The sequence below is a fragment of the Oncorhynchus kisutch genome, linkage group LG5, assembly GCF_002021735.2.
Source record: "Oncorhynchus kisutch isolate 150728-3 linkage group LG5, Okis_V2, whole genome shotgun sequence".
NCBI lineage: Eukaryota > Metazoa > Chordata > Actinopteri > Salmoniformes > Salmonidae > Oncorhynchus > Oncorhynchus kisutch.
The window spans coordinates 45,960,603-46,083,395 of record NC_034178.2 but is presented as its reverse complement, the minus strand read 5'-3'; the positions used below and the strand labels follow the sequence as shown (position 1 = coordinate 46,083,395).

At 42.8% G+C, this 122,793-nt stretch overlaps 5 protein-coding genes and 1 long non-coding RNA gene across 22 annotated transcripts; 4 read left to right on the top strand and 2 right to left on the bottom strand.

The window, feature by feature from the left end:
- Positions 1–11,231: 11,231 nt before the first annotated feature.
- Positions 11,232–21,257, top strand: LOC109891120 (interferon regulatory factor 6). Of its 7 annotated transcripts, XM_020483444.2 has the most exons (13): positions 11,254–12,113; positions 12,465–12,490; positions 13,385–13,516; positions 13,895–13,985; positions 14,169–14,406; positions 14,926–16,882; positions 17,624–17,806; positions 17,972–18,167; positions 18,325–18,417; positions 18,671–18,895; positions 19,039–19,431; positions 19,604–19,722; positions 19,884–21,257. In XM_020483444.2, exons 7-13 carry the CDS (start codon positions 17,633–17,635, stop codon positions 20,118–20,120), a joined length of 1,437 nt encoding a protein of 478 aa, XP_020339033.1. In that variant the 5' UTR covers positions 11,254–12,113; positions 12,465–12,490; positions 13,385–13,516; positions 13,895–13,985; positions 14,169–14,406; positions 14,926–16,882; positions 17,624–17,632; the 3' UTR covers positions 20,121–21,257. The 7 variants fall into 7 exon arrangements, with proteins under 7 accessions (XP_031681050.1, XP_020339033.1, XP_031681048.1 ...); XM_031825190.1 differs by having other exon boundaries at positions 11,232–11,540; positions 14,926–17,806; XM_031825188.1 differs by having other exon boundaries at positions 14,926–17,806.
- Positions 20,720–29,502, bottom strand: LOC109891119 (TRAF3-interacting JNK-activating modulator). 4 transcript variants are annotated; one of them, XM_020483441.2, is made up of 14 exons: positions 29,405–29,502; positions 29,099–29,227; positions 27,897–28,284; positions 27,464–27,605; positions 27,230–27,305; positions 27,083–27,110; positions 26,720–26,749; positions 26,487–26,582; positions 25,219–25,290; positions 24,287–24,427; positions 23,954–24,091; positions 23,672–23,864; positions 21,914–22,005; positions 20,720–21,739 (listed from the first exon to the last, which is right to left on the bottom strand). In XM_020483441.2, the coding sequence occupies exons 3-14, from the start codon at positions 28,263–28,265 to the stop codon at positions 21,551–21,553; spliced, it is 1,566 nt and encodes a 521-aa protein (XP_020339030.1). In that variant the 5' UTR covers positions 28,266–28,284; positions 29,099–29,227; positions 29,405–29,502; the 3' UTR covers positions 20,720–21,550. The 4 variants fall into 4 exon arrangements, with proteins under 4 accessions (XP_020339030.1, XP_020339028.1, XP_020339031.1 ...); XM_020483439.2 differs by lacking the exons at positions 29,099–29,227; positions 29,405–29,502 and adding an exon at positions 28,670–28,801; XM_020483442.2 differs by lacking the exons at positions 29,099–29,227; positions 29,405–29,502 and adding an exon at positions 28,670–28,801 and having other exon boundaries at positions 27,230–27,302.
- On the top strand, positions 29,233–43,054 carry eps8l3a (EPS8 signaling adaptor L3a). 4 transcript variants are annotated; one of them, XM_020483437.2, is made up of 20 exons: positions 29,233–29,528; positions 30,943–31,039; positions 31,170–31,240; positions 31,385–31,449; positions 31,588–31,746; positions 35,814–35,963; positions 36,074–36,150; positions 36,251–36,378; positions 36,607–36,758; positions 36,880–36,994; positions 38,328–38,401; positions 38,515–38,589; positions 38,792–38,937; positions 39,067–39,232; positions 39,330–39,361; positions 39,463–39,559; positions 39,684–39,791; positions 42,002–42,087; positions 42,238–42,370; positions 42,471–43,054. In XM_020483437.2, exons 2-20 carry the CDS (start codon positions 30,966–30,968, stop codon positions 42,501–42,503), a joined length of 1,941 nt encoding a protein of 646 aa, XP_020339026.1. In that variant the 5' UTR covers positions 29,233–29,528; positions 30,943–30,965; the 3' UTR covers positions 42,504–43,054. The 4 variants fall into 4 exon arrangements, with proteins under 4 accessions (XP_020339026.1, XP_020339023.1, XP_020339024.1 ...); XM_020483434.2 differs by having other exon boundaries at positions 29,415–29,528; positions 36,248–36,378; XM_020483435.2 differs by lacking the exon at positions 29,233–29,528 and adding an exon at positions 29,885–29,985 and having other exon boundaries at positions 36,248–36,378.
- Positions 43,055–43,134: 80 nt separating this feature from the next.
- Positions 43,135–99,897, bottom strand: LOC109891121 (AMP deaminase 2-like). 5 transcript variants are annotated; one of them, XM_031825186.1, is made up of 18 exons: positions 99,357–99,897; positions 56,834–56,973; positions 56,538–56,668; positions 55,823–55,891; positions 54,604–54,721; positions 52,479–52,665; positions 51,474–51,615; positions 51,248–51,337; positions 51,014–51,143; positions 50,589–50,783; positions 50,355–50,486; positions 50,033–50,196; positions 49,713–49,839; positions 49,023–49,186; positions 48,770–48,890; positions 48,326–48,499; positions 47,552–47,662; positions 43,135–47,379 (listed from the first exon to the last, which is right to left on the bottom strand). In XM_031825186.1, exons 1-18 carry the CDS (start codon positions 99,364–99,366, stop codon positions 47,161–47,163), a joined length of 2,424 nt encoding a protein of 807 aa, XP_031681046.1. In that variant the 5' UTR covers positions 99,367–99,897; the 3' UTR covers positions 43,135–47,160. The 5 variants fall into 5 exon arrangements, with proteins under 5 accessions (XP_031681046.1, XP_031681043.1, XP_031681044.1 ...); XM_031825183.1 differs by lacking the exon at positions 99,357–99,897 and adding an exon at positions 84,700–84,872; XM_031825184.1 differs by lacking the exon at positions 99,357–99,897 and adding an exon at positions 71,807–71,910.
- LOC109891122 (uncharacterized) lies at positions 70,899–73,000 on the top strand. The gene is made up of 5 exons (XR_002255494.2): positions 70,899–71,402; positions 71,601–71,704; positions 71,815–71,916; positions 72,081–72,228; positions 72,336–73,000. It is a non-coding gene; the product is annotated as an uncharacterized LOC109891122 (long non-coding RNA).
- Positions 99,898–104,812: 4,915 nt separating the features above from the next.
- Positions 104,813–118,751, top strand: LOC109890228 (guanine nucleotide-binding protein G(t) subunit alpha-2-like). Its single transcript, XM_020482213.2, has 9 exons — positions 104,813–105,242; positions 113,569–113,611; positions 113,971–114,112; positions 114,334–114,491; positions 114,634–114,762; positions 114,933–115,062; positions 117,002–117,155; positions 117,359–117,566; positions 117,838–118,751. The coding sequence occupies exons 1-8, from the start codon at positions 105,125–105,127 to the stop codon at positions 117,547–117,549; spliced, it is 1,065 nt and encodes a 354-aa protein (XP_020337802.2). The 5' UTR covers positions 104,813–105,124; the 3' UTR covers positions 117,550–117,566; positions 117,838–118,751.
- The last annotated feature ends 4,042 nt before the right edge of the window (positions 118,752–122,793 follow it).

The following is a 122,793-nucleotide window of genomic DNA, read 5'->3' as shown; positions in this document are numbered from 1 at the left end:
CCGGACGGTAGCAGAGTGAACAATCTATGGCTTGGGTGGCTGAAGACTTTGGCAATTATTTAGCCCTTCCTCTGACACCGCTTGATATAGAGGTCCTGGATGGCAGGGAGCTCGGCCCCAGTGATGCATTCAGCTGTCTGCACCACCCTCTGTAGCGCTTTGCGGTCAAGGGTGGTGGAGTTGCCATACCAAGCGGTGATGCAGCCAGTCAAGAAGCTCTCTGGTGCAGCTGTAGAATTTTGTGAGCATCTAAGGGCCCATGCCAAACATTTTCAGCCTGCTGTACCCTCTTCACGACTGTGGAATGTGGATGCCAAGGAACTTAAAGCTCTCGACCTGCTCCACAACAGCTCTGTCAATGTGGATGGAGGCATGATCTCCCCTCTTTCTCCTATGGTTCACAATCAGCTCCTTGGTCTTACTGATGTTGAGGGACAGGTTGTTGTCCTGGCACCACACTGCTAAGTCTCTGATCTCCCCTCCCTGTAGGCTGACTCATCACCATCAGTCATCAAGCCCACCACCGTCGTGTCATCAGCAAACTTGATGATGGTGTTGGCGTCGTGGGTGAACATGGAGTACAGGAAGGGACTAAGCACACACCCCATGTTGAGGGTCAATGTAGCGGAGGTGTTGTTGCCTACCCTCACCACCTGGAGTTGGCCCATCAAGAAGTCCAGGATCCAGTGTGAGTGCTACAGGGCGATAGTCATTTAGGTAGGTTACCTTGGAGCTCTTGGGAACAGGGACAATGGTGGTCAGCTTGAAACATGTTGGTATTACAGACGGGGACAAGGTGAGATTGAAAATGTCTGTGAAGCCCTAATATTCCGTCTGGCCGCTGATTGTTAACCTCTAAACGTTTTGCTCACATCGGCCACGGAGAGCAAGATCACACAGTCATCCAGAAAAACAGCGTCTTTCACTCAAGGCACAGTGTTATATTCCTTGACGTGACCATAAATGGCATTTAGCTTGTTTGAGAGTTCTGCATCGCTCTGAACTCATGACTGGGTTATTGACTGCAAGCCCTGCCACATACGACGAGCACTGTAGCCGCTGTAATTGGGGGGCCGTTGTTTTGGAGGGCTCCCGAGTGGCACAGCGGTCTAAGGCACTGAATCTCAGTGCTAGAGGCATCACTACAGACCTTGGTTCGATCCTGGGCTGTATCACAACTGGCCGTGATTGGGAGTCCCATAGGGCTGCGCACAACTGGCCCATCGTCGTCCGGGTTAGGGGTAGGCCGTCATTGTAAATAGGAATTAGTTCTTAACTGACTTAGGTAGTTCAATAAAGGTTCAATAAAAAATAAATAGGATTCCACCTTCCCCCTATATTGTCATTTTGCATGTTTGATGTCTCGTCAGAGGTCGTAGCGGGATTTCTTCTATTCGTCCACGTCAGGATAATTGTAAGTAGTAGCTCAAGTCTATAGCCCAGCTTGGATATTGCCTGTAATCTAGACTGTTTTCTCTGCTACCGCACGGCAAGCGGTACCGAAGCACCAAGTTTAGGACAAAAAGTCTCCTCAACAGCTTCTACCCCCAAGCCATAAGACTGCTGAACAATTAATAAAATCGCCATCGGACGATTTACATTGACCCCCCTCCCTTTTGTACACCGCTGCTATTCGCTGTTTATTATCAATGCAAAGTCACTTCACTCCCACCTACATCTACAAATTACCTCAACTAACCTGTACTCTCGCACACTGACTTGGTACAGGTGCCCCCTGTATATAGCCTCGTTATTGTTATTCTTATTGTGTTCATTTTTATTATAACTTTTTATTTTAGTCTACTTGGTAAATATTTTCTTAACTCTTCTTGAATTGCACTGTTGGGTTAAGGGCTTGTAAGTAAGCTTTTCACAACACTTGCTGTATTCGGCGCATGTGACAAATAAAGTTGGATTTGATTTGAATTCCGGAGTTCACAGCCAAAAGGATGTTACCTGATGACATGTAGCCTTGTGAAATGAATCTCAGAAATGTGCAGAAACACACACTTCTATCTCTATTTTGCCATCTATGTAATCTTAGACCGTGAAGTCAATTAGTAGAGACTGTCTTCGGCACTTTCTTATGGTTTTCTTGGAGACAGGTACTAACCCTGTTTCTATTTCACCAGTGGGAAGTCACCATGTTGACCGGCGACCGATGCTGAGAGATGTTTAAAATATGCTGGCAGGCTCTTCTCAGACTCCCTCCCCATGGCTCTGAGAGCACAGCTACCTGTAGTCTATCCAGTGGATCAGCTGCAGTGCCAGCAGTAGTGCATGTCAAGAGTGCCTTGGATGTTTCTGGAGTAAGTAAAATTCTATAAATCTGATTTTGACCGATTGTAGTACAGTATATTTTGACGATTGTGAGTAACAGTATAGTTTGACAATTGTGAGTAATGTTCTTTATGCACATAATATCTTAGGTGAAGAAGTCTTCTGGATACAGTTAATTGGAATTCATATGTAAGAATAAATTATGTGAGCACCAGAGACATGATTCAAAGCTCTGTGTTATGACTGCAATTTGCTGCACCTTTAAACCCTGTTTCTATAGCTCATAAAACACTAGATCCCGATCTGTGACGACAGCAGTGGATAATAGAGAGTGACTTCTGCATAACTTCTGCAATCTTACTGATGACTTATTCCCTGATTGTTTTATAAGTGTCCTCCTGACATGTAAAATCAGTGAATGAGCTTACTGATTACCAGAGGTGTGGACTCGAGTCACATGACTTGGCCTCGAGTCAGACTCGAGTCACAAATATGATGACTTGCAACTCGGTAAGTCGTGCCTAATATAGCCGACAGCTATATATTTTATTACTTTACTGGTGTATCATGTAGGCTAACGTAACGTGCGGGAACGTGATCATTGCACCCGAGATTGAGCTACAACTGGCTCGGCAGTTGGTAGCCTAAATCCTGCCCGATGTTACTGCTGTTCCTAAAACCTTTGACATAGGTTAGCCTACTTTAACCACACAGAGAGAGAGTGTGTGTGTGTTAAGGTTGGGCGATTGTGTACAAGCCTACATCGCCCGATTGCGCCCTATAGCGATTGTCGATCACTATTGAGGGGGGTGTCTTTCTCATGGCCACCCCTGTATTTCCATGGAAATATAACGTTTATTTGGAAAGTAATAAATATTTAGATATTTTTAAATGCATTCATGATTTGTGTAAATGTCATATACTATTACTCTTGTAAAAAATATGAAATGGTGTTACATTTGGTGAAGAGCACATTATGACTTGTTTAGGACTCGAAACTCAAAGTTTAGGAATTGAGACTTGACGGTCTTAACTTGAGACTTGACTTGGACTTGCCTGTCTTAACTTGGGACATGACTTGGGACTAGAGTACCAAGACTTGAGACTTACTTGTGAGTTGTAAAACAATGATGTGGTCCCACCTCCGCTGATTACTCATGAGTAAATGAGTATCTGGGGTCATCTGATGGCTAAAACATTAAAAGTCTGACCAACATTGATTTGACTAGCCTAAAAATATCTGCAGTGATTAAACAAAGCACAATCACAGCAGGGAAGTTTAAACTGAACCACATAGAGTTGATTGTGTTTTGACTCAATGTATGAGATATTGTTACCATAGAAATAGAGTAAATTGTTTATTATAGTCATTCAAATTCTGTGATTGTGACACACAAAGGGATTTGGATTCCCCCCAAGGGTTCTGTCATTGATGATGCCACCAAACTGCTTTGTGATGTCATAGGCCCAACATCAACAACTCGTTTTGTGGTTTCACTCTGATGCCTCAGTAGCTCTAGGCAGGGCCACCAGGAGGCAGTCTCTGTTTGTAGGGGGAAGAAGAAGGGGAATTTGAGGCTAGACGCCTATTGCTGTCTCTGCTCAGTCCAGTCACATCGTTCAGCCCATTCTTTCACTGTGATGGAGATGACACCAGATGGAGGAGCCTTAAAAATGTCTCAGGTAGCTCCACAACTGTTGTAGACTTACAGTCTTAAGAGTAAACTAGGGCAAGCTGAATGGATCACTTTGCGCTGAGTAAAAGGTGCTTGAGAGAAGGGTTTTGTGGGAGAAACAGACCAATAACACAAGCACTTCAAGGCCTCCTAAAATACTGGGCTGATCAGTGGTCTCACTGAAGTATTCTGTTTATGTAGAAGACTTGTCTGGCAGTGGTCTTCTACAGTTGGACACCGCTATCGAAAACACCAAATGTATCTTAGCTACATACACTATATATACAGTACCAGTCAAAAATTTGGACACCTACTCATTCAAGGGTTTTTCTTTACTGCACACTCTTGGCATTCTCTCAACCAGCTTCATCTGGAATGCTTTTCCAACAGTCTTGAAGGAGCTATATGCTGAGCACTTGTTGGCTGCTTTTCCTTCACTCTGCGGTCCAACTCATCCCAAACCATCTCAATTGGGTTGAGGTCGGTTGATTGTGGAGGCCAGGTCATCTGATGGAGCACTCCATCACTCTCCTTCTTGGTCAAATAGCCCTTGCACAGCCTGGAGGTGTGTTGGGTCATTGTCCTGTTGAAAAACAAATGATAGTCTCACTAACCGCAAACCAGAGATGGTATCATTGCAGAATGCCATGGTAGCCATGCTGGTTAAGTGTGCCTTGAATTCTAAATAAATCACTGACAATGTCACCAGCAAAGCACCGCCAAACCATCACACCTCCTCCTCCATGCTTCACGGTGGGAACCGTGGAGATCATCCGAGATCATCCGTTCACCTACTCTGCGTCTCAGAAAGACACAGTGGTTGGAACCAAAAATCTCACATTTGGACTCATCAGACCAAAGCACAGATTTCCACCGGTCTAATGTCCACTGCTCGTGTTTCTTGGCCCAAGCATTTCTTATTATTATTGGTGTCCTTTAGTAGTGGTTTCTTTGCAGCAATTCAACCATGAAGGGCTGATTCACGCAGTCTCCTCTGAACAGTTGATGTTGAAATGTGTTTACTTGAACTCTGTGAAGCATTAATTTAGGCTGCAATTTGTGAGGTTGGTAACTTTAATGAACTTATCCTCTGCAGCAGAGGTAACTCTGGGTCTTCCTTTCATGGAGCCAGTTTCATCATAGCGCTTGGTTTTTGCGACTGCCCTTGAAGAAACTTTCAAAGTTCTTGAAATTTGCCAGATTGACTGACCTTCACGTCTTAAATGAATGATGGACTGTCATTTCTCATTGCTTTTTTATTTGTTTTATTTTTTGATTTAACCTTTATTTAACTTGGCAAGTCAGTTAAGAACAAATTCTTATCTACAATGACGGCCTACCAAAAGGCAAAAGGCCTCCTGCGGGGTCGGGGGCTGGGAGCAAGAACAGCTTATTTGAGCTGTTCTTGACATTTTATGGACTTGGTCTTTTACCAAATAGGGCTATCTTCTGTGTTCCACTCCTATCTTGTCACAACACACCGGATTGGCTCAAACACATTAAGGAAAGAAATTCCACAAATGAACTTTTAACAAGGCACACTTGTTAATTGAAATGCATTCCATGTGACTACCTCATGAAGCTGGTTGAGAGAATGCCAAGAGTGTGCAAACCTGTCATCAAGGCAAAGGGTGGCTAATTTGAGGAATCTAAAATATATTTAGATTTGTTTGTTTTTTTGGTTACTGCATGATTCCATGTGTTATTTCAAAGTTTTGATGTTTTCACTATTATTCTACAATGTAGAAAATAATAAAAATAAAGTAAAACCCTTGAATGAGTAGGTGTGTCCAAACTTTTGGCTGGTACTGTATATACAGTACAAAAGTATGTGGACTCCCCTTCAAATTAGATAAAATCAAACACACAAGCCATGCAATCTTTATAAACAAACCTTGGCAGTAGAATGGCCTTATGGAAGAACTCAGTGACTTTCAACATGGCACTGTCATAGAATGCCACCTTTCCAACAAGTCAGTCTGTCAAATTTCTGCCCTGCTAGAGCTGCCCTGTTCAACTGTAAGTGCTGTTATTGTGAAGTGGAAACGTCTAGAAGCAACAAAGGCTCAGCCGCAAAGTGGTAGGCCACACAAGCTCACAGTCAGCTGGAATGGTGTAAAGCTCAATGCCATTGGACTCTGGAGCAGTGGAAACGCGTTCCCTGGAGTGATGAATCACGTTTCACCATCTGGCAATCCGACGGACGAATCTGGGTTTGGCGGATGCCAGGAGAACGCTACCTGCTTGAATGCATAGTGCCAACTGTAAATTTTGGTGGAGGAGGAATAATAGTCTCGGGCTGTATATATGGTTCGGGCTAGGCCTCTTAGTTCCAGTGAAGGGAAGTCTTAACGATACAACATACAATGACATTCTACGCGATTCTGTGCTTCCAACTTTGTGGCAACAGTTTGGGGAAGGCCCTTTCTTTTTTAGCATAACAATGCCCCCGTGCACAAAGCGAGGTCCATAGAGAACTGTTTTTCTTTTTTTCTTTTAGATCTGTGTGTAAGAACTTGACTGGCCTGCACAGAGTCCTGACTTCAACCCCATCGAACACCTGTGTGATGAATTGGAATGCCAACTGTGAACCAGGCCTAATCGCCCAACATCAGTGCCCGACCTCACTAATGCTCTTGTGGCTGAATGGAAGCAAGTCCCCACAGCAATGTTCCAATTTCTAGTGGAAAGCCTTCCCAGAAAAGTGGAGGCTGTTATAGCAGCAAAGGGGGACCAACTCCATATTTTATTTTTGTATCCTTTATTTAACTAGGCAAGTCAGTTAAGAACAAATTCTTATTTACAATGATAGCCTACCCCGGCCAAACCCTAACGACGCTGGGCCGATTGTGAGCAGCCCTATGGGACTCCCAATCACGGCCAGTTGTGTTCCAGCCTGGAATCGAACCAGGGTCTGTAGTGATGCCTCTAGCACTGAGATACAATGCCTTAGACCACTGTGCCACTCGGGAGCCCCTTATGCCCATGATTTTGGACGTTCGACAAGCAGGTGTCCACATACTTTTGGTCATGTAGTGTACTTAGCAGTATTTCACTGCAATAATGAATCATATCCTGAAATATTTTGGGCCATCCATACCCTCCCCCTAAACTGAACAATATGAATCCATACGGGATATGTAGCTATTTTAAAAATATGTGTGTCTTTGACCCCCTCAGGTCCTGAGGAACCCACTGAAAACCCTGGTGCCTGTCAATGCCAGCAGGAACAGAGTGGTGGACAAGCAGATGGAGCTCCTTGTCTTCTCCTGGAGGCGACGACAGAATGGGAGGGCCCTGCTGCCCCCCATGACCCACCCAGGCCATGCCACCAAACCATCCAGTGGTCCTCCCTGCAGCTCAGAGCCCCTGCCTTGGCTCAACGTGGGCTCCAATTCCCTGATGCCATTCTTCACAGTGGTGAAGCCCACCTGCGGCTACCGCTTCTCCAGGGAGGCAGACCACAAGCGCCGGCACATCGGCATCCCTGCCAGCAACCCAGTCATGTGGAGGAGCTGCTAGGCATGGTCTCACAATAAACATGAAGTAGCCTAAAGCTGTCCTGAATTGACTGAATTGTATGTCAGAACTTTTCCCAGCTTGCAAAATTTGTATTTAAATCAAAACCTACTGAAATTCAAAGTTTATATGATGAGTGATAAGAATATGTATTGTTACTTGTGACTGACATTAAAATGTAGCACACAAGACCTTATACAACCCCTTGATGCTCTGTCATAGTGGACAGTGTGTGTAAACAGATCTCCTTGGCAGTTCCCACATGCCCCTTCCCAAAGGGTATCTATAAAGACCTAAAGGCTTAGTACTAACACTGAGACCAAAACACTAGCAGACCGCATCACCTAGTCCTGAGGTCTCTATTTTGTGTCTGTTTATTGCTCATTGATTGATAAGCAGGTGGATTTGCGAGGGGTTAGTTACTTTGTCAAAGACGCACAAAGTTCTGATTGGCTGATAAGGGGCTCTCAGCATCCCTCTCATTACAAAACATTGTTTGACTGTAAACTTTCGCTGGATGGGTTCACACACAGAAGTTCTGTATTGTGGAATTATTTTATTTGCAGTGTTTTTCTTTTATCATCTTTTATTTAGATAATTGTTTAGTAAATCGTTTGCAGGCAGTAAAATTATGGGGAATAACAGTGGTGTCTCTATTGAAGGACTTGGAACCTGTGAGAATCATCAGTGGTACAGGAAATTCACAACGGAATGCCTATCTGGACAGCTCACCTTTTGCGAATTCAAACAGTTATTCGGCCTGAAAAACCTATCTGAAGCTTCTAAGGCCTACATCATGCGCATGTTTGAAATGTTTGATATGTATGACGTAAGATTACTTTTATCTCGATCACTAATGTTCATAGTTTATACAGTGCCTATAGAACGTCTACACCACCCTTGGATTTCTTCACATTTTATTGTCACAAAGTGGGATTAAAATGGATTTCATTTCATTTTTTTGTCAACGATCTACACAAAATTCTCTGTAATGTCAAAGTGGAAGACTTTTTATTTTGATTTGTTATTAATAAAAAACAAAACACTAATATACCTTGATTAGATAATTATTCAACCCCCTGAGTCAATACATGTTAGAATCACCTCTGGCAGAGATTACAGCTGTGTCTCCTTGGGTAAGTGTCATAAGAGCTTTGACTACAGAGGTAGCAAAACTGTACTTCAATACTATGATTATCCCACACATAGTATGCAGTTGGGCCCAAGCTTGCTCTACAACATTAAAACCTTCACACAAAACATAAAGACATGTCTAAAGGCTAATCAGACTTGTGAACATAATCCCTAGCTGTGTATTGCCGCTTTCCATGTTGTCTGTTGTCTGTAGCTTGTGAGGTGTGGAAACACTTTGTCGCTTTTATGTATTTTATTTTGTTGCTTTTTGTGCTATTGCTCTGTCTGCGTGTGACGTGTTGCTTGTCCTATGTTGCTCTGCATGTGTTCACTGCTCATTGTTCGTCTGTATTGTTATTGTAATTTTTTTTAAATAACCTGCCCAGGGACTGAGGTTGAAAATTAGCTGGCTGGCTAAAACCGGCACCTTTACTGAAACGTTGATTATGGTCCACTGTCCCTGTAAAAATAAACTCAAACTCAAACAACTGTATTGAGCAATATTTGGCCATTATTCTTTAAAAAAAAATTCAAGCTTTGTCAAGGGGTTGGGGATCATGGCAAGACAGCAATTTTCTAGTTTTGCCATAGATTTTCAAGCAGATTTAAGTAAAAACTGTAACTTGGCCACTCCGGAACATTAGCTGTCTTCTTGGTAAACAACTCCAGTGCAGATTTGGCTTTGTGTTGTAGGTTATTGTCCTGCTGGAAGGTGAATTCCTCTCACAGTGCCTGGTACAAAGCAGATTGAAGCAGGTTTTCCTCTAGAATTTTTCCTGTGCTTAGCTCCATCCTGTTCCTTTTTATCCTGAAAAACTCCCCGGTCTTTGCCGATGTCAAGCATACCCATACCATGGGGCCTCCCGAGTGGTGCAGTAGCCTAAGGCACTGCATCACAGTGCTAGCTGTGCCACTAGAGATTCTGGGTTCGAGTCCAGGTTGTGACCGGGAGACCCATGGGGAGGCACACAATTGGCCCAGTGTCATCTAGGAGGAGGGCTTGTCCAGCAGGGATGTTCCCATCGTGCACCAGGGACTCCTGTGGCGGTCGGGTGCAGTCAGCATGCCAATTGTACGCTGCCTCAAAACTTGAGACATCTGGCATTGTGTTGTGTGACAAAACTGCACATTTTAGAGTGGACTTTTATTGTCCCCAGCCCAAAGTGCACCTGTGTAATGATCATACTGTTTAATCAGCTTCTTGATATGCCACACCTGTCAGGTGGATGGATTATATTGGCAAAGAAGAAATGCTCACTAACAGGGATGTAAACAAATTTGTGCACAACATTTGAGAGAAATAAGCTTTTGATGTGTATGAAAACATTTTGGGATCTTTTATTTCAGCTCATGAAACATGGGACCAACACTGTGTTGCCTTTATATTTTTGTTCAGTATATTTCAATTCCACTTTGTAAAGCAACAAAATGTGAAAATGTTCAAGGGCGTGTAGACGTTCTATAGATACTCTACCTGTTTTTGCATCGTGTATTTTTTCATATGGACTGAGGGGTCTGGATTTTTGTATCATCAACATAACATCACACTTAAAAAGACTCAAAGATCAGTGGTTTGTGGTCAACTGAGGTACCCAGAGGCAACAGTACCTCTATAAGAGATTTGGCCAAATTGGATCTCCCCTAAAATCTTAAACTGGCTTTATGTGAATTGATAAGCAATATTGTAATATTTGCTAAACAACTCGTGTGAAAACTATGCTATAGCTCTGTATCAAGGAAATTGCACTCAAATTGTGTTGGTTTAATATTTTTTTTAAATGTGTTTCCGTTACAGTGGCCATTCAGATATTAGGCTATTTGTATTATATCTAGAATATGATATGAACTAGATTTCCATCCAACAGATTTTCATGTGAATATTCTACATTCCGCATTAAAAACAATATGGTATTTTTCCCACCAGAGATGTTTCCATCAACATTACTTGTTGCAGATCAAATCTGTGCGTGATGACGGCAGCCAAGCATCGGTGAACATAAAAAGAAAATACCCTTGATATTAATTGGAAAGGAGCAAAGCTCATCACCTTCCACTTTCACCAGCCTGTGAAGTTCATCATCATGTATTTCATCTGTAGCCTAATAAACAACACAGTAAACTACATGCTTTCCCAAGGAGTCGTAGTGGGAGGACCACACTATATGTCATCGCGTGACTCCCAAGTTCTTCGATATGATGGTTATTATATCAATATTTGTGCATAAAAACGTTTCCACCGCCATTTCTTGCATAATTAACTGTACCGACACAAAAAGATCCCACCTTGTCAAGCGTATTTTGTTTTGTCGGCATTTGGAAAGTTTACTGAAAAATGTTCTGTTTCCATCAGGCCTGTGATTTAAAAAAATTATCCGACATGCACGGAAACCTGGTTCGTGGCACAGAAAATATACTATATTTATACAGTATCATTCAAAAGTTTGGACATCTACTCATTCAAGGGTTTTTCTTTATTTTTTATATTTTGTACATTGTGGAATAATTGGGGAGGACATCAAAACTATGAAATAACACATTTGGAATCATGTAGTAACCAAACAATTCTTGAATTATTCTACAATGTAGAAAATAGTAAAAATAAAGAAAAACCCTTGAATGAGTAGGTGTGTCCAAACTTTTGGCCGAGGTTGGAGTAGCCAGGAGGAAGGCATGGCCAGCCGTTGAGAAATGCTTGTTGAAGTTTTCGATTATCATGGATTTATCGGTGGTAGCCTCAGTGCAGTGGGCAGCTGGGAGGAGGTGCTCTTGTTCTCTATGGACTTTAGTGTACCAAAACACTTTTTGGTGTTAGAGCTACAGGTTGTACATTTCTGTTTGAAAAAGCTAGCCTTTGCTTTCCTAACCTCCCTTGAGTGTCTCCCCCTTCCAATCTTTAGGGATCTCAGATGATACGAAAGAGAGGTTGAACAGGTTAGTAATATGAGTTGCAAAAATTCTGGCAGATAATTTCAGAAAGAGAGCGTCCAGATAGTCTAGCCCAGCTAATTTGTAGGGATCCAGATTTTGCAGCTCTTTCAGAACATCAGCTGTCTGGATTTGGGTAAAGGAAAAGCGATTATCGTAGATCTATCGGTGGTGACAGTATTTCCTAGCCTCAGTGCAGTGGGCAGCTGGGAGGAGGTGCTCTTATTCTCCATGGACTTTACAGTGTCCCAGAACCCGGAAATAGTGGTACAGGATGCAAATTTCTGTTTGAAAAAGCTAGCCCTGGCTTTCCTAACTGACTGGGTATACCTCTTCGGATAGCCAGAAGATGGGCCTAGTTCGAGGCTGGCTCAAGGCTAACTGGTGCTTGCTTCAGGACAGAGGTGTTAGCCAGTGGTAGCCACTCGATTGCAGCTAGCTAGCTGCGATGATCCGGTGTAATGGCCCAGAGTTTGCGGCAGGAATCCGGTGATGTGGTGGAGAAAATCAGTCCGATATTGCGCTGTGCAGACTGGCAGGTATTGACAGAGCTAAAGCTGGCTGGTGACCGAGCTAAAGGTGAAGACCGCTAGCCGTGGCTAACTATGACTAGTAGCTAGTTAGCTGGGTAGCTGCTGATGGAGGTTCCAGTTATAATGTATAAAAATATCAGATCCGTAACACATTGGGTGGGTCGGGTTGCCGGAGTATATTTAGATCGTAGGTGGAAAGTGAGATTAAAATATGTACGAAAAAAAATGATGAGACCGACTATTTACATGGGACAAGACAAAGTGGCTGCATTGACTTTGACTAGCTGCTACTCATCTATATTATAATATAACCAGTATTATGTTAGATAGTTTATGTATAGTGCCTTCAGAAAGTGTTCATACCCCTTAACTTATTCCACATTTTGTTGTGTTGCAGCCTGAATTGAAAATGGATCTTTTTGGGTAAGTCTCTAAGATCTTTGCACATCTGGATTGTACAATATTTGCACAGTGTTCTTTTCATAATTCTTCAAGCTCTGTCAAGTTGGTTGTTGACCATTGCTAGACAGCCATTTTCAAGTATTGCCATAGATTTTCAGGCCAATTAAAGTCAAAGCTGTAACTAAGCCACTCTGGAATATTCAATGTCATCTTGGTAAGTAACTCCAGTGTATATTTGGCCTTGTGTTTTAGTTTATTCTTCCTGCTGAAAGATGAATTTGTTTCCCAGTGTCTTTTGGAAAGCAGATTCAAGAAGGTTTTTCTCTAGGATTTTGCCTGTGCTTAGCTCTATTACATTTATTTTATGCTAAAAACAACTCCCTAGTTGTTTTTTTCTTTCCGATGACAAGCATACCGATAACATGATGCAGCCACCACCATGCTTGAAAATATGAAGAGTGTTACTCAGTGATGTGATGTGTTGGATTTGCCACAAACATAATGCTTTGTATTCAGGACATAACGTTTCTTTGACACATGTTTTGTAGTTTTACTAGTGCCTTATTGCGAAGAGGATGCATGTTTTGGAATATTTTATATTCTGTACAGGCTTCCTTCTTTTCACTCTGTCATTTAGGTTAGTATTGTGGAGTAACTGAAATGTTGTTGCTCCGTCCTCAGTTTTCTCCTATCACTGAGGATTAAACTCTGTAACGGTTTTAAAGTCACCAAAGGCCTCATGGTGAAATCCCTAAAACGGTTTCCTTATTATTCGCCAACTGAGTTAGGAATGACACCTGTATCTTTGTAGCGACTGGGTTTATTGATACACCATCCAAAGCATAATTAATAACTTCACCATGCTCAAAGGGATATTCAATGTCTGCTTTTCTATTTTTACCCATCTACCAATAGGTGCTGTTCTTTTTGAGGCATTTGAAAATTTCCCTGGTATTTGTGGTGGAATCTCTGTTTGAAATTCACCACTTGACTGAGGGACCTGACAGATAATTGTATGTTTGTGGTACAGAGATGATTGCACACAGAGTGAGTCTATGCAATTTATTATGTGATTGTTAAGCACATTTTTACTACTGAATTTATTATGGTTGCCATAGCAAAGGGGTTGAATTATTGTTGACTCAAGACATTTCAGCTTTACATGTTTCATTCATTTATAAAATATTATACAAACATAATTCCACTTTGATATTATGGGGTATTGCGTGTAGGCCAGTGACATTAAATCTAATGTAATCCATTTTAAATTAACGCGTGAATTCTGAAGGCACTGTTGTGTTTAGCAGGCAATTTGGTAGTCTTGCCTGACACCTACTGGTTATATCTGAGAATTATATTTCGATGACAAGTCAAGTCATAAAGTCATGTTTCTAAACTCTCTTTCCTCTCCTGCTTCCATACTAGTCTATCCATGTCATCAATGAAGTAAACTATGAGATGTCATCCGAGGACCTTACCAACATGATGTTTGACAAGATCGATATCAATGGTGATGGTAGGTAATAAGATATAAGCATTTCGCTACACCCGCAATAACATCTGCTAAACACGTGTATGTGACCAATAACATTTGATTTGATTTGAAGATACTAAGATTCCTTGTCTCAGTGTACAGGTTCCACATCATTGTATTTGTGCCACAGGGTTTGATGTTCATGTGCGTTTGTGTGTGTGCCAGGTAAGCTGGGCCTGGAGGAGTTCATGGAGGGCATCCAGAACGATGAGAAGCTGCTGGAGACACTGACCGAGAGTCTGGACCTCATACATCATCAGCAAGATCCAGGTCGAGATGAACCTCTATTGTTGCAGCACAAGAAGATTTTATGAGGAGTACGAGAGTGCCAGAGTGCAAGCGAGAGAGAGAGCCAGTGCGCAGGACAGACTGCCCACGGAGAACACTCAGGGATACCCAAAATGTATACACAAACGTATTAGTATATTTTTATATTCTTGTATGTTTGATGAGATGAACTGGTTATCCTTCAAGGCATATCGAAATGTTTTAATACAGTAATGGCTGACTCTCAGTTCAGTCATTCCACCATGTACAGTAGGCCCTGCACAACTTTTGCAAAAACAGGATACTTTACTCATCATGTCCAATTGAAGTGTACAGCACTTGGTTGAATATGATTAGTATGCGTAGTACTGCTTTACCAATCAGAAGTAAATATCTCACATTACATTTGCTACAAAAAAGCATATCATATGTGTGTGTATATATGTGTATACACATATGTGTGTATGATGCATCTAGTTGTACAATTTGGTGACATTACACTGTCCTATTGTTTTTCCATTCTGTATCACCATCTCAAAGTCAAAAGTGCACAATAGACATGGTTTAGAGGCCCACCTCATTTGCCTATGACGTCAGTGAAATGACCTGGTTCTGAACAATCCGTTGCTTGTTTGGTCTTTTCAATGCATTATAGAAAGACAGAAGCTTCGAGGCACTCTGCTGAACAAAAACTAATACATGAAGAATGGAAGGATGTCCCTCACTTGCCTCCCTACCACACATGATTGCCGAGAAATATTGAAGATTTGGTGATGTATCAGTAGTTGATTGAGACCTTTATGTAAAGTCAACTAAACAGATCAAGCAAAACAGTTAAAATACAGACAACATTGTTTTATTGTAGACTAGACCTACGCTATTAATGTCTTTCCAATTTTAACTGACCAACAACAGCTTTACATCCTAACACACACACACACACACAAGAAATTAGGCTGATTTTACTGGCCTAAAAATAAATTTGCACGCACAAAGTCCCTGCCGAAACTACGGTGGGGACCTCTTGCCAGTGGCTAGTTTCTGGGTGTGACTGTACCACCACGTATACATGTATACAGTAAAACTTGTAATGGATGAGTAACAACGTGTATACAGTAAAACTTGTAATGGATGAGTAACAACGTGTATACAGTAAAACTTGTAATGGATGAGTAACAACCGGGAAAAGGCCTGTCATATCTTCAGGCCTCCCTGAATGCAGGGAGGGAGGCATTCTTAAATCAAACAGTAATCTGTGCTGCTCAGTCAATTTGTCAACAAGGCAGCATGGTGCATCATCCAGACATTTACAACATATCTTTTCCATAAAATAACATTTTTCATTGGGAATGTAGATAGTGTTTTCATCCAAAGCAATCACTTTTGCATGTGCTTAATTATCTCACTTTTGTTTTGAGACGACTTCGCCGTGGGCTTTGAACAGGGTACCTGGCTCACAGCCCAGTTCCGAATCGAATGCAATCAACTACAGCCTTTGCAAAACACACCTACATTGGTGCCCAGGCGAGATGTATCGAACCCCCTCACTGTCAGTGTAAATGCGTAAAAGGCACATGGTGTGTGCTAAATGAAATTATAATCCTGGTGGATCCAGCCCTGAATGCTGATTGCTGTGGTATATCAGACCATATACCACCAGTATGACCCCCCCCAAAAAAAAATTCAGCCCGTAGCCATGTTATATTGTCCATATGCCACACATATGCCATATGTACCTTATTGCTTAATTATAAACTGGTTGGTTTGAGCCCTGAATACTGATTGAGTGAAAGCTGTGGTATATCAGAATGTATATCATGGGTATGACCCCCCAAAATATTTGTACTGTTCTAATTGCGTTTGTAACCAGTTTATAATAGCAATAAGGCACCTCGGGGGATTGTGGTATATGACCAATATACCACGACTAATGGCTGTATACAGGCACTCCACGTTGCCGTTGCTTGGTGCTTAAGAAGACCATTGGCCATATATCACACCTAATCGGGCCTTATTGCTTAAATAAATAACAACAAACTCCAAACTGATTATTTCAAATGGCTTTTGAACTTTTGAAAACAACAAACACATATAGCGATTTACAGATCATATGGTAACACAATTCAGACAAATATTGTGAGTCATTTAGTCATCATGGTCACAATAAGGCTCCACCGAAAGTGGTGCCACATTCAAGTCCTAATCGGATCTACGAACTCTGACATGTCCAATTTGCTAACTGGTTATAGTTATACACGTGCCACGTTCAACCAGTTATCAAGTCGGAAATGTCCACGTTTCTCTGTTCTGACTAGCACGTGAACGCGACATAATCTGGAACGGTGTGCCAGAATGAAATGTATGTGACGTCAAGGTTCTACCTGAGTTTCGTTAAGGGAAGCGGAAAAGGCATAAACCGCTCGGCCTTCTCCGGACATTATCAGAATTGTTTTCCTGTGATAAGAAGTATCCGTGGGTCATCTATACGTTTACCTGGATTGCAAAGGACATAGAAGTTCCAACGTTTTGGAGAATAATATTTTCCTGAAGTTTGGGATTCTACCTTCTCCCAGATCTTAAGTATCCTACTTCCTGGTCACGTTCAACAGCAGGTACGTTTCACAGCGGTTTCCTAGATTTGGTTTGTTTGCAACCATGAAATAGTTTTAAGTTCGTAACTTGATTAAAAAATAATAATAATTGAAATCATTACTAACAATTTATTTGTGAAAAAAAAGTAGCCACTGGTCTTTCGTATGTTGCTCGAATTTACAGTGCGAGCAAGTGGTTGGAGGCATAACATACAACAACATGTTACAACAGTCTGTAGCCTATCCTAATGGATTGTTTGCTGGGAAGAAGTCCACCTTATGGTTCATTCATTTGAATTAATGTATTAACTTTGGACATTGCTTTATTTATGTTCCATGCTCAACCGACCTGTGTAACAACCATGTCCTGCAGTGGCATCATAAGACCAACCATATGCACTTTTGGGAGGACCTTTTAAGTAATAGCTGTAAATCAGTGAAATTGCATTTTATTCTGGGCTTTTTGAGGTCTGAGTAGAGTAATGAAATAAACTGACCTGTAGGCTGACCCGAAGCCACTACATTTTAATGTTTGCCTCTCAAAGTGGCCCAAGTCTATGTTTGAAATCTTGGTAGCCATGTAATGTTGGTCATCTTGTGCCCGCCTCAGACAAGTTGCGTTATGTCATGCCCTTACAGCACAGTTTTTCTGATACAGTGCTTCTAGTAGAAATGTTTTGAGATATATTGGTCAGGATGTCCACATAAGTGTACCATATGGATAGTAAATATCTAACCTGCCCATTGTGGCCCCCTCCCCAGACAATAAGCATGGCGTTGACCCCGCGGCGTGTCCGGCTCAAGCCCTGGCTAGTGGACCAGGTGGACAGTGGGTTCTACCCAGGCCTGGTGTGGATTGACCGAGACAATAAGCGCTTCAGGATCCCCTGGAAACACGCTACACGGCACACCCCCCAGCACGAGGAAGAAAACACTATTTTTAAGGTGAGTAAAGCACATCTCTGTAACAGTTTGTGAAATGATACATGTGGGCTAATGTGTTGGCAGGTGAATTGGTTGTGGCTGCATCAACGGTGAGTGAAGTAAGGTTGATGTTAACTATATTCTCTGAATGTATTCTTCATCTGCTTCCTCTCTCCCCTGTACCAGGCCTGGGCGTTAGAGACCGGAAAGTTCCAGGAGGGTATTGATGATCCTGACCCTGCCAAGTGGAAAGCTCAGCTCCGCTGCGCCCTCAACAAGAGCAGAGAGTTCAACCTTGTCTACGACGGCACCAAAGAAGTCCCCATGAACCCCCTGAAGATCTACGACATCTGTGACATCCCACAGCCCCTCAGTAACCCAGGTAACTGGCCATCGATGACGTAAAAATATAATAATTATACAACCATAGTAGATGTATGATTATTTACAGTCACTTGTTGGGTTTGGTAGCGGCTCTGAAACGTATTTAAACTTTTGCCATCCCTTGCTCTCCTCCTCATTTTTCTCTCTCTCCTCAGGATCTTCAGACCCTGGGTCTTGGACACCAAATGATGGGGATGAAGATGAATCAGATGGCTCAGAGCCCCTCCCTCCTTATCCAAAATCCAACGGTTAGTCATGTCAAATATCTCTCTTTATTTATTTGAGACCCCCTCTAATACTAATTCTTAATTTTTACCACATTTATCCTAGACTACATAACAGTCCAGATCTAGCCTCTAGATAATGTTTTCCAACTTGCCTGGTCCAAGAACAACCCCTTGCCCCCCTTTTTTTTGGCTTACTCCCAGTTTTGATTCCAATATCCCAGTATGGTTTTTGGTATGTCAACTAATCATGCCTTGTTTCTCTGTAACCAATCAGGCACCAGCCCCGCTCTTATGTGGTCTCCACCGGGGTCTGTATCGCCCCTCCAACCCCCCAGCTGCCCCCCATCAGTTGAAGTGTGGCCCAAAGAGGAGCCTTTGGATATGGAGATGCAGCCTTCGCCCCTGGAGATGGCGCCCCCTCCCACACTGGACATGCCTCCCCCTCCCATGCCTGACGTGATGTTCGCCTCCCCAGAGATGTGGATCAGCTCCTTGCCTAGTGAGAACACTAACACAACTACACAAACAAACTCCTCCATTAGATAAATATAGGACTGCATACTGTATTTCAGCATCTTGTCCATACAGACAACCAATGAGTGACTCTCTTTATCTTCATGTGTTTCGTTGTCTCTCCCTCAGTGACAGACCTGGAGGTGCAGTTCCAGTACCGTGGTAAGGAGGTGTGTCCAGCCATGACGGTCAGTAACCCCCAGGGCTGTAGGCTTTTCTACGGGGACCTAGGTCCCATGGTCAACCAGGAGGAGTTGTTTGGTCCTATCAGCCTGGAGCAGCTGAGGTTCCCCTCTACTGAGCACATCGCCAACGACACGCAGAGGGTCTTCACCAACCGCCTGCTGGATGTCATGGACCGAGGCCTCGTCCTGGAGATCAGCGGCCATGACATCTATGCCATCCGCCTCTGCCAATGCAAGGTGTACTGGTCAGGCCCTTGCGCCCCCAACCCCAAAGCACCCAACCTCATAGAGAGGCAGAGGAAGATCAAGCTGTTCTGTCTGGAGTCCTTTCTCAGTGGTAAGCAGTGACTCCGATCCTCTTAGCATAGACTCTTCACACATCTTTCTTGTGTTTTAGGCAGGGCCCTTATGCGGTATTGTGATAGTGTGGCATGTACTGTAGCTGTTATTGCATGTGTGCTGTGAGACTAAATTGCTATGTGATATGATTGTGATGGGTTTGTGTGCAGATGTGATAGCCCATCAGAGGGGCCAGTCGGCCAGCCCTCCTCAGTTTGACATCAACCTGTGCTTCGGAGAGGAGTGGCCTGACAGCAGACCCAAAGAGAAGAAGCTCATCATGGTGCAGGTGCGAGACTGTCTTTGTATCAGGATGCAATGATTCATCGAAAACTCATTTAAATATTTGTTTTTCATTATTTTTAAATGTTGAATTGACCCTCAAGCATGTGTTTTGTTGAGTCCCTTAGCTGTAACTGCCACGTCTTTTGGCCCTCTGCTCCCCTCCAGATTATTCCAGTGGTAGCACGTATGATCACTGAGATGTTCTCAGGCGACTGCATGCGCTCCTTCGACAGCGGCAGCGTGCGCCTGCAGATCTCCATCCCAGACATCAAGGACAACATCGTGACCCACCTGAAGCAGCTGTACCGCCTGCTGCAGACCCACCAGGGCCAGGAAGGCTGGCCTCAGGCTCTGGCCCCAGGAGCCGGCATGCACCTGTCCCCGGCCCTGCATGCCCAGTGAAGTAGCCTAGTCCACCACGGCCCTACCAGACCAGTCAGTCTCTCTCACACACAGCTCTGTTTGGACACTGCTGCCTCTCTACTGCTGGTCCAAGAGGGGATCTATAATCAGCAAACTAGTACTTATGTTTATAGAGGCATGTTCATCAGAATAGGGAGAGGAATCGCATTGCTTTAGCTTCTTTTCCCCCTTTAGTTATTATGGTCTATTATAGGGTTCATTGGTCCATGTATATATATTGTGGTAAATGCTGCTACCAGGCATTGTAATTATACTGTTACTGTGGCAGTCAGTAAAACATGGTGTGGTGATAGTGTCTGTCTGCAGTTGTAAGCTCCAGGGCCTTAAACTAGAGCAGCATTGTGGGTCAAAGTCCTGTAGGCTGCAAGTCAACATTGAACATCGTCAATGAGTTACAGACATGACCCTGGTTGCCAGTTACACAATACAGTCAGTGACTTCTGAATAATCATCAAGCTTTGTCCTGGTCCTTGTTGTTCATAAAACACGATCTCAATCATGTTTTCTACCTGTTTGAGTGCTAATGCATTTTAGTAGATTTAGTTGAACTTTCATCAATAAGTGATACATACATATACTGTACTTTAAGTTATCAGTTTATTATAAACAATATAAAGAAAAAGTAGCATTGTGGCATTTGCATTTTAAGTCATTTAGCAGACACTTATCCAGAGCGACTTACAGGAGCAGGTAGGGATAAGCTCCTTTCTCAAGGGCACATCAACAGATTTTTCAACTACTCTGCTCAGGATTTGAACCAGCGACCTTTCAGTTACTGGCTCCCCGCTCTTAACTGCTAGACTACCTACCGCCCATGACTGTTGAGATCCATTCCTTCATGTGATTCTAACTGGTCTTGCTAGGTATGTGAACAGTTTACTATAACTTAGTTTTTTGTGAAGATCATTTAAAGATACTAGTAGAGAAAATCATTTAAATGTTGATGATTTTCCAGATGTATATCCTACACTTATCATTATATGGAATTTAATCTATTTGTTTTGGCCTATGAAAATAGTATAAGGGGTGTGCACTTAATGTTAGAAAGGATCTCAACTCTTTTTCCCTCTATTGATTTGTATTTTCCTTTTTTTGAAATAAAAATGTCCAAAATTAGCAAAGCGGTCAGTTATTTAAAATGTCTGTTTTACTGTCCAGTTATAAGTGGCAAATGTGTCAACTATACTGAGGACATGTATTTGACTGAGCGAATACCACAAGTAAGCATGAACGAGAGGCAGTAACCATAACACATGGTTATGAATACAAATTGACTTCAAGATGCAAAGATATTTACGATGGCAAAAAAAAATTGCATCCAGTGTGATGTAAAAATACATAGAACATACTGTATTTCCCAAACCCTTTAGAGCAAGTTCTTCAGAGGTTTGATCAGTTCCCAGGTCTTGTCATATGGGCCTATAGCAATGCTGTGGCAATGTCATGTCATAGAGGTACTTCTCTGTGTGTTCCTGTAGTACTTGGTAAAGGTCCCACAGCTGATTTGTCGTGGGGATATTGGCCAGTAACAATGTCAAAATGGCCACCATCATGACTACCACGAACAGGGTCAGGATGAACCAGGGATGACAACGTCTCTTGGTGGAAAAAGAAAGATTCTGTCAGTATCAAGTTCAATATAGGATTAAAATCGAGCAGAGCCAGTAAAAATGTTGGAGACATACAGGATGAAGACATTGGTGACAAAGTGATTGATTGTGCTCTGGGTTTGACATGACTAAGATGAAAGGGAATTGTAGACTAATTCTGACCTCTCTCCTTTTGACATTGGCTTCCATCATGCTTTGTTTCTTGTTGCTGGGGTGTGACATGGCTGGCTGAAACTGCTCATCCAATGAATGCTCTATTGAAGTCAACACATTTACAGACTAAATATCATGGTCAAAATAGCAGTTAAAACAACTTTGACCCACTACAGTAATTTACGCAATCCAACTTTTATTTAAATCTGCTAGTGGATATATAATGTACAGTTGTGGCCAAAAGTTTTGAGAATGACATTAATTTTCACAAAGTCTGCTGCCTCAGTGTCTAGATATTTTTGTCAGATGTTACTATGGAATACTGAAGTATAATTACAAGTGTTTCATAAGTGTCAAAGGCTTTTATTGACAATTACATGAAGTTGATGCAAAGAGTCCATGTTTGCAGTGTTGACCCTTTTCAAGACCTCTGCAATCCACCCTGGCATGCTGTCTGGGCCACATCCTGACTGATGGCAGCCCATTCTTGCATAATCAATGCTTGGAGTTTGTCAGAATTTGTGGGTTTTGTTTGTCTGCCTGCCTCTTGAGGATTGACCAGAAGTTCTCAATGGGATTAAGGTTTGGGGAGTTTCCTGGCCATGGATCCAAAATATCGATGTTTTGTTCGCCGAGTCACTTAGTTATCACTTTTGCCTTATGGCAAGGTGCTCCATCATGCTGGAAAAAGCATTGTTCGTCACCAAACTGTTCCTGGATGGTTGGGAGAAGTTGCTCTCGGAGGATGTGTTGGTACCATTCTTTATTCATGGCTGTGTTCTTAAGCAAAATTGTGAGTGAGCCCAATCCATTGGCTGAGAAGCAACCCCACACATGAATGGTCTCAGGATGCTTTAATGTTGGCATGACACAGGACTGATGGTAGCAGTCACCTTGTCTTCACCGGACAAGCTTTTTTCCAGAGGCCCCAAACAATTGGAGTGGGGATTTATCAGAGAAAATGACTTTACCCCAGTCCTCAGCAGTCCAATCCCTGTACCTTTTGCAGAATATCAGTCTGTCTCTTTTTCCTGGAGAGAAGTGGCTTCTTTGCTGCCCTTCTTGACACCAGGCCATCCTCAAAGTCCTCACCTCACTTTGTGTGCAGCTGCACTCACACCTGCCTGCTGCCATTCCTGAGCAAGCTCTGCACTGGTGGTGCCCCGATCCCGCAGCTGAATCAACTTTAGGAGACGGTCCTGGCGCTTACTGGACTTTCTTGGGTGTCTTGAAGCCTTCTTCACAACAATTGAACCGCTCTCCTTGATGTTCTTGATGATCTGATAAATGGTTGATTTAGGTGCAATCTTACTGGCAGCAATATCCTTGCCTGTGAAGCCCTTTTTGTGCAAAGCAATGATGACAGCAGGTGTTTCCTTGCAGGTAACCATGGTTGACAGAGGAAGAACAATGATTCCAAGCACCGCCCTCCTTTTGAAGCTTCCAGTCTGTTATTTGAACTCAATCAGCATGACAGAGTGATCTCCAGCCTTGTCCTCGTCAACACTCACACCTGTGTTAACGAGAGAATCACTGACATGATGTCAGCTGGTCCTTTTGTGGTAGGGCTGAAATGCAGTGGAAATGTTTTTGGGGGATTCTGTTCATTTGCATGGCAAAGAGGGACTTTGCAATTAATTGCAATTCATCTGATCACTCTTCATAACATTCTGGAGTATATTCAAATTGCCATCATACAAACTGAGGCAGCAGACTGAAAATTAATATTTGTGTCATTCTCAACTTTTAGCCACGATGGTACTATACCTATGGAGTCCTGTTGCTGTCCTCTGACAATCTCCTGCTGTTTCATGGTGTCTTGCTGTCTCCATGTCTCTAGTTGTGTCCTGCAGGTGTGGAGGTTGTCCTCTAGGAGGTTGATCTTGAGGTGGAGCTCAGCCTCAGTGTGTCGGTGCTGCAGCAGCTGACTCTCCAGAGTTGCATCCTGTCCCATCACTTTCTGCATGCACAGGGGGATACATGATGATATTTAAAGCATATATTATTTCACTCTCGTAAAATATAGAGTGAGTGTGCATGCGTGCATACCTCTAGTTGGCTCTGTAATAGGTTTATATGGTCTATGTTCTGCACCAGAGACGTCCTCAGCTGGGTGCATTTCCTCCTCTCCTCTTCATAGCGCTCTCGGCACTGTGATGACTCAACCTGGGCAGTCTGCAGTGCCATCTGTTGGACACACAAAGTACACACACACAGTGACACTCCTGTGACATCCCTTCATATTAATTTGAAACGAAATAATCTCATATTTCGCAAATCAATTACATGAATTAAATTAATAATTGACTGTAATAGGAAAATACCAATTGAACACAGTGCTATTATGCATTATCCAGAGTGCAGCCGTGTCTGACCCCTTACTTCCAGGCTGTGAGCTCTGTCCTGGGCCTTGTTTTTTTGGTCAGTGACCCTCTGGAGTGAGGCCACGGCCATCTCCTCCAGCTCCTGCCTCTGCTGCTCCGACTGGAGCAGCAGCTTCTTGGCTCCATCCCTGGACAGCCTCTGAGGAAGAGGAGAATAATGATTGCTCTTTGGTGTTTCAGCCTGGTGGTGATTTTGTATGTACATTCATACTGTAAGTTACATACACTACCGTTCAAAAGTTTGGGGTCACTTAGAAATGTCCATTAAAATAACATCAAATTGATCAGAAATGCAGTGTAGACATTGTTAATGTTGTAAATGACCATTGTATCTTGAAACGGCTGATGTTTAATGGAATATCTACATAGGCGTACAGAGGCCCATTATCAGCAACCATCACTCCTGTGTTCCAATGGCACGTTGTATCAGCTAATCCAAGTTTATAATTTTAAAGGGCTAATTGATCATTAGAAAACCAATTTTGCAATTATGTTAGCACAGCTGAAAACTGTTGTTCTGATTAAAGAAGCAATAAAACTGGCCTTCTTTAGACTGGTTGAGTATTTGGAGTATCAGCAATTGTGGGTTCGATTACAGGCTCAAAATGGCCAGAAACAAATAACTTTCTTATGAAAGTTGCCGTCTATTCTTGTTCTGAGAAATGAACGCTATTCCATGTGAGACAATGCCAACAAACTAAAGATCTCGTACAACGCTGTGTTCTACTCCCTTCACAGAACAGTGTAAACTGCTCTAACCAGAATAGAAAGAGGAGTGGGAGACCCCGGTGCACAACTGAGCAAGAGGACAAGTACATAACATCATTGCAAAAGGGGTTTTCTAATGATCAATTAACCCTTTAAAATTATAAACTTGGACTCCAAACTTTTGAATGGTAGTGTAGGTACAAACATTGTGCCTGAACACACCTGCACACATATCTTCAGCTGTGACTCTAGTGCCCCAATCTTTCCCTTCATCTTGTCCTCTTTGCAACAGACCTGTGAGGGTAGAGAAATATGAGATGTAATGGGGATAGGAAATGGCAAATGGCTATTAGGCCCTTTCTTTTTTCTCTGTATGTTTCTTTTTCAACTTCTCAGTGACAGGATGCAGAGTAGTCTCCAGTAGAATGAGGGTGGAAACGCTGTGAACTCGAATCTGAAACCACAGTCAGTCTTTCACCACAGTCAGTCTTCAACCAGATCACTGAGACGAACACGGTAGCCTATTACCTCATTTAGGCCTCTATTCAATCTGTAACGCTTCCGCGATAGAAATGTAAAGGTCATTTCATATTGAGCCGACATGCAGCGTTTAACGTGAATGCAGTCTCCGCTACATTTCAATCACGCTGTAAAGCGTGTCAATAAAAGTACAAATCAATACAAAAATGTAATTCCCCCCTCCCCTTCAGTCGGTTCACTCTCGCACCTTGCTTCAGTATACATGGCTTGTAAAAAATGCTGCGGTTGAATCAAATAGGCTACCAACTGGAGAGAGGGAAAAGCGACCTGAAGCGGCATAGCTGCTCTACTCACTTTCCAGTCAAGCCCAATTGTTCACATATTTAACTAACCCCGTGCCATCTGAGGGGAAATAAAAATAGATTGACATATGCAGTACTGCCACACGGGTTATTATCATTTGTTTAATGTCCATGTTATACATTTTAATGTGTTGTTAATGTTCATATGTGCGCAGTGCTCAACTGTAGGCTACAGATTTATGTCGGTGCTGTTATGTGCAGACCGTCCTGCTGGGGTCTCTGTCCTCATCCTTCAACCTTATTAATCGATAAACATTTAGGTAATTTAGAATATGTTCTTATCCAGAGCATTTTAGGCCAACAATCAGTGCATTTAACTAAAATAGGCAAGTTAACATATCACAGTCTCATGTTACTGACATTATTTTGAATAGTTAGTAAACAAACACAATAGCCTATATTTCTGGGTGAAAAAATGAGCACAGAATGGGAGTGATTTTTAACGGGAAGGGACAGCAAAGTTCAGGGGTTATAGAACTGTTGCAGGATCAATACAAGACGGGACAGGAATTCATTTTCACTCCTGTATCTACATCTATGACACACTTCACCAACCTACTGTCAACTTCATGGCAGTCACTTCATGAAACAGAGTATGATATAGAAATAGAGTAATCACATCAGTGTATAAGAGATCCAGGTCCTAACCTTCCAGACATTGTCATGTGAGAGCAGTAGAGTAGAGGTGGTGTGCTGCAGTAGAGACAGCTTCTGTTTTAGAGAATCCTCTCGCCGCAGAGCCTCCTATGGAAAGAGATGCACCATAATACGAGTAAGTTTCTGACTGAATGGCATGTCTCAATTATATGTATTATCATTACAGATTCCAATATAGAAGCACTTGCAGCAATCTAAGGAGTCAGCAGAGCAGGATTACACACCTGTAGATACTCAGAGAGTTGAACGAGGTCCTACATAGGGGAGAGGGAGAGATATTTTTCACAATTGGCATAAAAGATATTCCCAACGTGGAGAAAGGAAGGACATCATATATGTAGTTATAATGGGTGGTTGGCTATGTATGTCACACCCATGATAGTTCAAATATCATAACATCTATCTCTATGTTTCTATGCAACACAACTGATAGTGATGCCTTCTTCATAACTTTATGGGAATGCGGCCTCTTGTCAGAATGATGAACGATTGTGTAGATGAGAACTGTGATTCATTGCTGTGTCTCACATTTGAATTAGAATCTACCCAAAAACATTACAGAGATGCAGTACATTGGAGTTACTTACAGTCTCCTTCACAGTGCTATAGCCATGCCTGTGAATGACAGGAAATTAGTGGGGGGTCAAAGTGTTATACATGCAGTACATGACAGAGATAAAACAGTTAAACAGATCAGTGTCTTCATGTTGAGGTCAGTAGCTTACTGTACTTACTCTGTCTGACAGCAGGCATTCCTTTGTTGGAGCTGTCTGGTTAACATTACTAGGCCACTCTGGTCCTGTTTAACTACTAAGAAGGACAGAGGAAGATCATGAAATTCACCAACAAACTCAGAGTTCAAACTGAATAAGTATGTTGAAATTCAAGTTTGATGATTGACAGTACAGCCATGGGTGTCCAACCTCAATCAATAAAAAAATAAGGATCCCCAGTGAGTCCAATTTTACCTTTATCTCTGATATCCATACTCTTCCTCAGTGAGGGCTGCTGTGGTGTTTGAGGGAATATCTGTGAGACGTCAGAGTGGAGCTGCCCTATTTTGTTTTTCCCTCCTGCCCCATGCAGTGGTGGTGAGGTGATCCATGTCGCCTGGTGAAACAGTTTTGCGTCTGTGACACTCATTTTGTGTTTGACCAAACGGAATATTCCAGTATTTGTGTATTAAGATACATATAATAAAATAATGTCACCAGGTAATGTGTATTACATTTAAAAATGTTGTCATTTAGCAGATGCTCTTATCTACAGCGACCCACAGGAAGGAGCGTATCGACAGATTTTTCACCTAGTTGGCTCTGGGATTCAAACCTAAAACCTTTCGGTTACTGGCCAAATGCTCCTAACTGCTAGGCTACCTGCCGCCCTGTATTATGTGCTTACCTTCCCGATGGAGTGTACATCTGGCCAGGTGATCCCCAGATCCTCTGCTGATATGAGGGACTGTCTGTGTATGAGAGGCACTCTCTGCCTGTTGGTCCTCATCGTGACTTTGGTCTCCTTGTTTGACTGCTTTTCATCAGCCTGATGAGTGGCAGCCTGGACAATCTGTCTCCTTCTCTGGAACTCTATCTGTCTTTTCTGCTGCATCTCACTCTTCCAGTCTGCCTCCAGCTTGTGTCCTGGGCTGCGACATGTCGTCACATTGTTGCGATCTCTCAAGAACTCATGTTTTGCTGCCCGTTGTTCCAGCTTTTGGTCGTAACTCTCCATCTGAGGTCGTCTCATCCTGAGGTCTTTTTGGATCTCCATTTTGGTGGATGAACTTCAACTGCAGGATTCAGAATAAGACAGTATCCTTCCATCAGATTCTTAAAGAAAGCATGATTGGTTATGGGTGTGTCAAAACAGGATGCAGTGCATTCAGCTTTGACTCTAGAGAAATGAGGACAGCAAGCATGACTTTCAGTATCAATTGAATGAAGGAAATTGAGCCTGACATTCAAACACCTGTGGTATGAAGTTCTACTTTATGTATATGAGTTCTGCTTCACCTTAAGCAAAAAATAGCTGTAGTGTGCCATCTCAATGTATGAGAAGGCTGCTGACACAAAGCTGAGACAGATCACTCACAACACACCATAGGTCAAGAGAAGACCAAAACCACACATCTCTCCACGGATTAAACCTTGTGAGTGTGAGTAGCAAAAACAAACCTGAAAATGTTCAAAGAACCCAGCAGCCTGATGTCTCCTCTATTGTTTCTCCTCCTCTGTTGTCTTTGAATTCAGTAACTGTCACATACTCACTCTCAGAACAGGAAATGAGAGAAACCACACTGCTCATGTTCACACTTCTGTTCCACTATCATGACACCCACATTGCATCCTCACACTGTCGTCACACATGGGCAAACCATCAGAGAAGTGACATGTAGGAAACATACATTTTGAGCTACTATAGAGTGGTGTGGGACAGTTGAAGGCCTGCAGAATGTAGGGGTACTGTGCTTAGTGATAATCCAAAGCTTATAGTGTGCCACACGGTGTATGTTTAGAAAATGTATAAACTTTGAACCACATTCCATATCTCCATTTTATTCCCAACTGACTCTAAAATAGTCTGTTAACTGCTATCATACTCACAACTTGTTGACAACAGGAGTGATTTACAGGAGTCTGCATGGGCTAGTCAAGGATCCCTCCCTGACAGACCTTTGCTCTGTGGGGATGCCGTCATGAATACCAGGCACACTGACAACCACTGCCCTGGAGCTGAGTATAAATGAGATACAATACAAGACGGGACAGGAATTAATTTTCACTCCTGTGTCAACATCTATGACACACTACACCAACCTACTGTCAACTTCATGGCAGTCACTTCATGAAACAGAGTATGATATAGAAATAGAGTAATCACATCAGTGTATAAGAGATCCAGGTCCTAACCTTCCAGACATTGTCATGTGAGAGCAGTAGAGTAGAGGTGGTGTGCTGCAGTAGAGACAGCTTCTGTTTTAGAGAATCCTCTCGCCGCAGAGCCTCCTATGGAAAGAGATGCACCATAATACAAGTAAGTTTCTGACTGAATGGCATGTCTCAATTATATGTATTATCATTATAGATTCCAATATAGAAGCACTTGCAGCAATCTAAGGAGTCAGCAGAGCAGGATTACACACCTGTAGATACTCAGAGAGTTGAACGAGGTCGTACATAGCGGAGAGGGAGAGAGATTTTTCTCAATAGGCATAAAAGATATTCCCAACGTGGAGCATTTCTGGCATTTTCTCCAATAAGGAATTTGTCTCAACAGTAACACCTTATTGAGTGCTGTCCCTCTATTGGATCAATGTGCTCTTGACTCTGGACTTTGCCCTTGTCTTTTATGTGGAACTAAATCTTGGAAGTATTTGTTCCGCAATAAAAACCCAGGCCTGAAATATGAGTGGTATCGGCTTTGAAGTAGAAGAGACAAATACATTTATCCACAACAAATAACACAGAAAATACATTGGCGGATACAACAGGTAAGGTACCTGTAACATCTATAAACCATAGGTTGTCCTGTGTTTGTTTTCAGTGTTTTTCCTGGTGAGAGTTTGATCAGCTAATGAGTCCAGTGTTGATTTAAACCATTTTTTAATATAGCTGAGTTAGTGTATGAGTATCTCAAATGCTTAATTATACAACATATAGGCCCCCTTAACCTGCTGTAAGCTGACTTATCTTGAAACTATGTACATAGCTAGCCCTAATTAGCGTTGGGATTTGATGATAAAAATATGATGTGTTGCTAGGTGTCAAATCCATAGCTAACCCATAATAAATCATGATAAACCGTCTTCTGTTATTTATTAATGCTTAACGGATCAATGTTTGACTTTACTTCAAACAATATCAATATTTTCAGCCGCTTGTGTTGCTTCCGTTTCAACTAATAGGGTGGATGGAAAATGTAATTAAGATTTGTTGTTTGCACTGTTCATGTGTGTTTGCACATCTCAATCATATAAATTAAGATATCACAGAAGTTCACAGAGCTTTGAGGTTTCTGGTTTCAAGTTGTTCAAGTTCAAGTTGTTTTCTTTGGGATCTATTGCAATAGTACACAACTAATATACTGTAAATGTCTAAACATGGTCTTTAGGCTATACATACAGTGCGCTGTACTGCCTGTAATAACATAATGAATGATTAACACTAGGGTTTATGAGGTGTGACGACTAAAGGTTTGTCCTCGTGGTTCAGCTCAGCTCTGGAGTCTGATGTTACTCATTCATAGCACATCCTTATCAAATCAAATGAATATAGTCATGACAATAACAACAATCACAGGTGAGTGATTTATGTTACTCTATCAGTAGCCAATAAGGTGGAATTAAGTATCAGTTGCAATTGCAGCAGTAGTTGTATTACACTCTTGTGGTTGAGGTTGTGCTGGTGTTCTCGTGTCTTTACTGTCTCAATGTCTCCTTGTGTTACAGTTGTGTGAACAAGGTGTTTAAGGATGTACAGGACTAACAGTCCCTATGGCTTTGACTCTAGCAGTTACGCAGGATCTGTCCAGTCCATCCAGTCCAAGTAGGTGTTCTCTTGTGTGCTTGCATTGTGGCTATAACCAGTTTATTTTTCTTTCTCTTCTTAACTCTTGTATATTCTGCCTCTGAAATTGAATCTATATTATGCTTTTCTCTCAATTTTCTTCTGGCAGTGGCTATTCAGTGGATGATCGGTCATCACAGATATCAAATCTGTCCAGACCAAGTGCCAAGTCAATATATAGTAAGTAAAGAGAAAACATGACCATTAACATTGACTATTGACCTTGAGAAATTGAAACTGATTACCTAAAGCATTGTTTATTATAGATTGTTTTGTGAAAAGCAACCATGCATAACGGGTTAATCATTCCATGTATCCCATCAGTGCAGAGGAAGGAGTATGCAGACTCTATCACCAAGATTATGGACAAATTCCATTATAGAGTAGAGGTATTGTTTTGGTTTATCCAATATGATTTTACTATGCTCATCATCTAGCCATGATAATGGTCTGCCTTTGATCACAATAGATACTCAGCTATTTCTGTGATATCATATGCTTATATAAACCCTGTGTCTGTTCTCCAGCATCTGTTCACCTGTGACCTGGATGGTGGGGAGGTGTGTGATGTGAATGACTGTGTTGAGAGGCTGAATATACTGGATGGGATGGGTAGGGTGTGGGGGCAGGACATGGTCCTGGAGGTGCGGGATGGGAACCTGCTGCTAACAGACATCGAGACCAAGGTTGGTGCACACACTTTACACTTGACACTAAAACATTGGATGGGCAAAGCTATACCCATAGTTCACTGGCAGATATTAAGTGTTCTAGAGCAGTAGTTCCCAAACTTTGTATAGTCCCGTACCCCTTCAAATATTTAACCTCCAGCAGCTCCAACCTCTAGCACCAGGGTCAGCGCACTCTCAAATGTTTTTTTTTTTGCAGTCATGTAAACCTGCCACACACACTATAACACACTATAACACACACTATAAGACACACTATAAGATACAGTTTTTGTCACAACCCAGCTCTTGGGAAGTGACAAAGAGCTCTTATAGGAACAGGGCACAAATAATAATATAATAATAATCAATGATTTTGCTCTTTATTGAGCCATCTTACATATAAAACCTTATTTGTTCATCAACAATTGTGAACAATTCACCACAGGTTAATGAGAAGGGTGTGCCAGAAAGGATGTACATACTGTAACTCTGCAATGTTTGGTTGTATTGGAGAAAGTCTTAAATCATTTTCCACACCCAGTCTGTGCCTGTATTTAGTTTTCATGCTAGTGAAGGCCGAGAATCCACTCTCACATAGGTATGTGGTTGCAAAGGGCATCGGTGTCCTTACAGCGCGATTTGCCAAGGCAAGAAGCTCTGAGCGCAGCCCTATCCAGAAATCTGTCAGTGGCTTCTGATTAAATTACATTTTCACAGAACCGCTTGTTGCAATTTCGATGAGGCTCTAGTGTTCAGATATCGGTAAGTGGACTGGAGGCAGGGTGTGAAAGGGATAACGAATCCAGTTGTTTGTGTCGTCCGTTTCGGGAAAGTACCTGCATAATTGCACACCCAGCTCACTCAGGTGCTTCACTATATCACATTTGACATTGTCCGTAAGCTTGAGTTCATTTGCACACAAAAAATCATACAATGATGGAAAGACCTGTGTGTTGTCCTTGTTAATGCAGACAGAGAAGAGCTCCAACTTCTTAATCATAGCCTCAATTTTGTCCCGCACATTGAATATAGTTGAGGAGAGTCCCTGTGATCCTAGATTCAGATCATTCAGGTGAGAAAAAACATCACCCAGATAGGCCAGTCGTGTGAGAAACTCGTCATCATGCAAGCGGTCAGACAATTGACAATTATGGTCAGTAAAGACAACGTTAAGCTTGTCTCTCTATTAAAAAAAACGTGTCAATACTTTGCCCCTTGATAACCAGCATATGTTGTAAAAGCGTTACATGGTCGCTGCCCATGTCATTGCATAGTGCAGAAAATACACAAGAGTTCAGGGGCCTTGCTTTAACCAAAGTTAACCATTTTCACTGTAGTGTCCCAAAACGTCTTTCAAGCTGTCAGGCATTTCCTTGGCAGCAAGAGCCTCTCGGTGGATGCTGCAGTGTACCCAAGTGGCGTCGAGAGCAACTGCTTGCACGCACGTTACCACTCCACTATGTCTTCCTGTCATGGCTTTTGCGCCATCAGTACAGATACCAACACATCTTGACCACAAGTCCATTTGATGTCACAAAGCTGGCGGGCCGGGAGCAGTGCACGCTTACCAGGTAGCCAGGTGTATGGTGTAACACATTGGTGTGGCTGGCTTCCGGGTTGGCTGTGCATTGTGTCAAGAAGCAGTGCAGTTGTGTTTCGGAGGACGCATGGCTCTCGACCTTTGCCTCTCCCGAGTCCTTACGGGAGTTGCAGCGATGAGACAAGACTGTAACTACTACCAATTGGGGTAAAATATATATATATATACATATATATATAAATCATGTTGTCCTGGTTTCCAGTGATTTGCAGAAGAGGATGTCTTCCTTAATTGACCCCTCATAAACCTAACGGACATATACCAGGAGCTGTGCCAGGTCCTTCACGTCTTTGCATACAAGCCCAGCAGTAATTGTTTCGAAACATCTCAGAAGTGTCGTGAAACAGTATTGTTTGATGAAGACATTGTCTATATAGTTTTTTGGGCCTTTTCTCCCAGCATCGTCCCAGCCATATCCGCGGCAGCAGGAAGAATTAAGTCCTCCACAATAGTATGGGGCTTGCCTGTCCTAGCCACTCAGTTGCTCACCATATAAGATGCTTCTTATTAATGGTATCTGTTGCTTTTATACATGTCTCACTACTCGAAAGTTGTCTTTATTCTCGCTCAAAAAACTGGCTTATTTTTCAAATTGTCATGTTTCGTTTTTAAATGTCTGCGCAAGACATTGGTTAGAGCAGTTTACACTGTTCTGTGAAGGGAGTAGAACACAGCGTTGTACGAGATCTTTAGTTTGTTGGCATTGTCTCACATGTTTCAGAAATTTCAGAAGAAAGTTCTTTGTTTCTGGCCAATTTGAGTTGTAATCGAACCCACGAATGCTGATGCTCCAGATACTCAACGAGTCTAAAGGCGGACAGTTTTATTGCTTCTTTAATCAGAACAACAGTTTTCAGTTGTGCTAATGTAATTGCAAAAGGGTTTTCTAATGATCAATTAGCATTTTAAAATGATACATTTGGATTAGCTGACGCAAAGTGCCATTGGAACACAGGAGTGATGGTTGCTGATAATGGGCCTCTGTAAGCCTATGTAGATATTCCATTAATAATCTGCCGTTTCCAGCTACAATAGTCATTTACAACATTAACCATGTCTACACTGTATATCTGATCAATTTGATGTTATTTTAATGGACCAAAAATGTGCTTTCTTTCAAAAACAAGGACATTTCTAAGTGACCCCAAACCTTTGAATGGTAGTGTACATACTGTACACTGTACACAAGATACATACTGTACACAACACAACATACATACTGTACACTGTACACAAGATACATACTGTACACAACACAACATACATACTGTACACAAGATACATACTGTACACAACACAACATACATACTGTACACTGTACACAACACAAGATACATACTGTACACTGTACACAAGATACATACTGTACACTGTACACAAGATACATACTGTACACTGTACACAAGATACATACTGTACACAACACAAGATACATACTGTACACTGTACACAAGATACATACTGTACACAACACAACATACATACTGTACACTGTACACAACACAAGATACATACTGTACACTGTACACAAGATACATACTGTACACTGTACACAAGATACATACTGTACACAACACAAGATACATACTGTACACTGTACACAAGATACATACTGTACACTGTACACAAGATACATACTGTACACTGTACACAAGATACATACTGTACACTGTACACAAGATACATACTGTACACAACACAAGATACATACGGTACACAACACAACATACATACTGTACACAACACAACATACATACGGTACACAACACAACATACATACTGTACACAACACAACATACATATTGTACACAACACAACATACATACTGTACACAACACAACATGCATACTGTACACAACACAATATACATACTGTACACAACACAACATACATACTGTACACAACACAACATACATACTGTACACAACACAACATACATATTGTTCACAACACAACATACATACTGTACACAACACAACATACATACTGTACACAACACAACATACATACTGTACACAACACAACATACATACTGTACACAACACAACATACATATTGTACACAACACAACATACATACGGTACAACACAACATACATACTGTACACAACACAACATACATACTGTACACAACACAACATACATATTGTACACAACACAACATACATACTGTACCTATCACAAAATACATACTGTACACAACACAACATACAGGCTGTACACAACACAACATACATACTGTACACAACACAACATACAGGCTGTACACAACATACAGGCAGTAATAGCTATGGTTTCTGTTTGTCATTTGACATTTATCTTTGCCTTTTCAAATGTACAGATGGCTTAAAAATCTCTATCAGTTCTGATTCATGACCTAGTATTCTCTTATCACCTCCCCCTCCTCCCCTCTCCCCCTCCTCCCTTCTCCCCATCCTCCCCTTTCCCCTCTCCCCTCTCCCCTCTCCCTCTGTGGGGTTTAGGAGGAGCTGGAGTCCCTGCCTCTGAGCAGCATTGTGGAGCTGAAGGCTGTGATGGACAGCTGTGTGTACAACTCCCTGCTGACCGCGACCGTCAAGGACCGCAGCAAGCGGACCACCAGTGTCTTCATGTTCCAGTGTGAGGACCTCCGGGTGAGGAGACTGTTATTCATCCCTGACCTTGTCACCAGCCTGTATTATGATCATTATGTTACTCTCATGTTTCAAAATGGTTTTAAATGGATGTTGGTGATTCATTTCAGGCCGATTTCATAAAACGGGACCTAGAGAGAGCACTCCCTCACCAGAGAGATGACTTTAGCAATCACAGCAACAACAGGTAATAACAGTCTACAAATGCGTATAAATTGGTGGTTTACTGTAGGTTATCACAGTATATGCTCATTTTCTCTGGGTAAACCTCTTCTCCTCTCTAGCAGGGTCAATCTAGAAGTTATGTCTGGCCATCAAATTGTTAGGAATCATCAGAAAACTGGCCCACCCCCTGAGCAGAGAGAATGGACTCCTCCAGAAGAACCCTCAGCTCAATGGAGCGCACCGGACTATGGTAAGTCAATAGCATGCTCCAACCCAAAATACCTCTGTAGTCATTGGAAACCATTGATCAAGAGGACTACGGTTGTGAGCTTGTCTCGATCACTGTAAGAAACCCTGAGATGATTTGGTCAAGGGTTTGTTTCCAATGTTAATGACAGATGAATAGCTTTAGTCAAGGTGATGCCAAATATCTTGAAATCAAATCAGTTCTGTATTTATCAATGTGTGTGTTCAATAGATGAAGATCCTACACCTACACCGCCCATGCCCAGAGAAGAGCCCTCTCCTCACAGGAAGGAAACCTCAGTCCAACCCCTCTTTATGGAGGACAAGCCCGAGACAGCCCCTGTCTCACATCCACGCCCATACGCAGAGACTGATAGGAATGTGGTCAGTACTCTGCCTCTATTGATATATTATTCATGTTAGCAGTACTGTGGATGATTGCTTAAGGTACTTTTAGTGGGTTGCATATGAATATTGTACAACATTTTCTTGTTTTTTTCCACAGGACATCTTGAATCATATTTTCAATGATATTGAGATGTTTATGGGCCAAGTCGCTGCTATAGCAGCCAAAGCCGAGATGAAAAAAAAGAAAAAAAAGAAGAAGAACAAGGATAAAGGTGATTTAGAAATGTATTTCCCTTTATTCCAAAAAAGGCTACACCAGTGGTTAAATTGGGCCAGAGCTACTGTATGTGTCCAAAGAGAAAAGTAGAATAAGGGTATGATAAACCAAAGTGAGTGTTAGGGTAATGGTGGTTAGGGTCAGGGTAATGGATAGGGTAAGGGTTGAGTTGGGGTGTGGACATGAAGCTAGGGTTAGGGTCAGGGTAATGGATAGGGTAAGGGTTGAGTTGGGGTGTGGACATGAAGCTAGGGTTAGGGTCAGGGTAATGGATAGGGTAAGGGTTGAATTGGGGTGTGGACATGAAGATAGGGTTAGGGTCAGGGTAATGGATAGGGGTTGAGTTGGGGTGTGGACATGAAGATAGGGTTAGGGTCAGGGTTATGGATAGGGGTTGAGTTGGGGTGTGGACATGAAGCTAGGGTTAGGGTCAGGGTTATGGATAGGGGTTGAGTTGGGGTGTGGACATGAAGATAGAGTTAGGGTCAGGGTAATGGATAGGGGTTGAGTTGGGGTGTGGACATGAAGCTAGGGTTAGGGTCAGGGTTATGGATAGGGGTTGAGTTGGGGTGTGGACATGAAGATAGGGTTAGGGTCAGGGTTATGGATAGGGGTTGAGTTGGGGTGTGGACATGAAGCTAGGGTTAGGGTCAGGGTAATGGATAGGGGTTGAGCTGGGGTGTGGACATGAAGCTAGGGTTAGGGTCAGGGTAATGGATAGGGGTTGAGCTGGGGTGTGGACATGAAGCTAGGGTTAGGGTCAGGGTAATGGATAGGGGTTGAGCTGGGGTGTGGACATGAAGATAGGGTTAGGGTCAGGGTTATGGATAGGGGTTGAGTTGGGGTGTGGACATGAAGATAGGGTTAGGGTCAGGGTTATGGATAGGGGTTGAGTTGGGGTGTGGACATGAAGCTAGGGTTAGGGTCAGGGTAATGGATAGGGGTTGAGCTGGGGTGTGGACATGAAGCTAGGGTTAGGGTCAGGGTAATGGATAGGGGTTGAGCTGGGGTATGAACATGAAGCTAGAGTTAGGGTCAGGGTAATGGATAGGGGTTGAGCTGGGGTGTGGACATGAAGCTAGGGTTAGGGTCAGGGTTATGGATAGGGAAAGGGAAATGGTTGAGTTGGGGTGTGGACATGAAGCTAGAGTTAGGGTGAGGGTTAGTTCGGTAACCAAAACTTGGAATAACCTTAAACCTAATCTTGGCTCCCCCACCTGAACCCATTATTTAACCCCTGGGATATCTCATATTCAGGTGCAAGATGACATTGGGAAAACTATGGTCTAAGGTTAGAGTTTTTTGATGCCATTTGTTTCATTTCCGAGGCATTGACGGCATGCCACCAGCAGAGGAGTTTAAAACCTGTCTCCACAAAGTCAAATATGGGTTCAACCTTCTGGTGTGTATTCAAATATCTCCGTTATTTTTTTGTTGTGGACTCATGATTTAATAAATGCTATTCATTTAATATGAGAGCTTAATCCAGTATCTTTTGTCTGTTCACTGTGATAGGGGGAGCTCAATGGAAAGATTAATAATCCCAGCGCTCCGGAATTCGTCCACTGCCTCTTCTCCACCCTGGCATTTGTAAGTTACTGCTTACTCCATCTTTGTTTTCAACACAGGGATTCACCCATGATCATATTTGTCAACGTTATGTTTTGAACCTGCCTACCTTCTGTCCCATTTGATTATATGAGCAAATTAATTGACAGTGTATGATAACTTCCCATCAATGAGTTCCGTGTGCTTGTTTCCCACCACTTCCGCTACCCCCTCCCTCCTCCAGGTGGTATCCCACTGCCCTGAGGAGCTGCCCCCCACCATCGTGGCGCCCCTGCTGGAGCCTGAGTGTATCCGTCTGCTGAGTGAGGAAGCCACCCCTGAGGAGGACCAGCTGTGGCAGTCACTGGGAGACGCCTGGAACATCCCCAGGTGAGAATCAGTGATTAGTAGCTTATCAGGGAATTGGGGGAGTTACTGTCAGTCAGGGGTGCTCTGTGCATACAAATGTACTTCCATACATTTTGACAATGGCTTCCTATGTCCCTGATGGGTTATCAGTACAAAATGGCCCGAGGATGATGAGGACATCCCTACCTACACTCTGGAGTTCTACGATGGTTGGCAGCCCCCAGAGGTGACCCACTCTCCCCCAGGGAGAGAGCCAGAGAAGAGAGAACCTGAGAGGAGGCAGCAGAGTCAGAGTCCATTCTCCACCCCTGAAAAGGTAAATACCTAGTGAGCTGCATATTATAGTTCTCTATAGGTTGGGAAGTTTCAATAAGGTTTCTTTCGATAAGTTCTTTCAAAATATTCCCCTGTAGAGTTCGGCCCAATGGAAGCCTTCACCATCACGGTATGCATTAAGAAACTATTATAAACAATTTAAAAGCCATGGAAGCATTATGGATACATGTTGTTCTGTGTGTGTCTATAGTTCTATGTATGTGTTTTCAGTCCAGATGAGCCAAACTCCAGTTACATGCGTGTGATGTATGACTTCACTGCAAGGAACAACAGAGAGCTCAGCATCTCCAAGGGAGAAGTGGTTCAGGTGAGCACTTTGAAGTCTGCCTGCATGGCATCTGTCTGTCTGTCTGTCTGTCTGTCTGTCTGTCTGTCTGCCCGCCCAAGAGGAGGTTTTGACAGAAGCATTTGTGTGCTCTGTGCTTCCACAGCTACTGGACATGTCCAAGAAATGGTGGAAAGTAAGGAGCGACAGAGGGGAGCAGGGCTTTGTGCCCAACAACATACTGGAGTCAGTGGACAAGGAGAAGGAAAAGCAGGCAAGATACCCCAACACTCAGCAACACTTTATACTGGAACGCCTGCTGTGTGTTATTATGTTGTGTATGCTCCATGTGGGGAACTCAGACCTGTGTTACACCTGTGGTTCCCTTTCCCTTATTCACTTTCTCTCTGCGTATTCTGACCTTCACCTTAAGCATGAGGAAATGCATGTGACAGCCAGATATTAGTTTGGGGAGGTAATCACAGAAAAATGGTGTGTCTAGAGATACACCTATTCTGACCTTGACTTAATTCCCGCATAATTCCAACACCTTTACTCGCGAGGAAACCATGAATAAGGTTGAGCACCTGTCAGTTCCAAGTGAGAAAACATCTACTATTTCAGAAAGAAATAACGCCATTCTCCATGCACTGTAAAGTATACATTGATAAGAGCTAGGTAAATTAGTTATACGTTTGGAGAAGGGGATTGTAATTACCAATATTTCAGATGATTTTTTCTTATTGCTGGAGACGAATGTGAAGCCCGTCATATGTAAGCAAACTATAATTCATGTCAACAGGACATGTATTTCGGCCCCTTTTCCAAGGTGAATTAGGCTATAAATAGCTCTGCTGTTATTCACAATTTTAATTGTATGTTTACACAATTTACGGGGATGAAATTTGGCTCAACCTACCTAGTTGATTTATCAAATCAAATGTATTTATATAGCCCTTCGTACATCAGCTGATATCTCAAATTGCTGTACAGAAACCCAGCCTAAAACCCCAAACAGCAAGCAATGCAGGTGTTATGCACTCCAGAATGTTTTAATTATATGCCTGGGCGTTTCTCAGTTTTTACTCCCAAAAAGCTTGTTTTGGTCATGTAGGTACACTACATGACCAAAAGTATGTGGACACCTGCTAGTCATACTAAAATCATGGGCATTAATATGGAGTTGGTCCCCCCTCTGCTGCTATAACAGCCTTCCCTCTTCTGGGAAGGTTTTCCGCTAGATGTTGGAACATTGCTGCAGGGACCACAACCACAAGAGCATTAGTGAGGTTGGGCACTAATGTTGGGCGATTAGTCCTGGCTCGCAGTCTGCGTTCCAATTCATCCCAAAGGTGTTTGATGGGGTTGAGGTCAGGGCTCTGTGCAGGCCAATCAAGTTCTTCCACACTGATCTTGACAAACCATTTCTGTATGGACCTCGCTTTGTGCATGGGGGAATTGTCATGCTGAAATAAGAAAGGGCCTTCACCAAACTGTTGCCAAAAAGTTGGAAGCACTCAATCGTCTAGAATGTCATTGTATGCTGTAGCGTTAAGATTTCTCTTCATTGGAACTAAGGAGCCAAAACCATGAAAAACAGCCCCAGACCATTATTCCTCCTCCACCAAACTTTACAGTTTGCACTATGCATTGGGGCAGGTAGAGTTTTCCTGGCATCTTCCAAACCAAGATTTGTCCATCAGACTGCCAGATGGTGAAGTGTGATTCATCACCCCAGAGAACACGTTTCCACTGCTCCAGAGTCCAATGGCGGCGAGATTTACACCACTCCAGCGAACGCTTGGCATTGCGCATGGTGATATTCTGCTTGTGTGGCTGCTGGGCCATGGAAACCCAATTCATGAAGCTCCCGATGAACAGTTCTTGTGCTGATGTTGCTTCCAGAGGCGGTATGGAACTCGGTAGTAAATATTGCAACATAGGGCAGACAATTTATACGCACTACGCGCTTCAGCACTCGGGGGTCGGGGGTCGTGTTCTGTGAGCTTGTGTGGCCTACCACTTCGCTGTTGAGCCGTTGCTGCTCCTAGACATTTCCACTTCAAACTAGCAGCACTTACAGTTGACCGGGGCACAACTAGCAGGGAAGAAATGTGATGAATTGACTTGTTGGAAAGGTGGCATCCTATGACGGTGCCATATTGAAAGTCAATGAACTCTTCAGTAAGGCCATTCTACTGTCAATGTTTGTCCATGGAGATTGCATGGCTGTGTGCTCGGCTTTATCCACCTGTTAGCAATGTGTGTGGCTGAAATACCCAAATCCACTAATTTGAAGGGGTGTCCACATACTTTTATATACTTTTATATATAGTGTAAGTCTGATTACCAAATACTGAGAAGTGCTTCAATCAAAACGCATAAAAAGGGAATAGATTTCCTAAGTCTGAATCGAGCTCCATGTGTTTAGTGAACTGTATTAGTGTGTAATTATCAAGACTTTATTCCCCCCCCCCCCGTTAGGAAACCAGTGGTCCTCCCTCCCTAACCAAGAGGTCCAAGCCTGACCAAGTGAAGGCCTGGCTGGAGCACAAGGGCTTCAGTAAAATGTAAGAGCACTCAAACTCCCAATCACATTAACTATAGATTATTGATCTCTGTAGGCATACATGTGATTGACTACAGTAGTTATAAAGTGAATTACAGGATAAGTATTGTATCTCTTTTCCATGATTTGTTCATTCCTCCCTCTCTCTCAGCACGGTGCGCTGTCTGGGTGTGCTGAGTGGCTCCATGCTCTTGGGGATGACAAGAGAGGAGCTGAAGATTGTGTGTCCTGAGGAGGGGGGGCGGGTCTTCTTCCAGCTCCAGAACATCAAGTCTGCCATGGCTGTAAGTCCCACACCACTCTGTCTTTAGCACGAAAACGGTTGATTTATATTCTTGTACATGACAGGTAACAAACTGATTTGATTTTTCCTTTCCACTCCAGCTTGCCAGTGAGGTACGGCCCATAGAGCCTTAGGACGGGAGAAGACAAGATGACCAGAGAGTCACAGACGAGTCGGGACATGAAGTTTCAACCCTTGAGCTTCAAGCTACAAATTTCCGCTGTGCAGTAGAGAAAATAGTGATTATATCCACTGAAAACAAAGTAAGCAGAGTTTAGTTAGAAGTATGTAGGGCGGACGTATCAAAGCTCTAGTGTTAGTATTTTTTACTAAATGTAACGATTTGTGAATTTGATAAGATCCAATACTTAAAGACAGATTCTCTCTATATATATATTCTGTATCAACTGTTTTAACTTAAATATGTTTAGCATATGTATTGTATCAAACCAGTGTTGATGCCACTTGATTCTATGATTGATCTTGATTAATTTATTCAAGTCACCATTTATACATGTAGAAATGTACGTTAAGTGTTATAATACTTTATGGATCTAGTTTTTGATGTATCCGAAATGTAAATTGATATACATTTTATTTTGGTAGTGATATGTATGGACATGTAAGTCCGTCTGTATCTCTGTAAACTAATCATGTATCTCAATACAAAACATCTCCATATAAATCACTTGTATTATTTGACTTAAGTAAATTAGCTGAATGACACCAGCCAACAACTGAATGAATGATGTAGGACACAACACGTTAGATGAATAAACGTGCTTTATTTCATTTTTCAGACGTTACACATGTACCATATCAGAAGCATTTGAGTAAATGTAAAACATTGGCATTCATTTAAAGTCATGATAGTGACTACAATAGACTTAAACAAATGAAAGACAACCATGTCAATAATAAAACACGTGCAGAGAACCTTTCATGGAAAAACATTCAAATGTCTAAAACAATGAATGAATGGAGGCACAAAACAAGTCAACAAACTCTTTGTATTAAACATAATGAAGTGAAAAGAATACTATGTGATTTTGCAATGAGAAAATCAAATGAACAAAAAAACAAAACTCGCAGTGTGATAATTGACTGATTAATTGGTTTGTGTTCTGTGATGACAACACACTGTATATCACTACTGCCCAAGACTCTTTGCACTACTGAACACAGTGCAAGAAAACAAACAGCATTTCACTTATTTCTTCCAACTTTGTTTGTGTGCTCTTTCGATTGGAACAGAAATATGATAAAGTATGGTCTATGGTACCAGTAGAACCAACAGGTTCGCTAGCATTGTAGTTTATAAACAAGCAAAGAAACTAAACTCATTTTACAGATGGAGACCAACAACAGGAGTTAGTGAGGTTTTGAAAGAACACATCTGTGAACTCTGATGGACAATCTGAAATGGACAGACGGAAATGAAAAGGTAAAGGTCAACGAAGTTGTTGGGTCCCTCAGTGAGCCACACCTGAATCTAAACATGGATGTCTGATCATTTATCAAGTAACTACACACATCCTACTCCACATGAGACACAAACCCTTCAAATCATACATGCATCCTCTAATTCCCTGCCAAATACGATTTCAAAGAATCAAATCAAAAGTTGTACTAAACGGTTGCTTGTTTTTTAAAGCCCTCTTTGGATCAATCAAAGAGAAACAGTGTTCCAGTCTATGGCTGTATGTCTGTGGGAAGGATTACAGTGTTTGAGTTGGTGTTTAGGTATGAATGTACAGCCAGATTACATAGGCAGCTCTGGCTGAGTTAAATGTCAGAGGGGATACCCATTATGGCTCTGGGTCCTACCATTGATGAAGGCCCCTCCAAATAACCCTAGCTAACTTAATCAACATCACTCAATACTCTACTGACAGAGAGCTACATGGAACACTTCAACAGTCCTAACACAACAAGAACACCAGAAAAACTATTAAAATACTAAATAATAAAAGAATATACATGGAAATATTGAGTCCAATTGTAAATCTAGTGAAAGACAAGGCCAATAATAATAATATGACAAAATACATCTTTCTGCTTAAATAAGGGCAGTTTAAAATGATCTACAGCAACGAAACTTAAGTTTGTGATCTAGATATTGATATACTGTTTATATAAACCTTTTATTTCCATAGCCTTTAAAAAAATACACTTTATATATTAAATCCATCCCCATGTTCAGCTTGTCCTAAATTATCTGGTTTCTCAAACATTTACTCGTATATTTTGTGTGGCTTTTGTCACACTTAGGTTTTTAAAATGGGCTGGTAGGTAATGGTATGCAATGCGTGGTGAACATTTTACAACTAGGGCCCAGTAATTAACAGTCTTGGCAAATAATAGGAACTGTACAAATAGAACTCCCACAGTTTGAATCACAGAAGAGGTCCGATGAGGAAAAGGCTTGTTGGGTGAGATGGGGATGAATTTACAGAACATATAATTAGGAATTACAATAGGATCTCTATGGTACAGATCACATCTGTTTTGGTGACCACGAAAACCATGACTGATGGGGGTGAGTTCATTTGATGCTGATAACAACCAAGCAACTTTGTCTCCCCATGGTTTGAGCGTTGCCATAGTGATGAGCTGGATTTGAGTTTGTTTTGCAGAACTCAAACTAACAACAATCATTGACTGCACACATACTTCATACATGACAGTTGTTCAGCTTCCTTGGATTGTCATGTGTTGCTTTTTCACATTACAGAGCACTTTAACCAGCTTCCCAGACACTCCCGTGGCCACACAGTGGTCCATGCAGACATGCACAACATCAGATGCACGGTGGAAATGCAGGCAAAGCAGAGCATTGCTAAAAACGCTTCTTCCACTTCACTGGAAGGCCTGGGTAGATAAAGGATAAAGTACTTTAACATACAGCACGCAGCCTGGTATCAGTTCCTTGAAGTTAGGACAGCAAAAATGCTTAAGCTTGAAGAGGACAGGTGTTATGGTTATGGTTGATGAGGAGTGAGGCGTTGCAGCAGGTCATGAAAACGGAGAGTGACATGCTAGCAGTGGTAAGGCCTTCACCTGGTAAGTCTGGTTTGGTGCATACAGGGCACTGCATGCAATAACTAACATAGTGGGCCCAGAGGTCAGTCCCCGGGGTCTGTCCTGGTCTCCAAGGGGTGTGTGGGAGCGACACACACACACACACACACACACACACACACACACACACACACACACAGTGTTGAGGTAATTGTAGGGGGACAGGGGAGCCTCCCTGACATTCTTCTTGACTTGTGCTTGGAAAACAAAGCTGTGGTTTAACATCTCTTATCATACACACCTCTAAGCATCCACTACCAGACTGATATCTTTTCTTTGGATATACACACACATGTACCTCTTCTTTAGATATACACACATGTATCTATATCCTTTTTAGATATTTAGTATATTGTACACACCATGGAATAGTATAAATCTACTATTTTTGTCTGCATATTCTATAACTAATGTGATTTGTTAAATAAAAATAACATTGATCTTAATATGACTTTAATGGAATGTTTGCACTAGACCAGTCAGGTACACAGATCCATGCCCTGATGGCTGCTGCTGTTTCTCTGCTGAATATCCTGCCTGCTATTTCATTCAGAGCTGACTTAGATCAGGGAGACCGGCCGAGAGGACTCATTTAGCCAATAATTCCCTACAACCTTCCAGAAGCACAGAGAAGGATGAAAGCCATCAGATACCCAGCAGCAGACAGACTGGAATTGTGCACGACTTCTGCTTCTAGGCCACACAGATTTGGTCCTTTCTCCATTTTTCTTAACTCAGTACGTCCATACATTAGAAGTTTGTTACCGCGGTTTCCATGAAACTCTAAGTTACATGTGACTGTTCCTATCAGTGCGCAACGGGTGTTGGAACAATGTGGGGTGGAACATTCACCTATGCATTGTTTAGGTGTGTCCATGTTGTGTAGGTTAGGCGACCCATGGACAACACCCTCATTATATTTATGTTAAGTTGTATCTGCTTCCCTACTTCATTGTGAAGATATTCAACTAGATGAGCTTCAGGCAGCACGACTGTGTGATGGAAGAGGAGCAGTTTTCAGGACGGCTAAACTGTGCAGTGTGTGTGTGTGTGTGTGTGTGTGTGTGTAATATAGTTGATGGGTACAAACATGCCAACAAATCACAGGCTGAACTGTGGGACCCTTTTTCTCATGCAGGGTCACATGACAAAGCAAAGGGCAGAAGTATTGGTTTGAAGGGTCAGGAGATCAAAGTGACAGAGAAAGTGATCCAGGAACTGATCGAAGAACAGATGAGGTAAAAAAAAAAGACTTCAGGCTACAGTCTCTCTCCTCCCATATGTGTATTAGAAAATAATCCAAGCACTGGATGTTCCCCCTGCCAACCTTGGCCGTGCTGATTGAAATCTCACAGTGAGCATTAGAGAAATAGGGAGGAGTCAAAAGAAGTAGAGAGGAAAAACAGGGGCTACCCAGAGAGAGTTGAAGAGGGAACCTGGGTTGAGGGAGAAGCGGGGACTGGAACATGAGTCCATACTGACCACCCCCGTCACCGACAGAGAGATGGGGCCACTCAGGGAGCATTGTATCCTTGGCTTTAGTACAAGAGAGCTGAGAGACGAGTGCACAGTCTAATTCCCTAGTGGGAGGGGGATAAGGGGGTAAGAGGTAGAGGTTAAACAACAAGCTGGAGTCCACTCATACTGCACCCCCTCAGTGTCATGCAGGGAGGGGCCGGGGGGGTTAGAAGTCGGGGTGGGGTTGTTGATTTAGTGTCCTTCTGCCCCAACGGGGGCCATGGAGAGGGTGTCTTCCTCATCGATGTTGTCCAGCTCCTTGGTGTGCACAGCATGGGTGATGAGGTTGAGCTCCTCCAGCAGGGTCTCACTGCGGTATGCCACGCGGATGTCCGGGACGTTGGTGCGACGGATGTCGTTGCTCTCAGGGCCTTCCTTGCTGTATTTGGGCCCCAGCCAGTAGCTCTTTGCCTGGAGACAAGAGAGAATGTCAGAGCTGAGCACTTGGCACAAAATGGTTGCTATGCACAACTTAATTTAATTAAATCCATTATTAATCCATTATAAGAGACAAATTAAAAGGGAAGCTCAGAGACCAAAGAGGGCAAAAAGAGAGATGAGATAAGAGGAAGCGGATGGATACCTTGTGGGAGAAGCCGCTCATGAGGACACTGTTCCTGGCCAGCTCACACATGTCACAGGAGCTCAGCTTCCACACCTGTGTGGCGATGCTGTACTCCTCCATCAGGGGCTCCTGAGGTCAAACACAAACGCACACACAAAAGACAAAATAAGCATTAAGTGAATTATACTTATTGACTGTACTGACTCCCATAGTTACATAGTTGTAGCATGGGTGGTTTTGCCTGTGTGTGTGTCTCTGTGTGTGTGTCTGTGTCTCCGTGTGTGTCTGTGTCTCCGTGTGTGTGTGTCTGTGTCTCCGTGTGTGTGTGTCTGTGTCTCTGTGTGTGTCTATGTCTGTGTGTGCGTGTGTGTGTGTGTGTCTCCGTGTGTGTGTGTGCGTGTGTGTGTGTGTGTCTCCGTGTGTGTGTGTCTGTGTCTCTGTGTGTGTCTATGTCTGTGTGTGCGTGTGTGCGTGTGTGTGTCTCCGTGTCTCCGTGTGTGTCTGTGTCTCCGTGTGTGTCTGTGTCTCCGTGTGTGTCTGTGTCTCCGTGTGTGTCTGTGTCTCCGTGTGTGTCTGTGTCTCCGTGTGTGTCTGTGTCTCCGTGTGTGTCTGTGTCTCCGTGTGTGTCTGTGTCTCCGTGTGTGTGTGTCTCCGTGTGTGTGTGTCTCCGTGTGTGTGTGTCTCCATGTGTGTGTGTCTCCGTGTGTGTGTGTGTCTGTGTCTCTGTGTGTGTCTATGTCTGTGTGTGCGTGTGTGTGTGTGTGTCTTGACAGAGCACCACTGTGCACTGACCTTGGTGAAGTGGAACTGTAGGGGGTCGTCAGTGGACAGAGAGACCATGAGGCCTCTGGCCAGATACTCAGGCAGGGGGTTGCGGTGGTAGCTGAGGAACAGGCTGTTGTTGCTCAGGGGGGACATGGCGATGCCAATCTGAGCCAGGTAGTAGAGGTACTGCAGCACTGGGGCCTGGGGACAAGAGGAGGAAAAAGACAATTGTCTATCTTGTTGAACTGCAGTTATTCAAGGGAACTGTTTGATTGTTCTCCTGAATTCTTTTAAATTAAAACTTAAGAAACCGGATGAACAAACTCCAAAAGCCAAAACTTAATTCAATAAATCAATCAAACCCAATCAAATCCTTCAGAGGTCACCTATGAACTGAACTCTATTTGTCAGTAGTGTTGTTGCCATAGTAGTGTGTTGTCGCTATGGGAGACGGCATGTGTGCTGACTGACCTTCCTGAGCAGCAGCCCATGGGAGATGTTCTCTGACAGAATGAAACCAGACACCAGGTGGTGGACAGGCCCCGCCTCCCCGCAATGAGGGCGCAGCACCAACGTGTGGAAACCACGCCTCCTGCACGATACAAACAAACAAAGCCTATTCATAAACAATCCTTAAAAGGTTTGGATGTGACATACATCCTTTCGGTTGTTAAAACATTGATCTAGCGGTCTGTGTGTGGAGGTTCGTTAAGCAGCCTGCTACCTGCGCAGATGGTTGAGCACGGTCATGTTGGCGTAGGTGTAGTAGAGGTAGTAGGAGTAGGGAGGGTTGTCCTCCTCTGTCCAGTCGGCTGGCAGGGGGCTGTCCATGTTGAAGATGTGGTGCTCCGGCTTGGACTCGTCATCCACGCTGTCAAAGCCCACCACCTAACAACACACCGATAAGTTCCTTTAAAACAGTACCTGAAGTGTATGAAGGAGGTAGGGCCCTGAAAATGGCATCTGAAGTGTCTGTTTGAGGATATGTTGGGGTGTGTGTGGACTGCTGGGCAAGTGCCTAGTGCTGGGCTAGTGTTGGGCTAGTGCCTAGTGCTGGGCTAGTGTTGGGCTAGTGCCTAGTGCTGGGCTAGTGTTGGGCTAGTGTTGGGCTAGTGCCTAGTGCTGGGCTAGTGTTGGGCTAGTGCTGGGCTAGTGCTGGGCTAGTGCCTAGTGCTGGGCTAGTGTTGGGCTAGTACCTAGTGCTGGGCTAGTGCCTAGTGCTGGGCTAGTGTTGGGCTAGTGCCTAGTGCTGGGCTAGTGTTGGGCTAGTGCCTAGTGCTGGGCTAGTGCCTAGTGCTGGGCTAGTGCCTAGTGCTGGGCTAGTGCCTAGTGCTGGGCTAGTGCTGGGCTAGTGCCTAGTGCTGGGCTAGTGCCTAGTGCTGGGCTAGTGCCTAGTGCTGGGCTAGTGCCTCACGTGCTGCAGGAAGAGGTGCAGCTCAGGGTGGCTGCGGGGGTTGATGGTGACCTCAAACAGAGGCATAAAGATGTTCTCCATCATCTCCTGGAAGTTAGCCAGCTGCTTCTTGGTTCGGTACACATCACTGCAGTCAGAGGAGGGTTAACGTCACATAATATGGAAGACCCACATTCACGCATAGTCCTCATTTACAGATTCATGACCTTCATTCATAATACTTGACACAAATAGGATATGTTTACATCCAGGCAAGCTGACTAAAGGTGGATGTGGGTAACTGCTTTGTTGATGCTGTATTAGGTACAGACACTACTTACAAGAGGCGGGGCACTTGGATGAGCCAGCGCACGTTGTCAGAGTAGACTTGGTGTTTGACGGCCCACTGGGCCAGCTTGTCCCACTCGTCCCGGGAGCGGCCGTAGATGGACAGACGCAGCTCCACGTTCTGGTACTTACTCTCCTCTAGGTCAGCCATCACCTCCTGATGGAACATCAACAATATCAATACATTAATATCATTCTATTCAATCGTACCAATTTAAAACTTAATATGAATATACATTACTATGTGGGGTGAACTAACACATAAACACAACTGCTTCTTTGGCTGTTTTAAGGTAACATGGGCTGGTTTCAGACCTTGATCATGTGGCCAAAGTATTTGCCCTCGATGTGGTTGTCTGTCTTGATGAAGATCTCTCTCAGGATGGATTCTCCGATGGGGTTGTATTTGGCGTTGAACTTGTCGAAGCGATGGAACGTGTTGCGGTCCTGAGAACAGACAGGTGACACTACATCTACTGTTCCACTCGTCTTCCCCAATTCTTACCCATCCCTCTTTAACAATGTTCTTCACCCCTCCCCTGTCCTCACCGCGTGCATGTCCAGTGTGTCCACACTCAGGTCGAAGGCGGTCAGGTTCATGTTCTCAAACACCTCCATGAGGGTCTGTCCCCGCCCGTGCTCCATGTGGACTATCTCCCCAGGGTACTTCTTCATGGCCCGCTTGATAAAGCGCAGAAGGTGCTTCTGGTTCATACAGGATGAAGCGTGGATGTGGGTGTCCACCTGGGGGCAGAGGGAGGGGGAGGGTCAGGGACAGTGAGGCATTTAGGATGGATGCCAGAAAGACCAAAGAAAAAGCCTGGGTTGGTTAGCTCTGGTGTAAACTTCTAAATACATTTCCATCCAACATTGTGGGGGGACTAGCTGACATGGAACACTATGCAGGCATTATAGACGTGTTGCAGATGCTGTGCTCCAGTGTTGCAGATGCTGTTGTGCTGGTGTTCCTTCACCTTGCGAATGTTGTAAAAGTCGCGGTGAGGAACCTGCTTCTGGGCTGCCAACTCCTTCATCTCGTTCAGCAGAATGTGCATCTGGAACTTAGAGCTGAGGTACTGCAGCCGGCGGTAGCAGAACGACTTCCTGCCCGCGCACAAACACGCGCACACACACTGACAGTTTATTTTACTGCAGAGCCAACAGATGTGACTGATATGATTCTAAAGCGAAGACCCAGTAACACTCACACTGGTCCGTTGATGATGAGAGCCATCATGACATTCATGTCAGCGATGTACTCCTTCAGGTCTGGGTAGGGCAGGTCCAACTCTGTACTCCTGGAAATGATGGACAATCAGTTATCCACTCTCTCTTCCACAAACATACAGACCCAGACTACAGAACCAGATTAGCCCATCACACACACAACTAGAAACTAACTGAAAACAAGCAGACTCAAACAAACACACTCACTTCTCCATGGGGCTCTTCTTGGTGTAGACATGCATGACCCCATCCACCATCTTACAGCTGTACCCTGTGTCTGCAGGCATGTTCTTGGTGACCTGGTTTTCATAGGGGTGAGTCTCTGAGACAGGGGGGTGGACTGGAGCATCTGTGGGAGACAGTATGGTCAACGTTTCTCCCTTCCCTACTATAATACCTCAATGATTCATATTACAACATTTTCATTCACAATCGCACAAAGTAACTCAATTGCTAAAGGAGATTGGGACAGAAACACTATAGCTATGCCTGTGTGTCTCAGTTAGTGTCATACCCAATGTGTCAGGTGCGTGTGTTAGTGTGCGTGTCATACCCAACGTGTCAGGTGTGTGTGTGTCATTCCCAACGTGTCAGGTGTGTGTGTGTCATTCCCAACGTGTCAGGTGTGTGTGTGTCATTCCCAACGTGTCAGGTGTGTGTGTGTCATTCCCAACGTGTCAGGTGTGTGTGTCATTCCCAACATGTCAGGTGTGTGTGTCATTCCCAACGTGTCAGGTGTGTGTGTCATTCCCAACGTGTCAGGTGTGTGTGTCATTCCCAACGTGTCAGGTGTGTGTGTCATTCCCAACGTGTCAGGTGTGTGTGTCATTCCCAACGTGTCAGGTGTGTGTGTCATACCCAACGTGTCAGGTGTGTGTGTCATACCCAACGTGTCAGGTGTGTGTGTCATACCCAACGTGTCAGGTGTGTGTGTCATACCCAATGTGTCAGGTGTGTGTGTCATACCCAATGTGTCAGGTGTGTGTGTGTCATACCCAACGTGTCAGGTGTGTGTGTGTCATACCCAACGTGTCAGGTGTGTGTGTGACATACCCAACGTGTCAGGTGTGTGTGTGACATACCCAACGTGTCAGGTGTGTGTGTGTCATACCCAACGTGTCAGGTGTGTGTTTCATACCCAACGTGTCAGGTGTGTGTGTGTTTCATACCCAACGTGTCAGGTGTGTGTGTGTCAGTGTGTGTGTGTCATGCCTGCATCAACAGGGGTCTCAGGGATCTCCTCATAGATGCGTAGGTCCAGGGGTTTCTCTCCCAGCTCCCCCAGCTCACGGGCAGTGGTCTTACAGAAGTTCTGCATGGACAGAGCGATGTACTTCTCCCTGATGAACAGGGCCTTCACCACACACTTAGCTGCATCCACCAGGTCTGTGAAGGGCACCTGGGCAAGGCAGACATAGTCTACAGTGATTAGACATCCACACACTGCCAAGAGGCCATTGCAACGTGCCTGAGAGTGGATGAGTTGGTAACACTGTAGCCCACCTGCTGTCCCCAAACCGAAGAACAGGGATCACTACCCAGACCAGGCTCTCCTCCCTACTCTGACTCCCCTGTATATCCAACTGTCGAAATAATTACAAGTCGAAGTCATGTCCATTCCTAGCCCACTCCTCTTTTACTTCAATAGGTTTGTTGACTGAATTGGTTTGACTTCGATAGTGAGCATGCGGCACACTGAAAGATCAACCAAACGGTACCGGAGCGCCAAGTCTAGGTCCAACAGGCTTCTTAACAGGTTCTACCCCCAAGCCATAAGACTCGCGAACAGCTAATCAAATGGCTACCCGGACTATTTGCATTGTCCCCACCCCACTTCCCATTTTTACGCTGCTGCTACTCTGTTTATTATCTATGCATAGTCACTTTACCTCTACCTACATGTACATATTACCTTGACTAACTGGTGTCCCTGCACATTGACTCTGTACAGGTCATCAAGGACAACAACCACCCGAGCCACTGCCTGTTCACCCCACTATCATCCAGAAGGCGAGGTCAGTACAGGTGCATCAAAGCAGGGACCGAGAGACTGAAAAACAGCTTCTATCTCAAGGCCATCAGACTGTTAAACAGCCATCACTAACATTGAGTGGCTGCTGCCAACATATTGACTCAACTCCAGCCACTTTAATAATGGAACAATGTATGTAAAAATATATCACTAGCCACTTTAAACAATGCTACTTAATATAATGTTTACATACCCTACATTACTCATCTCATATGTATATACTGTACTCTATACCATCTACTGCATCTTGCCATCTTTATGTAATACATGTATCACTAGCCACATTAAACAATGCTACTTAATATAATGTTTACATACCCTACATTACTCATCTCATATGTATATACTGTACTCGATACCATCTACCATCTTGCCTATGCCATTCTGTACCATCACTCATTCATATATTTTTATGTACATATTCTTTATCCCTTTACATTTGTGTGTATAAGGTATTTGTTGTGAAATTGTTAGGTTAGATTACTCGTTGGTTATTACTGCATCGTCGGAACTACTAGAAGCACAAGCATTTCACTACACTCGCATTAACATCTGCTAACCATGTGTATGTGACCAATAAAATTGGATTTGATTACCCCCTGTATATAACCTCGCTATTGTTATTTTACTGCTAGAAATGTCATTATTTTTGAAAGAAAAGCTAATTGTTTGTCCATTAAAATAACATTAACTTGATCAGAAATACAGTGTTACTTGTTAATGTTGTAAATGACTATTGGCCCGTTTTATTGCTTCTTTAATAAGAACAACAGTTTTCAGCTGTGCTAACAGAATTGCAAAAGGGTTTTCTAATGATCAATTAGCCTTTTAAAATGATCAACTTGGATTAGCTAACACAATGTGACATTGGAACACAGGAGTGATGGTTGCTGATAATGGGCCTCTGTACGCCTATGTAATGTAGATATTCCATAAAAAATCTGCCGTTTCCAGCTACAATAGTAATTTACAACATTAACCATGTCTACACTGTATTTCTGATCAATTTGATGTTATTTATTGGACAAAAAATATGCTTTTCTTTCAAAAAAAAGGACATTCAAACTTTTGAATGGTATATATATATATATATTTATAATATATTTTTTACTTCAGTTTATTTGAGTAAACACTTAAATCTGCATCGTTGGTTAAGGGTTTGTAAGTAAGCATTTCATTGTAAGGTCTACACACCTTATTTTCGGCGCATGTGACAAATAACATTTGATTGATTTGATAAAACACAGATTAGGATGGACTGTGATTGGATTTATTCAATCAAGTTGTTTAGTCAGTGGCTCTCACCCCACACTTCTCCTCCCCTGATATTGACACACGCTGGTACTCTCGCTCCATCGGTAATACTCTCTCCTTCATCCAGCCATCATCGGTCCTGTCCACACCACCCTCCTGATTCATCAACCTAGAGAGAGAAGAGAGAGGTAGAGGAGGGTAGGAGAGAGCACGAGTGGAGGTATGATGTGGAGGGAATGTTAAGAGAAACCTCATGTAAATAGTTCTGCTATGAAAACACATTCATCAATACTTTATTGGTAAAGTACACTTTGAAGAAGGTTAAGTTGGAAATGTGTCAGAACAGAAGGTAGTCTTTGTCTCTCTGGGAATTGGGCCTCAGCTGTTGCATATCTGCATTAAAACTGAATGACTATTTACGTGATGAATACAAAGACACATCTACAGAGGTTTGTTAATAAGATGAATATCAAAGCGTTTTGCTGATGTAGTGGAAACCATGGTGATAAGCGTCTTGGAGATAGGCGCCAATTAGGCCAGTGAAAGGTTGCACCTGGGCCCGACACTGGTGGCCTTGTACCCCAAAGATGGAACGAGCTTCCCCCCAACGCTAGGATAGCAGAGTCCCTGCTCATCTTCCCAAAACCTCTGAAACACTACCTCTTCAAAGAGTATATTAAATAAGAAATCTCAGTCCCCCCCCCCCCCCCCAATTAAAAACAACAACAACTTGGCACTCTTCTGTTCCTACTAGCACCGACTTTGATAATAACCTCTGTGTTGAGGAAAAGTGTACGACTGTGGTACGTGGTTGTCTCACCTAGCCTTCTTAAGATGAATACACCACTGTAAGACTCTCTGGATAAGAACGTCTGCTAAATGACTCAAATGTAAATGCATTAACAGCCTGGCACTTCAGAGGCCCCCCTGAAGACTAAACATCAACAACTCATCACCTTGCTTAGTTAAATAAAGGTTTAATTCAAATAAATAAATAAAAATCACCTGTGGTAATATATACACCTCACATCACCAGGGAACAGGGAACTCATATGGTATTTAGTTAATGGAGTTGGAATGGAGTTGGACTGGAACATTCTCAATATATGACAATATTATACATTTAAAATCAAACTCTTCTGCAACTGAGTGCCAAGGATTGTACATACGGTGTGCAGATGTAGGTAAAAACATGACTTTGCGCAGTAGCAAGATTGTTAGGAAAAGGCAAAAGACAGAGAGAGAGAGACTGAAAGGACAGCTCACTCACTCCAGGTCGGCATCACTGTCGATTTTCATGAACTCCTGCTTGGCGCGGAGCAGGATCTCTGGCTCAAGCCTGGCGGGGCGTAGTGCGGAGCGCGGCGAGGCGAGGTCAGAAGGCAGGGGGGCACCATGGGTACGGGTGAGGCAAAGCAAAAGGAAAGAGCCACACAAGCACACAGAAACACAAGCACACAGAAACACAGAAACACAGAAAGAGGATGCAAATACAGGTACACAAACAAAACACACAAAAGAGCCATAGAAACGCACATAACACACAAACGGGACCAGAGTGTGAAGAGTGATCAGGTGGGATGAGACAAACAGAGAAATATGATCAGTTAGCAGTGGTACGTATACCTTGATTGGTCACATGACCCTGCTGCATTGAGTGGAGCAAGGATTCCTTAGTGTGTCAGATCCACCCCGTGAGATTGGCTTAGTGAAACCGGCCATCACCACCCCAGCAACACAGACAGAACTCCCTCCCTCCCCCTCCCTTTCCTGTGGGTGGAACAGACTGGAACACTAGGATGTGAATGCTACGGACTGATTCAATTAGCTGTTTGCTTATGTTAGTTCGCTGGTAGCTTGCAACCAACATGATGGAAGCTGTTGAGCGTGTATGAGTTCCTGTGGGTAGAGGTGGGTTGTTTGGGTGTGTATGTGGGAGCTGTGTTGGTGTGTATGTGTGTGCGCGTGTCTGCTGCATCTCTCACTTGATGTCCTGGCTGATCTGCCTCTCCAGGCGTTGGCGTCTCTCCTCCAGCTGCTCGATGGGGCTGTCCTCAGGGAACTCATAAGGAGCGGTGCGCATCTCACTCTCCGTCAGGCTGCGAGTGAACAGCTCCTGAGAGATACACCATCAAATTAACATTAGAACACACATTACACGCAGAGGAAGAGCTAAAGGTATGAGCATTTACACACACATAACACACACAAACATCTAAAAACACACGCAGTCGCACACAAACACTAGGGTAGTGATAACACTGTGTCCCTGTGATCTCACCTCTGCAATCTCCTTGTACTTTCCGTCCATGGATGTACGTAGGTCGATGGGGAAGTGTTTGAGTGGGTTAGTGACGGGCGTCCCAGGGAGGGAGCGCTGAGGCTTCAGGGTCTTGGCCTGCTCTGCTACACCACGCAGATCTAGAGAGGGAGGGTGATGGAGAGACAAAGGGAGGGAGAGAAAGAGACAGAGAGAGCGTTAAACAACAAATAACAAACATGACAAAAAAGACAAAGAAAATAAAAAAGCTATAAAACTGGGAGGGAGAGACAGTGAGTTGCATGGATTTGCTATATTCAGAGCAAACATTAAAACACATATTTTCACAGCCAGAACTCTTGCATCACCACCTACAAAATGGGCCTACACTAGTAGACTCCCCTCCGACCCTCAACTGCTCTCAGCAGCGGTGTTGTGGCTTCGTAACCAGCACAGAGGAGCCTCCCTACTGTACGACAGCGTCAGTGGTGTGTTAGTCTCTCCACAGCACTGCTGACTCTGAGCTGGGTACCTTCTCACTGCAGTGTGTGTCAGGCAGCAGCAGCAGGAGTCGTCGGAGTGATGTGTGTGTGTGGCAGCAGTCTCTGTGGTATACAGCCCACACTGGGAGCCATTCAGGTGGAGTGCTCATTAACAGAGATACATTTAGTCAGATGCCAGCCACCCGTTGCCATGGAGACCTGGCCTGCTGGTCAGAGAGAGGCGAGGCGAGGTCGGGGGGAGAACAATGACAGCACCTTCCCCTGAGACGGACAAAGCAGGGTGAGAAAGTACACACACTACACAGGCAGGCAGGCACAGGACAAAGACCCCATTGTGTCTGTCCCATAGAAAATACACACACAGAGAGCGAGAGAGAGCGATGGAGGCTTAATAACCAACAGATGAGGGATGAGCTCAAGAGCTACGTGGAAGTTTGCTAAACTGTGTGGTGTGTTTTCCTGCACAGAGAATGCTACCGTAGCATACCCATAAGGCCTTTGGACTGGATGGGACCCCTGAGATGCAGAAGGTTCTATTTTATGACAGACGAGCCCTGTAGATTAGTGTGTGTGTGTCCAACAGCATGCTCTGATAGGCCTAATGGCTGTCTGGAAAATTGACCAGGGCCAAATCACCCAATGAAAGATGCCAGAGCAACTGGGACTCATCAAAACACATACAGACAGACAGACTCTGGGCTCCATTACAATGACTGTCCATTCATTCAGCTACAATGCCTTTAAAAAGTATTCACACCCCTTGACATTTTTCACATTTTGTTGTGTTACAAAGTGGGATTAAAATGAATTGTCATTTTTTGTCAACAATATACACAAAATACTCTGTACTATCAAAGTGGAAGAAAAATTCAAACATAAAAAATCAAATACAAAAATCAAATACTAGATAAGTCAATACATGTTCGAATCAACTTTGGTATCGATTACAGTTGTGAGTCTTTCTGGGTAAGTCCCTAAGAACTTAGCACACCTGGACTACAATATTTGCACATAATTTTTTTTATTTTTTTTATTCTTCAAGCTCTGTTTGGTTGTTGATCATTGCTAGAGACAGCCATTTTCAAGTCTTGCTGTAGATTTGCAAGTTGAGTTAAGTCAAAACTGTAACTAGGGCACTTAGTGTCGTCTTGGTAAGCAACTGCAGTGTATATTTGGCCTTGTGTATTCATCTCCCAGTGTCTGCTGGAAAGCAGACTGAACCAAGTTTTTCACTAGGATTTTGCCTGTGTTGAGCTCTATTACGTTTCTTTTTACCCTAAATAACTCCCCAGTCGTTGCCGATGACAATTATACCCATAACATGATGCAGCCACCACCATGCTTGAAAATATGAAGAGTGGTACTCAGTGATGTGTTGCGTTTTCCCCAAACATAACACTTTGTACTCAGGACAACAAGTTAATTTCTTTGCCACATTTTTTGTAGTATTACTTTAGTGCCTTATTGCAAACAGGATCCATGTTTTGGAATATTTGTATTCCTTATTCCACTGTCATTCAGATTGCTAAAGCAACCCACTAACATCTAGAGCACCTGGAAGCATCCAACTGTGTTGCTAGACCACTGGGTTAAAGCAGCATGTATATGTCGGCAGGTTTAGACACGACTACAGTAGTTGATGGCGCTAGGCCTCCCCAGCACACATTAACACCCCTATATGAGATATAGTATTATATTTCCCGTTTATGGGACATTATTCAGTATTTCTTCAGTGATATCAGCATTGGCAATCAAAGCACAGAGCAGGACACAGAGACAAGGACACATACTCCATTCTCCCCTGCGTAGCCTCCACATAATCCTCCCCTCCCTCCACCACATATGCCTCTTAATCCAGCACCCCCCAGACCCATTTAGCTCAGTGACATCAGGGAAGGGGGCAACAACACCACAGACATATCCTGCAGTAAACACTGCCAATAACTAACTCATACTAACAACACTAGGCAGGCTATATGACTGGGTGATGGGCTACTACAAAGTAATGGCGTAACAAAACAACTGCACACTGCAGACACAGTGGCCCAGAGGATTAGGATTTGCATTGTGTGACCCTGATTTAAAACATGAATCAAAACATGCAACCCAATACAGCAGCTTAAAGCCTAGTGGTTGTTTTAGATAAGGACAGAGGGGCTAGTTTTGAAGTGGAGAAGGAGCTATTAGTGATCATGGAAAGAGGACAAATAGACTACTGTGCTTCATGTAAACTAATATATAGTTCAAAGTACAGAAAGACAGTGATATGACAGTAAATACAAATACCCCGATCATGTGCAGGGACAGATCTCTGAGCATTAGGCCTACATGGTACAGGGACATCATTAGTTAATTCATTCACAACGCAAGAGGAAAGCTTTTGATGTTAGCGCGCACTGACGGAGCCCAGCGCCATGACAACTGATTGGTATTGGAGAGCAACAATTAATAACAGTCTGAAAACCACAGAGGAGAAAATCCATCCATTCACAACCAATTGTTTTTGAATGAGGACCAAACGTGTGTGAGCGTATTTCCATTTTATGCAAACACTCCAGGATAACACACTGCATTCATCCAGTTTTAAAAGAACCCAGACAGTGTTTGTTATTTTGGAGCACCTGTATAATCTACTTTCCCTGTGAACAGTACTCTGTACAGTTTGTGTGCCATCTAGCCTGTAGCACATTTCCAGTAAGATGCTGCTTGCGTGTTTTTTACTGTTTACAAAATATGTGTGTTTGTGGGGGGGGGGGGGGGGTATGCTGTCCTAGGTCCTACTTAGCACTAATCCTCATTGCAATGAAAGCCCAGCTCCTCAACACACAGCATGACAGTGCAGTCAGTCAGCTGAGCTCACCTCAGTTTTCCCCTCATCATCATCTCTCTAAGGCCTGAGCCTGCACCTCTCTCCTTCTCGTACCCTCCTGTCTCCTGCATTACACTGGACTGAGAGTCTTTCTTTTTCGAACATTTATTTAACTAGGCAAGTCCGTTAAGAACAAATTCTTATTTACAATGACGGCCAACCAGGGAAAACTGTTCCCTGCCTTGTTCAGGGGCAGAACGACAAATGTTTACCTTATCAGCTCGGGGATGTGATCCAGCAACATTTTGATTACTGGCCCAACACTCTAACAACTAGGCTACCTGCCGTGTGTGTGTCCCTGTCTGCTGTCCCAGTGTGTTTGTCCCTGGGATAGATCAGCGAGAGGCCAGGCCATCTCAGTAGATGACATCCTGACCTAGTGCTAAGTGACAGATGACATCCTCACAGAGCGGTGACCTACATACGATAACAAGAGCTCTCAGACAGTGGACACAGTGAGGAGACGATGCTGTGTGTGTGTGTGTGTGTGTGTGTGTGTGTGTGTGAGAAGTGTGTGTTTAAGAAAGAGATGTGTCTATCCTGATTGTTTTTGTGAGAGACAGATTGTGTGTCTGACCATATCTGTGTGTGTGTATCATATGTTGTATTGTAGACTGTTTATGGCGTCAGTGTGTGAGGCAGCTGTTGCTTCACAGCTCACTACACCTCCCTCGCTCTATTCCCTGAGAGGGCGACATACTCTGCAAATATTCCTTAGCAACCACAGATAAGAATAAAACTCTACTTTGAACCCCTTTTTGCCTCAATATATTGTCTCAAATGTAGCCTGAATTCCTCAAGTCTTCTTGCTACAGTATGGAATATTTTCTACAGAGCCTTGGAAATCAAATGAAATCTGATTTGTCCCATGCGCCGAATACAACAAGTGTAGACCTTACAGTGAAATGCTTACTTACAAGCCCTTAACCAACAATGCTTTAAGAAGTTAAGAGAAAAAAGTGTTATGTAAAAAACTGAAAATAAAAGTAAAAAATAGTTCAACAGCAGCAGTAAAATAACAGTAGCGAGGCTATATACAGGGGGTACTGGTACAGAGTCAATGTTTGGGGTCACCGGTTAGTCGAGGTAACTGAGGAAAGACCCTAAAGGCCATTCAGGTGAAAAAAGGACCAGTGATGAATACCTGAGTGAGAGCTGCTATTGATCCTCTCACATTTCTGCACGCAATCAACATGCTGTCATGTCACACAAATGACACACGCAACAATAATGCATAATTATCCCCCCCCCCCCCCCATCTTTTTTTTTTGCGGGGGTGACAGCAGGTCCCACTCCTTAGGTATTTTTACTTTATTGGTTAGGATAGAGAAAGGTAGAGAGACGAAAGGTAAAAACAGTGTGCTGAAAAGGCAATGGACCGGATTCAAACCCATGCTAGCTTGGTACATGTGTTCTGGAGGCAGTGGCTTAGGCCACTAGCCCACCACAGGAATGCCTACTTCACCAAATGAAGTGGACAATTATAACTAGCAGGATTGTGGTAAACAAACATGAAATACTCTGTAGTTTATAATTCTAGCAATTCAAGTTTGGGACCACATTGCTAGAAATAGACTGTGGTATCACATACGCTGAACATTTTTAACTGTGCTGAATTGAGGACTTTTGAAAGGACCTTTTATGGGTGGGGACAGAAGAAATTCCTACTTCAAATGTCACAGTACTCCACAATGTAAAGTTCAAACGACTATGATTTTAAAGACAAACTGACTGTACTAATAATCAGGGTGTTAACATTAAATAGGAATAAGGACAGGACACCGGCAGGTACTTTAACTCACAACATGGATCTCAGCGGTCATCACACACAGGCAATATGTTCTCTTAGAGATCTACCCCCTCACCCAAACACATGCAGCCCTTTGGCTGCACTCTGACACTGCAGTAAGTACAACCGAGATCGGTGAGACTAGCGATAGACCGGCCCGGCGGTACAACTGTGACGCAGCCTTCTCTATCTGCCCTCTCCTTCTCCTCCCAAAGGATGCTTTCGTTCATCATCACGCCCCCCCACCCCCAGCCTCATCCCCCTCTCATCCCCGTTTCCATCCCTCTTTTAATTTCTGTCAGCAACAGCAGTTTCCTGCTGCATTGATCGATGGTGCCTGTGTTGGTCAGTGTGTGTTGTGTGTGCAATGTGCATGTGTACATCCCGCTCCTGTCTCAGAAGTAGCAGAGCAGGGTACAATACAGAAGTGGTCTCCACCACACAACTAGAGTTCTAACAACATGGCTATATTCTCCCCGAAGGAGAAGATAACTGGCTACATCACTGTCATTCCAGTTACAGTGTTACAGTACCTTACGGTCGTGGTGGCGGTGGGCTTGTGATGGCTCCTGTGGGATGCTGGGACATGTCACCAGGCCCGGGACAGGACGGCTGCTGCTCCCTCCCCCACAGACACAGCGGACGGACGTGGAAAGAGTGATGACAAAGAGAGAGAGGGAGAGAGACAGAGTATGCTCTCACCCTCACATTCAGCAGCAGCGGGATACACTGTCTTCTCTCTCCGTCTCTCTGATTCTATGTTATCACTGTCTCTTTAGTTTTCCCACTCAGTCCCGTTTTGCACTGAGTCTGTTTTCCTCTGCTTCCCCCCTTCTCTCTGCCTCTGTGCCTGTGCTGCTTCCTGGATTAGGCCGGTTTTCTGTACACATAACAATCCCTTTAAATCCCTATGACTGGTCTGGAGTGTACCACGTGGTGCTAAGGGGTGTGAGGTGGGCTGCACCACTTCATGTGCTGTAGAATGGAGGAGGCTGGGTTTCTCTCAGCACTCCCCCTCCACTGTCTCCAGCTCTCTCCCCCTCCCCCTCACAGTATTACTGCATGCTCTGTGTGTGTTAATGTGTGGTGTAGCTTAAATTATATGAAAGTGGTTTGTTTCTTTGTGTTCTTTAAAATCATGAGTATTTCATTTAGTCTGCATTAATAGAAAGTCGCCTATAGTGCCTGAAGATACACATAGTTTTAATGCGTGTTTGTTTTTTGCAAATGTGAACAGTGAACACCTTTGAGCATTTAGCCTATTCCACAAAGTGTAGACTAATGCAGTTCTATGATGTAATGGGAGTGAGTACACTACATTAGCATGTGTGAATTAGTATCATATAGTCCTCCCTGACAGCAGACAACTCTCTGCTCTAATGCAGCATGTAAGGGGCCAGGCAGGGGGAAGAGGGGTTTTCCTGCTTCCTTCCTCACATGACTGCTGTTAAAGGGAAGCCTGGTTCCTCTAGTGAGTCAGGCTTGGTCATCCCTCCCTAGGAGACTGCTGGAACTCCGTAGGAGTAGTTGTATTATTATTATTTACCTCTCTATTCTTCCCCTTTCTTATCTCTTTGTATTCTCAATCCCTCATTCTTTGACTCTTCTCTATTTCTTCAGGAAAGTCTGAGAGAAAAAGCATGTAGTGCAACCTTCTCAGAATGAGAAGCTGAGGACTAAGTGGGGGAGAGGGAAGAAGGGGGAAATCATTTTGCCCAGCGGGCCATATGCGGAGGGCCGCACTTAAAATTGGTTATATTTCCTCGCCATCAAAAAATAAAAACTCTATACATCGCTTTTGGAATTTTCGATGCTCCTTGACTGTCTAGTTTCCGTTTTGAAGACTGTTAGCAAGCTGGACAGAGTAAAGAGACTAGAAATGTAGGTCATTGTCATTTCTACACCATTTCTATTTGGTTTTAGTCATGTCAATTGAGAATTTTTCCCCAGGGGAAAAAATATTTATAGAAAGGCTTACTCAAACCACCTTTGCGGCTCGAATTGATAGGACTCGCGGGCCATTTGACAACCCTGATATAGACCCAGGCACAGCCTAGACACACACCACAGCTAGACAAGAGTCAGATTCCTGACGGTTCCTGTTTTGTCTGCAAAACCAGCACACATAAATAGACATAATTACACAGGAGTTGACCTAGCCTTCACTGAGTGGCTTGTTCTACTATCTGAATGGTTACAGCAGTAGAGTCATTTTCTGTCTGGCCGGAACCCAAACACTCATTGTATCCTCCAGGTCAGTCATGTCCTCATAAAATGACATCCCTAAAAGGCAGTGACTGGCCTTTCCAAGTGAAATCATGTTCTTCTGGGCTTTACAAGGGTAGGACGACCCAAATCTGTCTTGACTTCTGCAGTGTAATGTAATACAATATAGTCTTCAATCTGATTGCTGTGAGATTGGTTTCATACTGGTTGCTAAATCAACAAATTACTCGGTTTTATCTTATTACTCTTGATACAATGAAAGATAAGGACATTGTCTGACAAAACATTTTATGAGCTCTGATGCACTGTGAGATAAGACATTAAGGGCTCTGACAAAGTTGACAGTACTGGAAATGTTCCTTTTTCTAAACTAAAACATGATACTTCACCCAACCCCCTTTACAAGCCTCCACTGAAAACATCTGGTTAACTGAAAACCTCACTCCAGAATGTACCAGATGTTAACTGAAAACCTCACTCCAGAATGTACCAGATGTTAACTGAAAACCTCACTCCAGAATGTACCAGATGTTAACTGAAAACCTCACTCCAGAATGTACCAGATGTTAACTGAAAACATCTGGTACATTCTGGAGTGAGGTTAACTGAAAAAGGAAGAAAGCTGACCTAGATATTCCTGTCCTCAAACTTTCAGACATTTGAAAACACACGCACACACACACATGCCGCCTCTCCCACTGTACTGGTCTACCAGCCTCTAGGCATGTGGCATTACCGGGATACAGTCCATCCCCCCCAGCTGTGCACTTAGCGGGCGGAGCTTCTCATGCAATAGAGCTTGCTAGCTTGTAGTCCTAAAAAACTAAAATGAGTTCCTATGTTTAGGGATACCACATCTTCTTTCTCCATAAATTCTTGTTAATGCTTGGTGCAGAAAATGCACCATAACAGAACAAAACACAGTATTTCCATTAGTCTAAACCCCCCAAAAGAGAGTACGCACTAGGAAGCAAAGCATCCCATCTCATCCCACTGAGATAAAAAGATGCTCAAAGAGGGTAGCTACATGATGGTTGAGTGACAGAGCAGGCGTTTAGTGGCTGGAAGTCATGAAGAGAGTACACACAGGGCATGGTGCATTGTTAGTTTGTGTCACTGTTGACATTAGCCCTAGATAATATTACATAACTGGGAGGATAGGAACAGAGAATACAAAGAGAGAACGACAGAAATAACACTGAGGAGCAGAGCAAAGAGGCAATTCCACTGTAACAGAACAATGCTGAGACTCTTCACTTTAAAAGTATGCCAAACAGTCAGTTTGTCTCTGAACCATTGATTACAAAGTGAAAAACCATACAACTCCACGCACAAGGACTACTTTTAACAATTTCTACAGAAAATTTTACAAAAACAAATTGTCTCGAAATAACAGTGCAGGCGTAAAGTTTGGTAACAGAATGACAGTTTTTTTGTGGCCACAAATTAATATTCAAAGATGTCTGCTGAAAGAATGGGGTGTCCGCTATGACATGACGACTTCAGTTTCAAAAAATCAATTTTTAGTTATTGAACTACAGTAATTGAAGTGGATTTATACCCGGGTAACAAAATGATGGTAACAGAATGACATCATGGGTCCCTGATCTGTACTATACAAAAATGCATAATTATAAATGTCACTTTCTTCATGGTGACGTATCCTGAATAGGTACACAACTTATATCCTCCTTTGCTTGTTTGGGTATTATTCTACACACTTATTCCAATGAGCTCCGGCCCCAAACAAGACCCAATTTGGTTGGTCGGACCAAACCTGTTCCAATCATAGACTTATATGTTTCACAACTTTGGAAATCACAGTACACCACAGCGCAGTACAGCTCAGTACAGTTAAGTGAAGCACAGTAGAGTTCAGTGCAGCACAGTAGAGTTCAGTGCAGCACAGTAGAGTTCAGTAAAGTTCAGTACACTAAATTGGACTGTACTCTATTGTGCTCTACTGTACTAAACGTTATAGTAATGTACTGTATAGTACTGACCTATACTCTACTTTTCTTTACTGTACTGTGCTTTCCAAACTTGTGAAACAAACGCCCATGATTGGTTCAGATTTGAACTGACCAAGTTTCAACTACTTTTCAACGTCCATGGATGTCCCGTGTCGGTCGGTGCTCGGTGGGTAAGAGGGCTGGTTTCAGTAAATGGAAAGAGGGGGCTCATGGGTAGTTGTCAGTAAGAGCTGGGAGGTGACAATAACTGGAGAGAGAAGAGAGAGAGGGAGGGGTTGTCCAGACTGTTTTCACACTCTTGCTTTTACCAGACAGAGAAAGAAAACATCCATGAGCTGGACCTGACACCATGATGACCTCTGGAGATATAAAGAGAACTGTCTTTAGAGATGACCAGAGAAACACTGTGCTGCAGAACAACACCATTTGTTTATCAACCCTGGTCCAGGACGACTAATTTGGATGCTGATTTTTATTTAAGCCAGTCATCTAGTGTAAGCTGATTGAATGAGTTCAACTTTAGACAGTAGACATGGGTATGATGAAATATAGAGTGGGGAAAAATCTAACAAGAACTTGTTCAATCTTCTTTCTCATGTGAAACAAATAATTAGAAATTGAAACAAATGAAAAAAACAACCCAATCTTGTTAGCTCCGGTCTGATATCTCACCATTCACCCCAGCATGATGCTCCGTATCTCTGTGAGAGCCCATCCCTGAGAGGGTTCTCAAAACATTCCGTCCACACATACCCTAATATCCCACGCTCACTGTCCCAAGGCTACCAGAGTCTCTGCTCCTCTTCTCCCTCCCATCTCTGATAACCTAGCCCTAACTTCACCATTCACCAGCCTATCTGCTTATCAGCACAGCTCTCACAGTATCTGAATATAGCAAAGAGGGAGCCCAGAACCAGTGTCCCTTTACACATAACATACACTGTGCCACAGCTATTTCTTCAGGGATTTAACCATTCAGCTAAACCGGCTATCTTGAGGTCAACGTCCCATTCCCCTGAAGCCGGCAGGATCATTCCTGAGAGGGGGTGTGAACTCCTCCTCACCTCCACTAGGAGGGCTGAGTGGGGTGGGGGGGGGGGTCTTTCAGAGCCTCTCCCATGATGGATGGTGTTTAAGGGGCAGCTCAGTCTACTTGGGTGCACTGGTTGGGCAGACAGACTAGAGCAGTACAAGAACACACACACACACGTTGGAAGGCAAGACAAACAGGAAACACCTATGTTTATAATTGTCACTCATGTACTGTAAATATTAGGCTTGACCCCGATTAGTCGACTGGTCGAATGTTTGGAGATTAGGCTGATGGTCGACCGAGATCGTTTTAGTTGAGCAGTAACAAATATATATTTGCGCCCATCTCAGTGAATTTATCCATTGCAGAGGCCTAGACTAAAAGCCCATTTCGGCTTGATCTAAAAATGTGGTAGGAGGCTCTATATGGAGGGTGTGATGCAATAGCAGAGCCTCCAGAGGCATGCAGAGGCCAAATCGAGCTCTGTACCACATCACCATGCCTCTCCCGAATTTTTAAACAATGCAGAGGGCTCTGTATAGTTCCACAATGACATGATTAGTTGACGGTAGGTGGGGGCGGTACATCCTGTATAAACTTGGTTGGGGCGGTACATCCTGTATAACTCTGCACTGCTCCGTGAAGCGCAAGAAGTACGAATGCCCTGACTTCTGAGGCCATATCACCGTAAATGCTGCATGGTCAATGCAGATGTCGGATTGACCACGCACCCAGATGCACAATGCATTTCTCTCTCCAGAATGAACACTCCCGCCAATTTTGTGCACATTCATTATTTCATAACATCATTGTGTGCATTGATTGCCTTTGATTGTTAGTGTCTATCAATTCCCCATTACATATATCACCAGTAGTACATTTACCGTTAATTCCTATAATTTCTAATCTACGATGTTTGTTACTTTGGTTACAGTCATTTCTGTTAATGCATTCACTATTATTATTATTCCAGTCTTCTTCTTCTCATTCTCTGAGGGAACACATTGTTTTCAGAATCCGCAACCTATGCTACACTTGTGAGAAACCAGTTTTGGTTTGTTTCACTCCATTTATGAGTTTTGTAAAGGTAGTCTGTCTTTTGTTTGGAGCGCTTCTGTCAATATTGAGTAAGGACGCGCACGCATAGAAGTAGGCCTATAGGCTACCTGGCCTGATTATACATAGAAGTAGGCCTATAGGCTACCTGGCCTGATTATACATAGAAGTAGGCCTATAGGCTACCTGGCCTGATTATACATAGAAGTAGGCCTATAGGCTACCTGGCCTGATTATACATAGAAGTAGGCCTATAGGCTACCTGGCCTGATTATACATAGAAGTAGGCCTATAGGCTACCTGGCCTGATTATACATAGAAGTAGGCCTATAGGCTACCTGGCCTGATTATACATAGAAGTAGGCCTATAGGCTACCTGGCCTGATTGTACATAGAATTGGGTCTATAGGCTACCTGGCCTGATTGTACATAGAATTGGGTCTATAGGCTACCTGGCCTGCACGCAAATGTAGGAATATAAATGGGCCCATTTGGGGATCTGATAGTATTTCTGATTGGCTTAATGCAGCACCACTAGTGACTTAATTTGGAGCGTCTCAAATTAAGGTTTTCTTCACCTCAAACAGGGAGCAAACAAAGTCTGTTTTTACATCCACTGAGAATTACAATAGTTCCTCAATGTATTTGAAAAAGCTTTCCAGGTCTCCCCCTTTTGATAACCACTCAGCGTGAAAGGGAAAAATGTAAAGCTCTGATCCAGTAGAAACGTCATAAAATAGGCCTACCTGATTATTTCTTATCAGTGCTTGACTTTTAGGTTCCAGTACTCATTTTGGGCGTTGGTACTGTTTATAAACTCAGCAAAAAAAGAATTGTCCCTTTTTCAGGACCCTGTCTTTCAAAGATAATTTGTAAAAATCCAAATAACTTCACTGATCATCTTTGTAAAGGGTTTAAACACTGTTCCCCATGCTTGTTCAATGAACCATAAACAATTAATGAATATTCACCTGTGGAACGGTCATTAAGACACTAACAGCTTACAGACGGTAGGCAATTAAGGTCACAGTTATGAAAACTTAGGACACTAAAGAGGCCTTTCTACTGACTCTGAAAAACACCAAAAGAAAGATGCCCAGGGTCCCTGCTCATCTGCGTGAACGTGCCTTAGGCATGCTGCAAGGAGGCATGAGGACTGCAGATGTGGCCGGGGCAATAAATTGCAATGTCTGTTCTGTGAGACGCCTAAGAAAGCGCTACAGGGAAACAGAACGTACAGCTGATCGTCCTCGCTGTGGCAGACCACATGGTGCAACACCTGTACAGGATCAGTACATCCGAACATCACACCTGCGGGACAGGTACAGGATGCCAACAACAACTGCCGGAGTTACACCAGGAACGCACAATCCCTCCATCAGTGCTCAGACTGTCCGCAATAGGCTGAGAGAGGCTGGACTGAGGGCTGTTGTAGGCCTGTTGTAAGGTAGGTCCTCACCAGACATCACCGGCAACAACATCACCTATGGGCACAAACCCACCGTCGCTGGACCAGACAGGACTGGCAAAAAGTGCTCTTCACTGACAAAGTCCGATGGTCGGATTCGCGTTTATTGTCAAAGAAATGAGCGTTACACCGAGGCCTGTACTCTGGAGCGGGATCGATTTGGAGGTGGAGGGTCCGTCATGGTCTGGGGCGGTGTGTCACAGCATCATCGGACTGAGCTTGTTGTCATTGCAGGCAATCTCAACGCTGTGCGTTACAGGGAAGACATCCTCCTCCCTCATGTGGTACCCTTCCTGCAGGCTCATCCTGACATGACCCTCCAGCATGACAATGCCACCAGCCATACTGCTCATTCTGCGCGGGACTTCCTGCAAGACGGGAATGTCAGTGTTCTGCCATGGCCAGCAAAGAGCCCGGACCTCAATCCCATTGAGCATGTCTGGGACCTGTTGGATCGGAGAGTGAGGGCTAGGGCCATTCCCCCCAGAAATATCCCGGAACTTGCAGGTGCCTTGGTGGAAGAGTGGGGTAACATCTCACAGCAAGAACTGGCAAATCTGGTGCAGTCCATGAGGAGGAGATGCACTGCAGTACTTAATGCAGCTGGTGGCCACACCAGATACTGACTGTTACTTTTAATTTTGACCCCTCCTTTCTTCAGGGACACATTATTCAATTTCTGTCAGTCACATGTCTGTGGAACTTGTTCAGTTTATGTCTCAGTTGTTGAATTTATTTTTTGCTGAGTTTATTTATGTGCAGGAGCTACACAATACTTTTTAGCTATTATTCTATAAGAGGAACAGGAGCTCAAGCAGTAGAACATTTGAGGTGCCGGTACTCAGCTCCGGTGAGTTCCTCCTGAAGTCAAACACTGCTTCTTATCCTTTGCGCGAATAGCCTACAGCTGTGTCTGTCCCAAGCTCACTGGGGTGGAAACTCTGAGGGCCTGTCATGCCAAATAGTGTCCCAGTGTCAAAATGTGCCCCCCCCCCCCCCCCCCCCCAAATGCCCTTAACTAGGTGTCTTCGCTAGACAGACACAGAGAGAGGGGGGAGGGGAAGAAAGTGAGAAAGAAAGGATTAAAGTGAGAGCTGGAGAGAGAGGTGGGAAGAGAGTGGAAGACAGACAGATAGAGAGAGCTGGAGAGAGAGGTGGGAAGAGAGTGGAAGACAGACAGATAGAGAGAGCTGGAGAGAGAGAAACAAAGGGAGAAAGACAGCAGTGCAAATGTACGTAGACTTGAGTATTTCAACAACTCTTCTCTTCCAACTTGTTAGGCAATCATTTGTACTTACGGGGGAAGGATGGCCAGCCACAAAGGAGGGTGATTTTTTTTTACCAAAGAAGAGAAAGAGGTAGTGCTGACTGAGATGCATGCTGGCCAATTCGGAGTGAAACGCATGATTGCCAAATAAATCTGTTTCTTCTGACAGAGAATTATCAAGGTGGACAGCTGGGAAAGTGAAATAACCTTTTGTTTATCAATCACATTCTATCTGAAATTATTATGATTTCAATGAATGTCAGATCAGAGAGCACACAATGTTTCAATTTGTCACTTTTTGCTTAAAGGTCAGTACCCTGACTAGCCTGCCAGAAGTTTGAGAGGACAAAGACTGTGGCATCGGAGTTGAAGCCCATCAAAGTTGTTTCACCATGGCGTATGATAGGTAAGCGTCCCAATTCAAATTTTGCCCTGATAAGTTGTTTTGTAATGGTTGCTTTATTTGACCACAGCAGAGTTCAATATCATAGAAAGTGTGTGTGTGTGTGTGTGTCAGTATCCTTACAAATATGAAAATGTGCATACTGTAAGACAGATACGGGTAAGAATAACGTAATCTTCTCTCTAACACTTTAAATGTTAGAGGTGGATCTCATCGGACCCTTCACAAAATCCAGGAATGGCAACAGCTGGTGTCTGACGGCAACCAGTCACTTTATCAAGTGGGTGGAGGCAAAACCCATTAAGGTCAGTAAAAGGAAGAGTACATGCATAACTCTAAATTCCTGTCTGTAACCAATTAAAAAGGGTGCTTGGAACCAAAAATATATTTTTTGTTTTGTATGATACCCATCAAGGACGAGACTGGCGAGGCCACCACCAAGGCGATGAACATCTTCAACACCCACGGTTCTCCAGAGGTCATCTTGAGTGACCGAGGTCATGAAAGCTGGAACAAGGTACGGATGTTATAAGTTATATTCTGTCACCAATGGTTTGTTTGATATATTTTTTACAATTTGTTTTTGTTTGTCCATGGTACATAATCAGACATATTTCAATATCTTACATTGTCAATAGATATCGTAATTATAAAGGTAATTCTTTTTGCACACAACAACAGCATCCAGGCCTCCACTGAGTCCAGACGGAAGCCGCAGCTGTTGACTGAGGTAAACAATGCAATTGGTTTGGAAGAAGGACGAAAGGAAGGAGAGGCCTGGGAAACCTCGCTGCTCTTTCGCTCCTAGCTGGGGTCACCATCTGTTAAGGTGAATATAAGAAATCTTAGATAATAACTATTTGCATTTGCACAAAAAATTACCTGAAGCTAGTTTTAGTTTCCCTAACACTGATATTTTTCTCTTTGTCTTCCTAGGGTTACCTCAGTGGAAGCAAACAATTTTCTCCAGATGGAGCAGTTGGAGTGTTTCCTTGTTTACGTCTCTGTTCCCTTTAACTCTGCTCCTGTTCTCCAGGAGCTAGGGGTTCTGCCCAACATCCAGACCTGGATCCACCTGACGTCCTCATTACCAATCACCCTTCAACGTTTCATTACATCATCTACAGCTACTGTTATTGTCATTATCTGCTAAGAACGTTTTCTTGCTCTAACATAATGGGCACATAATTATGTGAGATACACAAATTAACTAAAAACATTAGCACTGCAAACACTCAGAACAAAGAGAGCAGTGCTTGGATTTTGCAGTCTCCCTCTTCAAGTCCACCTTCTGAGACTGGCTGCCTGTTGAGAACAAGTGACAGGCAGAAACCTCCACCCACACAGCAACCACCTCGTCAATATTCCACACACCAGAATTTTATGATTGCCATGTGTGTACAATATATATATATATATTAAACTGTTTAAAAAAAGAATGTTTATGTATTAAAATCTTACATTTTGTCAGGTTGGTTTTCCCAGCTGTTTCACAAGGTGTTCATTATTGTATGTTTTAAGGTATCCTTTGATGGTATGTATTAGTTCCACATTATTGTTGTATAATAGGACCTACAATAAATACATATATTTAACCACAAGTGTGTACTAATGAGCTACATGATATATATATATATATATCATCATAATAAAGGACTAGGGAAACAAGGGAAGGGCAGGTTAAATAAAAACATGACAGCCAGACAAGCCAGTGTATGTATAAAATGGATTTGCATATGAAAGGAGTGGAAATTAGCTGACTTGGTGATCTGTAAGGTAAGTACCTTTAATGTGTCAAGCAGATTACACGTTTTCTTTGCCATTTCCGAAAAACGTAGCAATGTTTAAGACGTGTATTTCATGTTGTAATGTTAACAAGGTACCACAAGTAGTTCAAATTAATGTTTTCATTTTATTAGCTAAACAAAACTGGTTTAAACAGCGAAATTGTCACGGAAATCAGCCTTGTTTGCATAGTGACAGTGAAAATAATGTAATTTAGGCTGTAATGATCTTCAAAATTCAAATCATTGGACGCTAATAGTTTATCAAATCCCATTGTGATGCAGAGAGAGAGAGAGAGACTTTTTGGACGGGCCCAGAATTTGGCATGACAGGCCCAGAATATTTTGCATACAATGTTACAGGTTTGCTAGTGCAGCTTTGGGATGGACCCAACTTAATAGTCGATACAATGTTTCAAGTTCATTGCAGACAGGCCATGTCTACCCAATGTGATTTATAGGATATTTATTTTTTATCAGGATATGTTCTACTTGCAGGCTGCAATGTTTTTATTTGTTGGCTTTATGTAGTCTATTTTTACATAGTTGGCAATGGCAAAATAAGTTACTTTTTAGGTTATCATTTTCATTTAGATTTGGATAGAATGTTGTTTAACCACATGACAAGGATTTTGAGATACGAAGACATTATAAATTAAACTGTTTCACGAAAATGTGCATATGAAAACCATAACTGGCATGCAGATCGGTAGAAATGGTAAGAGAAACTGGCCTGTAACGTGAGAAAGACTACACGACGAGTCGGCAACCTATTACAGGCAACTTCAGGAGAGTAATGGCAGAATCTGCGAAAGCCAGCAGGAGCAGGAGGAGAATATTTCGTCAGGTTCTCTGGCGCCCTCAAGGCATTTGTCTTATTTCATCAAACCATAAACTTAAAGCATCAGACAAGCTCAATGCATATAGTTTATTTTATTAAAACACATAGGGTGTGTCTATACGGGAAAATACACAAAAAATGTTGACCAATCAATTGGTCGAAAGAACAGACGACTTTCTGCCGAACAAGATGTTTTTTTTTTTGTCGGGGACAGCCCTCGTAAATATACACATTCACACTGAGCCCTGTCTGATATATGACCCTGACTACAGCTGCCCTGGGCTTGCAGGAATGTTCAGTTTATTCAGTGAGCCGAGTGAGGATCACTAAACTGTGATATCCCACCCCTGTGTGAGTCAGTGCACAAAAGTGAGTGAATGGGTGGGTAACTGAGCGAGTGAGCGATTGAGTCAGGGGGGGATATTTTTGGTGGCATATCAGCCCAATACCAGCTGACAGAGATATACCAGCACTCATATCAATGGGATTAACTGGAACCTCGTTAGGAGCGGTGGCCACAGCCCAGCCCCTAGGCCCGAGGCGAGCAGCATGCTTAACTGTACCACAACCATGAAATACAACCCATCATAAACACAGACCGTCAGCCTGCAAACCACCCCATTGGGTAGAGAGGGACCAATGGCCATCCAGTGGGGTGTGGATTAGGTGCAGTAGTTGACTCAGACTGTATGGAAGGGGTGGAAGAGGGGGCCTTGCCGGGCTATCTGGTTACCCCCGGCAACATTTCCACCTGCCATGATGGTAGCCCTTGGAGCTTTGTTCCTGGTTATTCCAAATCCTCTGTTACCTCTGAACTATTCTTAGAAGTAGAGAGCTCTGGAATTTTCCATCTTAACACAGAGAAGATGCAACTTTCTGCTCTGGCCCTAGTTGAAATTGATGGTCAGAGATAAGACACATTACTTTGTCAAAGACTCCCTCTAGTGGTTAAAATAGAGAGAAGCATCTGCTTGCTCAGAGTTTTTTTTTTTTTTTTTACCTTTAACTAGGCAGGCAAGTCAAAGTGGAAGAGGCAAACCAAGAGGTTCCACTTCTGTCAAAATCAGTCCACACAAGAATCAAACCAAGTGGGGATTTGGCCAACTATTTCCTTTGTTGTCAATTTGCTAAGTGAGAATTATTTGATGGAATAGAAGTTATGTAATCTTTAGTTTGTTACGAATGTATTGATATGTATGTATTGAATGCATCTCGGCAACTTTGAGAAAAACTATTTTAAATTGGAGTTTTGTGTCTGTTGTTCACTTGCGTATCTGCCCTCTCATTGGCTAGAATGTTCACACCTGATCTTGCCTCCTTCCATCTGCCTTTCCACCTTTTGTGTTTGATGCCATTCCATTCGCTCCGACATGACGCTAGGCATTCAGGCCAAAGAGTTCAATCTTTGTTTCATTAGACGGGAGAATCTTGTTCCCTTTAGGGGCCTTTTGGCAAACTCCAAGCAGGCTGTCATGTGCCTTTTACTGAGGAGTGGTTTCCGTCTGGCCACTACCATAAAGGCCTGATTGGTGGAGTGCTGCAGAGATGGTTGTTCTTCTGGAAGTTTCTCCCATTTCCACAAAGGAACTCTGGAGCTCTGTCGGATTCTTGGTCACTTCCCTGACCTAGGCCCTTCTCCCCCGATTGCTCAGTATGGCCGGGCGGCCAGCTCTAGGAAGTCTTGGTGGTTCCAAACTTCTTCTGTTTAAGAATGATGGAGGCCACTATGTTCTTGACCTTCAATGCTGCAGAAATGTTTTGGTATCCTTCCCCATATCTGTGCCTCAACACAATCCTGTCTCTGAGCTCTACGGACAATTCCTTTGACCTCATTGCTTGGTTTTTGCTCTGACATGCACTGTCAACTGTGGGACCTTATATAGACAGGTGTGTGCCTTTCCAAATGATGTCCAATCAAATGAATATACCACAGGTGGATTCCAAGTTGTAGAAACATCAAGGATGATCAATGGAAACAGGATGCACCGGAGCTCAATTTCAATTCTCATAGCAAAGGGTCTGAATACTTATATAAATAAGGTATCTGTTTTTTATTTTTAATGCATTTTCAAAAATGTCCCAAAAACTTTTTGCTTTGTCATTATGGGGTATTGTGTGTAGATTGATGAGGAAATATTTGTATTTAATCAATTTTAGAATAAGGCTGTAACAAATTGTGGGAAAAGCGAAGGGGTCTGAATACTTTCCGAATGCACTCAGGGAAGTTGATGTTTTTTCCACCGTTCAGATATGTGTAATTGAAGTTGTTAGGTTTATGTTCCATCTGACATCCTGATATTACCAGGCTCTGACCACTAGATAGGGACAGTTCAACCAAATCACAAAATAACATATTGGTTTCCTTACCCTGTAAGCAGTTTATGGACAAGGTATGACAGAAATCCATGCTTTGGTTTTATTGTCCAGTTTCAAAATGTTTTTTTTTTTTGCATTTGTGGCACAAATCCAAGGCAAGTCAATGGTACTGATATTAGCATTTTCACAATTCATGTCCAAATCATTGTAAAGTACACTATATACAGTGGGGTCAAAAAAGTATTTAGTCAGCCACCAATTGTGCAAGTTCTCCCACTTAAAAAGATGAGGCCTGTAATTTTCATCATAGGTACACTTCAACTATGACAGACAAAATGAGAACAAAAATCCAGAAAATCACATCGTAGGATTTTTTATGAATTTATTTGCAAATTATGGTGGAAAATAAGTATTTGGTCACCTACAAACAAGCAAGATTTCTGGCTCACAAACCTGTAATTTCTTCTTTAAGAGGCTCCTCTGTCCTCCACTCGTTGCCTGTATTAATGGCACCTGTTTGAACTTGTTATCAGTATAAAAGACACCTGTCCACAACCTCAAACAGTCACACTCCAAACTCCACTATGGCCGAGACCAAAGAGCTGTCAAAGGACACCAGAAACAAAATTGTAGACCTGCACCAGGTGGGGAAGACTGCATCTGCAATAGGTAAGCAGCTTGGTTTGAAGAAATCAACTATGGGAGCAATTATTAGGAAATGGAAGACATACAAGACCACTGATAATCTCCCTCAATCTAGGGCTCCATGCAAGATCTCACCCGTGGGGTCAAAATGATCACAAGAACGGTGAGCAAAAATCCCAGAACCACACGGGGGGGGGGGGGGGGGTCTAGTGAATGACCTGCAGAGAGCTGGGACCAAAGTAACAAAGCCTACCATCAGTAACACACTACGCCACCAGGGACTCAAATCCTGCAGTGCCAGACGTGTCCCCCTGCTTAAGCCAGTACATGTCCAGGCCTGTCTGTAGTTTGCTAGAGAGCATTTGGATGATCCAGAAGAAGATTGGGAGAATGTCATATTGTCAGATGAAACCAAAATATAACTTTTTGGTAAAAACTCAACTCGTCATGTTCGGAGGACAAAGAATGCTGAGTTGCATCCAAAGAACACCATACCTACTGTGAAGCATGGGGGTGGAAACATCATGCTTTGGGGCTGTTTTTCTGCAAAGGGACCAGGACGACTGATCCGTGTAAAGGAAGGAAAGAATGGGGAGATTGAGTGAAAACCTCCTTCCATCAGCAAGGGCATTGAAGATTAAACGTGGCTGGGTCTTTCAGCATGACAATGATCCCAAACACACCGCCCGGGCAACGAAGGAGTGGCTTCGTAAGAAGCATTTTCAAGGTCCTGGAGTGGCCTAGCCAGTCTCCAGATCTCAACCCCATAGAAAATCTTTGGAGGGAGTTGAAAGTCCGTGTTGCCCAGCAACAGCCCCAAAACATCACTGCTCTAGAGGAGATCTGCATGGAGGAATGGGCCAAAATACCAGCAACAGTGTGTGAAAACCTTGTGAAGACTTACAGAAAACGTTTGACCTCTGTCATTGCCAACAAAGGGTATATAACAAAGTATTGAGATAAACATTTGTTATTGACCAAATACTTATTTTACACCATAATTTGCAAATAAATTCATAAAAAATCCTACAATGTGATTTTCTGGATTTTTTAACATTTATTTTGTCTGTCATAGTTGAAGTGTACCTATGATGAAAATTACAGGCCTCTCTCATCTTTTTAAGTGGGAGAACTTGCACAATTGGTGGCTGACTAAATACTTTTTTGCCCCACTGTATCTCTGAAACTCACTTAGATAATCGCTTTGATGACACGGTGGTAGCAATATATGGTTATAATATCTACGGAAGAGACATTGCGGTTTATACTTAGAGTCATATTCCTGTAAAGCTTAGAGAGGATCTCGTGTCAAATGCTGTTGAAGTTAGAGGTCGACCAATTCTGATTTTTCAACACCGATACCGATTATTGGAGAACCAAAAAAGCCGATACCGATTAATCGGCTGATTTTTTACACTGACAATGACAATTACAACAATACTGAATTAACACTTATTTTAACTTAATATAATACACCAATAAAATCAATTTAGCCTCAAATAAAAAATGAAACTTGTTCAATTTGGTTTAAATAATGCAAAAACAATGTGTTGGAGAAGAAAGTAAAAGTGCAATATGTGCTATGTAAGAAAGCTAACGTTTCAGTTCCTTGCTCAGAACATGAGAACATATGAAAGCTGGTGGTTCCTTTTAAAATGAGTCTTCAATATTCCCAGGTAAGAATTTTTAGGTTGTAGTTATTATAGGAATTATAGGACTATTTCCCTCTATACCATTTGTATTTCATTAACCTTTGACTATTGGATGTTCTTATAGACACTTTAGTATTGCCAGTGTAACAGTATAGCTTCCGTCCCTCTCCTCTCCCCTACCTGGGCTCGAACCAGCAACACAACGACAACAGCCACCATCGAAGCAGCGTTACCCATGCAGAGCAAGGGGAACAACTACTAGAAGGCTCAGAGCGAGTGACGTTTGAAACGCTATTAGCGCACTCTAACTAGCCAGCCATTTCACTTCGGTTACACCAGCCTCATCTCGGGAGTTGATAGGCTTGAAGTCATAAACAGCGTGACGCACAACGAAGAGCTGCTGGCAAAACGCACGAAAGTGCTGTTTGAATGAATGTTTATGCGCTTGCTTCTGCCTACCACCGCTCAGTCACATACTTAGATACTTGTGTGCTCAGTCAGATTATATGCAACGCAGGACACGCTAGATAATATCTAGTAATATCATCAACCATGTGTAGTTAACTAGTGATTATGATCGATTGTTTTTTATAAGATAAATGTAATGCTAGCTAGCAACTTACCTTGGCTTACAGCATTCGCGTAAAAGGCAGTCTCTCTGTGGAGTGCAACGAGAGAGAGGCTGGTCGTTATTGCGTTGGACTAGTTAACTGTAAGGTTGCAAGATTGGATCCCCGAGCTGACAACTTGAAAATCTGTCGTTCTGCCCCTGAACGAGGCAGTTAACCCACCGTTCCTAGGCCGTCATTGAAAATAAGAATGTGTTCTTAGCTGACTTGCCTAGTTAAATAAAGGTATAAATAAATATATATATATATATATATATATATATATATATATATATATATATATATATATATATATATATATATATATATATATATATATATACATACATACATACATACACATATATATATACATATATACATACACATACATATATACATACATACACATACATAAAAATATATTTTTTTAAATCGCCAAATCGGCGCACAAAATTACCGATTTCTGATTGTTATGAAAACTTGAAATCGGACCTAATTAAAATCGGCCATTCCGATTAATCGGTCGACCTCTAGTTGAAGTAACATGGCTACAGGTTCACCTGCCTCATTTAAAGCCTATTCTTGTGGGAAGTTGCTACAGACCACCAAGTGCTTACAGTCAGTATCTGGATAACGTGTGTGAAATCCTTGATAATGTATGTGATATCAACAGAGTTATACCTTCTGGATGACCTAAATATTGACTGGCTTCATCAAGCTGTCCACTCAATAAAAAGCTTCAAACTGTTATCAGTGCCTGCAAACTGGTTCAGGTTATCAGTCAACCTACCTGGGTATTTACAAACAGAACAGGATCCATATCATCCACTTGTATTAACCATAACCATACGAATGCTGCAGAAATCGAATCCAAAACAATATCCACACCGACTGGATAGCCATATCTAAGAAAACCAAAGTTCCAAAGACTGGTCCTAAAATAGTGTATAAGGGATCATACAAGAGGTTTTGCAATGATACGTATGTTAAAGATGTGACAAATATTTGTTGGTCCGATGTGTGTAATGAGGAACATCCTGCCGCTGCATTTATGAAATTGCTTCTTCCGGATACTGACAGGCAGCGCCCATAAAGAAACTGAATGTTAAAACGACCAAATCCCCATAGATAGATGATGAATGACAACCTGGATGGTAAATTACTGAGGTTGGTAGAGGAATACATGTTGACTTCTATTAGCCACATCTTCAATCTAAGCCTAAAAGACAGTGTGCCCTCAGGCCTAGAGGGAAGCAAAGGTAATTCCGCTGCCCAAAAATAGCAGAGCACCCTTTAATGGTGCTATGGATTAACATCCTCTTCTTTAATGGAAGCTTCTCTAATACAAATTTGGTTGAGTGTGATGTACCGCAGGGCAGCCAGCTTGGACCATTATTGTTTTCTGTGTTTACTAATAACCTTCCAATGACCTTGAATAAAGCCTGTGTGTCCATGTACGCTGACGACTCAACAGTATACACGCTGGCTCCTTACAGTAAAATAAATAACTGACACCCTTAATATTGCACTCCAGTGATTTTTAGAATGGGTAACTAGCAATAGGCCGGTTGCTAAATATATCAAAAAGAAAAGCATAATTTTCAATAATGTGCCTATTGAGCAAGTTGAAGAGACTAAATTGCTGGGTGTCACCCTAGATAGCCTGCTATCATGGTCAAAACATATAGACTCAATGGTTACTAAAATGGGAAGAGGTCTGTCATGATAAGGCGTTGCTGTACTTTCTTGATATCTCAGTCAACCAGACAGGTCTTACAGGTCCTAGTTTTGTTGCACCTGGAACACTGTCCAGTTGTGTGGTCAAGTCAGGTGCAGCAAAGGAGGACATAAGCAAATTGCAGTTGGTCCAAAACAGAGCAGCTCGTATTGAGCTTTGATGTACACAAAGGAGCGAATGTCAATGACATGCATGTCAATCTCTCCTGGTTCAAAGTTGAGGAGAGATTGAGTGCATCACTGTTGGTCTTTGTGCAAGGTGTTGAAGGTACCGAACTGACTGTTCAAGCAGTTGGCACACAGTTCAGACACTCATCTGTATCACACAAGACATGCAACCAGAGGTCTCTTCACAGTCCCCAGGTCCAGAACAGAGGATGGGAAACACACAGTATTACATGGAACTGTCTGCCACCCCAGGTAACTCAGCTAGCAATAAAATCATGTAAAAATAAAAGAACACCTTACAGCATGACTGGTACAGCGAAGAGACAGACATTTTTATACATTTTGTATTGTATTATGTATGTGATACGTGATTGGGATACAACTGTTCTATTTGGTTGTCTCGCCTGGCTATCATAATATGAATGCACTAGCTGTGGGTCGCTCTGGATAGGAACTTCTGCTGAATGGCTAAATTGTAATGTAAATGTTGTGCTATGTATGTATATTTATATTATGTATTTATTTGTTGTGTTGTTTCCTGTTTGGAGCCCAGTAAGTGTAGCCACTGCCTCGGCAGCAGCTAATTGGGGATCCTAACAAAATACTAACTAAAGGGCCCCTCGGCCTCCAGCTAGAAATACAAGGTTTGCAGAAGTCCATGAAAAAGGAACCACTCTCAATGGTCTCTTCCTCTCCCAATGTGACTGGACATATTTGTATTTTGAGTGAACGCATCGCAGTAGAGTCAAACCAACCCCTGTGTGACACAGCATCGCTTGTATAAACAGCCAGAGGGGCCATTGTCATGGTGAGGGCTGTGATGATAGGAGATAAAGGGCCCCTATCACTGTGCCCTGTCCAAGCTCACTGGGGGAGATATGGAGGGGCTGGAAGACGTGCTGTCCCACTCCCAGCCAGGCTGTCCTCTGATAAACCATCCTGGCCACACAGAGAAAGGTGTAGGGAGATCAGGGGCCCCCAGCCCGGAAGGCACCATCATTTTATCTTAATAGCCGCACCATGCCGACTCCGCTACAATATTTGAAGGATCATACAAAACTTTTTGGGAAACTTAAAGCAAATAATGTTGATAAAGAATCTGCTTAGCTACTTCAGGCTCTCGTGATTGATTCAGTCTATTATTTTGGAAAGTTGCTCTAGATCACCAAGTGCTAACAGTCAGTATCTGGATAATGTGTGTAGAATCCTTGATAATGTATGTGATATCAACAGAGAGGTATACTTTCTGGGTGACCTAAATATTGACTGGCTTCATTCATCAAGCTGTCTGCTCAATAAAAAGTATTAACCATATCCATACGAATGCTGCAGAAATCTGTTCTAAAACAGTATCCACACCCACTAGATAGCCATATCTAAGAAAACCAAAGTTCCAAAGACTGGTCCTAAAATAGTGTATAAGGGATCATACAAGAGGTTTTGCAATGATACGTATGTCAAAGATGTGACAAATATTTGTTGGTCCGATGTGTGTAATGAGGAACATCCTGCCGCTGCATTTATGAAATTGCTTCTTCCGGATACTGACAGGCAGCGCCCATAAAGAAACTGAATGTTAAAACGACTAAATCCCCATAGATAGATGATGAATGACAACCTGGATGGTAAATTACTGAGGTTGGTAGAGGAATACATGTCGACTTCTATTAGCCACATCTTCAATCTAAGCCTAAAAGACAGTGTGCCCTCAGGCCTTGAGGGAAGCAAAGGTAATTCCGCTGCCCAAAAATAGCAGAGCACCCTTTAATGGTGCTATGGATTAACATCCTCTTCTTTAATGGAAGCTTCTCGAATACAAATTTGGTTGAGTGTGATGTACCGCAGGGCAGCCAGCTTGGACCATTATTGTTTTCTGTGTTTACTAATAACCTTCCAATGACCTTGAATAAAGCCTGTGTGTCCATGTACGCTGACGACTCAACAGTATACACGCCGGCTCCTACAGTAAAATAAATAGCTGACACCCTTAACATTGCACTCCAGTGATTTTTAGAATGGGTAACTAGCAATAGGCTGGTGCTAAATATCACAAAAAGAAAAGCATAATTTTCAATAATGTGCCTATTGAGCAAGTTGAAGAGACTAAATTGCTGGGTGTCACCCTAGATAGCCTGCTATCATGGTCAAAACATATAGACTCAATGGTTACTAAAATGGGAAGAGGTCTGTCCATGATAAGGCGTTGCTGTACTTTCTTGATATCTCAGTCAACCAGACAGGTCCTACAGGTCCTAGTTTTGTTGCACCTGGAACACTGTCCAGTTGTGTGGTCAAGTCAGCTGCAGCAAAGGAGGACATAAGCAAATTGCAGTTGGTCCAAAACAGAGCAGCTCGTATTGAGCTTTGATGTACACAAAGGAGCGAATGTCAATGACATGCATGTCAATCTCTCCTGGTTCAAAGTTGAGGAGAGATTGAGTGCATCACTGTTGGTCTTTGTGCAAGGTGTTGAAGGTACCGAACTGACTGTTCAAGCAGTTGGCACACAGTTCGGACACTCATCGGTATCACACAAGACATGCAACCAGAGGTCTCTTCACAGTCCCCAGGTCCAGAACAGAGGATGGGAATACAACATTTTGTATTGTATTTTGCATTGTATTATGTATGTGATATGACTGCTATTTGGTTGTCTCGCCTATTCTCGCCTGAATGCACTAGCTGTGGGTCGCTCTGGATAGGAACTTCTGCTGAATGGCTAAATTGAAATGTAAATGTAGTGCTATGTATGTATATTTATATTAGGTATTTGTTGTGTTGTTTCCTGTTTGGACTCCATGGTGAGGGCTGTGATGATAGGAGATAAAGGGCCCCTATGACTGTGCCCTGTCCAAGCTCACTGGAGGAGATATGGAGGGGATGGAAGAGTTGTGTCATACACATGGACACTATGAGTACGTTCTTGAATTTAAAAAAAAAGGACTGTGTGCAAGGAGGGCCTTTAGGTTTAAACACTGCTTTGAACTTCTCTCCTACACTAGAATCAAGCATCATCAGCAGGCCAACCAAGTCACTACACTGAGTTGCTACAGTGGGTATTACTGGGAGATTCAGTACCTTAATGCTAAAGCAATGATAAAAACATCACACTTTTAATCAATCTGTATGGCGATTCCATCTGCTGCTGTTGGTGAATAACAACCTTGATTAGGCTATTAGAAACAATCAGGCAAGCCACATTCCATGATTACGCATGTATTTTTTCAAATAAATACAGAAGGAAAACCCCTTTTTACAGTACTTTGCACTACATCCTCTTCACAGTCAGTGTAATATAGTACAAGTCAAAGTGCTTGCAAAACTCTCATTAGAACATAGGCCTAAGAACAAACTCATCCCCAAAAAATGGAGTATCAGAGAAAGAACATTAAGATATCCACTTTTGTTTCCTTTAACATTGAGTGTCTTCACACTACTACACTAGCAAATGTGTCAATTCGACTCCAGATGTGCCCCCCCCCTTTAACCCCAGCATTCCTTTACTCCGCTCTCTGGGAACCCCTAAACCCACACCTCTCCACTCACCAGGGCTGGTGGTACTCTGCAGACTCGCTCTCTTGTGCAGTGGGGATTTGGGCTTGGGCTTCCCTTGGCCCTCGTTGGATGAGGAGGATGACATCTTGCTGCCTGTGCTCCTGTGACAGTCGGAGCAGAGTGAGACAGAGCTGCAGAACAGCCGGCAGGGAGGAGCAGCTGTGACACTAGCACTAACACTAGGGGGACTTTTATGCAGCTGGATGGCAGGGCCCATCCCGGGCCTGTGGAAGTCCCTCTGCAGGGCTGGTTCCTCCCCCTGCCTAGCCCCAACCCCAGCAGCATGTCAGCAGTCAGGCAGCACAGGGGCGGGACACAACGCAGCCCAAGGTTTCCCCCTGCCCCACTGGGCCCCATCCTACTCAGTTGCCCCAGCAACCATGGAACAAGCTGACGAGAGCCAATGCGGAGAAAGACAGCGGAGGAGGAGGGCATTGCAGTTTAGAGTCTTCAGTGCAGTCAGTGTGACAGGCAGTAGGCCCTGAGAGGGAGACACGACTACACCACAGCAGACATGGTACAGCACAGCACAGCACAGCACAGCAGCACCAACAAGAGCACCAGAAAGTTTTTCTTGTCTTCTAAAAAAAAAAAAGTATGACAAATATCATTGATCGGTTGTTAAATAATACCACAAAAAAATGGATGACACAGCTGGAAGCCAAATGAGAGAATTTAAGGTGGTGTGGGAGAATCCAACACAGAGTGCTTTATAAGCAGACTAGTAGGCTCACAGGCTCCTTTCCTGGAAGATCTCTCTGGGGAGAGAAGGCAGGCATACCAGCCAGGGCAGAGGGGTGGATGAAATTCTGCATGCCTGATATTATGGATTATAAATACCCTGTGATGACGCAGAAAAAGCTAGATACCTTTCCTGGCAGGCAGGCCAACTCAGCACTCCATGACATGCTCCAAACTTCCTGCCATGTCAATACACTGTCATCTAGAGCCAAATCACCCTACTGCCCTGCAAGAAACTGAGCCATACAAGTAATGAGAGAAGTGTAAACTCATTCCAGTGCCAGAGAAAAAAATGATAATTATGAATTGTTCTCATGTCATGTGGTATACAGAGAATGTTGACAGCATGTCAACATCCAGAAAATCATGTCAACACTAAGCAATGTTATTAGCAACAAGACTGAGGTGTCACTATAGACACCCTGGTTTGAATCCAGGCTGTATCACAACCGGTCGTGGTTGGGAGTCCCATAGGGCGGCGCACAATTGGCCCAGCGTCTTTTTGCCCGGTGTAGGCCGTCATTGTAAATAAGAATTTGTTCTTAACTGACTTGCCTAGTTAAATAAAAATATGTTTTAACAAGACAGGAATTCACACAGATAAAATCAACAGTTTCTCTCTCTCAGTCCATACAAGAACATCCTTTACAAGGTAGGTTATCAAGACTAGAGGTCGACTAAATATGATTTTTCAATGCCGGTACCGATTTTTTTGGAGGACCAAAAAAAATCCAATACCGATTAATTGGCCAATTTTTATATCCAGCTGAAGTCGGAAGTTTACATACACTTAGGTTGCAGTCATTAAAACTCTCTCTATATATATATATATATATAAATAATCAGTATGGCGACTAAGTCAGGGAAAGATAGATCTAAGTCTAGATTTACAGACAATTACACACAATTTTAGAAGAAATTGATCGAGGACGATTAATTTAGCGATTCTCAAATGGAGGAATATTTTTTGAACGGAGAGGACATCGTTTTGGACTGGTAAGTTCTTCTCATGCTAATGCTGTTTGAAATTAATAATATAAAATATTATTTGTGAAATGAAATAGCCTATTTGAGGCTGTTGAGGGGAGGGCAGGCCCACAACAATGGCCAAAGTGAAATGGAGACAGTAGATACAGCTGGTCTGTTGTAATATAATAAAGACAGTAGATCTAGCTGGTCTGTCATAATATTATGTTCCCTGTCCTCTATATATATATATCTCTGTTTATTTTACCTGTTGATACAGGGCTCATATGTGAAAATATTCTAACTGAACATTTTCTTTCACAGTGACACTGACTCCGAATGGGAGCCCCCAGTGCCAAGGTGGCCATCCCCCACTGAAGCTGGTTCATCCAGCTCCTGCCACAAGTGGTGTTCATTTGCCCAAATGTATTTCTGCAGGCATGGATGTGCTATGGCACCTGGCATCAGCAGCACAATATTGTGTAGAGGACCCAGGGTCTTCCAAATATTGAAAGTGTTATTTTGTAAATGTATATATTTTTTCATGTTTTTTCTCCATTTTTGGGGTGTGTGTGTTAGAATACCATTTTGGTATTTTGTATATAGTTATTCCATTTAAAATGTATAACTTCACCAATTTGGCCACTTGTGTACATTTGGGCTTGTGTGGGACACACACATTTTGGAAGTTATCATTCTGAAACGTTGCACAAGTACTGTTGCCCTCTTATGTTTTTCACTGAAATTGTCCCCATCGTCCTATCTGAATGTTTGTTTTATCTTGTTCATTTTAAAGATACTACAATAAAAAGAAAAAAAACATATGTTTTTTCATTGTATTATCTAAACCAGATATATTGGTGTTACATTCTCCTACATTCAATTCACATTTACACAAACTTCAGAGTGTTTTCTTGCAAATGGTACCAAGAATATGCATATCCTTGGTTCTGTGCCTGAGTTACAGGCAGTTAGATTTGGGTATGTCTTCAGGCGGAAATTGAAAAAAGTAGGGGGGTAGCTCTAAGAGGTTTTAACAAACTATAGCATTGGCAAGTTGGTGAGGACATCTACTTTGTGCATGACAAGTAATTTTTCAACAATTGTTTACAGATTATTCCATTTATAATTCACTGTATCACAATTCCAGTGGGTTAGACGTTTACATACACTAAGTTGGCTTTAAACAGCTTGAATAATTCCAGAAAATGTCATGGCTTTAGAAGCTTCTGATAGGCGAATTGACATAATTTGAGTCAACTGGAACTGTACCTGTGGATGTATTTCAAGGCCTACCTTCAAACTCAGTTCCTCTTTGCTTGACATCATGGGAAAATCTAAAGAAATCAGCCAAGACCTCAGAAAACAAATTGTAGACCTCCACAAGTCTTGTTCATCCTTGGGAGCAATTTCCAAACGCCTGAAGGTACCACATTCATCTGTACAAACAATAGTACGCAAGTATAAACACCATGGGACCACGCAGACGTCATACCGCTCAGGAAGGAGACACATTCTGTCTCCTACAGATGAACGTACTTTGGTTCGAGATGTGCAAATCAATCCCAGAACAGCAGCAAAGGACCTTGTGAAGATGCTGGAGGAAGTACAAAAGTATCTATATCCACAGTAAAACAAGACCTATATCGACATAACTTGAATGGCCGCTCAGCAAGGAAGAAGCCACTGTTCCAAAACCACCATAAAAAAGCCAGACTAAGGTTTGCAACTGCACATGGGGACAAAGGTCGTACTTTTTGGAGAAATGTCCTCTGGTCTGATGAAACAAAAATAGAACTGTTTGGCCATAATGACCAAAAAAAAGGGGGTGGCTTGCAAGCCAAAGAACACCATCCCAACCGTGAAGCACAGGGGTAGCAGCATCCAGTTGTGGGGGTGCTTTGCTGCAGGAGGGACTGGTGCACTTCACAAAATAGATGGCATCATGATGTAGGAAAATTAGGTGGATATATTGAAGCAACATCAAGACATCAGTCAGGAAGTTCAAGCTTGGTCGCAAATGGGTCTTCCAAATGGACAATGACCCCAAGCATACTTCCAAAGTTGTGGAAAAATGGCTTAAGGGCAATAAAGTCAAGGTATTGGAGTGGCGATCACAAAGCTCTGACCTCAATCCTATAGAAGATTTCTGAGCAGAACTGAAAAACCGTGTGCGAGCAAGGAGGCCTACAAACCTGAATCAGTTACACCAGCTCTGTCAGGAGGAATGGGCCAAAATTCACCCAACTTATTGTGGGAAGCTTGTGGAAGGCTACCCGAAATGTTTGACCCAATTTAAAGGCAATGCTACCAAATACCAATTGAGTGTATGTAAACGTCTGACCCACTGGGAATGTGATGAAAGTGATTTATTTCAGCTTTTATTTCTATCTACTATTATTTCACATTTTCTAAATAAAGAGGGGATCCTAACTGACCTAAGACAGGGAATTTGTACTAGGATTAAATGTCAGGAATTGTGAAAAACTGAGTTTAAATGCATTTGGCTAAGGTATGTATACTTCCGACTTCAATTGTATATATTTGTAATAAATGACAAATAAAACAATATTGAATGAACAATGAACACTTATTTTAACTTAATAAAATACATTAATAAAATCAATGGACCCAAATAAATAATGAAACATGATCAATTTGGTTTAAATAATGCAAAAACAGTGTTGGAGGCGAAAGTAAAAGTGCAATATGTGCCATGTAAAAAAGCTCATGTTTAACTTCCTTCCTCAGAACATGAGAACATATGAAAGCCGGTGGTTCAATATTCCTGGTTCTTCAATATTCCCAGTTAAGAAGTTAAGAAGTCTTAGGTTGTAGTAATTATAGGACTATTTCTCTCTATACCACTTGTATTTCATATACCTTTGACTATTGGATGTTCTTACAGGCACTTTGCATCCCAGCATTACTAAGAGCTGCTGTTTGAATGAACGCTTACAAGGCTGCTGATGCCTACCACCGTTCAGTCAGACTGCTCGATCAAATATCAAATCATAGACTTAATAATAACATAATAACACACAGAAATACGAGCCTTAGGTTATTAATATGGTCAAATCCGGAAACTATCATTTCGAAAACAAAACGTTTATTCTTTCAGTGAAATACGGAACCGTTCCGTATTTTATTGAACGGGTTGCAACTGGAGGTCGACCGATTATTCGGAATGGCAGACTAATTAGGGACGATTTCAAGTTTTCATAACAATCGGTAATCGGCATTTTTGGACACCGATCATGGCCGATTACATTGCACTCCACGAGGAGACTGCGTGGCAGGCTGACTACCTGTTATGCCAGTGCAGCAAGGAGCCAAGGTAAGGTGCAAGCTAGCATTAAACGTATCTTATAAAAAAACAATCAAACATAATCACTAGTTAACTACATATGTTTGATGATATTACTATTTATCTAGCTTGTCCTGCGTTGCATATAAATCGATGCGGTGCCTGTTAATTTATCATTGAATCATAGCATACTTCGCCAAATGGGTGATTTAACAAGCGCATTCGTGAAAAAAAGCACTGTCGTTGCACCAAAGCGTACCTAACCATAAACATCAATGCCTTTCTTAAAATCAATACACAGAAGTATATTTTTTTAAACCTGCATATTTAGTTAAAAGAAATCCAGGTTGGCAGGCAATATTAAACTAGGGAAATTGTGTCACTTCTCTTGCGTTCATTGCACGCAGAGTCAGGGTATATGCAACAGTTTGGGCCGCCTGGCTCGTTGCAAACTAATTTGCCAGAATGTTACATAATTATGACATAACACTGAAGGTTGTGCAATGTAACATGAATATTTAGACTTATGGATGCCACCCGTTAGATAAAATACGGAACCGTTCCAGATTTCACTGAAAGAATAAATGTTTTGTTTTCGAAATGATAGTTTCCGGATTTGAGCATATTAATGACCTAAGGCTCGTATTTCTGTGTGTTATTATGTTATAATTAAGTCTATGGTTTGATATTTGATAGAGCAGTCTGACTGAGCGGTGGTAGGCAGCAGCAGGCTCGTAAGCATTAATTCAAACAGCACATTTGTGCGTTTGCCAGCAGCTCTTCGCTGTGCTTCAAGCATTGAGCTGTTCATGACTTCAAGCCTATCGACTCCCGAGATTAGGCTGGTGTAACCGATGTGAAATGGCTAGCTAGCTGGGTGCGTGCTAATAGCGTTTCAATCGGTGACGGCACTCGCTCTGAGACCTTGAAGCAGTTGTTCCCCTAGCTCTGCAAGGGCCGCGGCTTTTGTGGCGCAATGGGTAACGATGCTTCGAGGGTGGCTGTTATCGATGTGTTCCTGGTTCGAGCCCAAGTAGGGGCGAGGAGAGGGACGGAAGCTATACTGTTACACTGGCAATACTAAAGTGCCTATAAGAACATCCAATAGCAAAAGGTATATGAAATACAAATGGTAGAGAGAGAAATAGTCCTATAATTCCTATAATAACTACAACCTAAAACTTCTTACCTGGGAATATTGAAGACTCATGTTAAAAGGAACCACCAGCTTTCATATGTTCTCATGTTCTGAGCAAGGAACTTAAACGTTAGCTTTTTTACATGGCACATATTGCACTTCTGCTTTCTTCTCCAACACTTTGTTTTTGCATTATTTAAACCAAATTGAACAAGTTTCATTTTTTATTTGAGGCTAAATTGATTTTATTGATATATTATATTAAAATTAAAATAAAAAACGGTTCATTCGGTATTATTGTAATTGTCATTATTACAACAACAAAAATATTAAATACATTTTTTGATCGAAATATTTTTTTATAATATAATATATTTTTTTATATTATATAAAACAAATTGTGTATATATATTTAAATTGTCAGATTAATCGGTATCGGATTTTTTTGGTCCTCCAATAAATCGGTATCTGTCATGACTTCCGCCGAAGTCGGTCCCTCTCCTTGTTCGGGCGGCGTTCATCGTCACCGGCCTTCTAGCCATCGCCGATCCCCTTTTCATTTTCCATTTGTTTTGTCTTTGTTTTACACACCTGTTTCAATTCCCCAATTACATGTTTATTATTTAACCCTCTGTTTTCCCCATGGTTTTTGTGCATGATTGTTTTATGTATGTTCAGTCCGTTATTGCGGTCTCGGTATTATGACATGTTATTGGAATATTTGAGTAAAGTTACTTGTGTTCTCTGCTGTCCGGCGCCTGACTCCTCTGCACCAGCTACACCCAGACCATTACAGAACCACGCACCTCAAAAATGGAGTCAGCAGGAGCAGACAACCCCCCTTTGGCGGTCGAGGAGCGCGTCCAGCAGCATGCGACCATGTTGCAACATCTCGGCACCGCCATGGATCGCGTGCTGCAGACGATGGACCGATGGGAGAGAGGATGAGTTCTTCCAGCGCCTCCACCGGCACCACTACAACAAGCACCACTGTTCACCCCTCTTCACCCGGTCCCAGTGGGATTCGGCTCGCGCTCCCGAGGGAGTATGATGGGACGGCTGCCAGGGGTTCCTGCTCCAGCTGGAACACTACCTGGCGACCGTCCACCCGGCTCCTTCGGGGACGTGAGATCGTGTCGCCCTCATCTCGTGTCTCTCAGGGAAAGCCCTGGAGTGGGCCAATGCCGTATGGGGGGAAGCAGAGTTCATCCGCCGCTTTTGGGCAATTTCGACCACCTGTCTGAGGGTAGATCGGCGGGTGAACGTCTGTTCCACCTGACGCAGAGGATGAGGAGCGCACAGGAGTTCACCTTGGACTCCTGGACCCTGGCCGCCAGCGCGGGATGGAACGACAGGGCCCTGATCGATCACTACCGGTGCAGTCTGCGCGAGGACATACATCGGGAGTTGGACTGTTCCCTGTACCATCTGTGGCCGCAGAGGGCACACTGCTGGTCGGTGCTGGGGAGGTTCCTCTGGGAGTCGAGGCAGCAGGCAGGGCACTCTCGTGTCACCCCAGGTGAGTCGGCACCAGACTCACTCAGAGCCCCCTGTTGCTCACATGTTTTTGTTTATAAATGTTTCTATACATTTTCATGAATGTTCCCCGCATTCCCAGCATAAGGCGCTCTTGATTCAGGCGCAGCTGGGAATTTTATTGACAGAGCATTTTCCCATAGATTAAGATATGCCCTTCTCTTTGCACGCCCTAGATAATTAGCCCTGACCCTAATGGTCGACCTAAGGAGGCCACCGCTCCACTGGGCATGGAGGGCAGGAGGGTCACAAGGACAGAATTAGTATTTTACTTATTGATTCTCCTGCATTTCCCGTGGTGCTGGGCCTACCCTGGTTGGCCTGTCATGACCCCACTATTTCGTGGAAACAGAGGGCTCTCAAGGGGTGGTCATGAAAGTGCTCGGGAGGTGTTTAGGGGTACCGCATTTCCACTTCAAGGGTGGAGATGGAGAGAGCGCATTGCAGCCGTGCGTAATTGGCCGACTCCCACCACGGTAAAGGAAGTGCAGCGGTTTCTAGGGTTTGCCAACTACTACCGGAGGTTTATCCGGGGCTTTGGTCAGGTAGCGGCTCCCATTACCTCACTGCTGAAGGGGGGACCGGTGCGACTGCAGTGGTCGGCTGAGGCGGACAGGGCTTTTGGTCACCTGAGGGCTCTGCTCGGCTCCCGTGCTGGCTCATCCAGATCCCTCTTTGGCATTCATAATGGAGGTGGCCGCGTCCGAGGCTGGGATAGGGGACGTGCTCTCTAAGCGCTCGGGTACGCCACCAAAGCTCCGCCCCTGTGCTTTCTTTTTGAAGAAGCTCAGCCCGGTGGAGTGAAACTATGATGTGGGGGACCGGGAGCTGTTGGCTGTTGTCAAGGCTCTGAAGGCGTGGAGACATTGGCTTGAGGGGGCTAAACACCCTTTTCTCATCTGGACTGACCACCGCAATCTGGAGTACATCCGGGCGGTGAGGAGACTGAACCCTCGCCAGGCAAGGTGGGCCATGTTCTTTACCCGTTTTGTTTTCACCCTGTCCTACAGACCAGGTTCCCAGAACGCTAAGGCAGACGCACTGTCCCGGATGTATGACACAGAGGAGAAGTCCATAGATCACACTCCCATACATCCGGCCTCTTGCCTGGTGGCACCGGTGGAGTGGGAGCTGGACGCGGACATCGAGCGGGCGTTACGTACAGAGCCCACTCCTCCCCAGTGTCCAGCTGGGCGTCTGTACGTTCTGTCTGCTGTCCGCGACCGTTTGATCTATTGGGCCCACAAGTCACACTTCGCTGGTCGGACAGTGGCACTGTCTTAGTGGGAAGTACTGGTGGTCCACCTTGGCCAAGGACGTGAGGGTTTATGTTTCCTCCTGCTCGGTGTGTGCCCAGTGCAAGGCACCTAGGCACCTGTCCAGAGGGAAGTTACAGCCCATTCCACAACGGCCGTGGTCGCACCCATCGGTGGACTTCCTCACGGATCTGACTCCTCTGCACCAGCTACACCCAGAATATTACAGTATCGGTATCGCCGTTGAAAAATCATAATCGGTCGACCTCTAGTGGCAACCTTAAGTCTAAATATTACTGTTACATTGCACAACCTTCAATGTTATTTCATCATTATGTAAAATTCTGGCAAATTAATTATGGTCTTTGTTACGAAGAAATGGCCTTTCAACAGTTTGCAACAAGCCAGGCGGCCCAATCTGCTGCATATACCCTGACTCTGCTTCCACTGAAAGCAAAGAAGTGACACAACTTCCCTAGTTAATATTGCCTGCTTACATGACTTTCTTTTAACTACATATGCAGGTTTTAAAAAATATACTTGTGTATTGATTTGAACTGCTTAAGGATAGGGGGCAGCATTTTCACTTTTGGATAAATAGCGTGCACAATTTCAACTTCCTGCTACTCATGCCAGGAATATATTATATGCATATGATTAGTAGGTGTGGATAGAAAACACTCTTAAGTTTCTAAAACTGTTTCAATCATGTCTGTGACTAGTTAATATTGCCTGCTTACATGACTTTCTTTTAACTACATATGCAGGTTTTAAAAAATATACTTGTGTATGGATTTTAAGAAAGGCATTATTGTTAGGTACATTACTCAACGATTGTGCTTTTTTCTCAAATGCACTTTTGTTAAATCATCAAGTTGAAGTAGGGTGTGATTCGATGATAAATTAACAGGCACCGCATTGATTATATGCAACACAGAACAAGCTAGTAAACCTAGTAATATCATCAACCATGTGTAGTTAACTAGTGATTGTGAAGATTGATTGTTTAAGTTCAACGCTACCTAGCAACTTACCTTGGTTCCTTGCAGCCACAAGGTCCATTTGATGCTGCACTTGCGTAACAGGTGGTTAACCTGCCACGCAGTCTCCTCGTGGATTACAATGCTGGGTGCTGACTTCTCCCCCTCTCCCTCCCTGAAGTGTAGCTACACGGCTAGAAACAGAGGCCTACATTTTTTTCCCATGGAAGAAAATACGTCACCCAAAAGCCCCAAGTCTATGGCAGGCAACGAAGACAAATGATGCCAACACTATCTAACAGTCCTTAACCTGAGAATGTGGAGGATTGTTATTGGGAATTCCTCAGGTTCTTATTCCTTCCTCTGTGCTTTTCTTTCAAGCTCTGCTGGTCATGCTGGACAAGAACTGTTACTTGCTTTGCTCTCAGGAACAGGGCGCCATTGAAAATAGTGATTACTGGGGTAGTGGTAAGGATGGAGGTAGATCAACTGAAGTCGAAAATTCCCGGTGTGAAGCCCGCCATTTGGTGCGACTCAGACCCGGTGGCGAGCGTGGTGGAATAGAAGAGTCACCGTCTGTCCTTTTGAGTTTTGATGCTAAGTCTTTACCTGACAAAGTAATGCTAGGATATATCAGTTAACCCGTACAAGGTTTTGTGCCAAACCCACTATGGTATTTCAGGTGCCAAGCTTATGGTCATGGTTGCAGCAGGTTGTAGGAGGGAGATTCCTAGATGTGAGAAGTATACACGAGACAAAGGAATGTGTAGTATCGGTGAAAGAAGCGGGATGTGTTAACTGTAGGGGTGCCCATGTTGCTGGGGATCAGAAGTCGTGTTGTCACAATACCAACATATTACTAACAATATGATACCAGGCCAAGTCTCATGATACCGGGTAGTATCACAAGACCACTGGGGGGGAAAAATCCAGATTGGTCTAATGTCCTGTTCACCCCATACCTGACACTTGTACCTGTTGTCTAAACATGCACACGTGCCAAACAAAAAAACCTGTCACTGATATTCACACTTCTACTCAATACAACACATATTGAATTTAACTGCACACTGTATAATAGAATACTGCATAGAATGGTTCATTTGCTCATATTTGCAAAGGCCTACCTGTGATTTTGCTGGAGGAATGAGAGTAAGGAATATTCATGCATAATGACCTGCATGTCATTGTGTCAATATGGTGAAAGCACTGCATGGAACCTTTACTCTTCAGTTAACACACACACACACACACACACTCTCTCCATCACTCTCACAAACACACACACCTCCATCTCTCTCCCACCAACTATTGACACTGCTCCCAACTGTAAAAGGCACCAAACAGAATGTAAGGAGCACCAGAAAGAGATAGATTTTTTTATAAATTAGACTTACATTAGGCCTATATGAATCCTACCTTTGAAGCACATATCAGATCATTTTCCTTCCTTCCTGTACCAATCAAATTTGTCTAGACCTACTGTCAAGTTACCAGGTTGTTAGATAGCTAGGTAACTGAACAACGTTGTTATCAAAACAATAATTAGAGGCCTGGGATTAGTTTAAAAACGTCCTGCGACATGGTTTGTGAAATTATATCAAATGCATGCAAAATCGCACAGGGGGAAAAAAGGTAGCTCCAGTAATAGGAGTCATCGTTTGAGCTAGAGACAAGCTGTTTCCTTTATGTAAAGCTGCAAGCATGAATGTTGCAAAGCTGTCTTTCCACTCTGGCACAGCTGTGGGACAGCGAACTTGCAAAGCCTATCAGACTGGCCTGTGTATGGAGCGATTTCAGTGTAAACATTAATAGTATTTGAATTCCATAATTTGTATTAGGATATTGAATTTGAATATCATTTTCTTATTTTTTATAACTTAATTAATTGAACTTGTATTTCATTATTTGAAAGTGAATTGAGTGAATATTGCATTCAGTTTTAATTCTAAAATTAAATATTGATATATTCAGTATGGTAGATATTCAATGTCTGTGTATCAAGTTTACAAACTATAACTTCAAGTGTATCAAAGTTTCATATATTCATCTTATCATATTCAGTTTTCAAATTCAGTTCTCTAAATTCGTATTCAAAACCAGAGACAACATCCTGGTACTTTGCCAGCAAGGAAAGGTAGAATAGAACAGATAGAATCAAACAGTTACTGTGATAAAACAGGAGCTTCTGGTGGTTTCTGAAACCGATGTGGCATGTTTAATTTATTATCTTCCCATGAATTTGGCTCTAGCGTTTGAACCGTTTTGGTAAGACTCTGGAACATGGACGTGCCTTCTGTTTCCCTCTATGATCACAGGCCAACTTAGAAGGGAGTGTCACAAAAACCACCGTTTGGCCCCCATAAGAATATACAGTAAGTAGTTGAATAGCCCTGTTATAGCCCTTCTAAAGGATAGCATTTTCACTCCATATTTAATCTTGCTCTTGTGACTGACTGGGTTCGAACCAGGTCTCCTAAATTTTACAAGACCGTGTTAGCACACTTAGCTAAAGGCTATAGGGATAAGTTCAGGACATTCATTTAAATGACGACACGCTGCTGCTAGGCAGGTAGCCTAGCAGTTAAGATTGTTGGGCCAGTAACCTAAATGTTTCTGGTTCGAATCCCCGAGCGTATTAGGTGAAAAATCTGTTGAAGAGCCCTTGAACAATGCACTTAACCCTGATTACTCCTGTATGTCGTTATGGATAAGAGTGTCTGCTAAATTACAAAAATGTAAATGCTTAACAAGTACAGCTTCCCCCTGATTCAGCTCATACCAAAACTTGAATTCGGGACATCTGCCTCACAAACACACATGACCACCCACCTGAAGTGTTCCAACCCACCATGCTATTGAAAAAGGCCTTCTTCAATTGCGCAAGGGGAGACACTGAGTGAGTTTCACAGATCCCCATTAGCTACATTCACCCCCTAAACTCACTCCCCAGTGACCCCAGTGGTTGAACAAGTGCAACTGTAGATCCAGGTCCAGTGGCTCCACTGTAAAGGCTTCACGCTGCCTGCTTGGCTAGTACTGCTTCCCCCTGATTCAGCTCATATGGAGACTCGAACTAAGGACCTCTAACCGCCCTCCAGAAGCATTCCAACACATCGTGCTATTAAAAAAGGCATTATTTAATTGCGCAAGGGGTGACACATCAGGCTGATGAGTGAGGTTCACTGATGTCCATCTGCTACACTAATAACTAAGATCCAACAAGGTTACTCATCAAAAGAGCATAGTTTGGGGATCCATGCTTATGTGATGAAAACCTTGCCTGAGACCTGAAGACATGTTAGCTTGACATGTTTTAGTTTGTGTTAGACGTGTTAGTTTCAAGTCTCCAGCAAGGATAGTCATTATAAGGTTAACGTGTGACTTACTAGGTCAAAACTGTTGAGCTAAAGCCTAGGCATTGGTCCTGTGACTTGGATGGGTCTCAAAGGTGGGTGAAGTGTAACACAGGTGGTTCGGTGATCACGCTTGTGTGATGAGTAACATGTCTGAGACCTGAAAAGTTGCATTGTTTGGTACACAGGAGACCTGGGTTAGAACCCCATCGGTCAATCTAACACAAATCTGTAGGTCTCTGGCCAGGATGCTCATTACATAAGCATGGATCACCAAACCACCTCTGTTGCACTCTCATTAAATGGGGTGCACAGATCCTTCTGCTTCTATTTGCCTCAGAAAGTGTTGTTATGCAGTAGGCCTGATATTCAAACCCAGTAGGGTATATTGGTGCCATGATCACTGAGTGCAAGGTCAAAGTGGGGTTAACTGTAACTGAGGTGGTTCGATGAACCACGCTCTTTTGACGAGTAACCTTGCTCGACTCATCCCTATGGGCTTTAGCTAAGTGGGCTAACACAGTCTTGTGACATGCAGGAAACCTGGTTCGAACCCAGTCAGTCACAAGAGCAAGATTAAATAGGGAGCTGAAAAGCTATCCTTAGAAGGTTTATGACATTGCTATTCAACTGTATTCCTATGGAGGCCAAATTGTTTTTGTGACACTCCCTTCTAGTACGACCTGTGATCATCATAGAGTGGAACAGAAAGCACGACCATGTTCCAGAGAGTCTTAGCTTTCAGGAATGGGGTAATTGTATATAGCCTAAACGGTTAGAATGCTAAAGCCAAATTCATAAGAAGAAAATAAATTCAACATGCTACATTGGCTTCAGAAATCCCCAGAAGCTTCCGTTTACCACAGAAAGCTTTGATTCTCTGTTCTCCTCTACCTTTCATGGTTGGCAAAGATATTGTCTTTGGTTTTGAATTAAGAGAACTCAATTTTAAAACTTAATCTGAATGCATTTGAGAAGTTGATTATATGAAAATTCGATAAACTTGAAATTATAGTTTGTAAACTTACTCATATCATCCCTGAGCTCCAATTTCTCCCACATGCTGACACGTCACCTAAGGAAATAGCCTCAACAGCATTTTCAGCAGTTAAATTTAACAACAAATATTATTTTGAAAAAGTAATCTATTCATGTGGTTTTTGAACACTAATTTGTTTACAGGCATGAAAGCCGCACTTTTGGTTTATGGATGAAGTAGCTTAGCCATTAGACAATCGGCGTTTTTCAATGAGTTCAAAGTACGCATTCAATTAGAATTTATAACGTCACAATTGATAATTACCACCTTCCCACTTTGTTAAGAATGCAGCATAGAATTCAGTTTAGCTGCTCTGTCTGTGTACTTACCACCTGCCATGGTTGAGGCCTGGCTCAGCTCGAAGAGCTGATGCAGAAAGTTGTAGCACTTGTCTTGTCCTCGCCCAGGAAACAACTGATAACCTTGCTGTAGCTGACAGTTTGTTTCTCTCAGATGTCCCGAATACAGACTTATAACAGTTGTTTTCACTGGTAACTTCGCTAGCCAGCAAGCTAATCGTTTTTTCAAAACAAAGATCTTTGGAAATATTCCAGAAATGTGAACTTATTGTCTAACTAAGTAGCTATATTGCTGCATTAGCTATTTGCTTGAGTAAATGCATTTCTCCACCGAATGTATAAATATATATATCTCGTTAGCTAAACAATTGGATAATTTCTAAATTGCTGTCTTCGTTTCGTGAGACTCATTGACATTACCGGCTTTGCTGCACTTTGGCAGATGGGACTTTTGACGGAGAGGAAGATGCAAAGCGAGAGGGATAAGTGTTCTCCAGCAGGTGGCGCTCTTCGTTTGTTTAGTTTTTTTTGCTCCCCATAGCGGTGAGTTTTTGTGGAGGAGGTCAACGAGAGTGTCGAATTTGGTTAACAGTAAATGTAATGGCTTATTTGCTCGAACATACGTTTCGCAGTATTTGGTTTGTTACGAGTGTACTGACGTAAGTAGGACACGTGACATCCCGGCAACTTTGAGAAAAAAACTATCGGAGTTGTGCCTGGTCGTCACTAGTTACCACAGCCACAAAGTAAAACACCCCGCATATTTCTACAATTTATTTTCTTAAAATTTGATTTTAAACCCTGACCACACTGCTAACCTTATGACTAACCTTAAATTAACACCATTGGTGGATTAGCATTTTTGTTTTCGTGAACTTTTATGATATAGCGACGTTTGACTTTGTGGCTGTGGTAACTAGTGGAAAGCGTTGTGCCTGTTGTTCACACGCGTATCTGTCCTCGCATTGGCTAGAATGGTCCCACTTGATCTAGGCTCCTCCGGATTGCCTTCCAATTTTGAAGACATTTATTTTCATTGCAGAGCAGGCACTAGAGTATCTGGTCAATATAATCAAATCAAAGTTATTGGTAACATACACTTGTTTAGCAGATGTTATTGCGGGTGTAGCGAAATGCATGTGTTTCTAGCTCTGACAGTGCAGTATTATCTAACAAGTAATATCTAACAATTTCACAACATATACCCAATACACACAAATCTAAGTAAAATAATGTAATTAAGAATATATAAATATATGGACGAGCAATGTCAGAGCGGCATAGACTAAGATACAATAGAATAGAATACAGTATATACATATGAGATGAGTAATGCAAAATATGTAAACATTATTAAAGTGACTAGTGTTCCATTTATTGACATGGCCAGGGATTTCAAGTCTATGTATATAGGCAGCATCCTCTAATGTGCTAGTGATGGCTATTTAACAGTCTGATGGCATTGAGATAGAAGCTGTTTTTCAGTCTCTCGGTCCCAGCTTTGATGCACCTTTTCTGACCTCGCCTTCTGGATGATAGCGGGGTGAACAGGCAATGACTCGGGTGGTTGTTGTCGTCCTTGATGATCTTTTTGGCCTTCCTGTGACATCGGCTGCTGTAGGTGTCCTGGAGGGCAGGTAGTTTGCTCCGGGTGATGCATTGGTCAGACCGCACCACCCTCTGGAGAGCCTTAAGGTTGCTGGCTGTGCAGTTGCCGTAGCAGGCGGTGATACAGCCCAACAGGATGCTCTCAATTGTGCATCTGTAAAAGTGGGGGGTTTTAGGTGCCAAGCCAAATTTCTTCAGCCTCCTGAGGTTGAAGAGGAGCTGTTGCGCCTTCATCATGTGTAAGTGCATGTGTAAATTCACAAACTTTTTTTGTTTTTTGGTGAAAGGAGTTGGATGAGATGAATCAACATATTCAAACGTCAAGAGCGTCCACCTCAGTTACCCTCAGATGAACTAAAGTAGTTAATAATGAACAGTGTCTTAGGGGCAGTTGGATGTGCATTTATCCAATCACCCTCTTACTTCTTACTCAAAGGTCTGACCGGCTGACTTGTCACTCAGGTGAGCAGAGAGGGTGGAACTATTCTGAAAGAGAGGTGAACTAGTATCATTACCCTTGTTCCCTGCTACTGTACAACCAACACTGCACTACACCTCATAACCAGCACCTCTCTCACAGTTAGTGGCCATCTGCTGGCCTAAACTGTGGCCCAAGATTTAACAGGGTTCTCTGGATAATCTTATCAACAGATCAGCTGCACCAGGCCAATCCCAGGATGCAGCAGGAAGGACAGAGTCAAAGCTTGAAGGGTCAGAATTAGAAAGGGACTACGGAATTGGAGGATGCCCTAATTAGCCGCCTGTTTTACTCTCTGAAGCATTTGTGGGGGCCTAATTTCCCTGCAACCCACTTCTTGCCATGAGACCATGTGACGTCAGATAAGATCTCTCTCTAAATTTCTCTCTTTTTTTGCAGGTTGGGCAATCTCATAGTATCTGAAGGTGGAAGGGCCAATATCTTGCTTTTTCTTCATGCAGCAAAGTTAGAGCCCACTACCTAGCTAACCACAACTAGTGCCACACCATTTGAGTTTGTCCACATCACGGTTATTGTAGTAAACTAAAAGTTAAACTAAAACGAATTAGTAAACTGAAATAAAACAATTAACAAATCCGTTTGAAAAACGAAACTATACTGAAACTAGTATATTTAATTCCAAAACTAACTAGTATAAAAACAATCATGAAGTATGTTCATTTAAAAAAAAAATCAAATGGGTTTTTCAAGCTTTTTGCGGAATTTCAAGCTACTGAATCTATCGGGTAAAAGCTGCCAGGAGATGGCGATGTTTCAAATACACTTAGCTCGTGCATCACTATCACTGGCTATCACTAGCTCACAGGAGGAGAAATTGGCTAAGGAGCTAACTTGATTCTTCTTACATGTACTAGTCTCGGCGCTATTAATTTTAAATAAATATTGTTGCACCAGTCTCAGAGCAATTCCTTTTAGATCCAAGTCACATTCAGATTAAGGTGATCAGACGTCGATATCCGGGGACAGTCCCTGATTTTGGTGGCCGGTCCCCAGCTAGAGCTGTCCCCGGAAATGTCCCGATTAGTGCCAAGACCCCTAGAGGGCGTAGTTCTTCCTGATGTCGTATTTCCTCTAGATGCCGACCAGACCCCCAGTGTCTGATATCAGGTGCATGAAGCATTTTTACATTAGAATTGCCTTTGTTACTTTGTTTACAACTAAGCCTGGTCAAACAGTAGCTAGCTGTTCATGTCTCTATTGTTTTGATACAGATGTAGTCCACCTTGGAGTTCACTACATGCAAAGTCCTTGGTTATGAAAACTCCTGCAAAATGCATCTATAAATAGCTGATATTTTCAATTAGGCACATAGAAGCACAGATGGCACTGTGCACAGAAGGCCCCCTGTCAACATTCCTATCTGGGAAAAAGTTGATTATTATTGGAAAACTGCTGATTACAGTAAATCTTTGTGCTGACCCATGACACAGTAGTCTGAGATGTATGCAATCTCTGTCTGTCTGTATAAAAGGCCAGTGGGGTAACCCACTGACTTATGCTTCTTTGTAAGTGGTAGAACTCACAAGGCTTCTATTCTCAACCGATGCCTCACCCCGTGCCGTGCCAGGAACTGTCACCAAGGGAGTACCACAAGGCTCAATTCTAGGACCCATGTTATTCTCAATTTACATCAACAACATAGCTCAAGCAGTAGAAAGCGCTCTCATCCATTTATATGCAGATGATACAGTCTTATACTCAGCTGGCCCCTCCCCGGATTTTGTGTTGAACATGCTACAACAAAGCTTTCTTAGTGTCCAACAAGCTTTCTCTGCCATTAAACTTGTTCTGAACACCTTTAAAACAAAGGTCATGTGGTTTGGTAAGAAGAATGCTCCTCTCCCCACCAGTGTGATTACTACCTCTGAGGGTTTAGAGCTTGATGTAGTCACCTCATACAAGTACTTGGGAGTATGGCTAGACGGTACACTGTCCTTCTCTCAGCACATATCAAATCTGCAGGCTAAAGTTAAATCTAGGCTTGGTTTCCTCTATCGTAATCCCTCCTCTTTCACCCCAGCTGCAAAACTTACCCTGATTCAGATGACCATTCTACCCATGCTAGATTACAGAGACGTAATTTAGAGATTGGCAGCTAAGGGCACTCTCCAGTGGCTAGATGTTCTTTACCATTCAGCCATCAGATTTGCCACCAATGCTCCTTATAGGACACATCACTGCACTCTATACTGTGTATACTGGTCATCTCTGTATACCTGTTGCAAGACCCACTGGTTGATGCTTATTTATAAAACCCTCTTATGCCTCACTCCCCCCTATCTGAGATACCTACAATAGCCCTCATCCTCCACATACAACACCCGTTCTGCCAGTCACATTCTGTTAAAGGTCCCCAAAGTACGCACATCCCTGGGTCGCTCCTCTTTTCAGTTCGCTGCAGCTAGCGACTGGAACGAGCTATAAAAAACAAATCACTCAAACTGGACAGTTTTATCTCCATCTCTTCATTCAAAGACTCAGTCATGGACACTCTTACTGACAGTTGTGGCTGCTTCGTGTGATGTATTGTTGTCTATACCTTCTTGCCTTTGTGCTGTTGTCTGTGCCCAATAATGTTTGTACCATGTTTTGTGCTACTACCATGTTGTGTTGCTACCGTATTGTTGTCATGTTGTGTTGCTCCCATGCTGTGTTGTCATGTGCTGCTGCCATGCTGTGTTGTTGTCTTAGGTCTCTCTTTATGTAGTGTTGTGGTGTCTCTCTTGTCGTGATGAGTGTTTGTCCTATATTTATATTTTTAATCCCAGCCCCAGTACCCGCAGGAGGCCTTTTGGTAGGCCATCATTGTAAATAAAATTTGTTCTTAACTGACTTGCTTAGTTAAATAGGTTTTAAAAAAATGTAAATACCTGATGCTTGTTAAACTCTCCATCCTTCACCAGTAAAGACACAAAGCCAAGGTCTTATGCTGTAGAAATGCCTTCGTGACAATTAGTGTATTTTCATGGCTCAGGTTTGTAAGCCAATTGTCACTTAAAGTCTGGTAAAATCTAAAAAGTATTTACAAATCCCTACAGCATAAACAGGACAGAGCACATCATATTGTTTTATTTCTGTGGTTATAAGTTTATTCTAAATTAGAACAAGAAGAACAAGAACATTATCACACCTGCCACCATCTCTTTTTGAGCCATACTTGACAGAGGCTGGGGGAGCTAAACTGTGCAAGAGGTAGAGAAAGTCAACTTTGAACACCCAGACCATTGAGCTATAAAAAACCAGACCTTCTCTATTTCTAATCCATCCATCTCTTTCTAAACCCTATGGCGTTTGCTTTTTTTACCCTTCACTTTTGCCCTCTACTTCATCCTAATTGGATCTAATGGTTCCCATGGGAACGCCAGAAAAAGCCCTGCCCAATCCCAACCTGATTTCAAGATGTCAGGTTTAACGTAGGGGAATAAGGGAGGGCTAACACCAGAGAGAAGACAGCTTCCCTTAGTCCCCAAGTAGTGATTGTCCGACTGCGTGCCAGCATACATCTCCAGAGTCCTCTTCCTCCATCCACCAACCCCTGACTGAGGCCAGGACCCCTTGTTCCCAGCCCCCACCTCTGCCCTCCTTTTTGCCTGTCTCCCAGTGCACCCCTCAGACGGCGGGAGCGGACGGCCGCATTTCCGTACCACACAGGATCTTGACTTGAAGGAGTGAGAAAGACCCAAAGTTCAAAATGGGAGCTGGAGGAAGTGTCGAAGACAAGGCATTAGCCGCAAAGTCCAAGGAGCTGGAAAAGCAGCTGGCGGAGGATGCAGACAAAGAATCCAAGACAGTCAAGCTTCTGCTGCTTGGTAAGGAGCTGTTGTGCCTGTGGGGCCTCTTCTGAAACTTCAGAAAAGTAGAATGAGACCCTTAACTGGCTTGTGGTCTGTCAGGCATAGACCGTAGCAGTGTCTGATGCAAACAATCAGGATATCATCATCTTATTAAAAAAAACTGAAAGAAAGATATTGGTTGAATATTATGCAACTATGTGCCCTGATCTTTGAGAGATTTGAGAGTCAAACCGTTTTTGTTAGGGGCCATTGTATTGGAAATTGCACAGCAATGAAAGGCATAAATAGTTTAATTTTACATAATGTGAAGAAAATAAATTTGGTTTTGCAATGAGCAGTCATGCCAATACCCAACCTCTGTATGAGTTTACGTATTAGATAAGATGGACTTTAGTACGTTACACTGATGATAACAGTTAGTAGGTTAGAAAGTGATAACAATAACAATTATATGAGACTGAATATTCCCTGGCGAAGTTAGCATAGTTGTTGTGAATTCTTCATCACTTTGATATGGTAACTTGATCGATGGCGCTTGTTGCTCAAGGTCCTTCTGGAACATTCAATGTAGCTAAAAATATCATTTTGATCAATGTAATGAGCTTTTCCAATTGTTTAACACTTCCAGATTTATGGAAACGTGCCAATGCTGAAATGGTACATTCAAAAACAGGCTAAACCTATAAAAATGTCTTAAATGATCAGAATTGTGATCAGTGGAATGGACTTTTCCCATTGTGTAACACTTCCAGATTTGTGGAAACTTGCCAATGCTGAAATGGTGCGTACAAAAACAGGCTCAACTTATTAGGCCTACACAATCAGAGCACTAGCATTGATCCTGATATCTAGCCTCAGTTATATATGACAAGAGCTTAAAGGTAATCTGTTATATATTACATTGGTGTTCTGCCTTTGCACATTCAACGTGAATGTGAATTGGCATGTCACTGTAACACGGCCTGGATGTAAACAGATAAGCATGTCACGCTGAAAGTAGCTTACATTAAATCAGATAAGTCCAAGAGTGACTGCTTCTGTTACCTCAAGACTGAAATGAGAAATCGTAGGATTTGTGGGGTCAGAGGTGTTAGAAAACCCCATAATAAAAGGCAATACCATTTCCCTTGATTGAAACAACAAATTCTCTCATCATGACAATCTGTATGACAGTCGCTACTGTAGTATGGGGTCATTCAATGTTTCTCAGCAACCATAAGGTTGATAGCTGAGCATTGTTTTTTAAGTTCCACTGATATTGAACGTGTTGATTCATAACTACTAGAAGGGAAATTGTGAGTCTATTTCTATATTAGTTACTTCAATAGATATTAGACTCCGAGAAAAGTCTGTAAAGTAGAAAATCTGGAAATCAGATTAGTGTTAATGTTTGGCTCTGAGAGAATTTAGAAGAGCCCTATATTGTCTTCGTAGGTTATGAAAACAGGGTTATATGACTGTCTGTAGAAGTGGCAACAGTTATGAATGTTGACATATCAGCAGCACGTGTCTCAATATAGTATGTAAAACAATGAGCGGTAGATGTGTCATGAGCTCTGGGTATAAATAGCTTTGTGAGGGTTCAGGGGCAGGATTTAGTCAGCCTTTCCCATAGGATCATGGTAACCCAATTATGCTTCCTTTCCTGCTACTTAGACTCCCTGTAATAATTTCCCTAGCACCAGGTTACATCATGGCCTGCAACATGCATCATCAAATGCTAAGTAGTCATCACACATGGCAAAAAGCAAGGGCCAATGACACAAGTTAATTGTCAGGGAAAATAACAAGGGACAAATAGAGATGCTGATCAATACAGCAATTATGAAAAGCCAAATACAACAGGTACCAATCCACTAAAAGTTTGCAGACAATAGGGTCAACATTAGAAGACTACCAGAGAAACTCAGAAGGGTCAACCATCAGAGTAATCAGGGCCAGCAGCAACAAACGCTTATTAGGATCAATTGACAGGAACAAATGACTATCTGGGCCATAGATCATCATATTATCAACATTCATTTACATTAATGGAGACACTTTCATTAAAAAAAATATCAAATGTGCAGATGTAACATCTTGTAAACCATAACCCCTGTCTCACCTGTCTACACCCCTCACTAACAGTAACTGGGAGGAGAGAAATTGTCATGTTTAAGGCATCAAAAATTGCATACTTTCCCCTGTTGGTATGAGGTTTTGGTGGTTAAGATAACCATATTGTAGTTGTTATTGTCCATATCTTAAACGAAATAACCATATTGTAGTAGTTATTGTCCATATTTTAAACTAAACCAATGAGATGCAGTGACAGCTGAAGGAATTGGTCAAATATTGACACATTGCAAAACTGAAGACGTGAAATGACCCACAATCCAGTTGGTAGGACTGTAGCCAAAGAATGAGTTGAGGCTTTGTGGATGAAGTGCAGCAATTAACAGCCATTAATCCATGTGTCTCCTGCTGCTCCTGCAGAACACAACACAGACGCAGCAAAGCCAATTTTCTGGCAGAGTAACAATTAGGCTTCTAAAGACCAAGTTGTTCTGTATTCTGAATGAAATGTAGGTACATCATCCCTATCAATTTTGTCATAGTCAACAAAATGCTGTCAGAGCTTAGTGTATGATATTTACAGTACCTTCAGAAATGATTCACCCCTAACCCGGACGACACTGGGCCAATTGTTCATCCCCCTATGGGACTCCTGATCACGGCCGGGTTTGTGATACAGCCCGGGATCGAACCAGGGTCTGTAGTGATGCCTTTAGCTCTGTGATGCAGTGCCTACACCGCTGCGCCACTCAGGAGCCTGAAAGTCTTGAGTCAATAAGTATTCAACCCCTTTGTTATGGCAAGCCTAAATAAGTTCAGGATAAAAATGTGCTTAACAAGTCATATAATAAGTTGCATGGACTCACTCTGTATGCAATAATAGTGTTTAACATTACTTTTTAATGACTACCTCATCTCTGTACGCCACACATACAATGATCTGTAATATCCCTCAGTCGAGCATTGAATTTCAAACACAGATTCAACCACAAAGACCAAGGAGGTTTACCAATGCCTCACAAAGAAGAGGACCTATTGGTAGATAAAAATAAATAAAAAAGAAAGCAGACATTGAATGTTCCTGAGTGGACTACTTACTGTTTTCAATTAAATTGGCTTGAAAATTGATGGAAAGACTTAAAAATGGCTGTCTAGCAATGATCAATAGGCTGTCATTGTAGGCCGTCATTGTAAATAAAAATGTGTATGTGTATTTAAATAAAGGATAAATAAAATAAATAAAATCAACAACCAACATGATCGAGTTTGAAGAATTAAACTAATAATAATGTGCAAATATTGTACAATCCAAGTGTCCAAAACTTTGAGAGACTTACCCAGGAAGACTCACAGCTGTAATCGCTGCCAAAGGGGTTTCCAACGTATTGACTCAGGGGTGTGAATACGTATTTAAATGAGATACACAACAAAAGTATATGGACACCCATTCAAATTAGTGGATTCGGCTATTTCAGTCACACCCATTGCTGACAGGTGTATAAAATCGAGCACAAAGCCATGCAATCTCCATAGACAAACATTGGCAGTAGAATGGTCCGTACTGAAGAGCTCAGTAACTTTCAACGTGGTACCATCATAGGATGCCACCTTTCCAATAAGTTAGTTCGTCAAATTTGGCCCCGCTAGAGCTGCCCTGGTCAACTGTAAGTGCTGTTATTGTGAAGTGAAAACGTCTAGGAACAACAACGGCTCAGCCACAAAGTGGTAGGCCACACAAGCTCACAGAACAAGAACGGCAAACGCTGAAGTGCTTAACACGTAAACATCGTCTGTCCTTGATTGCAACACTGACTACCGAGTTCCAAACTGCCTCTTGAAGCAACGTCAGCACAATAACTGTTCATCAGGAGCTTCATGAAATGGGTTTCCATGACTAACAGCCGCACGCACACGAGCCTAAGATCACCATGTGCAATGCCAAGCCTCGGCTGGAGTGGTGTAAAGCTCGTCGCCATTGGACTCTGGAGCAGTGGAAACGCATTCTCTGGAGGGATGAATCACACTTCACCACCTGGCAATCCGACGGAGAAATATGGGTTTGGTGGATGCCAGAAGAACGCTACCTGCCCGAATGCATAGTGCCAACTGTAAAGTTTGGTGGAGAAGCAATAATGGTCTGGGGCTGTTTTTCATGGTTCTGACTAGATTCCTTAGTTCCAATGAAGAGAAATCTTAACGCTACAGCATACAATGACATTCTAGACGATACTCTGCTTCCAACTTTGTGGCAACAGTTTCGGGAAGGCCATTTCCTGTTTCAGCATTACAATGCCCCAATGCACAAAGCGAGGTCCATACAGAAATGGTTTGTCGAGATCGGTGTGGAAGAACTTGACTGGCCTCCCCATCGGACACCTTTGGGATGAATTTGAACACCGACTGCGAGCCAGGCCTCATCGCCCAACATCAGTGCCCGACCTCACTAATGCTTTTGTGGCTGAATGGAAGTAAGTCCCCGCAGCAATGGTCGAACATCTAATGGAAAGCCTCCCCAGGAGTGGAGGTTGTTATAGCAGCAAAGGGGGGGACCATCCTATATTAATGTCAATGATTTTGGAATTAGATTTTTGACGAGCAGGTGTCCATATACAGTTGAAGTCGGAAGTTTACATACACCTTAGCCAAAAACATTTAAACTCAGTTTCACAATTCCTGACATGTAATCCTGGTAAAAATTCCCTGTTTTAGGTGAGTTAGGATCACCACTTTATTTTAAGAATGTGAAATGTCAGAAGAATAGTAGAGAGAATGATTTATTTAAGTTTTCATTTCTTTCATCACATTCCCAGTGGGTCAGAAGTTTAAATGCACTCAATTAGTATTTGGTAGCATTGCCTTTAAATTGTTTAACTTGGATCAAATGTTTCAGGTAGCCTTCGACAAGCTTCTCACATTAAGTTGGGTAAATTTTGGCCCATTCCTCCTGTCAGAGCTGGTGTAACTGAGTCAGGTTTGTAGGCCTCCTGCTCGCACACACTTTTTCAGTTCTGCCCACAAATGTTCTATAGGATTGCGGTCAGGGCTTTGTGATGGCCACTCCAATACCTTGCCTTTGTTGTCCTTAAGCCATTTTGCCACAACTCTGGAAGTATGCTTGGGGTCATTGTCCATTTGGAAGACCCATTTGCGACCAAGCTTTAACTTCCTGACTGATGTCTTGAGATGTTGCTTCAATATATCCACCTAATTTTCCTACCTCATGATGCCATCTATTTTGTGAAGTGCACCAGTCCCTGCTATAGCAAAGCACCCCCACAACAGGATGCTCCCACCCCCATGCTTCACTGTTGGGATGACGTTCTTCGGCTTGCAAGCCTCACCCTTTCCCTCCAAACATATCGATGGTCATTATGGCCAAACAGTTCTATTTTTATTTCATCAGACCAGAGGACATTTCTCCAAAAGGTATGATCTTTGTCCCAATTTGCAGTTGTAAACCGTAGTCGGGCTTTTTTATGGCGGTTTTGAAGCTGTGGCTTCTTCCTTGCTGAGCGGCCTTTCAGATTATGTCGATTATAGGTCTCGTTTTACTGTGGATATAGATACTTTTGTACCAGTTTCCTCCAGCATCTTCACAATGTCCTTTGCTGTTGTTCTGGGATTGATTTGCACTTTTCCCACCAAAGTACGTTAATCTCTAGGAGACAGAATGTGTCTCCTTCCTGAGCGGTATGACGTCTGCGTGGTCCCATGGTGTTTATACTTGTGTACTATTGTTTGTACAGATGAACGTGGAACCTTCAGGCTTTTGGAAATTACTCCCAAGGATGAACCAGACTTGTGGAGATCAACAATTTATTTTCTGAGGTCTTGGCTGATTTCTTTAGATTTTCCCATGATGTCAAGCAAAGAGGCACTGAGTTTGAAGGTAGGCCATGAAATACATCCACAGCTACATCTCCAATTAACTCAAATTATGTCAATTAGCCTATCAGAAGCTTCTAAAGCCATGCTTTTACACCTGCATTGCTTGCTGTTTGGGGTTTTAGGCTGGGTTTCTGTACAGCACTTTGAGATCAGCTGATGTAAGAAGGGCTATATAAATACATTTGATTTGATTTGATATAATTTTCTGGAATTTTCCAAGCTGTTTAAAGGCATGGTCAACTTAGTGTATGTAAACTTATCTCCCACTGGAATTGTGATACAGTGAATTATAAGTGAAATATCTGTCTGTAAACAATGGTTGGAAAAATGACTTGTGTCATGCACAAAGTAGATGTCCTAACCGACTTGACAAAACTATAGTTTGTTAACAAGAAATTTGTGGAGTGGTTGAAAAATGAGTTTTAATGACTCCAACCTAAGTGTATGTAAACTTCCGACTTCAACTGAAAGTGTATTTCTCTATTTAATTTTCTATAAATTAGCCAACATTTCTAACAACATATTTTCACTTTGTTATTATGGGGTATTGTGTGTAGATGGGTGAGAAAAAACATCAATTTAATTGAATTCAGGCTGTAACACAACAAAATGTGGAATAAGTCAATGGATATGTATACTTTCTGAAGGCACTGTATTTGGGGTACAAGAACAGTAACTACTCACCTCTTGTTTTAAAAAGAAATTGAACTTTGCAGAATGCAATGCTCCACAACCAATGCCATCTTCTGGTTGCATCAGGTATCAATATACTGGTGCACACTTACCTTAAGAGATAACAACCTACTTGTGGAGAGCATGAAGAAATAGGCCTACATTTGGAGGAATGGCTTTATTCAGGAATATCAGGCCTGCCTTCAGGAAAATAAACCTATGCATGGAGATATTGATGGTGAAATAGGTCTATTATGGAGACAGCCCAGTCACCCCAGCCTATCTAGGTAGCCCTCTCGCCTACCTTCATGGATAAGAACCAACGGAGAGAAGGACACACTATCCCAGGAACTTTTTAGAGTGACACAAGCTCACGATACCTCATGGACTGACGTCTTCCTAGTGACGTCTTTACATATCGGCCGATATGGCTTCTCAAATCCCATCCATTTAGCCCTTAGCTAATAAGGACATTGGCCTCTGCTAAACCATTGGGACAGATGTCCATCACATTAGCCATAAACCCTTTCATATGCTCATTTCCAAATAGTCAGGAAGCCTAGATGACCCCGTTGAGGTGGCGTGTGGGATAACAAATCCGCTGGTGGTGACAGTCTTGTTTGATATAAGCCCAGAGGGAAATTAGCTTATTGGTATTATGACATACAACTTCACTGCTCAGCCCAGTCTGCCCTATGGCCCAGTACTTGTTTATTAATTTCAGATTTCTCTGTTACCCCCCCCCCCCCCCCCGCTAAGTATGTTGTTACAATGGTAAGTATCCCATATGATGTGTCTATAGCCAAACTCATGGTACAAATGCAGCAACAACATGCAGGAACAACATGCAGGAACAACATGCAGGAACAACATGCAGGAACAACATGCAGGAACAACATGCAGGAACAACATGCAGGAACAACATGCAGGAACAACATGCAGGAACAACATGCAACAACAACATGCAGGAACAACATGCAGGAACAACATGCAGGAACAACATGCAGGAACAACATGCAGGAACAACATGCAGGAACAACATGCAGGAACAACATGCAGGAACAACATGCAGGAACAACATGCAGGAACAACATGCAGGAACAACATGCAGGAACAACATGCAGGAACAACATGCAGGAACAACATGCAACAACAACATGCAGGAACAACATGCAGGAACAACATGCAGGAACAACATGCAGGAACAACATGCAGGAACAACATGCAGGAACAACATGCAGGAACAACATGCAGGAACAACATGCAGGAACAACATGCAGGAACAACATGCAGGAACAACATGCAACAACAACATGCAGGAACAACATGCAGGAACAACATGCAGGAACAACATGCAGGAACAACATGCAGGAACAACATGCAGGAACAACATGCAGGAACAACATGCAGGAACAAAGCTAAACACAAAACAAAAGGTCATAATATAACAGCTGTGAAATAACTACAACTGTAACTTCTGCAACACCACTGAATGCTTGTCATGTTGTGTGTCTCAGAGGACTGGATCTGTACCAGTGGAGGGGATGGGCAACTGCTGAGCTTCCTCTTTCACTATGTGCTGTCATTATACATCTCTTTGCATAAGTCATGTTTTGGCCCTCAGGTTCCCTTTAACCAACTACAGGGTGAATGAGGATGATGTGTTTGTACATGGGAAAGCCATTGTAACGTACAGGTGTATCTACTTCTTCTTTTGTTTTACCAGGTGCTGGTGAGTCTGGGAAGAGCACAATTGTCAAGCAGATGAAGTGAGTATAACAAAACAAACACCTTTGACATTGCATGTCATTCCTCCTCCCTCCTAATGTACATGCAACCAAACCTTGTCCATATACTTTACCATCACTCTAAAAGGTGTGAATTGGGTGTTCAATAAGTTTATGGCTCATAATCATATGGGAAAACAAAATGGACCATGATAGAATAAATTGTGGCAGCTACAATTGACATATACCCTGATGACTACTGAACAAAACACTAACACTTGCTGCAGAATGACTAGTACTAGTTCTTCTGGCCAATAATGGTTGTTGGTAGCATTGTATGTCAGTTGTTTTTTAAACTGTAATTACAATTCTAACTGTTTTCTTCCTCTTGTGTTGGGTAGAATTCTCCATCAAGGTGGTTATACCAAAGAAGAACAATTGGAGTTCAGGGCGATCATCTATGGTAACATCTTGCAGTCTGCTCTGGCCATTATCAGAGGCATGGAGATGCTGTCAATTGACTTTGGATCACCAAAGGGATCTGTGAGTCCCACCCTGCATCTCTAACCCCTCTGGTCCACCAAATAGGCCCTCAATGACACACACGGATAGACATTGAGACACCAGCAGAAGTTTCAGTAGTTGCACATGTTATTCAAATAGAAATAACAACACTACATTGTTAGCTTAGCTAATTACCGTACAATGGAATTAAATTTTCATTTTAGTAGCAGTAAAACTCACCAGTTGACTTCATGGTGCAGGAAGACGGGCAGAAGCTGTCCAACCTGTCAGACTCCATTGAAGAGGGCTCAATGCCCCCTGAGCTGGCTGATGTCATCAAGAGGCTCTGGAGTGACAGTGGTGTCCAGGCCTCCTTCGAGAGAGCAGCTGAGTACCAGCTCAACGACTCAGCTGGCTAGTGAGTGTCACAGCAACTGTTATAGTCTGTTATGACAGTCATATCATTCTCATGACAGTTCAGGTCATATCTTTGTTGGTGAGCATGATTATGTTCTATATGGGGGTGTGAATGTATGCTAAACTGAAATCTCGCTCAACAGCTATCTTGGAGAATTGGACAGAATCACAAAGTCTGATTACCTGCCCAACGAGCAGGATGTGCTGCGTTCTCGAGTCAAGACCACCGGTATCATTGAGGAGCAGTTCTCCTGCAAAGAGCTGCACTTCAGGTGAGGGAATATTAGCCAAACAAGGGAGACCACAAAGGGCCTAAAGTGGTCTTCCATACATCCTTGCAAGTTCATTCCATTTCCTTTGGGGTGTGATTTTGCACAATCGTTGATTATCTCTTTACAGTCATATCTAACATCTCCCTTTTTTAACCCATCCCCCCTGACAGGATGTTCGATGTGGGCGGCCAGCGGTCGGAGAGAAAGAAGTGGATCCATTGTTTTGAGGGTGTAACCTGCATCATCTTCTGCGGAGCCCTCAGTGCTTATGACATGGTGCTTGTAGAGGACGATGAAGTGGTGGGTTTGGCTTTACAGTTGACCTCTGATAGTTCAACTAGTTTGTCACAGTTGTGATTTTCCATATCGAGACAGAATGCCTCTATGTGGCCCTTTTAGTCCAAATGTTGTACTTTTGTACTGTTTACTTGGATTTCTCTTTTTTGTACTGTGATCCATTTGGTAAGATTGAAAGAGCATCAGAGGTTCTGATTCTAACTGAAGGGTATTTTCTCCAGTCTGACATCAAGTAAACAATGGATTATTCAGTCACAAGTTTATTGAACCCTACCAGGCCATCACATGTTAAACTCCCCAAGGACATAGCTCAGATGACTATACAATATGATTTCTCAATCGCCTCACAGTCCTGTACCTAATAACATCACCCCAGTTCAAGCACAGAAGTAATGTAGAGTTGTGTTTGTGTGCTTGCCAAAGGACCAAAATAGGAAATTAGATAATCTCTTTGGTTTGAGCAGGTGTGTAAAACTAATTCCATGGAGGGCGAGTGTCTGCAGGTTTTTGTTTTTTCCTTTCAATTAAGACCTAGACAACCAGGTGAGGGGAGTTCCTTTCTAATTAGTGACCTTAATTAATCATCCAAGAACGAAAACCCGTAGAACCCATGGAACGAAAACCCGTAGACACTCGGCCTTCCGTGGAATGAGTTTGGCACATGTGGTTAAGAGTATACACTAAACAAAAATACAAACGCATGTAAAGTGTTGGTCTCATGTTTCATGAGCTGAAATAAAAGATCCCAGAAATGTTCCATATGCACAAAAAGCTTATTTCTCTCAAATGTTTTTGCACAAATTTGTTTACACCCGTTAGTAAACGTTTCTCCTTTGCCAAGATAATCAATCCACCTAACAGGTGTGGCATATCAAAAACCTTATTTAACAGCATGCTCATTACACAGGTGCACCTTGTGCTGAGGACAATAAAAAGCCACTCGAAAATGTGCAGTTTTGTCACACAACACAATGCCACAGATGTCTCAAGTTTAAGTTTTGAGGAAGTGTGCAATTTGCATTCTGACTGGAGGAATTTCAGTCAGAGCTGTTACCAGAGAATTGAATGTTCAACGTCTTTTCATTGAATTGGCTGTACGTCTAACCGGCCTCACAGCCGCAGACCACGTGTATGACGTCGTGTGGGCAAGCGGTTTGCTGAGGTCAAGGTTGTGAACAGAGTGCCCCATGGTTGCGGTGGGGTTATGGTATGGGCAGGCATAAGCTACGGACAACGAACACAATTGCCTTTTATCAATGGCAATTTAAATGTAGAGATACCATGGCTAGATCCTGAGGCCCATTGTCATTCATGCCATTCATCTGCCACCACCATCTCATATTTCAGCAAGATAATGCACAGCCCCATGTCACGAGGATCTGTACAAAATTCCTGGAAGCTGAAAATGTCCCAGTTCTTCTGTGGCCTGCATACTCACCAGACACGTTACCAATTGAGCATGTTTGGAATGTTCTGGATCGACGTGTACGACAGAGTGTTCCAGTTCCCACCAATATCCAGCAACTTCGCACAGCCATTGAAGAGGAGTGGGACAACATTCAACAGACCACAATCAACAACCTGATCAAGTCTATGCGAAGGAGATGTGTTGCGTTGCATGAGGCAAATGGTAGTCACACCAGTTACTGACTGGTTCTCTGATCCACGCCCCTACCTTTTTTTTAAGGTATCTGTGACCAACAGATGCATATCTTTATTCCCAGTCATGTGAAATCCATAGATTAGGGCCTAGTGTATTTATTTCAATTGACTGATTTCCTTATGAACTGTAACTTAGTAAAATCTTTGAAATTGTTGCATGTTGCGTTTATATTTTTGTTCAGTATAGTTAGCATACTAATCTAGCCTGCGTGAGGATTGATGAAAGAAACTGTGAGATTGTTGCCACTTAACCTAACCCTCTTTTTCCTTTTCTCCACAGAACCGTATGCATGAGTCTCTTCACCTGTTCAACAGTATCTGCAACCACAGGTTCTTCGCCACCACCTCCATCGTACTCTTCCTCAACAAGAAGGATCTTTTCGAGGAGAAGATCAAGAAGGTCCACCTAAGCATCTGCTTCCCTGACTACGATGGTAAGAGTAACCACAAGTAAAAACAGCATAGTAAAACCGCATGATTTCCCAAGGACAGGAATGATGGAAATGTTTTATCTTCTACTGCAATATGATGCAGTGGCAAGATACTAGCCAACAGAATAGATACTGTCAACTTCATCACCTACAATTGAAAACAACTGAGAACCACTTCATGAGCTGCCTGCTTACTCTGCCACTAGGCCCCAACACGTATGATGATGCCAGCGACTACATCAAGAAGCAGTTTGAGGAGCTGAACATGAAGAAGGGTGTCAAAGAAATCTACTCTCACTTGACCTGCGCCACGGACACAAAGAATGTTGAGATTGTGTTCGGAGCCGTGACAGACATCATTATCAAAGAGAACCTAAAATCTTGCGGTCTGTTCTAAGCAGAAACACAAAAAAGGTGCAGTAGTTATCTCTTGTCTGTTCTTGTAACCCAAATTGACACCTAGGCTGTACACATTGACACTTCTAGTAGATTTGGAGGGCTCAGATAAGACTTGCCTCAGACAGACAAGGTGACATTTTCACCATGTTGGATACACCCATCCAATTCTTTCAGATTTAAAGTGTTTCAAGGGTAGGTGTTGATTTGAAATTCAGCATCTTATTGTTCTTTTATGATTATATGTGGTTATTTTTTCACCTAAATGTTTTGGTTTTTTTCCTCACAGATTTTATTTTCCCCCTCATCCCTTCACTTGGATTCATGTTGAAGTTGAGCAGTAGGAACAGAACGCACAACAGAAGGCTTTGTAATGGCATAAGACTCTTCAGACCCTTCAATTCTAGACTATCCCATCCCTTCCTTCCTAACTCCTGACACCCTAAATGATGAGTAATGAATGCAAACACTAGGGAACAGCACCCAATTTACTCCAAAGGGAGTTAACACACATCATATCCAACAAATCGAACAAAGATGGCAACATGTCCCTCCTGGAGACAATGTGGATGATGATGTCCTTCAGATGGAAATGAGGATAAGAAGTCAGAAGAACAGCAGAATTAACACTTGTTTGATATAGGTACTTTGTAATTCTGAATTATTTCTGGTTCTTTATGATGGGTTTGTGTTGAGGAAAGTGTCCAAAGCTGCTCAGGACTCCTATTGATAAACTTATGAAAGTATATGTTTTGAGGTGATCCATCTTACTCAACATGGTCAGAGTGAAGTCCTTTCCAGTAACATTGCTCTTGCCCCATGATTTATAATGTTTTTATCTTAGTTCTAAGTATCTCAAATTAGAACTCTGTTTGGATATGCCTACTGTTTTACACCAGATGTAACACAGTAAAAAAACATATTTAGCTAATTCCAATCAGTGAGTTCAAATAGCCAGGTCTAAACTGGAATTTAAGAAAAAGTACCCTCAAAACAAGTTAGCAAAGTATTTTGTAAATACAATAGTAGATTAGTGGGCCTTATATTAATATTAAAATATATATCAAAATGTTCAACATCAGTGACATGTCTAGTGATGTACATGTATATTTCATTTTGAGTATTGACAATTGAACCTGTAACTCTGACCGGTCTTGCGAAAGATAAGACATTCAAAATAAAGATCGACATAGAAACGGCCAATTCTGCATGTCATCATTCTTTGTATTTTTTTTATCAAGATATGTGATGTGGCTTTTAAGCTTTAATTAATATGTTGTATGAAATAACCCCCATTGTGGTTGGAATCGTGTTGTGCTGTCAACCACTGACTCAGAGATACACACTGCCAACAAACACATTTATATGACACTATACAGTGCATTCGGAAAGATTCAAACCCCTTGACTTTTTGCATATTTTGTTACTTTACAGCCTTATTCTAAATTCTATTTTTTAATTCTGCATCAATCTACACACAATATCCCATAATAACAAAGCGAAAACAGACTTTTTATGTACTTTTATGTACTTTTTTTAGTGAATTTAGATTGTTGTGCATCTGTAAATAAAAATATATATAAAAAAAACAGAAATACTTTATTTACATAAGTATTCAGACCCTTTGATCATCCCTGAGATGTTTCTATTGATCATCCCTGAGATGTTTCTATTGATCATCCCTGAGATGTTTCTATTGATCATCCCTGAGATGTTTCTATTGATCATCCCTGAGATGTTTCTATTGATCATCCCTGAGATGTTTCTATTGATCATCCCTGAGATGTTTCTATTGATCATCCCTGAGATGTTTCTATTGATCATCCCTGAGATGTTTCCATTGATCATCCCTGAGATGTTTCCATTGATCATCCCTGAGATGTTTCTATTGATCATCCCTGAGATGTTTCTATTGATCATCCCTGAGATGTTTCTATTGATCATCCCTGAGATGTTTCTATTGATCATCCCTGAGATGTTTCTATTGATCATCCCTGAGATGTTTCTATTGATCATCCCTGAGATGTTTCTACAACTTGATTGGAGTCCACCTGTGATAAATTCAATTGATTGGACATGATTTGAAAAGGCACACACCTGTCTATATAAGGTCCCACAGTTGACAGTCCATGTCAGAGCAAAAGCCAAGCCATGAGGTCGAAGGAATTGTCCCTAGAGCTCCAAGACTGAATTGTGTCGAGGCACAGATCTTGGGAAGGGTATCAACAAATTTCTGCAGCATTGAAAGTTCCCAGGAACACAGTCGCCTCCATAATTCTTAAACAGAAGAAGTTTGGAACCACCAAGACTCTTTATAGAGCTGGCCGCCGGGCCAAACTGAGTAATCGGAGGAGAAAGGCCTTGGTCAGGGAGGTGACCAAGTACCCGATGGTCACTTATTGTCAGAGCTCTAGAGGTTCTCTGTGGATATGGGATAACCTTCCAGAAGGACAACCATCTCTGCAGCACTCCACCAATCAAGCCTTTATGGCAGTGGCCAGGCGGAAGCCACTCCTCAGTAAAAGGCACATGACAGCCCGCTTGGAGTTTGCCAAAAGGCACATAAAGACTCTCAGGCCATGAGAAACAAGATTCTCTGGTCGGATGAAACCAAGATTGAAGTCTTTGGCCTGAATGCCAAGCATCACATCTCAAGGAAATATGACCCCCTCCCTATGGTGATGCATGGTGGGATGTTTTCAGCGGCAGGGACTGGGAGACTAGTCAGGATCGAGGGAAAGATTTGGTATTGGAATTTTAGTAGGATCCCTATTAGCTGTTGCAAAAGCAGCAGCTACTCTTCCTGGGGTCCACACAAAACATGCAACATAATACAGAATGACATAATACAGAACATCATTAGACAAGAACACCTGCACAGGATCGGTACATCCGAACATGACACCTGCGGGACAGGTTCAGGATAGCAACAACTGCACGAGTTACACCAGGAACGCACAATCCCTCCATCAGTGCTCACTCAGATTGTCCCCAATAGGCTGAGAGAGGCTGGACTGAGGGCTTGTAGGCCTGTTGTCTGGTGAGGACCTGCCTTACATCACTGGCAACAACGTCACCTGTGGGTTACAAACCCACCGTCGCTGGGCCAGACAGGACTGGCAAAAAGTGCTCTTCACTGACGAGTCGCGGGTTTGTCTCACCAGGGGGGATGGTCGGATTTGCGTCTATCGTCAAAGGAATGAGCGTTACACCGAGGTCTGTACTCTGGAGCGATTTGGAGGTGGAGGGTCCGTCACGGTCTGGGGCGGTGTGTCACAGCATCATCAGACTGAACTTGTTGTCATTGCAGGCAATCTCAACACTGTGCGTTACAGGGAAGACATCCTCCTCCCTCATGTGGTACCCTTCCTGCAGGCTCATCCTGACATGACCCTCCAGCATGGCAATGCCACCAGCCATACTGCTCGTTCTGTGCGTGACAGGAATGTCAGTGTTCTGCCATGGCCAGCGAAGAGCCTGGATCTCAATCCCATTGAGCACGTCTGGGACCTGTTGGATTGGAGGGTGAGGGCCAGGGCCATTCCCCCCAGAAATGTCCGGGAACTTGCAGGTGCCTTGGGGGAAGAGTGGGGTAACATCTCACGGCAAGAACTGACAAATCTGGTGCAGTCCATGAGGAGGAGATGCACTGCAGTATGTAGTGGACATTTCCTGTATTACCAAATCATGAGAGCAAACCACACACAAGTCAGAGTTATCATAAAGTCCATCTTTAATTATATGAGCTCCATCACAACCCTGTGACTCTCAGATCAATTCAGTGTCTATAAATGAATTCTCTGAGAGTGCTTACACATTGCAACTGAGATCCTTTATAGCAAAGACACACATAGCCAGACAGCATTGGCTATAAATTATCGTTCAGCTTTGTCTCCTAAACTATGTTCTTATCTCGCTCTTGGTACCACTCAGGACCAACACCATTACCTCACCCAATGGCATATATCAAATACACCCCCTCCTGGGCAAGATCACAGAGAGGAGAGTGACTCTCTAGGTCAAGATAAGGGCAATCTCAGAGGGAACATAGAATGGTTCAAGACACTGCCATCCTCCTCTCCCCGATGGGAAAAGTAGGGAGTGACTGGCACACAGACATTGTGAAGCCAAGAGATAATTGGTTCCCCCTCAATCATCCCTTCACATGGTTTAAAAGATACGTTTGCATATGAAGACAAGCTTGACCTCTCCCCTTTCTTTGGCCCAAGTAACTGAACCCTGACAGAGAACAGATAACTGAAAATGGCCAACACTATAGTACAACAAAATACATTCTAAATGACAAGTATCTCACAAGCATATTATGAAAATAAAACATCTTATCTATGTTACCCAACTAATTCTGATTCTGCTACGACAAGTACTTAATGCAGCTGGTGGCCACACCAGACACTGACTGTTACTTTTAATTTTGACCCCACCTTTGTTCAGGGACACATTATTACATTTCTGTTAATCACATGTCTGTGGAACTTGTTCAGTTTATATCTCAGTTGTTGAATCTTTTTATGTTCATACAAATATTTACACATGTTAAGTTTGTAGAAAATAAACACAGTTGACAGTGAGAGGACGTTTATTTTTTGCTGAGTTTACATACATTTTTAAAAAGGCACACGTAGCCTACATACACACAAACTATCTAGGTCAAATAGGGGAGAGACGTTGTGCCACGGGGTGTGGCTTTATCTGTTTTTTTAAACCAGGTTTGCTGTTTATTTGAGCAATATGAGATTGAAGGAAGTTCCATGCAATAAGGACTCTATATAATACTGTATGTTTTCTTGAATTTGTTCTGGATTTGGGGACTATGAAAAGACCCCTGGTGGCATGTCTGGTGGGATAAGTGTGTGTGTCAGAGCTGTGTGTATGTTGACTATGCAAACAATTTGGGATTTTCAACACATGAATGTTTCTTACAAAAAGAAGAAGTGATGCAGACAGTCTCTCCTCAACTCTTAGCCAAGAGAGACTGGCATGCATAGTATTAATATTAGCCCTCTGATTACATTGAAGATCAAAATGTGCTGCTCTGTTCTGGGCCAGCTGCAGCTTAACTAGGTCTTTCCTTGCAGCACTGGACCACACGACTGGACAATAATCAAGATTAGACAAAACTAGAGCCTGTGGAACTTGCTTTTTGGAGTATGGTGTCAAAAAAGCAGAGCATCTCTTTTTTTACAGCTAGACATCTCCCCATCTTTGCAACCATTGAATCTATATG

Bases quoted from the DNA above. Each gene is read 5' to 3' on its own strand.
- LOC109890228 (XM_020482213.2), top strand. From the start codon at position 105,125: ATGGGAGCTGGAGGAAGTGTCGAAGACAAGGCATTAGCCGCAAAGTCC. The intron at 114,492-114,633 runs GTGAGTGTCACA...CTCGCTCAACAG, and splicing joins CTCAACGACTCAGCTGGCTA to CTATCTTGGAGAATTGGACA. The intron at 114,763-114,932 runs GTGAGGGAATAT...CCCCCCTGACAG, and splicing joins TGCAAAGAGCTGCACTTCAG to GATGTTCGATGTGGGCGGCC.
- LOC109891119 (XM_020483441.2), bottom strand. From the start codon at position 28,265: ATGGAGATCCAAAAAGACCTCAGGATGAGACGACCTCAGATGGAGAGT. The intron at 27,306-27,463 runs GTAAAATTGGAC...TGTCCTTCTTAG, and splicing joins TATGGATATCAGAGATAAAG to TAGTTAAACAGGACCAGAGT. The intron at 24,428-25,218 runs GTGTGTTCAGGC...CCTCTTCCTCAG, and splicing joins AGCTGAAGATATGTGTGCAG to AGGCTGTCCAGGGATGGAGC.
- LOC109891120 (XM_031825190.1), top strand. From the start codon at position 17,579: ATGGATAGTAAATATCTAACCTGCCCATTGTGGCCCCCTCCCCAGACA. The intron at 18,168-18,324 runs GTAACTGGCCAT...CTCTCTCCTCAG, and splicing joins ACAGCCCCTCAGTAACCCAG to GATCTTCAGACCCTGGGTCT. The intron at 19,723-19,883 runs GTGCGAGACTGT...GCTCCCCTCCAG, and splicing joins AGAAGCTCATCATGGTGCAG to ATTATTCCAGTGGTAGCACG.
- eps8l3a (XM_020483434.2), top strand. From the start codon at position 30,966: ATGTACAGGACTAACAGTCCCTATGGCTTTGACTCTAGCAGTTACGCA. The intron at 31,747-35,813 runs GTTGGTGCACAC...TGTGGGGTTTAG, and splicing joins TAACAGACATCGAGACCAAG to GAGGAGCTGGAGTCCCTGCC. The intron at 39,560-39,683 runs GTGAGCACTTTG...GTGCTTCCACAG, and splicing joins CCAAGGGAGAAGTGGTTCAG to CTACTGGACATGTCCAAGAA.
- LOC109891121 (XM_031825183.1), bottom strand. From the start codon at position 84,793: ATGTCATCCTCCTCATCCAACGAGGGCCAAGGGAAGCCCAAGCCCAAA. The intron at 51,338-51,473 runs GTGAGTGTGTTT...CATCATTTCCAG, and splicing joins AAGAAGAGCCCCATGGAGAA to GAGTACAGAGTTGGACCTGC. The intron at 49,840-50,032 runs GTAAGTAGTGTC...CTCTGACTGCAG, and splicing joins ATCCAAGTGCCCCGCCTCTT to TGATGTGTACCGAACCAAGA.